The sequence below is a fragment of the Phacochoerus africanus genome, chromosome 15, assembly GCF_016906955.1.
Source record: "Phacochoerus africanus isolate WHEZ1 chromosome 15, ROS_Pafr_v1, whole genome shotgun sequence".
NCBI classification, from domain to species: domain Eukaryota; kingdom Metazoa; phylum Chordata; class Mammalia; order Artiodactyla; family Suidae; genus Phacochoerus; species Phacochoerus africanus.
Genome location: NC_062558.1, coordinates 126,847,896 through 126,971,269, shown reverse-complemented (window position 1 = coordinate 126,971,269; position 123,374 = coordinate 126,847,896). Strand labels below are relative to the sequence as shown.

The 123,374-nt window shown below is 36.9% G+C and overlaps 1 protein-coding gene across 1 annotated transcript; it reads right to left on the bottom strand.

The window, feature by feature from the left end:
- Positions 1-23,003: 23,003 nt before the first annotated feature.
- CCDC172 (coiled-coil domain containing 172) lies at positions 23,004-120,176 on the bottom strand. The gene is made up of 9 exons (XM_047762714.1): positions 120,146-120,176; positions 119,569-119,712; positions 119,283-119,368; positions 90,112-90,228; positions 85,449-85,614; positions 64,426-64,527; positions 63,969-64,071; positions 24,548-24,635; positions 23,004-23,234 (listed from the first exon to the last, which is right to left on the bottom strand). Exons 2-9 carry the CDS (start codon positions 119,645-119,647, stop codon positions 23,193-23,195), a joined length of 783 nt encoding a protein of 260 aa, XP_047618670.1. The 5' UTR covers positions 119,648-119,712; positions 120,146-120,176; the 3' UTR covers positions 23,004-23,192.
- Between the last annotated feature and the right edge of the window lie 3,198 nt (positions 120,177-123,374).

Below are 123,374 nucleotides of genomic sequence, written 5' to 3'. Positions count from 1 at the left end.
GAACTTACAGGACCATCAGGCTAAAACACACAATTATGGAAAGGAGTTAGCATACTTAAAAAACAGGGCAACCACAAGCCAAAACCAAATATTGCATTTGCAAAAAATGAAAAAAAAAAAAAAACACTCAAGCAGATAATAACAGGAGACCATCCAACCAAAAAAAAAAAAAGAAAGGAAGAATGGAGAACCATAGAATCAACTGGAACACGAGGTTCAAATGGCAATAAATAATCATCTATCAATTATCACCTTAAATGTCAATGGACTGAATGCCCCAATCAAAAGACACAGACTGGCTGAGTGGATAAAAAGGCAAAAACCTTCAATATGCTGCCTACAAGAAACTCACCTTAGGACAAAAGATACATATAGATTGAAAGTGAAAGGGTGGGGGAAAATATTTCACGCCAATAGACATGACAGAAAAGCAGGAGTCGCAACGCTCATATCAGACGAAATAGACTTTAAAACAAAAGACATAAAGAAAGACAAAGAAGGACACTACTTAATGATTAAGGGATCCATCCAAGGAGAGGATGTTACTATCGTCAACATATATGCCCCAAATACAGGAGCACCCAGATACATACAACAAATATTAACAGACATAAAGGGAGATATTGATGAGAATACAATCATAGTAGGAGACCTTAATACCCCCCTCACATCAATGGACAGATCCTCTAGACAGAAAACCAATAAAGCAACAGAGAGCCTAAAGGAAACAATAGAAAAGTTAGACTTCATTGATATCTTCAGGACCCTACATCCAAAAAAAGCAGAATACACATTCTTCTCAAATGCTCATGGAACATTCTCAAGAATCGACCACATATTGGGACACAAAGCGAATCTCAATAAATTTAGGAGCCTAGAAATTATCTCAAGTATCTTCTCTGACCTGTCTTTTTTTTTTTTTTTTTTTTTTAAAGTCAGTCTTTGCAAAAAACTGTGGAGTTACTAGGGTTGTTTGCTGCCATGGGTACTGAGGAATCCAGCGTTGAAATACACAATACAATGCGCAGATGGGCCAACAGCTCTGGAATGTCCAACTGGAAAATCTTTCTCCCTCAAAGGAACTAAATAATACCAGAGCCATTACAGTATTTCTCAGACTCAACTGAATATTCAGTTTAGCTGAGTTATTCAGGGAGTTTTAAAGCCTTGGTATCGGTTTTTGCTTGATTCTTGTTTATTAAGCATTTTTTCTTTTCAAAATAGTTTAAATTGAGATATATTTAACATCCAATAAAATATACATATCTTGTGTTCTTTTGATAAGTTTTTTAAAATTGTGAACTATAGATAACATAAAATTTATCATTGTCACCACATTTTAAAGTACATAGTTCAATGGCTTTAAGTACATTCACACTGTTGCACAGCCATCACCACCATCTACTTCCAGATCTTTCCATAACTCAAACTGAAACTCTATATCCACTAAACATTAACTCCCCTCTGATATGGAGCATCTTTTCATATGCTTACTTGCTATCTGTATATCTCTTTCGTTGAGGTGTCAAAGTCTTTGGCTCATTTTTTAATTGGGTTGTTCGCTTTCTTGTTATTGAGTCTTAACAGTTCTTTATTTGTTTCTCTCTCACCCTTGCCTCTGCCTGAGGTAACCACTGTTTTGATTATTTCTCATCGTGGATTAGTTTTGCCTGGACTTGAACTTTATATAAATGAATTACACAATAGGTACTTTGAATCCGGCTTCATACAATGCCAGTGATATTTGCCTGTATTGTTGCATGTAATAGCAGCTCATTCATTCAGCATACCAAATATTTCATTGTATGTATGCAGCCAATACCATTCCAGATATTGATAATTTGTGTTTCCTTGTTTTCTTGATTAGGCTTATTGGAGTATACATATTTTATTAATCTTTCAAAGAATCAACTTTTCATTATTTTTTCCTATTTATAATATAGGTACACACATGCAAGTTCCACATCATAGACTTTTGATGTTATTTTACCATATTTTATAAACTGCTTTTTTTACTTAACAATATATCATGGATATTTTCCAAAATTGATAACATAGATATTCCTCAATTTTTGATAGTTGCATAGCATGCCCTTGATTCTCTATTTAGGCCAACCCCAAGATTTTTTTTAAAACTACAAATGATGCTGTATTCTTGTTGACATTCACACAACTTATGCTGGTACCCTGTAGTACCTGCTAGGTTATAAATTATGAAATTAAAATGATACGGGAGTTCCCGTCGTGGCTCAGTGGTTAACGAATCCGACTAGGAACCATGAGGTTGTGAGTTCAACCCCTGGCCTTGCTCAGTGGGTTAAGGATCCGGCGTTGCCATGAGATATGTTGTAGGTTGCAGACACGGCTCAGATCTGGTGTTGCTGTGGCTCTGGCATAGGCTGGTGGCTACAGCTCCGATTAGACCCCTAACCTGGGAACCTCCATATGCTGGGAGTGCGGCCCTAGAAAAGACAAAAATAAAAACAAAAAACAAAAACAAAAGATAGATTTTCCCAAAAATATTCATGCCCGCTCCCTCTAATTTCACCAATATTGGCATAATCTTTTTGTTTAATTCTTGCCAATTTACAGGAAAAAATTTATCTTGTTTTTATTTGCATTTCTTTAATTATAAATGAGCTTTAACATCTTTGCATATAAATATTAACCATTGTATCTTTTCTATTAATTATTAACATACTTTGTCCATTTTTCTATTACTTTTTATAATTTTTTGAAGTCCTCTTTTTATTATTCATGATAACCCTTCGCTTACCACTTGTTGCAAATGTGTTTTCCCAAGTTCACGTGTGTGTGTGTGTGTGTGTGTGTGTTGGATCTCTTTTGTTAAATCATTATTTGTGATGTAATTCACATACAATAAAATGCACAGATTTTAAATGGACAGTTTGATGAGTTTTGACAAGAGCAAAACCACCACCCAAACCAAGGGATAGAATAATTTTGTCACTACAGAAAGTTTCTTATGTCCCTTGCAGTCAATTCTTGCCCTTTTATTTTCAAGTATCAGAATAAGATAGATGTGTATAAAGTTTCTGGCACAGCATCCAGTGCATATCAGGCATTCAATGCATGAAACTGTAATTTTTTAAGGCTGTCCTGGGAATGGCTGATACAATAAGCCTACCTCACCTGCCTGTACTACTAAAGTCCTCTAGGAAGTTAAGTGCTTCATTTTCCATACACTCCTGACCTACGTGGGACCTCTCCAGTCATGGAGAACTACTGCTTTCTTATTACCACATTTTGCTAACAAACCAGCTAAGTTTAAATTCAATTACAAATTCAGCTAAATTTAAATCTCCAGGAAATTAAGTTTTAATTAACTAATCCAACTCACACTAAGACACTGATACCACTTTTCATGACAAGCATCATAATTTAAATTATTATGACTCATCCCTGAGAACAAAATGTCCTCAGACAATGGAACTCAGGTGTAACATGGGTTAGTTGACCTTAGAGTCAGTGTATCATGCTCCTGGATCAGAAAGAATGTCTCCTGGACAAAAAATGAAGAACACTGATGTCACACACTGCATCCCCTGTGCACCTTCTGCCACAGGAGACTGTGGTGAACTGTCTTATTTAGTTTGATCCAACAGACTTCAAGATACACAGAATTTCTGCAGGTGCTCTTAGATAAGACAGACGTTTTTAAAAAAGAATCACAGGTTCTATGTGAGTGTAGATGGAAGAAATGGTAGAGCTCTCATGAGGCATCAAGAGAGTGTGAGATCTGACAGTCAACTGCATTGACAAACAGGCCTTTTGAGTGATCGACTCTAGTCACTCTCGTATACTCTCTTTTGTCTACCAATGACATCTTCCTTTGTCTCAGATTATTTAAACCCAAACCAGTTTCTGTCACTAAAACTGTTCAGCCACTGGGAGAAGCAGAAAGCTGGGTGAGTATTAGTCATAACAGTGATTTGTACTGTTATATGTTTTATCCTATCTTCAAGCTGCCTCACCTAAATTTTTAACAAAAGCAGTTCATTTATTTAACAAATATCTATTGGCCACTCACTAAGAGTTTTTACCCAGTCTTGTATTTGTAGTATCTAATGCTGAGCCTGGTACAATTGTTGGTGTTTAATAAACACTCATTTGATGAACGAATGAATGAATGAATGAAATTAGGTACTGGGCACTATGGACATGTTTTAATTCTCACTTTTCTTTCTTTCTTTGTCTTTTTAGGGCTGCACCTGAAGCACATGGAAGTTCCCAGCCTGGAGGTCGAATCAGAGCTGTAGCCAGCCTACACCACAGGCACAGCAACTCGAGATCCAAGCCACATCTGCGACCTGCACAAAAGCTCACCACAACGCCGGATCCTTAAGCCACTGAGCAAGGCCAGGGATCAAACCTGCATCCTTATGGATACTAGTTGGGTTTATTACTGCTGAGCCACAATGGGAACTCTTAATCTTACTTTTCTTGAAAGAAGCTGAAATTCTTGCCCATTTCTTCCTTCTTGAAAGCTCTCTTCCTAGACTTCTTCAATATCACACTCTCCTGATTTTTTCTTTTCTCTCTTAGGGCAATTCTCACTGTTCTTTGCTGGCTCCTTCCCCTCTATTTGACCCTTACATTTTGGCAGTTTCTTCCAGAATTTCTAAGACTGCTCACTTTCCCCATTTCATCCATCTCCTCAGACAACATATTCCTGTTTTGTTTTTTAAGCATGTTTCAGTTGAATATCTGGTCTCTTGCAAGTAAAAACTGTCTCAGCTTATTCAGTGCTCAGTAAGTATCTATTAAAAAGTATACAAAGTTATTAGGCAGAAAATATGAAACAAGGTTCTGGGTAAAAGGAATAAACATCATAAGCAAAGAAGAAATTAAGTTTGGGGCAGCTTGGTTTAAGCTTTCTTAAAATGAAGGAATATATATATATATATTTCTTGTTCTCAGCTGCCCACAAATGCAAGATTTTTGATATTTCAAAGAATTTATCTTAGGGCCCCTTCTTCATCTTTCAAATTGTCATACTTAAGAATTATGATACATTATAAAGGAATGATTTGTCCAGTTTTTTTTTCTTTTTTTAATTGTTATTTCCCCGATACAATTTTTTTTTTCTACTATACAGCATGGTGACCCAGTCACACATACATGTACACATTCTATTTTCTCATATTATTATGCTCCATCATAAGTTTTGTTCAAAGAATGCTAGGCATTTTGTTCATGTTCTAAACAAAAAGATTCAAGACAACATCGCAGTATTCATTCATTATACCTATATTAAGCTATTAGAATCGACTTTTAAACCAACCACTTTGATGTCATTCTTCTTGACAAGCATTAGGAAAAATTCCTATTCTTCATTCATAACCAAAAGATTTGTATAATCTATGTTATATTCAGACAACATGACTAGAGCATTGCCAACTCATGGTGACATTGTTTTACTGCCTCTTCTGCATTACCAAATTACCCATTTATTGAATTAGATCTTAACTTGTCTTGTGTAATTCCAATGTTGCAACTTTTCTATACACACAAAGCCTCATTTCTATTTCTTAACATATTTCAAACATGGTCTATCTTACACAATCTTATTTCTAGCGCACCTATCTTTTTTTAAATTGGAAATCCAAATTTTATACACTAAAGAACTTATATAACAAAGATATGATAAGAGCCAGGAATTGGCTTTTTTAACTCTAAAACCTAGGTTCTAAATTAACTTTAGCAGCTGCTAAAAATGCACTAATTGACAGAGATTCAAAGACTTAATCAATAGTAGTGCTCAAATTTTAGTTACACCTTGGGGATCCCACTAAATTTAAACATTATGCCCCCTATAATCTTAAAAGGGTGACTAACTATAACATTTTTAAAATATATATGTCTCACTTCAACTGTAGCCTGGCCTAAATTTCCCATAGTCATAGTACCCTCTGCCCTAAAATATCCCATATTGGGTATAAATGTGCGAACATAGTAAATAATAAATGAAAATTGAAGTAAGATGTTAGCACTTATAAATTGTCTTGATAAATAAGACCTCATGGACTCCCAGTTAAAATACTTAATATGGCCCAATGCAAATTAAAACAGAGCCTTTAAGGATGAGAACTTATTATATACAACTTAATTAACAGAGGGGTAGTCATTCTCATTGCTTTTCCATTTAACAGCCCAATTTCACCTATTCTTAAACTTGGAAGAAAATAAAGGGCATTCCAAGGTGGATTACTACTTAATGCTGGTGTCCCATTCATTAAGGCCACATACTCAATACCCAATATTATTAAACTTACTGGCTTCATCAGTCAACAAGTATAAATATTTTGCTTTTCTAGATTTGTCTAATATTTTCTGTTCAGTGTCTACTTCAGAAGACTCTCAGCTATGATTTGCCTTTACCTCCAAAGGGACATCATGCCTTTTCCAGGCTACCTGTAGGGTACCTCAATAGATTTTCCATAGCACACAGTCTTTACAGGCAAAGTCTTTCTTAATCACATCTATCTTCCTCCAGGAGCACAAGTATGAGATTATACTAATGACATCTTCTTCCAAGGAGACACACTCACTTTTCTTCAATAAGAGACAAGGAGTTGCTACAGACCAAGCCAGGATTCCAGGACCACAGCTGGATACTGCTGTGTTAGCAAAGATTTTTAAAAATCTTTCTACACTATGAGGAAAAATGACAAAAAAGTCTTCATACTTTGTTCTAACAAGTAAATGATCTTTAGACTGACCCCCTTACCACACACCACCAATTACACCAGCTAAACCAAGCATAGCCCCTTATCTTCATTTATTCTCTGGAGTGGGGGAGAGGAGATCAAAGGACAAATACATCATGCTTTGTTTAATATTTTTCAAAGTTTTTAGCGTAGCTGCATATTTAGTCATCCAGCCATTGTTCATTCATTCACTTAGGTAATCATTCACTGAGAGCTAACAGTGCTGGTCCAGTGCTAGGCCTTGGAATATGAACAAGGAATAAGGCATCATCTCTCTTTAGCAGCTCAGTTTCCATTTGAAGGCTCTTCTCAAGAGGCAATGAAAAAGAAAGATGTTGGTTGTGTTTCCCCAGTTTTCACTTTTATCCAAGTTATAACTTAAAACCCCAAACTCTTCTATACATTTCTGCTTCTAGTCATAGATAGTAACAAGCACAAGATTTGCTATCCACTGAAAACAAGGAGAAAATGGGACAAAATATATGAGACAAATTTTTCAGGCACTGAGGAGAGGCAGAGCACAATCACAACCTCTAAGACAGGAATCACGGGTAGGTGATCCTCGGGCAAGTTTGCTTCTGTTGCACAGAGAGGTAAGCCCCAACCAGAGAGAGGTGAGGTATTGGTGGTCTTCCTGAGTTGAGAAGGCATATATCCAAGTTCCAGGTGGCTGAAGCAGCTATAATTTATGGGGCAAGCTACCTAAGAAGAGGCTGCTACTGAACAGGGTAGAAGCAAAGAGGGCTGAGTTGGGGTGGAGGGAGGTGCAGTGTAAGGAGCAGAGGTGGGGTTAAAACCTTCAAGAAGTCCACATCTTAGTATGGGGACCACACCCCTAGAGTAAGTGCTCTGCCCTAAAACTGAGTTCAGAATGAAAAGAGAACCATTCAAAGAATAAAATTGAGACCAACAGGATCAAAAGAATTTCCTAGTAATCTAAATGACTGTCAGGATAAAACGAAACACTCTTTAAAGGAAGATGTCATAATAAAAATGCATTACAGGAGTTCCCATCATGGCTCAGTGGAAACGAATCTGACTAGTATCCATGAGGCTGCAGGCTTGATCCCTGGCCTTGCTCAGTGGGTTAAGGATCCAGTGTTGCCATGAGCTGTGGCGTAGGTTGCAGACGTGGCTTGGATCTGGCGTTGCTGAGGCTGTGGCGTAGGCTCCGATTAGACCCCATAGCTCCGATTAGACCCCTAGCCTGGGAACGTCCATATGCCATGGGTGCAGCCCTAAAAAGACCAAAAAAGAAAAAAAAAAAGGCCATGGTAGAAGTCTTTCCAACACTTTAAAAATCAGACCTCCCCTAAACCACTCCCACTCCAAGAGCTGGTTTATTAAATACTGATGGATTTATGATTAAATAAAATCAGCTTTGTAGATTTTAAAATAAAATAAAATCAGCTTTGTAGCTCATATCTAGAGTTATGGGCAATATCAAAGCAAACTTTCCAAAAGACGGTCCTGTAAAGATTATTTGTATTAATGCAGACTATCAATACCTCCTTCCCTGATCCCTCTTTCATCCTATCACCACTCTTCCCAGGCAAAAATTTCAACCCTTTTGGCTGTTTATCCTGGATTTGCCTTCATGTCACTAAATAACATGCTCATGCTGCTACTTATATTTTCAGTTTTGGCGTTATCTACTGATTTCCCACTGTGGAAGATATGATTTATTCTTCTTATCTACAAAACAACTGCCACTTATCAAAAATAATTTCACACCACTCCTGTCCTTCCAATATTGTTATAATTTTAATTTGACCAATATTCAGTATTTACACTAATATGGTTGTGAAAATATGCACAGCTGAACTGTCTAGTATCATGATTAGTATTACTTTTCCTTCCTTGCACAACTTTTTCTTTTCTCTGGAGTTAGTGATATTCTTGTTTGTTTCTTTTACTTATTTAGTTTGGTATGGACTGATTTATATTGAAATACTATTTTAAATTGTTTGAAATTGCTCTCAATAGTTCCAACATATCATGTAGTCTAGCAATTTCATTTCCTTGAAAACATCTTTGTGGAGGCTGTTCTCATTTGAGTTGGCTGCACTATAGGCTGGTACACAGCTATGATTCTGGAATTTATCATCCCTGTATCTGTGAGATTCTCATCACCTCTCTTGTGAATCATTAAATCAACTGTTGGATTGTTCACACCAGTATTGCTATTGAGAAGTCCAAAGCATTCTGAGTCCTGACTCCTAAGAGGTGACTGGTTTTTCACTTTGGAAGTTTATAGGATTTCATCTTCATCCTTCATATCCCCTGAAATTTTGTTATAATGTCACTCAGACAGCAGGTCTTTTGCATTGATTCCACTGGGGCCTTATTGGGCTCTTTCAATCTAAAAACTCAAATCCTTTAATTCTTAAAAATTGCATCTTCTATGTTTTTTTCCTGCTCTCTTTAAATTATTATTCAGGTGTTGAACAAAATGAACTGATTCTCTAATCTTCTCCATTTTTCTTCTGTCTTTTTGCTCTACTTTCTGGAAGATTTCTTCAATTTTACTTTTTAACTCATTTTTTTAAAATTTCTGCTAACATATTTTTAATTTCATTTATTTACATCCAGTATCTTCTCATTTCTTTGAGGATATCAATGATTTTTTATAAGTTTTTATCTCAGTATAATGTCTTTCTCCCAAATTGCTCTTTCCCCTATTTGTTTGGCTAGGTCCTCTTCATGTAAAAAGCATGCCTTATGAATACGGACTGTTTCTATTTAAGAATGAGGCTATAAAAGGTTAACTGAAGCTCTGGACGCATGGGTGGTACTTGTCAATTGTGAGCTTTACCCTGGGTTCATCTGGCTGGACTGTTTCATAGAAAAATTTCTTTCCTAAAGTTTTTTATTTTGAGCCTATGAAATACTTCAGAGAAGGATATTCCAATTTTTGTTCAGAGCAGTGTGGTTCTCAAGCTTGAGTGTGCATCAGGATGACCTGGAGGGCTGGAGCTCCCCTTGTGGCTCTGTGGTAGAAAACCCGACTAGGATCTATGAGGACATGGGTTCACTCCCTGGCCTCGCTCAGTGGGTTAAAGATCTGGTGTTGCCATGAGCTGTGGTGTAGGCTGCAGACGCAACCTGGATCCTATATTGCTGTGGCTGTGGTGTAGGCCAGCAGCTACGGCTCCAGTTCGAACCCTAGCCCGGAAACCTTCATATGCTGTGGATGAGGCCCTAAGAAGACAAAAAAAAAAAAAAGTTAATACACAGACCAGCGCTAGGTCTCACTTATAGTTCTTGATTTAGTGGGTCTGGGATAGGTCCCTAAGATTTACATGTCTAGTAAGTTCCTAGATAATATTAATGCTGCTGACCCTGAGAACATACTAGAAAACTCTGGCTGGCCTGGAGGATGTAATTTGATTGCCCCAAACAAACAAGCCTTGAGAGTTAGAATAAAGGGTTGGGAAACAACCTTCAGAAGGTAAGCTTTTTTAAATCCCTGTTCTCAGTAATTACACTCTGTCCTCATCAGTGCTTACTGCCCTCTGTCCAGAGATTCTCTGTCTTATTTTCCAGAAAATAAGCCTAAAATATTCTGCCAAAGTTTGGGAGGGAATGTTCCCCAGCTGGAATAGGGGATAGGATCTGAGGATCTCAGGGTTTCTTAGACACACACTTAATCAGTCCCTTTGTTCTCAGTCCCACTTTCACCTCCACTTCCAGAGGTACAGAGTACTGCCAATTTCCAAGTGTTTTGAGAATTCTTTAGGGGCAAACCAAGGAAGCTTTAATCTTTCTCTCTGCCAGTTTGGGCTCTACTTTCTCAAACTTGCTAAATCATTTACCACTCATCCATCCATTTTCCAGCTTTCAAAATCATACTGCCATCAACTCTCTACATCATCTTCTCTTTGCCCTTGAGTCTTTAAATCATTTTACTATCATATTAGTGGGGTTTGGGGGAGAAGCAGAGGTAAAAGTTTGTTTTCAGTCTGCTACTTTCAACTAGAATTCATAAGAGTATTTAGTGTCCAACAAACCATGTTCCCAGACTCTGATTATATCCCAGAACATAAAACAAACAGGATCTGCTCAAAAACAAATCAAATCATTGCCAAAAGTTCCACTGGGCTGGTCAGTTTTAGCTGTTTCAGACTTGGCAAAAGACATCAACAGTGTTTGCATGTGAAAATCTGTTTAACACTGTCAGAATGCACCTCTCCCATAGCCAGTGTGTCAAAGGTCTTGGATACAAGCTACACATATGAAATTCTGGTAACTCAAAGCAAGAAATCAAAGTATATGAACCAGAAAGTTCATCTTTGCATATAAAGAGCAACTGTAAAACATTAATACCAAGCTAAGATACTTTACCTGTCCCATACTACCTTCTGCCCAACAGCAATTAAAATGACTATAATTCACTGAGCATATACCCAGTGTCAGAATTATGGTAGTTCCTCTACATAGTCTGTCTCATAAAATCTTTACAACAATCTGATAAGATTGGCATTATGTATTTTATTATTTTAATACCAATTAGGAAATTGAAATCCAGAAGAGTTAAATAACAAGTCCAAGGTCACACTGAAAGGGCGGAGCCAGAATGAGACTGTGGGTCGAAAGCCACCACATTTTTTTTTTCTTCTTTTTAGGGCTGCACTCGTAGCATATGGAGGTTCCCAGGCTAGAGGTCAAATTGAAGCTGTAGCCACTGGCCTATGTCACAGCGACAGCAATGCTATATCCAAGCCTCATCTGCAAACTACACCACAACTCAGGGCAATGCCAGATCCTTAACCCACTTAGTGAGGCCAGGACCCACTTCGTCCACATGGATCCTAGTCAGGTTTGTTTCCAGTGAGCTACAATGGGAACTGCTAAACCACCACATTTTCAAATAACATGAGTAAAAAGAAAATAAAAATATTTATTTAGAATGTTAAAAACCAAGCTGATTTCATAATGTAACACGGGATACTTGAATTCAAGGTTTTTACTATTTGGATCACATCATATTTTGTATGTGTATGTGACCCACACAGCAGTCATCAGAGCAAAATTTCATTAAACTGAGGGCTTACAATTTAATATCTCTATGAACACACAAGAATAAGTTCATTTATAATTATTATAAATATATATGCTAAGCCACCATATGGATTTCTGCCAAAAGAATCAACAGGACAGAAAACCCTTCAGAGACACACAGACTTGTTTACTTCACATTACTCTGCAATATCTTCTGTTTTTTTAAACAAAAACAGATTCTAAGAATTTGAACCAACCAAGGTGCTTTTCCCAAAGGATATGTGGAGGGTGGATATTGTTGCTTTAGTTTATATAGGTCACTCTGAAGTTATAAATTCTCTAGGGAGAATTCCAAAAGAAGCATTTTACCAGAAAAGAGAGATTCAGCTAGGGAGTAATCGCCAAGTTTTAAAATCTGAAAAACAAAGGGACACAGTTTCACTTAATACCAAAGAGTGGAAATAATCCAGTAAAACAGATAAACAAGACAAGTGTAGGCAAGACAGCAGAGAGAAAAAGAATGTTAAAAGCTTGCCTGGGAGGAGCTCAGAAAGGAAAAGCAGGGCTGTTAACAATTAGGAGGAGGAGGAGATGGAAAAAGAGGGAAAAAAAAGTGCTAACGTAAAACTTCCCAAGAAATGCTTTTGTTAAGGACTATGAGACTCTAAATGTTTCCTGCGAAGGAAAAAAAAATTAATCAACTACATTATGTTTTTACTTTATTGCAGGACAGGAGAGGGGTCACAGAATCATAAAAAGTAAAATGTCATTAACTAACACTGAATTGTTCACTCAATTTAAAAGGATTTGTGGAATTTCCATTGTTGCTCAGCAGGTAACTAATCTGACTAGTACCCATGAGGATGTGGGTTTGATTCCTTGCCTCACTCAGTGGGTTAAGGACTGGGCATTGTCCTGAGCTGCAATGTAGGTTCCAGACTCAGCTTGGATCCCATGTTGCTGGGCTGTGGTGTAGGCCAGTGACAACAGCTCCAATTAGATCCCCGGCCTGGGAACTTCCATATGCCACAGCTGCGGCCCTAAACAAGCAAAAAAAAAAAAAAAAGGACTTGCTAAGAAAACTAACACAAAATGTGTTGCACCATTTAGAAGACAGATAAACCTGTTTGGAGAAGATGAATATTTCATTGACATGGTCAGCAGAATAATGCCCCCTTCAAAGATGTCCACATCCTACTCTCCAAAGCCTAGGATGGGAATATGTTTGGTTATAGGGCAAAGAGAAATTCAGGTTGCAAGTGGAATGAAGTCCACTAATCCACCAAGTCTCTAGAGTGCAACCCTAACCACGCCTTGCGTTTAGTCCAGTGAGATTCACATCAGATTTCTGATCTCCAGAACTGCAAGATAACAAGTGTGTGCTGTTTTAAGCCACTAAATTTGTTGTAATTTGTCACAGCAACAAGAAATTAATACAACTGACTAGCCAATGTACAAAAACCTATCGTTAGTCTTATCTTACTCTCTAAAGCAAGCCAAGAAAACAAAAAGACAACTACAGAATGGGTGAAAACAGTTTCAAATGATGCAACTGACAAGGGCCTAATCTCTAAAATAAAAAAACAATTTATACAACTCAACAGCAAAAAAAACCAAAAACCCAATTAAAAAATGGGCAAAGGACCTGAAGAGACATTTCTCCAAGGAAGATATACAGATGGCCAACAAACACTTGAAACAATGCTCAACATCACTGATTATTAGGGAAATGCAAATCAAAACTACCACAGGATACCACCTCACATCAGTCAGAATGGCCATCATTACTAAGCCCACAAATAACAAATGCTAGAGAGGGTGTGGAGAAAGGGGAACCCTCCTGCACTGTTGGTGGGAATATAAATTGGTATAAGCACTATGGAGAACAGTATGGAGGTACTTGAGAAAACTATACATAGAACTACCATATGACCCAGCAATCCCACTCTTGGGCATATATCCCGGCAAAACTCTCCTTAAAAAATACACATGCACCCTCATGTTCATTGCACTCTATTCACAATAGCCAAGACATAGAAACAACCCAAATGTCCATGGACAGATGACTGGATTAGGAAGATGTGGTATATATACACAATGGAATACTACTCAGCCATAAAAAGAACAAAATAACGTCATTTGCAGCAACATGGATGGAACTCGAGACTCTCATCCTGAGTGAAGTAAGTCAGAAAGACAAAGACAAATACAATATGATATCACTTATATCTAGAACCTAATATATGGCACAAATGAACCTTTCCACAGAAAAGAAAATCATGGACTTGGAGAATAGACTTGTGGTTGCCAAGGGGGAAAGGGAGGGAGTGGGAGGGACTGGGAGCTTGGAGTAAATAGATGCAGAATGTAGCCTTTGGGATGGATTAGCAATGGGATCCTGCTGTGTAGCATTGGGTACTCTGTCTAGTCACTTATGATGGAATACTTAATGTGAGAAAAAAGAATGTATACATGTATGTGTAACTGGGTCACCATGCTGTACAGTAGAAAAAATACATATATAAATAAATGATTAAAAAAATAGATCCTCATTTACTTACCATGCAAAGTAAAAACAAAAACTTTCTTTGTTAGAACAAAAACTGACTCAATTTCTTACTACTTCAAATAAGTTTATATTTCCAGTTAAACCTAGTTAATGAAGTTTTATGAAAACAGAAATTATAACTGAATTAAACAAGTACATCAATGTGTGTAGCACTACATCATCACTGCATAACACTCCTTGTCTTTGGTCAAGTCTATTTCTATTGATACCTGCAGGATGGAGTTAACCAAAACATCCTTTCCTAGAACTTCTTCCACTGGTTTATGTACATTAATTATTTAATTCTGGCAGTATGTCATCAGCTAGTCTTTCAAGACACTTCCTCCATTCAGTGAAAAATGTTTCCGTATCAGTGAGTAGTCCCACTTTCCCTTTTAATACTATCAAGGTGCTACGATAAATGACAAACGGCAATTGGTTGTACTGAGTACAAATTAGAGTTTTTGGGGAAAATCACCAGAACAGAATTTGAGAAAGAAATAAAGGTTCAAAAGTTAATGTGAAATAGGTTACTTAGATCGTAGCATACATGTTCTCTCACCTAAAGTATTAAAAAATGATTAGGCTCCAGGCCAATCTAATCAACCCATTAAATACGTGAACAGAAGTTAGTAACATGCATGAAGTCTTCCACAATTATTGGGTATCTGTTCTGTGCCAGGCACTGTGGTTTGGAGTCAATATGCAAAGATAAATAAATGAAAATCCCTGCCCTCACACAGCTCACAATCCAGGAGAGACTAACGACTATACCACTGCTGAATAATACTATAATGCACAATCAGAAAAAGTTCTATGAGGCACAGATGGCATTTTTAATTTGCCTGGTGGTATCAAGAGACATGTGGTAGAAGCAGGAACACTTAAATATCTTAATATCTTAAAGGAATCAGTATTCCTATTTCAATTACCTCCATACCTGCTGGGAAGGAGGAAGCAGGGGCCTCCATTGGAGAGGAGGCAGTTTAAACATCCTTGGTACCTAGTAAACTCCTCTCTGCATCTATGAGAGAAATGACTCTTTGCTGTCTTTCCGAACCCAGGCAAATCAGACCCTAGGTATTCTAAATTGGGAAATATAGCATTTGCTAGAGAGCACTGAGTTCAGGTAGTCCTGGCACTGTATTATCTTGTCATTTGCTTAGCTTTGCAGCCTCAGTTTCCTTAGCTGTAGAACAATCATCAACATTCCTGTCTTGTAGGACAGAGGTGAGGATTAGCGATGACTGCTATAGAGGATCTAGCTTGAGAGATCAGGGATGGAATTCTGAATTCAGGCTGACACAAATATACATACAAGTCAAATGTTCACACATCAGGAAATACACAGAATTCCTTGCAAAAGACTGCCAAGTTTGATGTCCTTTAGAAAAACAAAGCAAAATACAATAAAACATAAACCCAACTCCTATGGCACTGAAGAATAAATCTAGCAGCTCTGAGGCTGCTAGACTTCACAACAACCTCTTAACAATCCTCAGGAAGAAGTGTAAGTTCCTTAAGCACAGATCAGAGTCACCTTTGGTCTTATGCCACAACTATCATGACATTCTGTTTATTAGGCTCTAATTTTTCACCTTAAAATATAATGAGAGATAGTCAAACTGAGTGTATGTAACTGATAGGAAGGTTATACTTATTTGGACATTTTAAGTTGGATTTGAAAAAAGCACCAAGATATGTCCCTACTAATATAATTTATAAAATATTTTGAGAAAGAGGATAACTCAAAGCAAACCTATTTGCCTAAGAAATAAATTTTATGAATACATTCTATGTGTCAGGCATTGCAGTAGGCACTGGGGAGAGAGCAGTGAATGAGAGACAAAAATCCCCTACATTCTAGCCTGAAAGATACACAGTGAATATGACAGAATTCATAAACAAGTAAAATATATATAGGATAAGTGCTAAGAGATAAAGCAGAAAAGAAAGGAAGTTTCAGGGAGCCTATACAAGGGCAGTAACCATAGTGTGATGAGAAAAGATTTCAGGTTCTACATATATTTTGAAGGCACAAACAAGAGGATTTACTGATGGACTGGACATATGAAGTATGTGTTAAGATACTCTTGAATTCAATAGATATTAACCACAATTTCCCTTTATCGACAGCACTGTTGATGTTCCAATTGCAACGCATGAAATAACATGAATCGTGATGTAATAAATTCTATAGCTGTTAAATGATAAGGAGAGGGATTCTTAAATAAAGCTTTAAAGAAAACACATATCTAGCAATAAAGCTGATTGGTAGGTCAATTACCAAAGATCCTAAGTAGAATGATTTCACTTTGATGGACCAGCAATTCATGAATGAATTTTTGAAGACTAATGACATACTAAATAGACAAGATGAACACACTCAGAAGCTACATATATCATCAACAACTTAAATTAACATCAACTTTTCATCTGGTCTCAAGGCAAAAGTCTGTTACTTATATATTTAAATTCAAAAGCAAAGAAAATGTATTGATTAAACCAATAAGGCTCTCTTAAGTTTATCAAAAGTAAAAACAGTACTATAACATTACAGAAATTTCACTTTTACATCCCTTAAACTTCATATTTTCTCTAAGGGTACATGTGATAGTAATTTGAAAATAAGCATCAAATACCCCCTATTTGAAAATTTTATGTGGAAGAACTGGAGATCTACAGAGAAAAAATTTAAATTTATCCCTACACAAATGGAGAAGGAAAGAAGGAGGGAAGAAGGGAAGGAGGAAAGGAAGGGACACTCTTTTACAAGGATTTGTTACTCCCAAACTTCCTCCAATTTTGTTCTATCTTGTTCAAGGTGGTGCCAGAGAAATCCAGCAGGTGGCACTCATACATTTTTCTAAATATGATGCTGAATGAAAAAAGAATTGCTTAAATTTTGTATTTCAGACCAAAAAGCCAAATAAACCATAGTCGGAAGCAAACACATTTCAAAATTTTCTATTACCATGGAGAAATAATGCTTTTAAACTGCTCTAATGCACATTCATAGCTTGCAAGCAACTTACAATTTTCACTTTCTTTCTAGCAGCTGATGGAAAGTAAGCATTCATAATCATTACCTGCCAATCAACAGCTTGATAATAGAAAGCTGTAAGTGACCATTGAGAGACTCACAAACTTTTTTCATGATGGGATATGGGATCATTATTTTCTTCTAGTTTCTTTTCAATGGTTTCATTGGTTGTTCTACATAGATGAGTCCTGGAATTAGCAAACATCATCACTACCATTTTCAACTAAGTAAACAGAGGCTCAGAAAGAGTAAAAAAATTAGGGATAGGTAATTCGACCAAGAAAGAGAACAATAAATGAATCCAGTTTCTTTAACAACAGAATCAACAATTTTTACTTAAATCTTCAATTAATAAATACGGTTAACAAGTTAATTCGAGCCATACCTCAACATACCTTTATTACACAATGTCTGTATAGTAACTTTCTAGGCTCTGAGAAAAAAGTGGTGCATAAGACAAATAATACCCCAGCTCTCATGCAACTTGTGGTTGAGTAGTGATAAACAGAAACAAAGAAAGATACCAGAAATCACAAGTAGTATGAAGAGAATTAAACCAGAGTGGGTGACAATGTGATCATGTGACTACCTTAGACCAACTGTTTAAAGGAAGACTTCTCCCAGGTGGTGGCACTTCAGCTAACACCTGGATGACACAAGCAGACAGCCATAACAAGGATCAAGAAGAGCAGCATCCCAGCCAGAGGAACACAGGTTCTGAAATGATCCCAAGGCCAGAGTAAATCAGGTCTGTTTGTGAAGCAGAAAGGACAGTGTGGCTGGAGAAGAACATGCAAGGAGGAAAGTGTATGACACAAGTTCCAAGAGGTAGCTAGGAGCCAGGATGGATGGCTAGATGGACGAATGAAAGAATGGATGGAGGAACAATAGAAGAGGAAAAGAAAGAAATGAGAAGAGTGTTAATTTTCAGTTAATCAGAGATTCTTTTACATGTTTATCTTTCTGGAAGTTCTCCATTAGTCCATATACCTGCTTTATCAAGTATATGATTATAAATCTCATTATTTGATATTTTAAGAAGATGCCATTCCTCAGGTTATCACCTTAAATTATCAATGACCACAGGGTAACACTGAAAAAAATAATACATCTACAGAAAGTATAATAAAGTAGGATGAATAGATATTAATTTCAAGAGATACTCAGAAGGTGAATTCTCAATAATACTTGATTTGAGTCTGTTTTGTACTGATCTGCCCCTTTCTTCTCATGGAGCATAAAGGATAGTCTTAGTTATTTAAAGATTCACATTCACTGATTCTGATTAATCAATGTTTTCTGGTACCAAAAGGGCGATTTAAATGATTCTCAAATTTCTTTCATTTTCTAATATTTATCTGTTATGTAAGATCTTATTATAAGCATATTTTCAAAACAGTGTATTTTTAAGATTGTTGGAACTGAAGCTCAATCAATTAAACTGTAAATGAAGAGGACCACTGCCCTCTGTGAACTTATATGAACCAGATCATCAATCAAAATCTCAGTTCTGCAAAAACAGGGATATATGCTTGGTCATCAACTAGAATTTCAATAAAAAAAGACTTTTGATTTTATTGGATAAAAATATTTTTATAAACTTTCATTTTGCAAATTTAATTGGTATCAGATCTTAGAGCTGACATTACACTGACCCTATGACCGCTTTCATGTCAACTATTCCCAACCAGGAGCTTCTTTGTCTAAAGACCACGAAAACTGTCAACAACCATATTATATAATGGTGGTCTGAATTTACAAACACTTACTCTCAGTAATCACAAAGCCCTATCCAGAAATATTCATTAGTAATTATATTTGTATCTATTCAATGTAGATTAAGAGAATTTCATTTTAACAAGATTTTATTTACCGACTAATTAGAATGACAATTTATTACAACTCGCACAATAATTAACTTATAATTAATAGAATACTATAGCTCTTCTGGCTGTAAGAAAACAATAAATTCATTTTTCTCCCACTCTATGGGCCCGTTTTGCACAGCTACTTGTATCAGTTATTGTTATTAATTTCACATTTTTACTCACTCTTTATTTTCCCAGACATTTGAATTCTGTTGCTGTCAATTTCACAAAGGTCTTTTAAAGATAAATTCACTATGTATCAAAAGCAGTTGTTTAAATAAGCATTCAGTTCTGACAGCTTTGCTCTTGATACTTTTCATTTCAGCAGCTAGGAGAGCATTTTACCATCAGTCATGGCTTTCTTTGTTATGCTTTCTTTTTTTCCTCCAACCAAAGTAAATATGTTCTTACAACCAGCAGTACCCTGCAAAATTTTCCTCATGTTTAATGAATGTGACCCGCAGTACAATGAATAACAAGAAACCAATGAAATCCCTGCTCTCGCTTATAGAATAGGGAATCACTACATTATTTCACTGATACGTTACTCAATGCTGTCTCAGTATTATTCTTTTATTAAATATCAGTAATGAGAAAATAAAGGTTCTTCACTGAGATAATGATTTGATCATTAGTAGGCCCAGTAAAACTTAAACTTGAGAATATAGGGTTTGAGAAGCACAAATGCAACTAACTCTACAATCCTACCTCCAGCATTTTTAAAGACAACTTCATTCTTCTTGCTCTTCCATTAAAAAAGAAAAAAAGAAGAATCTGTTGTCTTAAGATAAAAGGACCACAAAATTCTAAGACTTAATCCCTGCTTCAGGCTAATGACAAAAAATATTTTTCATTTTTAGTTCGCATCTTGCAAAAAATTCCCTTGACAGAAAATGCTCTGAACTAGACTCTGAAAGGCAAATGTATTTGTTTCAAGTTTTTCAGGATAAGAAAGGAGAGGAGTCAAGAAGAAACATAAAAGTTGAACTAAAATTCTGCTTCAAATATTAAAATATTTCTTAGTATATTAAACAACTTCAAATTTCAAATTTTATACCATAAATAAATATTTGAATGACAGAACACCTTACCCTCTATACCCAGGGTTAAAAAACATATCATATTTATTTCTAATCATGTCACTGAACTGCTACTGTTTTCTGGGCTGCAAATAAATGACTTATTCATAATAATGTGACACAGTTATGTATGATTGATTGGTACAAAATAGAAAGGGACTTTGTCCTCAGCATAGATTAGAACAGGGCCTGTCCAGTACATGCTGTCTGTCCATCTGCAGCTAACCAGCTGAATTACTGATTGCCCTTCTGGTAAAAGACCAAACATATTTTTCTCAGCATAATTTCTACTCTATAAAAAATTACCAATCTCAACTGACTCTTTTTTAAGACATTTCTAGATTCCAATTCATTATGATACAATGACTTCAACCTTATACTGACTTTAAGAATCTCATTGTGCTTTTTCAAATTTCAAGAAAAAAAGGGAAGACAGACAACGTGTGCCTCAATTTTCGTTTCTTTCACAGAAGAAAACACTACCATAGATAAAACAATGAGTAGTTTAGAAATATTCCTAACTGTACATACCTTAAAGCTTTTCCTTTTCTTTGCTTTTTCCTCCCATTTCAATAATTAGGCCAGAGAATAAAGAAAGGAATTTCTAGTCCAGTGATCATGCGTCACATCTTATAATTCTGTTGCTGTTTTTCTACTAGCCAAACAACTCCATTAATCAGCAGGAAAAATATGCAGCAAACTGTCTACACATCCTAGTATTATCCCCAGTGGAGGGCTTAAAATTCAAAAGTTGCTTCTGTAAAGAAAGTTGCTTCAGTAAAGAGCTATGGTAGCATGCCAGGAACCCCAGAAGTGTATCAGTGTTGCTTTGGGTTAGTTAGGCTTTGGTTATAACTAAGTATAGGGAAAATTTAGTGAATTTATTTAATGAATAAGCATTCATTTAAAAGTTGTTTTTAATGTATAGTCAAAGTCTTACCTCCAGGGTAATTAGTTAGTCTGAGGCACATTTTTATCTAGATAATTTCAGTTATTCTTCCTACTTGAGAGTTTCATGAATTACTAATTCTTTAAAAAATCTAAAAACAAATCCAATCTGCTGATATATTAACAGTGCAGTTTAATTTCATACACTGCCTGCAATTTCTATTGATTGTTGTATTTTCTTTGTTCAATGAACTTGTTCCTTTGATTACACTGATTCTAATAGTCCCAGTTATTTTGGTTGGTATCACATGGTCAGTGCTTTGTATTTACTCTATCATGAAGTGCTAAAATAATCATTCAATTGTTTGAAAGTCAGTTTAAACCTTAAAATATGCATTTTTAGCATTTTGAAATAATGAAAACATGTTATGAACCATTTTCTCAACTTCAATTCATATGAATTCTGATTCCATTACTGCATTTTTAATCTAGATATTCTATTTGACACACATGTGAAAAGACTATTATATCAGTAAGAGTTTATTTTGCATATATGCCATTTTGTGTTATGCAAATAATTGGCACATCTCTACTTCACATTAATATTTCAGCTACAAACCAATAATGAACTGAAATTACTGGTAAGTGAAAAAGTCTTTACATGTAAACTTAGTCTGCATATTAATGATATGATACACATTTAATAATAAACATTCACAAGACTTAGAACTTTGAATGTGGTTGGATAAATAGACTAAACTATAAATAAACTAAACTAAGACAGAATTGAAGTCATGACTAATTCCAATAACCATTTCACACTATATTTTGATATAAAATAGACTAATTCCCTGATATCATTGTTTTTCTTCTTAATCAAAAGTAATTATTATTAAATATTTAAAGAACCAAAATAAAAATAACTTCTGAAAATGCAAATTATTTAAACAGATGGCAACTGCTACACATCTCAAAGGAGATTTTTAACTTTGCTGCTTAAAAAAAAAATTGTAAAGCAATCTATGCAAAAAGCTATGCCCAGATAAGACCTGATTTCAAACAGGACTACCTTAAATATCAGTAGATCTAAGACATCTGTAAACATCTCATATTTGATATTAAACTAATTCAACTACAACCACAAAAGAAAACATTTGCATGCAGTACTTTGAGCAATACCCTTAAACAGGCTTTGTTCTCCTCCCTCCTCTACTACAATTTAGGGCCTTGTTGAAAACATACCTTTCTTCCTAGTTAGGATTGCTAAGAGCAGAAAGATATCTGATGTTGGAAATTTGGTGGCACTACCGAATTTGATTCAAACATAAGAACACCGTTTTCATTTTCAGTATTTCAGGCCACCAGCAAAAAGGAATCCTGATGGCTATAAGGAGTCTCTCTACATCCCCAAGTAGATGACTTATTTCATTTTAACCAACACTGGCATTAGGAAGAAAACTGGTAGCACAAACTGCTGAAAAGTGGCTACAGGTGCCCCAGACTTGACTCTACAGAAAAATTTAAAGAAAAATGGAGGAAACTGGCTTTTGCAGATGAAAGGCCTCTGAAGACCTCCGTCAACAGACATCATATGATTAGAGAAGGACTAAAATGAAAGGAAGCATCTTTGTTGGTGCAAATGGCACTGACAAAATTGGGTCAAAAATCTGAGCTTTTCTTCCTACATGTGTTTGACTGGATTCAAGGTAAACTGCAACAAAGAATAAACAACATTAGAAAGTACAGATCAGCTTAAGGTTCAGGGGGATGTAAGAAGCCCGAGGGCCCAATATCTATTTCTCCTTCCTATAGAAACACAATAAAGCCACATCAAAAACCCTTTAGGTTTTAGTAGGTAATAAAACTGCAAAATTATTTTTTTAAGTGCTAATATACCAATTCTAGATTTCAACAAATTTGAGCATTGTGGACCTCACATTTTCCACAAGAATCTGTTGTAATGGGTATCATTCATGTATCTATCACCATGACACTAAGATGTTTTGATCAAATCTTAGATAGCTGATCAACTCTCTACAAGTTATTTATTTCCTGAAGATCTTTCTGTGCCAATGTCTGAAATGAAACAAAATTATCCATGAGAAAAATTAAATTTTTAATAAAAGAATTACATAAAATTCACATAAATTTAGCACAACAATAACGCTGGGCATTCATAAATTCTACTTTTGAAAGTTTTTACAAGCATAGAAATTCTAACATAAACTTTTTCTTGTTTATTTTATTTTTTTTTAATTTATTTATTTTTGTCTTTTTGCCATTTCTTGGGCCGCTCCCGCGGCATATGGAGGTTCCCAGGCTAGGGGTCAAATTGGAGCTGTAGCCACTGGCCTACGTCAGAGCCACAGCAACGTGGGATCCGAGCCGTGTCTGCAACCTACACCATAGCTCACGGCAACGCCAGATCCTTTAACCCACTGAGCAAGGGCAGGGACCGAACCCGCAACCTCACGGTTCCTAGTTGGATTCATTAAACCACTGCACCAGGACGGGAACTCAACTTTTTCTTGTTTAAAATTTTCCAGAATATATATATTTTAGGGCTATACCCGCAGCATATAGAGGTTCCAATGCTAGGGGTCAAATCAGAGCTACAGCCGCGGGCCTACACCATAGCCACAGCTACTTGGGATCTGAGCTATGTCTGAGACCTAACACAGCTCACAACAATGCTGGATCCTCAACCCACTGAGTGAGGTCAGGAATCAAACCTGCAACCTCATGGTTACTAGTCAGATTCGTTTCCACTGCGCCACAACAGGAACTCCCTAAAACTATATTTTAACATACTTTAAAGCTAGTTATATATGTCATCTATTAAAATAGAGCATGGCAAATGCTATGTTCATTTTATAAACAACCAAAGTAAGAGGTTAAAAGCAATTTAAAGTGCTGCCACACAATCTGAAAATATTTCCAATAATTGGATCCAAAGTTCTTGAGATCATAAAAATCTGTAATAGGAAAGTTTTAGAATTAAATATAATAAAAGTATAATTTATGCCTATCAAAAACAAAAAGCTTTTAAGCATTATGGTAGTTAAACCTCTTTGGTGCATTAATCTTGTAACAGTTTCAGTCAAGGGAATATTGTGAGGTCAGTTTTGAACTTTTCTTAAATTGTACATATTCTCTTTAAATATAACTTGTTTCATGTAGCATCTAACTCTCCAGGACTCAAAACACTTCATAGATTTATATCTTGACCTTAGTTTTGTTTATTGTTGCTATTTTTTAAAATCTAGTGCAAATCCATGTGAAGGGCAGAACACTAGTTCCATGAGATGTGTTTGAGTAAAAGCATTCTTAACAGCAGGTCTAAAAAAAAAAAATGCTGAACAAAAGTTAAACAATCAATGATAGCTTACCAACTCCAAAAATTCTATTTCTGTTTGAAGGGCATCATAAACACTTTGCATGTCATCTTCCTTATAAAGTTCTAATTCCTTTTTAAGTCTGTTTTAAAGGAAAAATTCACTCTATTAGTTCAGCAATAAAATTTTATAACAATTCTTTATTACATGAATAGTGGCAGATTTATGGCTTCTATTATCAGAGTTTCAAGTTAACACTAAAGAATTTGGAAAGAAATTTTAATTCTTTATAATTTTTTGAGTATTATATAAATTTTTGAAAAAAACTCCCATAAAGAAAAAAAGGTAGACTCAATAAATAATAGACACAAAAATATTAGTTAAATAAAAGAGCAATATAGTTTATTTGGAAAAATATAGTATGTTTCAGTCCTGGCCACTAAAAAAGCTAAATTGTCTAGCTAATTGTCTAGCTTCCCTGAACCTCACCTGAAAAATTTTAAGTACAGAAAAAATGACTTATGAGATTGATTCTTGCTCTAAAATTAAACATTAACTTTATAATACACATGTAAAGATATATATATATATATTTTTTTCTTTTTACAGCCACACCTGTAGTATACAGAAGTTCCCCAGCCAGGAGTTCCTCTTGTGGCGCAGTGGAAACGACTCCAACTAGGAACTATGAGGTTGTGGGTTTGATCCCTGGCCTTGCTCAAGTGGGTTAAGGATCCAGCATTGCCATGAGCTGTGGTGTAGGTTGCAGTCATGGTTTGGATCTGGCGTTGCTGTGGCTGTGGCATAGGCTGGAAGCTGCAACTCTGATTTGACCTCTAGCCTGGGAGCTTCCATGTGCTGTGGGTGCAGCCCTAAAAAAACAAAAACAAACAAAAAAAAAAGAAGTTCCTGGGTCAGGCATCAAATCAGAGCTGCAGCTATAATCTATGCCACAGTTTACAGCAATCCTGGATACTTAACCCACTGAGCGAGGCCAGGTTTTGAACCTGCATCTTCACAGAGACAAGGTTGGGACCTTAACCCACTTAGCCAAAATGGGAACTCCTAAAATACATTGTAATTTGAGAGTGAGAAAGTATTCTCAATGTTTCTTTTCTCCAATTAAATTTTTAACCCTTTCAATATTCTGGGTTTTTTGAAATTATTTTATGCATAAATTTAATGTGGAAAATAACAAATAGTTTTTCATTTCTAGCATTATGACTAATATTCCATCCAAAATGAAAAACTTAAGCAAAAGCCATGAGCTGTGGCTGGAGAGGTAGAGAGCTAGGGCCTGGGACTAGGGAGCTAGGCAGATGAGGCTTTGTTAAGGGCAGATACTAAAAGCAACGTTGCTCCAAAACCTAAGCAAGTTGAGCCAGCCACCAGGTGACAAGTATGAACCAAGCTGAACTTTTCTAGGCCCTGACACTTAAGGTAAGGCTGAAGCAGTCCTAGGCTAGTGGCATTCCCTATACACTAACAAAAACAAAAAATTAAATAAAAAATTCTTTAAAAATCCCCTCTGAAAAAAACGTAAACATATTTTAGGTTCACAGGCCTTCCATAAGTTAATAGCCAACAATGACCTCATAATCAAGGATTACCAAGCACCCAAGAATGCAAGCCACTATAAGTAAAAGTCAGCAGAAACAATAAACAAAAGATTATATCCATAACATATGAATAACTACAAGTCAATAAGAAAAATGGGCACACACACAATCACAAACCCGTATCTGACTGTTCACAAAAGAAGGTATCTGATGGGTAAAAAAAATGCAAAAAGGTACTCAACTTCATTAGTTACCAAGGAAACACAAAGGAAAAACACAATGAAATGCTACTATGTAACCTCCAGAATAGCTAAAATGAAAAACAGGAAATTCCAACTGCAAACAAGCATATAAAGAAACTAGAACTCTGAGACACTGCAGGCACATATATCATTTTCTATTCTTTTACTTAAACCTATCTATGTCTTTGTATTTACAGTGGTTTTTTTTGTAGATACCATACATTTTCGTTCTACTTAATATGATAATCTGTCTTTTTAATTAGTATGTTTAGGCCATTTACATTTAGTTATAATTATTTACATCGCTGAATTTAAAATACATCATTTTGCTAGTTGTTGTCTATTTGCTTCATCTGTCCTTTGTTCCTTTTTTCCCTTTCTGTCTGCTTTAGGATTAGTTGATTTTTTTAAATGATTTAATTTTATCTCCTCTATTGACCTCATTTTTATACATATTTTTAAAATTTTGTAATGCTTGCGCTGGTTTTATTACTACAGACTCTCAAATAATATTATACTATTTTACAGCATGAGGACTTTATAATTGTTTATGTCCAAATTATCCACCTTGTTTTTTATTCTATTGTCATCACAAATGTTTCTTTACATATACTATAAATATAAAATATATTGCTATAATTTTTGCCCTATTTATCTTTTAGAGCAATTAAAATTGAAAAAACAAGGCTTTTATATTTACCTTTGTAATAACCATTTCTGGAACTTTTATTTCTTTGTGTAGCTCCAAGTTTCTATCTGGTGTTATATTCCTTCTTCCAAAAAAACTTAACTATAGTCTTGTTGTTGTTGTTGTTATGTAGTGTATTGGCAAGAAATTCTGTCAACACATATTTGTCTGAAACTATCTTAACTTGCTTTCCTTTGTGAAAGATTTCACTGAGAATTCTGAGTTGATAGCTCTCACTTTCTATCTTTAAAGATGTCATTCCCTTATGGTCAGGTCTGCATGATTTCTAATGAGAAGTTTGTTTTAATTCTTATCTTCATTCTTTTGTATGTATTGCCTTTATGTTTTTCCCATGATTTTCGTTCTCTTTATTTTTCAGAACTTTGAATATGATGGATATAGATGTTTGCTTTTGTTTACTTAATGCTGATTGGAGTTTTCTGAGATTATTATATCTATGCTTCAAAGTATTTCATTATTTTTATAAAATTCTCTGCCATTGTCTCTAATGTATGGAACTGTATAAATGAATCTCTGTCATGAGATATGTTTTTCCAATCTTCTTGCTTGATTATCCACCCATAGCCCCTCCTCATGCGATCTCATCAAAAGAGTAAAATAAAAGGGTGTGGTTTCTTGAGGCAGGGCTCTTGGTTCTAGAGACCTTGAGTCCTCCGGTTCTCACCTTTACTGTCTCTGTGTTTTGCTTTGTGTTGGCATTTTGTTTTGGGTTGGTTTTTTCCTTAAGTTCCACAGCACCTGTTCTTCAGCCCCATCCTGCTGAGCTGGTCTCGGCAAATCTCAAATGCATTATGCTAAAGAAACCAGGCCTATGAGGCAACATTGCATATTATTGCATTTATATTAATAATGCAAAAGACAAAACTTGGAAAAAAATAGATCAGGGAGTTCTTGCTGTGGCACAGTGTGTTAAGAATCTGACTGCAGCAGTTTAGGTCACTGTAGAGGTGAGGGTTCAATCCCCAGCCCAGCAGTGGGTTAAAGGACCCAGCATTGCTGCAGTTGCAGTGTAGATCACAGCTGCGGCTCAGATTCAATCACTGGCACGGGAACTTCCATATGCTGTGGTTACAGCCATAAAATTAAAAGAGACAAAAAAAAGATCAGAGGCTGGTTGTGGCTTGTGCACACTGATTATAAGTGGGCAAGAAGAAACATTTTGGGGTGATGGAAGTATTCTATATCTTGATTGTGGTGGTGGTTATATGACTGAATTATTTGCCAAACATAGAGAACTATATACTAAAAAGAGTGAATTTTAGTGTATATAAATTATACTTCCATAAACATGTTTAAAAAAGACAATGACAGTAATCCAGGTTCCAACAGATTAACAACTAACTTAATAAAAACTCTTAATAAGAAGACCAATAAAGCCAACAATAAGCCATACCTACAAGGTAACTAGGAAACAGAATATTAAAAAATAACTTGAAATTACATGCAAGTAGGGATGAACATCCAGAAGAACCAGCTCTGAAGTCTACATCAATACAGAGAGTGAAGCAGTAATTAAATGGAAAGAGGAAAATAGAAAGGCAGGGGGGATACAGGGTGATGAAATACAGGCTAGATAACCCTCAGAAGGAGAAAGTCTCACCCTATGTGGAAAAACACTGAGAATAGGTATGAAGCCTCAAAGATGAGAATACTGGCTTTTGTGGAATGGAAGAAAGTTTTAGGTCAATGGCTTTCTTATTTGGGGGTGGAAGGGCTGTTGTGTCTTTTTATTTTTATGACTTTTGTTTTTCCAGAGTCCATAATTCCAACTTTCCTTCTTTCTTGTCTTTAAGGTTGTACACCTTTCCAAGTTATACTTCTAACCAATAACCATAGCTGAAACCCAGAAAGTTTTCAAAGAACTAAACTAAAAATAAAAGTCAAAAACACTTATAAAAGACCAGATAATCTCAATACTATGTATATTGGTCCAGAAAATAAAAAATGCAGAAAACAGTCAACTTCTGTCCTGAAGCAAGTATTAATAGTGATACCAAACCTGATAAAGATACTACACACACACCCACACACACCAATCTATGAATACTGACGCTAAATTATAAATAAAATACTAGCAAGAATTAAATACTACATTAAGTAAATAATGTTACGACCAATTAAGACATTCTAGGAATGAAATGTATAGTTCAATATTAGTAATTCATTAATGTAATTGAATATATTAATATTTCCAAAGAGAAAAACAATATGATTACTTCTGGAGGTACTGAAAGAAGTTTTGATACATTCAAAAGTTATCCCTGATAAAAAACATTCAAAAAAATCAGAATTAGGGAGTTCCCTTCATGGCTCAACAGTTAAGGAACCCGACTAGGATCCAGGAGGATGCGGGTTTGATCCCCAGCCTCACTCAGTGGGTTAAGGATCCAGCATTGCTATGAGCTGTGGTTAGGTCACAGACACGACTCAGATCCTGTGTTACTGTGGCTGTAGCATAGGCCAGTGGCTGTAGCTCTGATTTGACCTCTAGCCTGGGAACTTCCATATTCCACAAATGTGGCCCTAAAAAGCAAAAAAAAAAAAAAAAAAAAAAAAGCCAGGTCTGTCCAAAAGTAAGTATCTTACTGGGGTCAGAGTCCATTTCCTAGAGGTTAGGAATAAGGGTGCCTAATATCTCTTTTACTTTTTTAAAAAAACTATTTTTCTTTTTTTTTTGGCCACCCCATGGCACAGGGAGTTCCTGGGCTAGGAGTCAGATCAGAGCCACAGTTGTGACCTATGCTGCAGCAGCGGCAACACTCAATCCTTTAACCCACTGTGCCCGACTAGGGATGGAAACTTCATCCTCCTGCTGGAGAGCTGCTGCTGATCTCACTGTGCAACAGCGGGACTATCTTTTCCTGGTTCTAGGCAAATTGATTCTAAAGTTCATATGAAAAGAAAGAATATTCTAGAAAAACTCGAATTTTATTTTCAAGAAAGCCCTGGAAAAAGAGAATACAAAAAACGGTGACCAGACCTACTAGATATTAAATGATACCATTAATCCTTTATGATTAAAACAGTGCGGTATTGGCATATAAATAGAGCAGAGGGACACAGAAGACAGAAATAGTGTAAGGTACAAGTGGACATTTAGCATATGCTAAAGAAGCCAACTCAAGTCACTGGGAAAAAAAAAGATTGAATTTTTAATAAGATGGCTATTTGCTCTGTGGCTATAAATGGATAGTCAGAGCTAAAATTGGACATGTATCTCACAGCATACACCAAAATATACTCTCAGTGGATCAAAGATTTAAATGCAAAAAAATAAAACTACATAAGGACAAAGTGGAAGCATAGAAAATTTCTTTATAAGCTGGTTGTGGTCAAAAACTTTCTCACTATGGCACAAAATATAAATGAAATAAAAAAGTATTAAATTCAATTACATTTTTAAAACTACATAGCAAAACACATGAGTAACATCAAAAGATGAATGACAGTCTGGGAGATAATACTTCCCACATATATTGCAGATAAAAATCTAATCTTTTTAATATATAGGAACTTTAATATCAAGGGGAAAAAGGACCAAATATCTAACAAAAAAAAATAAAAACATAAAAAGTCAAACAGATAGTTCACAGAGAAAAAAAAAGTAGAAAAAACTATCCCTAAGCATATGAAAAATGCTCAATATTACTCATAAGAAAAATATATTCAATTTAATATAATAAAGACCCATAATAAAGACTTGAAATTTTACTAAACAGGGATATCATTTCTCATTTATCCGATGGGTAAAACTCTCAAAACCTGATAACACACTTTGTTCATAAGGTTATAGGTAAACAGGTGTACCCAACATTGATAGTGGGAATATAAATGGTTAAAATTCAAAAGATGAAAATCTGCAATATCTAACAAAACTACATTTAATGTTTTTCTTTTGTCCCTGCCATTCCACATCAATAATACACCCTCTAAATACAAAACAGCATATGCACAAAGTTATTTATTGCGTTATTATTTGTAATCACAAAATACCGGAAAAAACTTCTATCCATTCTTATGATACTGGTTGAGTAAACTGCAGGACAACCATATAATGGACTATTATATGGTATGAAAAGAATGAAGATGATTTCTTTTAATTAATATGGGGTGATAGCCAGAATATATTGTATGTATTGTTAAGTTAAAAAAAAAAGACAAAAAAAGATTATATATACTGAATATATATGGAAGAGATATAAGGAAAAAAAATATATATATATGTTTATTTTAGGAGCAGGATCAAGTTGGCAGAGGAGTAAGACATGGCACTCACCTCCCACAAACAAATCAAAACCCCATCTACATGTAGAACAATTCATACATAACATCTACTGAACACTGACAAAGACCTTAGACCTCCAAAAAGGGAAATATACCCTCCACATAACTGGGTAGAACTAAAGAGAAAAAAAAGAAGAAAGAGAGAGGATAAAAAGGATTTAAAAAAGGAATCAGGACAGAACCAGTGCTCCAGAGAGGGAGCTACAAGAGGAAAGGAATCTGCACACTAGGAGACCACCTAACTGATGGGGAGATTAGCTGGCCAAAGGTGGAACCTCTAAGCCTTGGAGATAAGCAGAGCACCCTAACTGAGGAGGGAAAAACAGAGACGTACAGGCCATTAGTACCACCACCCAGACACTACAGCCTGAGACACTTGGGTGAGGCTGGGCACTGCAACTCAGGCTTTGGAGGTTAGTTCCAGGGTGAGGACTAGGGTTGGCTTTGTGGGGACCAGCCTGAGGGGGTTAGGAAGCAGTGGCCCCCATGCTGGGGATTGGAGGACCACAACCCAGAGGTTGTGGGAGGAGGCTCGGGCCTGCAAGAGAAGCAAGGTGCCACTGTTGGGGTGGGCAAGACAAAGAGGGGCGGGACTGCCATAGGAACATCTTTCTCTGTGCAAATGACGGCTCTTGGGTGGTACAGCCACCTCTTGTGCAGGCAACTATCTATAGGTGCAAACCACTGCAGCCATCTCAGACTCCAGGGGTGGGCGTAGCTGCCACAAACATGGGTGTGTGGGTTCCTGTGAACAGGAGCAACCTGCTGACCTAGTCACCTCAGGGGTCACCCCCAAGCCAAGGAAGGCTCTAAATCAAGTCCCACCTGTTGCCCCTCTCACTCCGCAGCCAACACACACCCTGCCTTTGCCACTGCCAAAGTCTCTGGGTACCACCTCCAATTCCCTGAACATTGCTGCCACTACCCAGGGCCCTGCAACCAGGAGAAGCCTGCATGACCACCTCCCTGTGAGTGCTTGCCACTGTCAAGGACCCAGCAACCAGGCACTGGCTACAGGCACTGCCCATGGGTTCCACTGCCTTGGAAGTATGACCAGGCTGTACACCAGCACACCCCCATCAAGGGGATAACAGCCTACACATACTGAGGAAAGAGACAGAAAACATCCAAACCAAAAGCAGGCCTCAAGCCAAAAAAAAAAAAAATTGTAAGCCTTATATGCCCTCACAAGCTACTCAGCAGAACTCCTGCATATAAATAGCCCTTCAAGGCTACAAGATAACTGTTTTCCCATACTCACAGAGTAAGAAAAATGTAAGCAAAATGAAGAAGCTTAGGAACCATTCCCAGGTAAAAGAACAGGAGAATTCCACTGAAGGAGGAAACAATGAATGAGACCTCTGCAGTCTTACAGACACCAAGTTCAAAAAGGGGATAATGAAATTACTGAAGGAATTAAGACCAGATATGAACAGTAATGCAGATTACTTTAGAAGGGAACTAGAAACTATAAGGAGGAGTTAAGAAAAATTAGAAAATTCATTTGCAGAGATGCAAGCGCAGTTAAAGGCACTGAAGAGCAGAATGAATAATGCAGAGGAACAAATAAGTGCCTTGGAATATAGAATAGTAGAAATTACTTAAGGAGGACAGCAGGCAGAAAACCAAATGAAAAAAATATGAAAACAATATGAGACCTATAGGATAATATAAAGTGGGCCAATCTATGCATTAGAGGACTCCAAAAGGAAAAGAAAAAAGGAAAAAGGGGATTGAAAATATATTTGAAGAAATTATGGCTAAAAACTTCCCAAATCTAAATGAAACAGATGTCAAGATACAGGAAGCACAGAGGGCCCCCCAAAAGTTGAACCAAAACAAACCTACACCAAGACATTATAATAAAAAAGGCAAAAGTTAAAGATAAAGAGAGGAATCTAAAGGCAGCAAGAAAAAAAAACAAAGAGTTAATTATAAGGGACCCCCCATAAGGCTACTAGCTGATTTCTCTACAGAAACATTACAGGCCAGAAGAGAATGGAAATATATATATATTCAAAAAACTAGAAGAGAAAAAATTGCAGGCTAGAATACTCTACCCAACAAGATTATCATTTAAAATAGAAGGAGAAATAGAGAATTTCTTCAATAACAAAAACAACAACAACAAACTAAAAGAATGGAGCAATGCTAAACCCATCCTAAAAGAAATACCAAAAGGTCTCCTCTAAACAGAAAAGAAGTAGGAAGATAAAGGATAGAGGAAATCACAACTGGAAAGTAATTACTTAAATAAACCAGAATACAAATCTAAAAGGAAAAAAAAAATCTAAAAGCGATGATAAATACAAGAAACAGCAAAAGGATATACATGAAGATGTAAAAAAGGACATCAAAATCATAAAATGTAAGGAAAGGAAGTAAGAAAATCTAGACTCTTGTTTCTTAGAATGTGCTTAAGCCTTTATGACTGTCAGGCTAAAGCAAGCAGATATAGGAAGGGGTTAACATCCTTGAACAGCATGGCAGCCACAAATCAAAACCAAACAATATATTCACAAAAACTAAAAAGAAGGGGACACAAGCATAAAATAAAAGGAAATCATCCAACCAAAAAAAAAAAAAGGAAAAAGGAACAAAGGAGAAACATAGAACCAAATGGAAAACAAGACTTAAAGGCAATAAATACATCTTGTTCAATAATTACCTTAAATGTCAATGGAATGAATGCTCCAAGCAAAAGACACAGAGTGGCAGACTGGATGAAAAAACAAGAGCCTACAGTATGCTGCCTACAAGACACTCACCTTAGGGCAAAGGACACATATAAATTGAAAGTGAGGGGATGGAAAGATATTTCACATGAATGGAAGTAACAAGAAAGTAAAGTGGGAGTTGCAAAACTTGTATCAGACAAAGTAGACTTTAAAACAAAGCCCATAAAGAAAGACAAAGAAGGACATTATTTAATGATAAAAGGATCCATTCAAGAAGAGGATATTACACTTGTCAATATATACACCCCTAATTTAGAAGCACCCAAATACACAGAACAAATACTAACAAACATAAAAGGAGAAATTGATGGGAATACAATAACAGTAGGAGATTTTATCACCCAACTCACATCACTGGACAGATCCTCTAGACAGAAAATCAATAAAGCAACAGAGATCCAAAATGACACAAGAGAGCAGTTAGACTTAATTGATATTTTTAGGACATTACATCCAAAAAACCTGGGTTATATGTTCTTTCCAAGTGCATGTGCAACATTCTCAAGGACTGACCACATACTTGGGCACAAAACTAACCTCAACCAGTTTAAGAGTATAGAAATTATTTTAAGTGTCTTCTCTGACCACAATGGCAGGAAACTAGAAATCAACCACAGGAAAAGAAATTCTAAAAAACTGACTACATCAACTAAAAAACATGCTACTAAAATACCAATGGTTCAACAAGTATAAAAAAAATGTCAAGACAAATGACAATGAAAACACAACCGTTCAAAATCAATGGGATGCCACAAAGGAAGTGTCATCCCATGGATTTTTTTTTTTTTGTCTTTTGTCTTTTTAGGGCTGCACCTGCCCTAAAAAGTTTCCCAGGCTAGGGGTTTAATTGGAGCTGTTGCTGACAGCCTATGCCACAGCCACAGCAATGCAGGATCAAAGCCATGTCTGTGACCTACAGCACAGCTCATGGAAACACCAGATCCTTAACCCACTGAGCAAGGCCTGGGATCGAACCTGCAACCTCATGGTTTCTAGTCGGATTCATTTCTGCTGTGCCATGCCGGGAACTCTGGCATCCCATAGATTTTGAGGGAAGTTCATAGCAATACAGACCTTCCTCAAAAAAGAAAAATCTCAAATCAACAACCTAACCTACCACCTAAAATAATTAAAAAAGAAGAACAAAACCTAAAGTCAGTGGAAGGAAGGAAATCATAAAGATCAGAGAGGAAATCAATAAAATAAATATTTTAAAAAAGAGAGAAATCAATAAAACCAAGAGCTGGTTGTTTGAAAGGGTAAAAAAAATCGACAAACCTCAGGCCAGACTCACCAAGAAGATAGAGAGAGAACCCAAGTAAACAAAATAAGAAATGAAAATGGAGAAATCTCAGTGGATACTGCAGAAATACAAAAAAAAAATCATAGGAGAATATTTTGACCAATTATATGGCAATAAATTGTCAACCTAGAAGAAATGTACAACTTGCTAGAGACACATGGCCAACCAAAACTGAATCAAGAAGATATAGAGAATTTAAACAGACCAATCATTAGCAATGAAACTTAATATGTAATAAAAATACTACAAACAAAAATCCAGAACCAGATGGCTTCACAAATGAATTCTATCTAAAATACAAAGAAGAGCTTATAACCATCCTTCTTAAAATTTTCCAAAATTCTGAGAAGAAACAATCCCAGAGACATTCTACGAAGCCACCAGCACCCTAATACCAAAATCAAAGATACTATCAAAAAAAGAAAATTATAGGCCATTATCTCTGATGAATATAGACACAAAAATTTTCAACAAAACTTTAGCCAACTGAATCCAAAAAAGGTAATACACTGTGACCAAGTGAGATTCATCCCAATTTCACAAGGATGGTTCAACATATTCTAATCAATCAACATGAAACACCACATTAACAAAAGAGAAGTCAAAAATCACATGATCATCTCCATATATGCATAAAAAGCATTTGACAAAATCCAAGAGGTATTCATAATAAAAACTCTTACTAAAGTGGAAATAGAGGGAACATAACTAACATAATAAAAGCTATTTATGAAAAACCCACAGCCAATATAATATTCAACAGAAAAAAGCTGAAAACCTTCCAGCTAAAATCTAGAACAAGAAAAGGATGCCCACTTTCACCAGTTTTATTCTGCATAGAACTAGAGTCCTGGCCACACTAATCAGAAAAACAAAAGAAATAAAAGGTATCCAAATTGGAGGAGAAGAGGTAAAATTGTCACTATATGCAGAAGGCATGATACCATATACAGAAAACCCTAAGAACTCACCAAAAAACTACTAATTTTATCAATGAGTTCAGCAAAGTAGCAGGATAGAAGACTAACATTCAGAAATCAGTTGTATTTCTATATACAAACAATGAAATAGTAAAAAAAAAAAAAGGAATATAAAAAATAACTTTTTAAAATTCTACCCCCACAATTAAATACCCAGGAATAAACCTGACCAAGGAGGTGAAAGACTCATATGCTGAGAACTACAAAACATTAATCAAGGAAATTGAAGAGGATTCAAAGAAATGGAAAGATATCTCATGCGCCTGGATTGGAAGAATTAATATTGTTAAAATGGCCATACTACCCAAGCAATCTACAGATTTAATGTGATAACTATCAAATTACCCATGACATTTTTCACAGAACTAGAGCAATCTAAAATCTATGGAACCATAAAAGACCCAGGATTGCCAAAGCAGCCCTGAGGAACAAGTACTAAGCAAGAGGCATAACTCTCCCAGACTTCAGACAATATTATAATGCTACAGTAATCAAGACAGTGTGATATTGGTATGAAAACATATATACAGACCAATGGAGCAGAGGAGAGGACCCAGAAATAACCCTGGACACCTGTGGTCAACTAATCTTCAACAAAGGAGGCAAGAATATAAAATTGGAAAAAGACAGTCTCTTTAGCAAGTGGTGCTGGGAAAACTGGATAGATGCATATAAATCAAAGACACTAGAACACTCTGTCACACTATGCATAAAAATAAACTCAAAATGGCTTTAAAGATTTAAATGTAAGAAAAGACACCATTAAAGTCTTAGAAGAGAACACAGGCCAAATATTCTCTGACTTCAACCATACAAATGTTTTCTTAGGTCAGTCTCCCAAGGCAATAGAAATAAAAACAAAAATAAACCAATAGGACTTAACCAAACTTACAGACTTTTGCACAGCAAAGGAAACCATAAAAAACAAAAACAAAAAGACAATCTACAGAATGGAAGAAATTAGTTGGAAATTATGCAACTGGGAGTTCCCGTCGTGGCGCAGTGGTTAACGAATCCGACTAGGAACCATGAGGTTGCGGGTTCAGTCCCTGCCCTTGCTCAGTGGGTTAACGATCCGGCATTGCCATGAGCTGTGGTGTAGGTTGCAGACGCGGTTCGGATCCCGCGTTGCTGTGGCTCTGGCGTAGGCCGGTGGCTACAGCTCCGATTCGACCCCTAGCCTGGGAACCTCCATATGCCATGAGAGTAGCCCAAGAAAGAGCAAAAAGACAAAAAAAAAAATTATGCAACTGACAAGAGTTTAATCTTCAATATATACAAACAACTTACATAATTCAACATAAAAAAAAAACAATCAATTTGAAAAAAGAGCAAAAGACCTAAATAGACGTTTCTCCAAAGAAGACATAGAGATGGCCAACAGGCACATGAAAAAATGCTCAACATCACTAATTATTAGAGAAATGTGAATCAAAACTACCATAAGAAACCTCCTCACACCGGTCAGAATGGCCGTCAGTAAATATGTTTACAAACATCAAATGCTGGAGAGGGTGTAGAGGAAAGAGAACACTCCAACACTGCTGGTGGGAATATAAATTTGTACAACCAGAGTTCTCGTCGTGGCTCAGCGGTTAATGAACCCAACTAGCATCCATTAGGACGTGGGTTTGATCCCTGGCCTTGCTCAGTGGGTTAAGGATCTAGCATTGCGTGAGCTGTAGGGTTGGTCGCAGATGTGGCTTGGATCTGGTGTTGCTGTGGCTGTGGCGTAGGGCAGTAGCTACAGCCCCAACTGGATCCCTAGCCTGGGAACTTCCATATGCCAGGGGTGTGGCCCTAAAAAAACTAACTAACTAACTAACTAAATAAATAAATAAATAAATTTGTACAACCACAATGGAAGACAGCATAGAGGTTCCTCAGAAAATTAAATGCAGAATTACCATATGATCCAGCAATCCCACTCCTGGGCATACATCCAGACCAAACTTCTATTCAAAAAGATACATGCACCCCTATATTCACTGAAGCACCATTAACAATACCCAAGAGATGGAAACAACCTAAATATCCATCAACAGATGAATGGATTAAGAAGATGCAGTACATATATACAACAGACTACTACTCAGCCATAAAAAAGAAAAAATAATGACATTTGCAGCAACATGGATGGAACCTGAGATTCTCATACTAAGTGAGGTAAGAAAGAAAAAGACAAATACCACATGATTATCACTTATATATGAAATCTAAAATATGGCAGGGATGAACCTACCTGCAGAACAGACACAGACTCACAGACATGGAGAACAGACTTGTGATTGCCAAGGGGGTAGGGAAGGAAGTGGGATGGACTCAGAATTTGGGGTTAGTATATGCAAACTATTACATTTAGAATCTATAAGCAATGAGGTCCTGCTCTATAGCATAGGGAACTATATCCATTCACTTGTGATAGAACATGATAGAAGATAACATGAGAAAAAGAATGTATATATATATATATGTGTGTGTGTGTGTGTATGTGTGTGTGACTGCTTCACTTTGCTGTAGAGTAGAAATTGTCAGAACATTATAAATCAATAACACTTTAATATAAAAATTTAAATATATATGTATATAAAGAAACACAGAAAGGATAAACCAGAAACTAGTGAAAATGGTCACCTACAGCTGTGAGTGAAAAGGGGATGAAATAGATATGGAATGTAATGAAACTCATCTGGGTATATCTTTTTTTATATACTTTTGACTTTTGACTCCTGCTAAAAAATTTACATATTCAACAAATAAAATTAAATAAATCAAGTTGAGGAAAAGAACCATAAAGTTTGACACTAAAAACCTTGATTTAAACACAGAAACAAATAAACCTGCTTTTCAAATTTATAATCACAGAGAAAAATAAAAAAGAATTAATTCAAGTAATTTTCATAGTACTATACACCCTCAGTTGGATATGTCATAAGGCAATAAGAATTACAAAGGAATATTACATTTCATTTACTATTTTTGTTGTGAGTACACACAGTAATTATAAAATTATTACAATATTGTAATAAATGGATAATTACATTGATGTTGCTCAGAATAAGAATTTTCACTCGAAGAAGGAAGAAATACATAGAAAATGGAGCGAGTAGGAAAAAATGCTCATTTTGGATTCCAATGGAAGGGATTAGTATAAGAAAACCAAGATTAAAAAATGATATTAATGATATTTTTATTTCTCTCCACTTGAAGTACTCAGATGCAATGACATCCAGCAGTAACAAGCATATCTAGAATGCTAATCTCAGTTTCTAAGTCCAGTACCAACTAAAAGGTATCAAGGCCTCCTTGAAATAATTGGTCCAGGGCTGAGACAGGTAATATAGCATGTGTGCCTAGAATATTTTGTTGCACATGAAGGAAGGAAGGTGACCAAAACTTATGGGAACATGTCAAAAGACACAGAAATTGATTTCAAGGGGCTGCCTCTAGCCAAATTTGGGACAATTTCAGCATCAAAAATAATGACAATAATAGATTATAACACATGAAATAGAAAAAGAAATCTGTGAGTCCATAGAAGATCTTAAAAGGAAGAAACTTAACAGAGTGGAGTGAGAGAAAGGGGAACTTCCATCCTTTTTTCCCAGATTTTACCAGCTAATAAATGCAGAGGGAATTTCATTATTAGAAAGTTACTGTTTTGCAACCACCAATGTAATACTTGTCTTCCATGTAGAAAATTGTGGTCTAATTTATTTTCAGTGAGAAAGTTACTGTCATTTACAGAAAAATTAAAATCACATCATATTACATAATACCTACTGGGCTCAAATGTGAGTTAATTTTCATAATCCTAATTTGCCTTTTTTGCTATTTATGGATATATAATTGATTTATAGTGCTGTGTATCTATCTATCTATCTATCTATCTATTCTTTTTCAGATTCTTATGCCTCATAAGTTATTGGGTATAGGGAGTTCCCGTTGTGGCACAGTGGAAACGAAGCCAACTTGTATCCATGAGGATGCTGGCTCAATCCCTGGCCTCGTCCAGTGGGTTAAGGATCCAGCGCTGCCATGAGCTGTGGTGTAGGTCGCAGATGTGGCTCAGATCTGGCATTACTGTGACTGTTGTACAGGCTGGCAGTTGTAGCTCCAATTCGACCCCCAGCCTGGGAACCTCCATATGCTGTGGGAGCGGCCCTAAAAGGCAAAAAAAAAAAAAAAAAAAAAAGGATAGTTCCCTGTTCTATATATGGGACCTTGTTGGTTATCTAATTTATATATAGTAATGTGTATCCGTTAATCCCCAAATCCTAGTTTATTCTTCCCCTCACCCTCTCCTTTGATAACCGTAAGTTTTCCTTTGTCTGTGAGTCTCTGTTTTGCAAATAAGTTCATTATTTACAAAAAAAAAGGCTTTTTTTAAGATTCCACGTATAAGTGATCTCATATGATATTTGTCTTTGTCACGTATAAGTGATCTCATATGATATTTGTCTTTGTCTTTGTCTTATATGTATTTCATATGATATTTGTCTTTGTCTTATATGTATTTCATATTTTATTGATATATAGAATATATCACATTTCTATTGATTTGCAGGATGAACATCTAGGTTACTTCCATATCTTGTCTATTGTAAATAGTGCTATAATAAACACTAGGCTGTTACCTCTTCAAATTAGAGTTTTCTCTGGATATATGCCCAGAAGTGGATTGCAGGATCATATGGTAACTCTATTTTTAGTTTTTAAGGACCCGCCATACTGTTCTCCATAGTGCCTGCACCAATTTACATTCCCACCAACAGTACAAGGGGGGTTTCTTTTTCTCCAAACCCTCTCCAGCATTTACTATTTGTAGACATTTTGATGATAGCCATTCTGACTAGAGTGAATGATACCTAATTGCAGTTTTTATTTGCATTTCTCTAATAATTAATTTTTTGTTGAGCATTTTTTTTTTCATGTGCCTGTTGGCCATCTCTAGATCTTCTTTGGAGAAATATCTGTTTAGATTTTCTGCCCATTTTTTTGATTGGGTTGTTTGGGGTTTTTTTGTTTGGTTTTGAGCTGTATAAGCTGTTTTTGGAAATTAATCCCTTGTTGGTTGCACTGTTTGCAATTATTTTCTCCCATTCTACAGGGTTTCTTTTTTGTTCATGGTTTCCTTTGCTGTGCAAAAGCTTTTAAGTTTAATTAGATTCCATTTGTTTATTTTTGTTTTTATTGCCATTACTCCAGGAGATGGATCCAAAAAGATAGTGCCGTGATTTATGTCAGAGTGTTTAGCCTATGTTTTCAGCTAGGAGTTTCATAGTATCCAGTCTCACATTTAGTTTTTTTTTTTTTCGTTTTTTGTTTTTAGGGACGTATCTGTGGCATATGGAGGTTCCCAGGCTAGGGGTCAAACTGGAGCTACAGCTGCTGGCCTACACCACAGACACCACAACTCAGGATCTAAACTGTGTCTGCCACCTATGCCACAGCTCATGACAATGCCAGATCCCTGACCCACTGAGTGAGGCCAGGGATCGAACCCACATCCTCACGGATACTAATCAGATTTGTTTCTGCTGTGCCACGACAGGAATTCCACATTTACATTTGTAATTTATTTTGAGCTTATTTTTGTGTATGCATTAGAAAATGTTCTAATTTCATTCTTTTACATGTAGCTGTCCAGTTTTCCAGCACCACTTATTAATGAGAATGTCTTTTCTCCATTGTATAGTCTTTCCACCTTTGCCATAGATCAACTGATCATAGGTATATAGGTTTATTTCTGGGCTTTTTATCCTGTTCCATTGATCTATGTATCTGTTTTTGTGCCAGTACCATATTTTGATTACTGTAGCTTTTTAGTATATAGTTTGAACTCGGATAACCTGATTCCTCCAGGTCAAATTTTCTTTGCTTGGAGTCTTGTGTTTCTGTACACATTAAAACATTTTTGGGAGCTCCTGCTGTGGCCCAGTGGGATTGGTGGTATCTTGGGAGTGCTGAAATGTGGGTTCGATCCTCAGCCTAGTACAGTGGGTTAAGGATCAAGCGTTACCACAGCTTCAGCTAAGGTTGAGACTATGGCTCGGATCTGATCCTGCTCTGGGAGCTCCATATGCCACAGGGCAGCCAAAAATGGAAAAAAAAATGTTCTAGTTCTGTGAAAAATTCATTGGTAATTTTATAGTGATTGCACTGAATCTGCAGATTGCCTTGTATAGTACATTTTAACAATATTAATTCTTTTATCCAAGACACAATATATCTTTCCATTTGTGTCATCTTCAGTTTCTTTCATCAACATCTGACAGTTTGGGGAGTACAAGTCTTTTGCCTCCTTAGGTAGGTTTATTCCTAGGTATTTTATTCTTTTTGATTCAATGGTAAATGGGATTGTTTCCTTAATTTCTCTTTCTGGTCTTCCATTGTTAGTGTTTAGGAATGCAAAAGACTTCCATGTATTAATTTGGTATACTGCAACATTACCAAATTCATTGATGAGCTCTAGTGCTTTTTTGGTAGTATCTTTTGGATTTTCTATGTATAGTCTCATGTCATCTGCAAACAGTGACTGTTTTACTTCTTTTCCAATCTGGATTCTTTTTCTTCACTGATTGGAATGGACATCCTTGCCTTGTTCCTGATATCAAAGGAAATGCTTTCGGTTTTTCACTGTTGAGTATGATGTTAGCCGTGGGTTTGGCATACATGGACTTTATTATGTTGAAGAAGTTTCCTTCTGTGCCCACTTTCTGGAGAGTTTTCTTTTTTATCATAAATGGATGTTGAATTGTATCAACAGCTTTTTCTGTATCTATTAAGATGATCACACAGTTTTTCTTCTTTAATTTGTTCATGTGGTGGTGTATGGTTGTGGATACTGAAAAATCCTTGCATCCCTAGAATAAATCCCATTTGATCAAGGTGTATGATCCTTTTAATATATTGATGGACTCGGTTTGCTAATTTTTTTTTTTTTGGCCATGCCCACAGCATGTGTAAATTCCCAGGCCAGGGATCAAACCTATACCACAGCAGTGACCAAAACTGTTGCAGTGAATACACCAGATCCCTAACCCACTGTGCCACAAGGAAACTCCAGTTTGCTAGTATTTTGTTGAGGATTTTTGCATCTATGTTCACCAGTGATATTTGTGTGTAATTTTCTTTTTGTGATATCTTTGGTTTAGATATCAGGGTGATGGTGGCCTCATAGAAGGAGTTCTGTTCCTTCCACTGCAGTTTTTGGAATAGTTTCAAAATGATAGATGTAAACTCTTCTCTATTTGCCTATGGATTCTCTAAGGATTTGTCTGAGAAGCCATTTGGTCCTGGGCTTTTTTCTTGGGGGGGGGATTAATCACAAACTCAAATTCAGTAATTTGTCTATTCATATTTTCTATTTCTTCCCAGTTGAATCTTAGATCATACCATTCTAAGAGTGTGTCCCTTTCTTCTAGGTTGTCAATTTTATTGGCATATAATTGCCTGAAGTAGTCTATTATGTTTGTTTCTGTGGTGTCAGTTGTAACTTCTCCTTTTTCATTTCTAGTTTTATTGCTTTGGGCCATCTCCCTTTTTCATTGATAAATTTGGCTAGAGGTTTATCACTTTTTTTTTATCTTTTCAAAGAACCAGCTTTAAGTTGCATTGATCTTTTCTATTGTTTTCTTTGTCTCTATGTCATTATTGCTGCTATGATCTTTATGAGTTCTTTCTTTCAACTAACTTTGGGGGCTTGTGGCTCTTCTTTATCTAATTGCTTTCAGTGTAAGGTTAGATTGTTTGAGATTTTTCTGGTTTCCTGAAGTAAGCTTATATAGCTATAAACTTCCCTCTGAGAACCGCTTTTGCTGTGTCCCATAGGTTTTGAATCAATGTATTTTCATTTTTATTTGTTTCTATCTCTAGGGTATTTCCTATTTCCTCTTTGATTTCTTCAATGATCCACTGGTTATTTAGTGGCATACTGTTTAGCCTCCACATATCTACGTTTTTGGGTGGGTTTTTTTTTTTTGGTAGTTAATTTATAACTTCATTGCATTGTGGTTGGAAAAGATGCTTGATATATGATTTCAACTTTCTAAAATTTACCAAGGCTTGCTTTGTGGTCTAGCATGTAATCTATCCCAGAGAATGTTCCATGGGCACTTGAAAAGAATGTGTATTCTGCTGCTTTTTGATGGAATGCTCTATCAATATCAATAAGTCCATCTGTTCTAATGTGTCATTTAAGGCCTCTGTTTCCTTATTGATTTTCTGTGTGGATGATCTGTCTATTGATGTAAATGGGGTGTTAAAGTCCCCCATTATTATTGTGTTACTATCAATTTCTCATTTTATGTCTGTTAACATTTGCTTTATATACTGTGGTGCTCCTATGTTGGATGTATATACATTTACAATTGTTATATCTTCTTCTTGGATTGATCCCTTGATCATTATGTAGTGTCCTTCTTTGTCTCATATAATGGTCTTTATTTTAAAGTCTATTTGTCTGATATGAGTATTGCTACTCCAGCTTTCTTTTGATTTCCATTTGCATGGGATACCTTCTGCCATCCCCTCACTTTCAGTATGTATGTGTTTCAAGATCTGAAGTGGGTCTCTTGTAGGCACCATATATACAAGTCTTATCTTTGTATCCATTCAGTCAGTCTATGTCTTCTGGTTGGTGTGTTAAATCCATTTACACTTAAGGTAATTATCAATATATATGTTTTAATTTCCATTTTATTAATTGCTATAGATTTGTTTTTGTAGGGTTTTTTTCCCTTTCCTCGTTTGTTCTCTTGTCTTGGGATGTGATGACTATTTTTAGTCTTGTATTCAGATTCCTTTTTCTTTTTCATGTGTATATCTATTACAGATTTTTGGTTTGCAGTTACCATAAGGATTTGGTATAGAAGTCTAAATATACATGATTGTTTAAAGTTGTTGATCTCTTAATTTACAACACATTTATAATATCCTGCATTTATACTCTCCTCTGATGATGATTACTGGCTCTTTTTTTTTTCTTTTTTTTTTGCTTTTTAGGGTCACACCTGCAGCATATGGAGGTTCCCAGCCTAGGGGTCAAATCAGAGCTGTAGCTGCTAGCCACAGCCACAGCCACAGCAACTCCAGATCCAAGCCACATCTGTGACCTGAATCACAGGTCATGGCAATGCCGGATCCTTAACCCAAGGAGTGAGGCCTGGAATTGAACCTGCATTCTCATGGGTACTACTCAGATTCGTTTCCACTGAGCCACAAAAGGACCTCTGATTACTGGTTTTGATATCATATTGTGTCTGGATGGTTTCCTAATTTTACTGTATGTTTTCCTTTACCTGAGAGCTTTACCATTTCACAATTTTCTTGTTTCTAGTTGTGGCCTTTTCATTTCCACCTAGAGAAGTTCCTTTAGCATTTGCTGTAAAGCTGGTTTGGTGGTGCTGAATTTTTTTAGCTTTTGGTTGTCTGTAAAGCTTTTGATTTCTCCATCAAATCTGAATAAGAACCCGACTGACAAAAATCATATGATCATCTCAATAGATGCAGAAAAAGCATTTGACAAAGTCCAACATCCATTCATGATCAAGACCCTCGCCAAAGTGGGTAGAGAGGGAACATTCCTGAATATAATCAAAGCCATTTATGAGAAACCCACAGCAAATATACTACTCAATGGGGAAAAACTGAAAGCCTTCTCACTCAAATCTGGAACAAGACAGGGATGCCCACTCTCACCACTGCTCTTCAACATCGTTTTGGAAGTCCTAGCCACAGCAATTAGACAAACAAAAGAAATCAAAGGCATCCATATAGGAAGAGAAGAGATCAAACTGTCACTGTATGCAGATGACATGATACTATACATAGAAAACCCGAAGGACTCAACCCCAAAACTCCTTGAACTGATTCATAAATTCAGCAAAGTAGCAGGATATAAGATTAACATTCAGAAGTCACTTGCATTTCTGTATACCAGCAATGAAACATTAGAAAAGGAATACAAAAATACGATACCTTTTAAAATTGCACCTCACAAAATCAAATACCTCGGAATACACCTGACCAAGGAGGTAAAGGACCTATATGCCGAGAACTAGAAAACTTTAATCAAAGAAATCAAAGAAGATGTAAAGAAATGGAAAGATAGTCCATATTCCTGGATTGGGAAAATCAATATTGTAAAAATGGCCATACTACCCAAAGCAATCTACAGATTCAATGCAATCCCTATCAAGTTACCCATGACATTTTTCACAGTACTAGAACAAACAATCCAAACATTTATATGGAACAACAAAAGATCCAGAATCGCCAAAGCAATCCTGAGAAACAAAAACCAAGCAGGAGGCAGAACTCTCCCAGACTTCAAGAAACACTACAAAGCCACAGTCATCAAAACAGTGTGGGACTGGTACCAGAACAGACAGACAGACCAATGGAACAGAATAGAGAACCCGGAAATAAACCCTGACACCTATGGTCAATTCATCTTTGACAAGGGAGGCAAGAACATCAAATGGGAAAAAGAAAGTCTATTCAGCAAGCATTGCTGGGAAACCTGGACAGCTGCATGCAAAGCAATGAAACTAGAACACACCCTCACACCATGCACAAACATAAACTCCAAATGGCTGAAAGACTTAAATATACGACAGGACACCATCAAACTCCTAAAAGAAAACATAGGCAAAACACTCTCTGACATCAACATCATGAATATTTTCTCAGGTCAGTCTCCCAAAGCAATAGAAATTAGAGCAAAAAGAAACCCATGGGACCTCATCAAACTGAAAAGCTTTTGCACAGCAAAGGAAACCCAAAAGAAAACAAAAAGACAACTTACAGAATGGGAGAAAACAGTTTCAAATGATGCAACTGACAAGGGCTTAATCTCTAGAATATATAAACAACTTATACAACCCAACAGCAAAAAAGCCAATCAATCAATGGAAAAATGGGCAAAAGACCTGAATAGACTGTTCTCCAAAGAAGATATACAGATGGCCAACAAACACATGAAAAAATGCTCAACATCGCTGATTATAAGAGAAATGCAAATCAAAACTACCATGAGATATCACCTCACACCAGTCAGAATGGCCATCATTAATAAATCCACAAATAACAAGTGCTGGAGGGGCTGTGGAGAAAAGGGAACCCTCCTACACTGTTGGTGGGAATGTCAACTGGTACAGCCACTATGGAGAACAGTTTGGAGATACCTTAGAAATCTATACATAGAACTTCCACATGACCCCGCAATCCCACTCTTGGGCATCCATCCAGACAAAACTCTACTTAAAAGAGACACATGCACCCGCATGTTCATTGCAGCACTATTCACAATAGCCAGGACATGGAAACAACCCAAATGTCCATCGACAGAGGATTGGATTCGGAAGATGTGGTATATATACACAATGGAATACTACTCAGCCGTAAAAAAGAATGACAGAATGCCATTTGCAGCAACATGGATGGAACTAGAGAATCTCATCCTGAGTGAAATGAGCCAGAAAGACAAAGACAAATACCATATGATATCACTCATAACTGGAATCTAATATCCAGCACAAATGAACATCTCCTTAGAAAAGAAAATCATGGACTTGGAGAAGAGACTTGTGGCTGCCTGATGGGAGGGGGAGGGAGTGGGAGGGATCGGGAGTTTGGGCTTATCAGACACAACTTAGAATAGATTTACAAGGAGATCCTGCTGAATAGCATTGAGAACTTTGTCTAGATACTCATGTTGCAACAGAAGAAAGGGTGGGGGAAAAAATGTAATTGAAATGTATACATGTAAGGATAACCTGACCCCCCTTGCTGTATAGTGGGCAAATAAAAAAAAATTTTTTTTAAAATGAACCCGACTGAATACAGTATCCTTTGTTGTATGGTTTTCCCTTTCATCACCTTCAATTTATCATACCAGTACCTTCAGGCCTGCAGAGTTTTTGCTGAAAACTCAGCTAATAGTCTTAGGGAGATTCCCTTGTATGTCATTTGTTGCTTTTCATTTGTTGTTTTTAATATTTTCTCTTTATCTTTAATTTTTGTCAATTTGATTACTATGTATCTCAGTGTGTTCCTCCTTGCATTAATCCTGTATGGGACTCTCTTTGCTTCCTGGACTTGGGTGACTGTTTCCTTTCCCATGTTAGGAAAATTTCAGCTATTATCTCCTCAAATATTTTCCTCAGGCCCTTTCTCTCTTTCTCCTCTTTCTGGAACCCTTATAATGCAAATGTTGGTGCATTTGATGTTGCCCCAGAGGTCCCTTAAACTAACCTAATTTCATTTTTTTGCTGTTGTTCCATGGCAGTGATTTCTGCCACTCTGTCTTCAAGCTCACTGATCAATTCTTCTGCTTCATTTATTCTGCTAATGATTCCTTTTAGTGTATTTTTCATTTCACTTATTGCATTCTTCAACTCTGTCTAGTTGTTCTTTATATTTTCTAACTCTTTGTTAAAAAACTTCTTGTAACTTCTTACTCTGTGCATCCATTCTTTTCCTGAGTTCTTGGATCATCTTTATGATCATTACTCTGAATTCTTTCTTGGGTAGATTGCCCATCTCTATTTCACTTAGTTGTTCTGTAGTTTTATCTTGTTCCTTTGTCTGGAATATATTCATCTCTTTCTGTTTAAATTTCTATTTGTATTTTTATGTAAGTGGTAGGTTAGTTACATTTCTTTACCTTGGAGAAGTGGCCCTGTGTAGGGGATTCAATGTGTCCCAGCAGTGCACTCCCTTCTTATTGCCCATGGGCCAGGGACCAGCTGATCCCAAGGTAGGTTCTGACTTACGTTTGCAGACCCAGTTCCTCAAGTTGTGCTATTGTAGTTTTCTCACTGCTGGTGTCTACCGCTTGGTGGGTGAGGCTGGTCTAGAATCTTGTGGAGGCTTCCCAGTGGGAGGACATGAACCTGCCCACTGGTGGGTGGAGTTGGGTCTTAACCCTCTGGTAGGCAAGGCTGTGTCAAGAAGAGGCATGTCCAGAGATGGCTGTGGGTTCAAGAAGTCTTTAGGCAGCCTGTCTGCTAATGGGTGGGACTACGTTCTCACTCTGTTGGTGTTTTGGCCTAAGGCATGCCAGCCCTGGAGCCTACAGGCTGTCAGGTGGGGATACATCTTGATGGTAATGATCCAAACATTATATCTTTCTTCAACAAGAGTTCATATAGATGAACCTTCCCCAATAACTCTGCTACCAGCATCCACATCCCCAGGGTGAGCCACCACTGTTCCCTGCCTCCCCAAGAGACCCTCTAAGACCAGTAGGTAGGTATGGTCCAGACTATTGTGAAGTCACTTCTTTTGCCCTGAGTCCCACTATGAGTGAGACCTTGTGTGAGCCCTCCAAGACTGGTTTCTGTTTCCCAGCCCTGTGGAGCTACTGTAATTAAGCCCCACTGACTTTCAAAGCCAAATTCTTTGGAGGCGCCTCTCAATGTCAGCCCCCTGGGCTAGGAAGACTGATGCAGTTTTCAGAGCTCTCACTCCTGTGGGAGAACTTCTGTGATAGAATTATACTCCAGTTTGTGGGTTGCTCATCTGGGTGGTAGGAAATTTGATTATACTGTGAGAGTGCCCCGCCTACTGTCTCATTATGGTTTCTTCTTTCTGTCTTTGGATGTAGAATATATGTATTTTTTGGCAGGTTCCAGTCTTTTTTTTTAATTGATGGTTGTTCAGAAGTTAGGTGTGATTTTGGTGAGTAAGTTAGCTCAAGGTCCTTTTACTCTGCCATCTTGTCTCCCTCCATCAATATAATAATTTATTCAAGGAAGAATCATTAGTGGATGCTAAAATGACTGCATGAAAGCTATCACGTAAAAAGGCTATGCCCAAGGTCTCAGAGTCATTACCTATATCAATTAGTAAACACTGATGGAAAAGAATATTTTCTCACTGAAGAAATCTGCCAGATACACTCTTATCTAAGGGATCAAAACTAACATAAATGAAAATGAAAGAGGCATGATACACCTTCTGGTGCAATGCTCTGAAGATACAATATCACTTATATATTATTCTTGCCCCAAAATATTTTACTTGAGTCTAATCTCAAAGGAGAAAAATCTAAATTGAAGAACATTCTACAAAATAACTGACCTAGACTCTTTTAAAAAGTAGCATAAGGAATATACAAGGAAATCATACAACTCAATATCAAAAAACCCGAACAGCTCAATTAAAAAATGGGCCGAGAATTTGAATAGGCATTTTTTTCCAAACAAGACATACAGATGGCCAACAGGCACATGAGAAGATGCTCAACATCAGTAATCATCAAGGAAATGCAAATCAAAACCACAATGAGATATCACCTCATACCTGTCAGAACGATTATTATCAAAAAGACAACAAATAACAAGTGTTGGCTAGGATGTGAATATACGCAGAATACAATTTTTGATAAAATTTAACACCAATTCGTGACTTAAAAAAAAATCTCCTAGCAAACTAAGGAAAGAAGATAATCTTTTTAATTACATGAGGTATATGCATATGAAAATCTCAACAAAACATTTATAATAGGGGAAAAAAAAGTTTTCCTCTTAAAATCAGTTACAAAGTAAGGATTTTCCCTATCACTGCTTTTATTCAACACTGTATTGGTGTCCCAGTCTACAAGAAGACAAACTTTACCAAAGAATTAAAGTTACAGTGACTATAAAGAACAAAACTGTTATTTACAGATGTCATTATAGTAGATGGTTTGCTGTAGAGACAGCTATATTCAGTGTTCCTCCCTATAGGATGTTACGTTTCTGCCCTACTGATGGAGAGCTTGGCCACATGACTTGTTTTCACCAATAAAATATGGGCACATATAACTTTTATCTCTTCTGAGCAGAAGCTTAAAGAGCAGATGTATGCATCTACATGATCTCTTTTATTTATGCTGTGAAATTGCCTATATCCTAAATAGGGGCTGCTCCTTTGCACTTGGTCACAGAATTAAAGTGAGGAGGAAAAATGTGGCTAACTCTCAAAGAATATGTAGTGTAAGGAAGAAATAAATTTGTTGTAGATCACTGATATTTTTGGGCTGTTAGCTTCTGAAGCATAATTTAGTCCAAGCTGCAGGAAAAAAATATTAAAATTAATTAGAAAGTCACTAGGAATTAAGCAGCTATGGCCACTAACATCTAAAAAAAAAAGAAAGAAAAAAAGAGAGAGGGACTAGGCAATATAATCCCTCTACAACCTTTGATACGGTTTTGTCAAAAAATCTCAACCTAAATTTTATCAAGCCTCTAGAATCAATTATCAGTGTACAGAAAATATAAGTCAAACAAACATGTTTAATCACACAGTGGCAATATAATCAACCACATCCAAACTGTAGGAAACTATACAGGATAAAAAATTGAATTTCTTTAACAAATAAATAACAAGTTTAAAAAAAAAGGAGAAGCAAGCTTATGGATTAAGATTTTAAAATATCAGCTTATACAGCACAAATGAACCTTTCCACAGGAAAGAAAATCATGGACTTGCAGAATAGACTTGTGGTTGCCAAGGGAGAGGAGGAGGGAGTGGGATATATTGGGAGCTCAGGGTTAATAGATGCAAACTATGGCTTTTGGAATGGATTAGCAATGAGATCCTGCTGTGTAGCACTGAGAATTATGTCTAGTCATTTATGATGGAGCATGAAAATGGGAGAAAAAAGAATGTATACATGTATGTGTAACTGGGTCACCATGCTGTACAGTAGAAAAAAAATTGTATTGGGGAAATAACAATAGAAAAATATAAAAATTGAATTAAAAAATATATCAGCTGATTGTCATGTTTGGACTTTATCTGTAACTTAATTCACACAAACCAAAAAAATGACATTTATAAATAATTAGAAATTTGAACACCGGATATTTGATGATATCAATTGCTATTAATTATTTTATGTGTAATAATGGATTATAGCTATATTTTTTTAATTTCTTATTTTTTAGAGAGAAATAATTAGAAAGTAATATGATACGTATGATTTGTTTTAAATAATACAGGAGAAAAACAAGTAGACATGTAAATGAAACAAGACTGGCCATAAATTGATAACTGTTAAAGTTGAGTAATAAGTACATAGGATTCATTATATTTTTCTTTTTTACATTTGTATGTGCTTTAAATCTCCTCTAATAATTTTTTTAAGAAAATTTAACAATGATAGTGGCCAAAAAGTCAACATACAAAAATCTGTTATATTTCCATGCATCAGCAATAAATGGAGCATGGATGTCATTTTAAAAAATACCATTTACAACAACATCTAAAACTATAAGGCACATAAAAATAAAACTCATAAAATATGTGTAAGATTGATAAACAGAAAATTATAAAGTTTTGTTAAAATATATTAAATAAGGCAAATAAATTCATATATTTTAAGTTTTTAAGGCAGGAAGTCTCAGTTTAATAAAATGTAAAATCTCTCAAAACTGATTATATAATGTGTGGAATCACAAGAGATTTTTACAGATATGATAAGTTGATTCAGAAATGTACATATATAGCAAAGGGACAAGTAGAGACAAGATACTCTTGAGGAAGACAAGGATAAAAATAAAAAAGGATATCATGCCTTATATCAAGATTCATTATAAAGATTAATTAAATAGTTAAAATTGAATAGTGTGCATTCAGCAGTAATCAAGACAGGTTTTTTTTTTTTTTTTTTCTTGTTTGGCCATACCTATGGCATGCAGAAGTTCCTGGGCCAAATATCAAACCCATGCTACAGCAGCAACCTGAATCACTGCAGTGACAATGCCAGATCCTTAACCCACTGAGCTACAAGAGAACTCCAACAATTAAGACAATTTTGAAAAAAATGAATGAACAGACCAATGAAACAGAATAGAAAATAGAATCTTGAAATAAATCCAAAAATACATGATTACCACTAGAGGAGGGAGAAACCATTCAATAAAGGCTGCTGGGACAAATAGTTATCATGTGGAAGAAAATAAAGATAGATTTTACTATGCATATGAACAAAAGTCAATTTCAAATAAACTAAAGACCTAAACATGAAAATGCAAATTTAAAAATTATTAGAGAAAATACAGTATAACCTTACGATCTTGGGTAGCAAAAAAGTTCTTAAAACAGGATACAAAAATGATAACCATAAGAAGAAATGACTCATAAATTTCAACTACAGTAAAAGTAGGAACTCTATTCAAGCACAACAGCGTAAAGAACACCAACAAACAAACTTCAAAAGCTGGGAGAAAATATTTTCAATGTATAACAGACCAAATCCAGAATTGTTAAGACACTATAAATAAAAAAACTTCTAGAAATCAATAAGAAAAAGAAAAATACCCAAACAATCCAGTGGCAAAATAATTGAGGCATTTTACAAAAGAGGAAACACATGGCCCCAAAACAGATGAAAAGATGCCCAATTAAATAGGTAGTTATGGCAATGCAGATAACTAAGACCACAAAGTACAATTTTATGTCCATGAGACTGGCAATGATTAATAAGTCTGAAAATAAAGCATTGGCGGGGATGGAGATCAATGGGAAATTTTATAATGTGCCAATGGACGCATAAACTGGTTTAATCGCTTTGGAAGATAGTTTGTTGCTATCTTATGAAGTTCAACATTTATATGGCTTACACTCAGCAATTCCACCAGGCATTCATCCTAGAGAAATTCTTATACGTGCACCAGAATGGTCACACCAGGGATTTCGTGACAACAAAACCGGAAATCAACCCAAATGTGGATTAAAAAGAGGGAAAAAATGTGGCAGATGCACATATCTACACTCAACGGCATGAACGAATTTTAGAAACAATGTTGTGTAAAAAGTAAATCCCAGATGGTATGATACCACTTTTACAAAACTCAGAAACAAGCAAAAATAACAAATATATTGTTTTGGCATGCATATATATGACAGGTAGATCACATATGTAAATATATTACATACATTTTAATAAATCATTATGTAACAAAGAAAATTATATGTAAGCAAGAAATAAACCAAGTAAGTCCTATCACATGTATACACACACACACACACACACAAATGAAACACAATGTAGGACAGCAATTACATCTGAAATATACCAACTATAATGGAAAAAATAAGGAAAAAATAAAAATCATTTTTAAAAAAAACCCATCTGAGGTACAGAAGAGAACATGAGTTAAAGGAGGACCCCATACCCAATGCAAGTTACTGGTCATGTTTCAGTTTAGTTCATAGGACTTACATATAGCTAGGGAAGAAAAATATAAAGTTATAAGGAGGGATGGGAAAACAGTACCTTATATACGTGAAGTTCATTGTGTTCTGAACTTTTAGGCATTTAATACTGAATACAAATTCTGAAGGAATGCACAAGTTGGAAAGATAGAAGAAGTTCTTAATTTGAAGCATTAGATGTTTACACGAGCATAAAACCCCTTGCAATAAATATTTTTAAATGGAAAGTTAAATGGAGAGTTACAATATACTGTGGGTGCTCCTATACAATATACTTAAGGCTTCATTTTAATACGTTCATCTTTTCAAATACAATGTAGGGCTCTTTCTTCCCATCATGCCTTCGATATTTGTCCTTCCCCTTTTTCATTTCAAATGGACTACAGGTTCTATAAGAGCTTTCATGCCCATTAGAACTGGGCTGTGACCACCTCCCCTTTTAGTTAGCTAATGAAAAGAATAAGAGACTACTGAAATTAAGGATGGCATTTAGAATGAATTATAGGAAGTATTTCACTATTCAGCATATAATCAAGCTGTATAATTTAGATCTGCACTTAAAGAAAAGATTACTGTTGCTAGCTTTAAAAGAGGCTAGGTGCTAATGATGTGAATATTAATGTACTTGCAGCTAGGCCAAAGCTATATAATGGTAAGCAGATCTCATGCTTCAGTGCAAAGACTGATTGCCTACAAGAGTCAAGAAGAACTTCCTTCACCTGCTGCACAATAACTAACAGCAGTTTGCACTGGTTATTGTCACCTTTTTCTGAATCATCGGATATTGATGAGAATGGATGAACATTGCTAGTTAGTTTAGGAAAACTTATATTCCATGTATTTTTATGATTTCCTGCCCCATTCCATTTTTTTCCAGTTATCTCTAAGTGCAACAGAAAAGCCTTCACTGAAAGAACACTCTTTTCAGCGACAGAACTGCAAACAAATACTATTTAATTAGAAAGAAGTACAATTTTCACCCAAAGTCCTAGTATACCAACTCAATGCTATTTAAACTTAGGTATACTTCATCTAGGTCTTTTGCTTCCATGTAATAATGATTAGGTAATCTTGCCTCCTAGTTTTTTCTTTTGCTTAATGCTATAAGATACATTCCCCCCCAATTAATTACACATGTCAATTAAACCATTTAATATAGTGGTCTAAGTGGCTACACCACAGTTAACTTGATCATTCATTTATGGGAAAGAATTTAAGTTGTTCCTATTTTTTCTACCATAAATAATATTTCTATGAACATCTTTGTGCATAAAGCTTCTTCTCTACTTATAATTATTTCCCTTGGGATAGAGCTCATAAGTGGAATGATTATGTTAAACAGCATAAACATTTTAAAGATGCTTGTGGGCGTTCCCATTGTGGCTTAGCTGTTAACAAACCCTACTAGCATCCATAAGGACATGGGCTCAATCCCTGGTCTCGCTCAGTGGATCCAGCGTTGCCATGAGCTGCGGCACAGGTTGCAGATGCGGCTCGGATCCTGTGTTGCTGTGGCTCTGGCGTAGGCAGGTGGCTACAGCTCCGATTGGACTTCTAGCCTGGGAACCTCCATATGCCATGGGTGAGACCCTAAAAAAAGAAGAAAGAAATAACAAAGATGCTTATAATAACTTATACACATTGAATTGCATTGCAAATGCAATGTATACTGTCATAGCAATGTATGAATTATCTCTGTATCACATACTTGCCAATTTTATGGTCATTCAAGAAAGAATACCTTTCAAAATCTGATAGAAATTTGAGAGTAGGTTTAATTTGTATTTAATTGATGAGTAGTATAATTGAATTACTTTGTCTTATTCATCTTGGTATCCCTAGTAAGTTGCACAGTGTCTAGAACAAAGCAGGTGTTTAGTACATGTTTGCTGGATGAATACATGAATGAAAAACTATTGATTTTAGTGTTTTCTTAGTGATTTTTTTATTGGTTATTTGATAAATTGTAATCCTTTGTCCATTATAAGTACTAAAGATTCTTCCCAGATTATCATTCCTTGTTGATGACATTTATGACACACGGAATTTTAAATCTTATGTGTTAAGTCTGGTGATCTTATTCTTTTTGATTTCCTTAATCACACCAAAAGTTTAATAAGTAGTCCTTCCTACTTTTCTCTAGTTTTTTCATGGCCTCACTTTCTAAATATTATTTCTAGTAATTCATATGAATATCATTTTAGTATCATTTAAACACAAAAACACTGTTTTAAAGATATATGTGTCATTCTCTTTCATATATAATTCAATATACAATTTATTTATGAAAGTAGGTTTGAAAGTTGAAGTGTGAAAGCAGAATTCCAATCTTCTAATTATGCCTTTCCTCAGTCCAGGCCACCAGAAGACAGATAGGAGCCTTCAGAAAGGTGTGTAAGGCTGAATCAGAGAGATCTGCTGAGAAGAAGGTAAGGTCCTGCCAGCATCTCCATTACTCCAAATCCTGGGTTGTTTGGATTAGGCATCTCTTTTTCTACATATTTCCTATCATCTCCCCATCCCCCACACATTCAAAGGGGACGCTTATAAAGGTAAACATATGAAAAATTTTTTAAATCTGTATTATATCAAAGATAAAAATGAATTTTGAAAATGATTAATATTATATATGGTTTATATAATAAGCAAAATTACTGCAAAATTTGGGACATTTACAAATAGGCACATTTACATCAGAATGTATGTAACATGTAAAATAATCAACTAATTTCAACCATAAAAATTTCATTCGTATTTATATAGAAGCTTTAATAACTACAGTGTGTGCCAAAAAGTCACAAAACAGGGGATCTCTATTAGCTTGAAGGCTACATAATCAATGCTGTAGAGGCACTTCTGTTAGTGAATAAATGATGAAGTTTTACCAGAAAAGATGCAGAGTCAACAGAAATATCCGACAAAATTCATAGATAAGAATGATCCTGGAATTAAATGAGGATTTTCAATTTTATAAATGTTTAAAAAGAGAAATGATATGGGTTGGCTAAAAATACATAATTTTTTGACTAGTATTTTCAAGAAAGTTTAGAACAGAGACCTTATTATACCTGTCCACTTTGAACTCATTCTTGTTGATAATACAGAGTTTTGCAAAGTAAATGTACACTGTTTTCTAAAAATAGACTGGATAACAATTCCTATTACTCCATTAAGTAATGATTATCCTAAACAATTTTATAAAAAAACTCCCATAAGCAAGGACCCACTTATAAAAATGTTTCTAACTATGAATATTTAGGAACTCTCATACATCCATCAGTGCGAGAAAGTTTCCAAAATATGATTATCTCTGTACTTTGGCATTAAAAAGAATGAAGTTTGTCAGTATAAACTAATATGAGAAATGTCTATAATATTTTGTAAGTAATAAAGCAAACTACCGACCAGTAAGTGTGATCCTACTTTTTTTTTTTTTTTTTGCTAAACACACCACACACACACATACACACATGAACACACACACACAGGTGCATAGAGAGGAGACCTATGATTTACATTTTTGTAGTGTTTGAATTTTTTCTTCACTCAACATAACCTACTCTCATAATTTAAAAATATCTATATATATTTGGTGAAATACTATGTCCTATCTCTTGGGATAGTACATGATGGAAGATAAAATGAGAAAAAGAATGTATATTTGTATGACTGAGTCGACTTGCTACACAGCAGATATTGGCACAACACTGTAAATCAACTATACTTTAATAAAAATAAATATATATGTATGTGTAAATATACATATTTATCTGGGTATCTTTTAGACAGGTTGGAAGTATTTTAATACCATCATATGTTTATGCCTTCTTATATATCTAAGGACCATCAGTGTGACCTCTGTGACCGACTTAAGCGGATGACTTTTCCACTTAAGAGGCAAGAGCACAGATTTACTACCTCATATATATGCATTTAATGCCTCACAGTAGCAGGTGTATATTAACTTTTGTGCAGTTTCCACTGCAAATATACTCTTCACAAAACCACACTATCTTCAAATGTTCAGAAGGAAAATAACATGGTGTTGACTTTGCAGCTTCATTTATGAAAGAAACTTCCTGTTGTATTAAACACGCACAAACACTGGTTATAAGAAATGTAAACCCATTCTAAAAAGTATTGTGGGTTAAGGAAAATGCCTGCAATGTTTAAAGTTGTCCGGTATGTTACTATTTGGAGTAAATTTAAAAATCATGATAAAGAACTGCATTTTGGCACAATCTTGTAAATCAACTATACTTCAATTAAAAAAAAAGAATTGTAGTTTGGTGACCCTGAGATTGAGTAATAATAAGAAATAATAGGTGTTGGGAGTTTGAAGGGGTCCAGTATATAATGCCTGAATTTTGCCTTGAATTCTTCCCTGCATGAATTGTGCCCAACTAAGAAATGAGGAAGGCAGAAGGGAGGCCAAGATGTTAAACTGACTGCTAATACAGCAGACCCTGGAGAATGTGGCTTGCATATGCAGGCAAAGGACTTAGTGACACTGAATCCCAGAATCAAACTAATCTAATTCACACCGTTGAAGGCAGAACTGGATGCAACAAGCTTTCCCTCGTGGAGTCTTAGCACTGTAAAACTTAAAGGACAGAGGAGCAGAGTGGAGCATACATTCTCTGAGGCAGACCAGACTCCAAAGAGACAGGGCAAAGGAAGGGACTGGGTTCCAGTTCATCCTTCCAAACTCACCAATCAGTCTGAATCATTCCTCTCCACCTTAGAATAAGACAGAAAGAGTTGGAGGAGGAGGCATGGCTAGGAGGATTAAGTCAGTAAAGCTTTGTCCACATAGAAGAAAAAATCAGAAGTGGAAAGAATTCCATGGGGCTATCCCAGTGGTTAATATACACTATGCCTTTGCAAATAACTGAAAATATACAAAGAACTTCTATCTTCTTTGTAGCAAAAATAAAATTATAGACTCAATCACTAGAACAAATATTTTTCAAACATTATGCACTCTTGACTACGTTATATGCAAACACTGATAGAAAAAAATGAACAAGAGGAGTTCCCATTGTGGCTCAGCAGTAACGAACCTGACTTGTATCCATAAGGATGCAGGTTTCATCCCTGACCTTGATCACTGGGTTAAGTATCCAGTGTTGGCCATGAGCTGTGGTATAGGTCATAGATGAAGATCAGATCCTGCATTGCTGTGGCTGTGGTATAGGCTGGCAGCTGCAGCTCCAATTTGACCCCTAGCCTCAGACCCTCCATATGCCACAGGTGCAGCCCTGAAAAGGAAAATAAAAATAAAATTTAAAAAGGAAAAATGAACAAGAAGTAAAGGGAGTTTCCAGTTCAGTGGGATAGACTGATACACATAACTATCATAAAATATGATCAATGATATGACAGAATTAAAAATATTCTCTATGAATACAGAGAAAGGAACATTAGAGAATAGCTTTCATAATCTATTAGTTTACTTATTCCTTCATTTATTTATTCAACACCTACTATATGCCAAGCTGTGTACCAAGGCATCAGACCATGAGTATACAATGATAAACAAAGCAGATAAGATCCTTCCCCTTATTGAGCAAGTGGCAGAGACAGACATTAATAAAATAAACCACATGAATATGTAATTACCAAATGGAATCTGTGCTATAAAGAAAAAACACAGTGTGTTATTAGGAAAAATAACAGGTTACAAAATTTAGATCACAGAGATCCTTCTCTGAGAAAACATTTCAACTGAGATCTAAAGGATAGGTTATGTCCCACTAGGAGACAAGCAGGCAAGGGTCAAACAAATAACTTGAGGAGAAGGAAAGGCATAAATAATGGCCTAAGGTGGAACAAAGCTTGGAGTAGTGCAAGCAGAATGAGAAGGGGACTGTTGTTGAAAATAATACCAGGGAGGTGGTCATACACCACACTGCGACAAGTCATGGGCTCTAGATTTTATTATGCTCATTATGAAGCTATCCAATGACTTTAAAGAGGGAAATGACACGATTCAATTTACAGTGCAATGAAGGCTGCATGAGTGGTTGAGGGGAGAGCAGAAGAGAGATTATTACTGTGACCTAGGTGAGAAAGTGGTGGCTAGAACTAGGACGTCAGCAATGAAAGGAAAGTAGAAGGATTCAAGAAATATTTTGGAAGTAAAAGCAACAAAACTTGGTTATGAATGGGGTAAGGTGAGAATATTTGTGAACACAACAAACATGGCTGCTACATTTTGGATTTGAGCAATACCCAGAAAAAAATGATATGTGAGCTAGGCCTTGAGGACTGAGTCGGATTTTAGCTAATGTTGATGAAAGAGAAAGATAGAGAAGTGTGGAGTCCTGTGATATATTTGGAATTCCACAAATAGTGTTCTGATACACTAGTAGTGTAGGGTATGTGACAGAAATGCACAGAATGTGTTTTTGTTTTTGTTTAACAGGAGCAGCATAACTTAAGGTCTATTTCTATGTTTATATTAAACTGTTGGGAATTCAGGACTGGAGTGTAGGAAGGAGGGATTACAGATAAAGATTTGGAAATTATCTACAGACAATAATGAAAACTGTGGACCAGATGTGAGAAACCATGGAGCGTACAAAGTAAGAGTACAATCAATGACTGACCTTTAGGGAGCCTCTGCCTTTAAAGGATGGGCAGAGAGAAAATGAGAAAGAAGCTTGATAGGCATGAAATTCACACAAGTAATATGAAATAAAAATGAAATCATAAGTAATTACACAATTAAATTATGTCTAATAATTATAAAGCTTTTACTGTGTACCAAGGACTATTAAAAGGGCTTTATATATATATATATATATATATTAAGTCATTTAATTTTTACTATAATCTTGTGAGGTAGGTGCCATCATTAACCTCATTTTATAGATGTAGAGAATGAGGCATAGACAAGGTCCCTAACCCAGTAAATAGCAGACTGAGATTTAAAGGGGTTTGTAATCTTAAACCTCTATGCTTACCCCTTCTTAATACCCTGAGGTTTATTGTTACTTTCCTCCCTGGAATATGTGAAAAAACTAGCTCAGTCAGTTTTACAACCCTCAGAAACCCTTCTTTGATATTAACCCAACCTCTGGCATAGGTGTTAATCATAGCAATATTTTATAAGTTAGCTCCTTTAACATGCATTAATTAATGATCCCACAATTTTCACAATAGAATCTTTTAAATGAACAAACATCTTGTAATTTATAAACAGGGAAAGATTCCCTAAAGCAGAGACCATTAAATCACTGTGAGCATAAAGAACTGGTTCTCGGCATTAATGGATGGCATTGAAATAGAGTCCAACAAAAAACCTACACATAGAAGATTAACTTTAAAAAATATAATCATTATAAAAGAATTTCACGGAGTTCCCATTGTGGCTCAGTGGTAAACGAATCCGACTAAGAACCATGAGGTTGCAGGTTTGATCCCTGGCCTTGCTCAATGGGTTAAGGATCTGGCCTTGCTGTGAGCTGTGGTGTAGGTCGCAGACGCGGCTCAGATCCCGCATTGCTGTGGCTCTGGCATACGCCGGTGGCTATAGCTCGGATTCAATCCCTAGCCTGGGAACCTCCATATGCCGTGGAAGCGGCCCAAGAAATGGCAAAAAGTCAAGGACACAGGAAGAACCACACAGAGATGAAGTAATATTAACTTTTTATAGTTGCTTTCTTAGTGGTTAAAGTTTAATAAAAGTAGAAGTATAATTATAATAACCATAAAATAAAACTGGTTCTGAACTAGGGACAATTTTGCCCACCCACATCTGCTCAGGGGACATTCAGCAATGTCTGGAGACATTTTTGGTTGTCACAGCTGAACATGGGTGATGCTACTGGCATCTAGCAGGTACAGGCCAGGAATGCACATCTTACACTCCTAGGACAACCCTCCCACAATAAAGAATAAACTGGCCAAAATCCCAACAGTGCCAAGTTTAAGAAACCCTGCTATAGAAGTAGCATCTATACCAACAGTAGTTAACTATGAAAATTTAAGTAAAAGGCAATTATTTAGAATTAGGTATACATTTGAACACACAGATGAAAAAGATTATTCTATTCCAGAGTTTAGGGATAAGTTTTGGTTTTAATGCTGCTGAATAATGTCATATCATTTCTCACTATCATTAGCTCCTTGTCATTGCACTAATTATATCACTGATGGCGCTCTTCTCTAAAGTCTTTACACTTAGTGCTTTGACTCTGCTCTTCACATGTGAAATAACTTTTATGAACATACCAGAAAGGAAACTAAGCTACACATATTAAAGAACTGAAAATGGGAATTGATAAATATTGGCATTTTCTTTAATAACTGCTAAATGCAAAGAATGGACTAGGTGTATAGATTGATGTTTCTTCCTGTACAAATTTCCTCTGTCACCATCTGTGAAGGAAAAAGCTCTAACAGACTTTGTGTATTTAATTTTAACCCAGGGCAAATTTTTATGCCTCAGTGATAAGTCCACAAAACTGGAGTTCATATTGGCAGCCCTTACACTACTAACTAAAATGATACCACTGGGCATTACCATTTCTAAAAGTCTAAAAAAATCAACGAGCAGATTGTCATTACAGAAACTCATTCTGCATCAAACCTATCACCCAAGAGATTGATATTTCATGCTTATAAAACTTAACATAAAATTAAATTGCAAATATTTTCTCACAATCTACAAAATTATGGCCTAAGGCAATACACTGCTAATATGAAGCATTTGTTCAGCTCTAGTGGACATATTTCCTATATGATTTATATGAAAGGAAGCTTCATTTGCCTCTTCATAGATCTGGTAATGAGGTTTCTGTTTCTTACATTAAGCCTAGAAATTATAGAAAGTTCTTTAAAATTAAGCTAGCAAATATAACACTGAATTATTGATAAATAACTGTGAAATTAAAAAACAGGGGGTTCTCCTTCTGTATATGACTATATCATTTGACACCTTGGCCATTCATTCATTATCAAATACAAAAAAGCATCTAAATATTTCATACAGAAAATTCATTTTCATTCTTTAGGCGTAAAACCAGAGTGACAGATTTCAAATCAAGTAGTAGACTGTGATTTTTCCCCTGAAATCTAAAAGGATAAAAAATAATTTCAATCATTCCACCCCAAAAGTTAGGAATAACAGAAAGAGACTTTTGGAAACAATGCTTTGTCTTAATCTTTTAGGATGTGAGAAAACTCAAGAGTCCATGAGATATATGAAAAGATAAAATTGATTTCAGTGTTATCAACCTGATGCATCATGAAATTTATGTGTAGCACTTTCTAGTCTGTGAAGTGTTTGTATATTACCATGTTTCGGAATACATGTAGAGGGAAATTAATGTCTTCACCTGGAACTTAAATAAAAACTCTGGATTTAACTTTATGCTGAAATCTACTTGACAACTTGAAAATTTATGAATTTTTTTTAACCAAAAGATGCTAAGCAATTCTTACCTTAAGCATTCAGCATCATTCTGAGGTTTTTCAGTGATTTTTATTTTTTCTGCTTCTAAATTTTTGGTAGTACGAACAGCTTCATTTTTTTTATCTTCAAAATCTAAACAAGAAAATTACTACAATCTTTGAAAAATTAAACATAAGGTTATCTTTATTCAATAATAAGAATAATACTCTGATTTGTGGTGCTTCATGTAAAATAAGTGTAACAATGATTTCTATTTTTCTACTTTAATACAGCAATTAAAGGCACAAAAAAAGATCTTAACAAAATCTGTGACATTAAAAATACCAGACCTAACTCTGATCAATTCAGTGTTTCACCTATTCCTTTTTTACATCAATAACAGCACTATATTCCAATAGGTTAATACATTTTAAAACAATAATACAACCTGTAATAGGTACATATCTATATTTATCAGAAAAATAAACTAAATCATAAAGGTAATACCTTCGAGCTTTCTCTGCAAAGTAAATAATTCTTGTATTAATTCACTCTTTTGTTTTTGAAGTTCATTTAATTGGTCACTATCATGTTCCACTGATTTCATTTCTAGAAATGAATAGACAAAAAACATTTTAACTATTTAGGCTCTGCCTCATATATATCAGTAATGATTAACTTTTTCTTGTTTAGTAAAAATTTAAGCAGTATATGGTCGATTTTAAGCCCCAACAGGCTTCCCTTGGTCACATAAGAACTGTTTCTTAATAAACTGATCAGCATTGGTTAAGTAAAAAGTGGATACAAAAGAGTAAGTTAGCCGATGGTTAGACTACCAAAGAGAATTCAAAACAGTGTAATGTGGAGTTCCCATTGTGGCTCAGAGGAAAAAAATCTGACTAGCATCCATGAGGACTCAGGTTCAATCCCCAGCCTCACCAATGGGTTAAGGATTCGGCGTTGCCTTAAGCTGTGGTGTAGATCACAGACGAAGCTCGGATCTGGCGTTGCCATGGCTGTGGTGTAGGCCAGTGGCTACAGCTCCAATTTAACCTTAGCCTGGGAACCGCCATGTGCCGTGAAGGTAACCCTAGAAAGACAAAAATAAAAAGCAAACAGTATAATATCACTAAGTAAAGCAGATTCCCAATGAAATAAGAAAACTCTGTGCTTTATAACTGAAGCATATTTAAAGCGGCATTGCATAGTACTCACTACAAGGCTAAAAGATTCCACATTATTGCTAATGTTTTTTCTTCTACCTAAATGCCTTTCCCCTACTTATTCCCAAAACGAACTCCAATTCACCCTTTAAGATTCATCTCATAATCTTTCAAATATTTTTTTCTGTTCCAGCATACCCTCTGGGTCTTCAATTACCCATTTCTATGGACTGAATGCTTCTGACCCCCATCTGCACCGCCAATTCATATGTAGAAGTTTAATCCCTGATGTGGTAGTATTTAGAGGTGAGGCATGTATCAGTACTTCATTCATATTTATGCCTGAATAAAACTCTATTGTATAAGCACGCCATATTTTGCTTTTACATTCTTCAGTTGACAGACATTTACGTGTTTTCACTTTTTGGTTACCATGAACAATGCTGCTATGAATGTTCATGTACAAGTTTTTACGTAGACGTGTGTTTTCAATTATCTTGAAATACCTAGGAATGGAATTGTGGGTCATAGGGTAACCCTAGGCGTAATACTTTGAGAATCTGTCAAATTGTTTTCCAAAGTAGTTGTATAATTTTACATTCCTACCAGCAATGTATGAGGTTTCCAATTTCTCTACAGCCACATAAATGACATCTCATTGGGGTTTTGATTTGCATTTCTCTAATTATTTTTGAGCATGTTTCATGTGGCCATCTTTATACTTTTTTTTAATAAATGTTATTTAAATTCTTCATCCATTGAAAATGAGTTATTTTTCTTTTTATTGAATGAGTTGTAAGTGTTCTTTATATATTCTGGATGCTAGTCCCTTATCAGACATATGATTTGCAAATATTTTCTACAATTCTGTGGGTTGTCTCTTCACTTTTTTGATCATATTTTTTGAAACACAAGAGTTTGAATTTTGATGAAGTCCTATGTATTCTTTATTCTTCATCACCAGTGAATCCCAGAAAAACATTTCCTTATCCTAGATTTTTGAGATTTACAACTGTGTTTGATTCTAAGAGTATTATATTTTAGCTCTTATATTTAATGTTTGATCCATTTCGATTTAGTTTTTATGTACAGTGTGAGGTAGATGTCCACATTCGTTCTTTTGCATGGGGATATCCAGTTACACTAGCACTGCTACTTTAAAAGACTATTCTTTTCTAATTGAATTGTCTTGGCATCCTTGTAAAAATCAACTGACCATACATGTATGAATTTATTTCCGGATTCTCAATTATATTTTCTTAATCTATATGCCCATACTCATAACAGTACCACACTGCCTTGATTACTGCAGTTCTGTAGTAAGTTTGAAATCAGAAAGTATGAGTCTTTCAACTAATTTTTCAGGTTTGTTTTGGCTGTTACTGGTCCTCTACATTTCCAGGAATTTTAGACTCACTGTGAAAAGCCAGTTAGAATGTTTGATAGGGATTGTACTGAATCTGCAGATCAGTTTGGGGAGTACTGCCATCTTAACAATTAGATCTTCCAATCCATCAACTCATGATGACTTTCCATTTACTTAGATCTTTTTAAATTCCATTCAACAATGCTTTTTGTAGTTTTAGTGTACAAGTCTTATACTTTTGTTAAATGTATTCCTAAGTATTTTACTATTTTTAATTGTAAATTGAATGTTTTAGATTTAATTTATAAATTGTTCATTTTTAGTATATCAAAATATAATTGATTTGTGTATACTGATCTAATAACCTGCAATCTTGCTGAACTTACTAGTTCAAAATTTTTTCCTGCCAAATCCCTAAGATTTCTATACACAAGACCATTTTAACTTCAAATAGAGATAGTTTTACTTCTTCCTTTCCAATACAGATGTTTTTTATTTCTTATTCTTTTCTGCTTTCCCAGGCTACCATCTCTAGTAAAACATATAAAAGTAGAAGGAATGGTCTTCTACTTCAGTCTTTGTCTTTTCCTAATTATAGGTGAGACATTTTCACTTTTTCATTTCTAACAGCATTCACTTTAGATTTTTCATGGATTTCTTTATCAGGTTGAGAATGGTTCCTCTTATGTGTAGTTTACTGAATTTTTTTTTTTTTTAATCATGAAAGGGTGTTGGATTTTGTCAAATGCTTTTTCTGAATCTTTGATTATTTTTATCTTTTATTTATCACTTTATTACATTCATGATCTTGAGTATATTTACAACATCAATTTTTAAAATGTTTCTCTGCCAATTGCATTATCCCTGTGATTTCTGGAATTTTTTTTTTTTCTTTTAACAGTTGCACCTGTGGCATATGGAAGTTCCTGGGCTAGGAGTCTAATCTGAGCTACAGCTGCCAGCCTACACCACAGCCACAGCAATGTCAGATCCAAGCTGCATCTGCAACCTACATTGCAGCTTGTGGAAACACTGGATCCTTAACCCATTGAGCAGGGCCAGGGATTGAACCTGCATCCTCACCAACAGTACGTCAGATTCTTAACCCAATGAGGCACAATGGGAATTCCTGGAGATGTTTCTTTTGACCTAATTTCCTCCTTGCTCTGAGTTACAATTTGCCTTTTCATACATATAGTGGTTTTTTATTGGATACTTGACATTGTGTTCACTATTTTGTGGAATATTTGAATTCTGCTATCTTCTCCTAAAGCATGTTGATGCTTGTTATTTAGCAGACATTAGGTAACATAATGAGGTTCAAACCTTGCTTTTAAGATTTTTTTAAAAGAGTGCAGAATAGCCTTAAGTCTAAGGCCAATTTGAATCCTACTATTAAGCGAGGACTCTTCTGTTTAATGAGATCTTTCTATTCTGACAAGATGGAACATTAATATCTTCCAGGCCAGTGTGAGTTCTTAGTATTGTTGACCTTATGATTCCTTAGCAGTTTTTCTTTACTCAGCCTAGTGGATTTTTCCCTTAGGTATTCACAGAGTAATATACAGCTAAGGACTCAAACCAACATCTATGCAGATTTCTGAAGGTTTTTGTGTGTTCTTTCCTCAAGTACATTGTCCTGAAGATTTCAGCTAACTCAGCCTCCCTGAACTCCAATTTTTGTATCTTCAACTCAATTAGACCACTTTGCTTTGCTTAAGTTCCCCCTTCTAGTCCTGTAAAAAAAATTATATATATAATACATACATACACACACGTACCCAGGTAAAAAGCTAGGGTAATCAAAGGGCTCACTTCAAGTGATTTCTTTCTCTTATGGATCATAGTCTTAGTCTCTTGTCCTCAATATCTAAAAATAGGTTTTTATAGATTTTCTCCAGTTCTAGTTGTTTGTGCTATGCTGCTTCCTGATCATAAATGGAAGTTCTCCAAATATATTTAAATTATCCCTTTACTTGTCTGTCTTCCAATGTAGACCATAAATTCCATGAAAATAGGAACTATGCTTCATTTATCTTTAAACTCCAATTCTTGGAGTTCCCATCATGGCTCAGTGGAAATGAATCTGACTGGCATCCGTGAGGATGCAGGTTCGATCCCTAGCCTTGCTCAGCGAGGTAAGGATCCAGCGTTGCTGTGAACTGTGGTGTAGGTTGCAGACACAGCTCGGTTCTGGCATTGTTGTGGCTGTGGTATATGGCTGTATCTCTGATTCAACTCATAGCTGGGAACCTCCATATGCCATGGATGCAGCCCTAAAAAGACAAAAACAAACAAACAAACAAACAAACAAAAAAAACCTCCAATTCTTGCACAGTGCTTGTCATGATGCATAGAGAATACACAGTGTGGTGAATTGAACTCAAATAAATTATGTAATTGAATTAAAAGATAATGTTCTTGTCAACTAATTTAAACTTAATTTAAAATGGACAATTCTATGAAAAGAAATTTAATAGACTCACATTTATGCTTCTGCCCATTTAATAAATGAATTTTTTTTTAGGTATATGGAAGTTCCCAGGCTAGGGGTGGAATCAGAGCAGCAGCTGCCAGTCTATGCCGCAGCCACAGCAACGTGGGATCTGAGGCAAATCTGCAACGTACACCACAGATCTTTTCTACTGCCTCAATTTTACTGGCAGATCCTTAGCCCACTGAGCGGGGCCAGGAATCAAACCCACATCCTTATGGATACTAGTTGGGTTCATTTCCACTGAACCATGGAACTTGAATGAATATTTAAAATACAAGCACAATTACATGCTAATAATTAAGAGAGGTATTCCAGGACACATAACAATCTTATAAGAGAAAAAAAATAATGTAATTATTTATTCATTATGAATTGATCTATTAGACATTCTGTGATAAAAATATCTTTATAAAACTTAGGCAAGAGTGATGGAGAAATTTTGGACTTAAATATTCATGAAGTAGAGGATATATTATTTTTTTTAGTCCTTATTCTCTGGGTTAAATGGAAAAGGCATAGTTCCAAGACTACTTCTCCCAAGAAAAAATAAAACAAGTGTATCAATTCCCTATGAAGCTTACAAAACAGAAAGAATAAATACAATATTTGTGATAACAAAATTCCCACTTTTCTACTGCCTCAATTTTTCATTTATATATATATATATTTTTTCTTTTTAGAGCTGCAAGTGCATCATATGGAACTTCCTAGGCTAGGGGTTGAATTGCAGCAGCAGCTGCCAGCCTACACCACAGCCACAGCAACATGCGATCTGAGCTCTGTCTGCTACCTACACCACAGCTCACAGCAAAGCCACATACTTAACCCACTGAGCGGGGCCAGTGATCTAACCCACGTCCTCATGGATACTAGTCAGGTTCGTACCTCTAAGCCACAATGGAAACCCCAACATTCTTTTCCTTATATCATTCTCCACCATGCCCTGTCACTAGTGACTGGATATAGTTCCCTGTGCTATAGAGCAGGACCTCATTGTTCACCCATTCTAAATGTAGTAGTTTGCATATACTAATCCCAAACTCTCAGTTCCTCCCACTCCCTCCCCCTACACCTTGGCAACAACAAGCCTGTTTTGTATGTCCATGAGTTTGTTTCTGTTCTGTAGATAGGTTCAACTATGCCATATTTTAGATTTCACATATAAGTGATATCATGTGGTATTTGTCTTTCTCTTTCTGACTTATTTCACTTAGTATGAGAATCTTTAGTTCCATTCATGTTGCTGCAAATGCCATTATTTTGTTTACTTATGCCTGCATAGTATTCCATTGTGTATATGAACCACATATTCTTAATCCATTCATCTGCTGATGGACATTTAGGTCATTTCCATGTCTTGGTTATCATGAATAGTGGTGCAGTGAACATAGGGTGCATTTTTTGCATAAAAGTTTTGTCTGATTATATGCCCATGAGTGGAATTACTGAATCATATGGCAGTTCTATATTTAGTTTTCTGAAGTACCCTCATACTGTTTTCCAAAGTGGTTGTACAAATTTACATTCCCACCAGCAGTGTAGGAGGGTTCCCTTTCTCCTACACCCTCTCCAGCATTTGCTGTTTGTAAACATATTAATCAGTGGCATTCTGACCGGTGTGAGGAGGTTTCTCATGGTAGTTTTGATTTGAATTTCTCTAATAGTGAGTGATGATTAGCATTTTTTTCATGTGCCTGTTGGCCATCCCTATGTCTTCTTTGGGGAAATGTCTATTTAGGTCTTTTTTCCCACTTTTCCATGTTTTTTTGTTTTTGGCTTTGGTTTTTTTTTTTTTTTTTTTTTTTTTTTTTGCAGTAGAGTTGTATGAGTTGTTTGTATATATTGGAGATTAAACTCTTGTCAGTTGCATAATTTCCAACTAATTTCTTCCATTCTGTAGGTTGTCTCTTTGTTTTCATTTTTTATGGTTTCCTTTGCTGTGCAAAAGTCTGTAAGTTTGGTTAGGTCCTATTGGTTTATTTTTGTTTTTATTTCTATTGCCTTGGGAGACTGACCTAAGAAAACATTTGTATGGTTGAAGTCAGAGAATATTTGGCCTGTGTTCTCTTCTAAGACTTTAATGGTGTCTTTTCTTACATTTAAATCTTTAAAGCCATTTTGAGTTTATTTTTATGCATAGTGTGACAGAGTGTTCTAGTGTCTTTGATTTATATGCATCTATCCAGTTTTCCCAGCACCACTTGCTAAAGAGACTGTCTTTTTCCAATTTTATATTCTTGCCTCCTTTGTTGAAGATTAGTTGACCACAGGTGTCCAGGGTTATTTCTGGGTCCTCTCCTCTGCTCCATTGGTCTGTATATATGTTTTCATACCAATATCACACTGTCTTGATTACTGTAGCATTATAATATTGTCTGAAGTCTGGGAGAGTTATGCCTCTTGCTTAGTACTTGTTCCTCAGGGCTGCTTTGGCAATCCTGGGTCCTTTATGGTTCCATAGAAGTTTTGGGTTTTTGGTTGGTTTTTTTTTTTTTTTGTCTTTTTGCCATTTCTTGGCTGCTCCTGTGGCATATGGAGGTTCCCAGGCTAGGGATCTAATCGGAGCTGTAGCTGCCAGCCTACACCAGAGCCACAGCAATGCAGGATCTGAGCCACGTCTGTAACCTACACCACAGCTCAAGGCAACGCTGGATCATCAACCCACTGAGCAAGGCCAGGGATCGAACCTGCAACCTCATGGTTCCTAGTCGGATTCGTTAACCACTGTGCCACGACAGGAACTCGCATAGAAGATTTTAGATAGTTTGTTCTAGTTCTGTGAAAAATGTCATGGGTAATTTGATAGTTATCACATTAAATCTGTAGATTGCTTGGGTAGTATGGCCATTTTAACAATATTAATTCTTCCAATCCAGGCGCATGAGATATCTTTCCATTTCTTTGAATCCTCTTCAATTTCCTTGATTAATGTTTTGTAGTTCTCAGCATATGAGTCTTTCACCTCCTTGGTCAGGTTTATTCCTGGGTATTTAATTGTGGGGGTAGAATTTTAAAAAGTTATTTTTTATACTCCTTTTCTACTATTTCATTGTTAGTATACAGAAATGCATGTCATCTGCATAGAGTGATAATTTTAGTTTTTTGCTTTCAATTTGGATACATTTTATTTCTTTTGTTTGTCTTATTGCTGTGGCTAGGACTTCCAATAGTATGCTGAATAAAAGTGACGAGAGTGGGCATCTTTATCTTGTTCCTTATTTCAGAGAAGGCTTTCAGCTTTTCTCTGTTGAGTATTATATTGGCTGTGGGTTTGCCATGAATGGCTTTTATTATGTTAAGATATGTTCTCTCTACACCCACTTTGGTAAGAGTTTTGATCACGAATGGATGTTGGATTTTGTCAAATGCTTTAACACATATATGGAGATAATCATGCGGTTTTTGACTTTTCTTTTCTTAATGTGGTGTTGATTGATTTGAATATGTTGAACCATCCTTGTAAAATTGCGATGAGTCTCACTTGGATTCAGTTGGCTAAAATTTTGTTGAGAATTTTTGCATCTATACTCATCAAAGATATTGATCTATAATTTTCTTTATCTGGTTTTCATATTAGAGTGATGGTGCCTTCATCGAATGTCTTTTGGAGTGTTCCTTCTTCCTCAATCTTTTGGAAAAAATGTTAAAGGATGCGGTATAAGTTTTTCTTGTATGTTTTGTAGAATATGCTTGTGAAGCCATTTGGTCCTGGGCTTTTGTTTGCAAGAAGTGTTTTTTTGTTGTTGTTGTTTTTGTCTTTTTCTAGGGCCACTCCCACGGCATATGGAGGCTGCCAGGCTAGGGGTCTAATCAGAGCTGTAGCCACCAGCGTACGCCAGAGCCACAGCAATGCAGAATTGGAGCCGCATCTGCAACCTACACCACAGCTCATGGCAACGCCGGATCCTTAACCCACTAAGCGAGGCCAGGGATCGAACCCGCAACCTCATGGTTCCTAGTCAGATTGGTTAACCGCTGAGCCACGAAGGGAACTCACAGAAGTGTTTTTTATTACATATTCAATTTCATCTCTAGAGATCACTCTGTTCAAATGATCTATTTTCTAGGTTCATATAGACATACTCTAGGGCATACATCACTAGTAAGTTGTCATTCCTTCCAGGTTCTCAAATTTGTTGGAATATAATTGTTCATAGTATTCTCTTATGGTTTTTTTGTATTTCTGCGCTATCCAATAAAATTTCTCCTTTTTCATTTATTTTATTTATTTGGGTTGTTCTCTCTTCTTAATGAGTTTGGCCAGAGGTTTGTCTCTCTCTTATTCCCCCTTAATTTCTAGAGCCACAGCATATGGAAGTTCTCAGGCTAGGGATCTAATTAGAGTGGTAGCTGCCAGCATACACCACAGCTCATGGCAACACTGGATCCTTAAGCCACTGAGAAGGTCCATGTATCAAAACTGTATCCTTATGGACATGAGTTGGATTCATTACAACTGAGCCATAACTGGAACTCCAGTATGTCAATATTGTTGACCCTTTCAAACAACAAGATCTTGGTTTTATTGATTTTTTTTCTATTTTTTTGAATCTCTATTGATTTCCTCTCTGATCTTTATGATTTCCTTCTTTCTGCTTACTTTAGGTATTAGTTGCTCTTCTTTTTCTAATTCTTTTACTTGGTAGGTTATGTTGTAGATTTGAGATTTTTCTTCTTTTTTGAAGAAGGCCTGTATTCCTATCAACTGCCCTATAAGAACTTCTTATACAGCATCCCACATAATTTCAATAGTAGTATTTTCATTATCATTTACCTTGAGGTATTTTTTAATTCCCCTTTTGATTTCCTCATGACCATTGTTTTTTTAGTATCATGTTCTTTAGTCTCCATATAGTCAGTTTTTTCAACTACTTTTCTGTGGTTGATTTCTAGTTTCATGCCATTGTGGTCAGAGAAGATACTTGAAAAAATTTCTATACTCTTAAATTGGCTAAGGTTAATTTTGTGCCCCTGTATCAGTCAATCCTTGAGAATGTTCCACATGCACTTGGCAAGAATGTATATTCCAGGTTTTTTTGATATAATAGGTAATGTCCTAAAAATATCAACTAAGTCTAACTGTTCTCTTGTGTCATTTAGGATCTCTGTTGCCTTATTGATTTTCTGTCGAGAGGATCTGTCCATTGATGAGAGTGGAATGATAAAATCTCCTACTATTTTTGTATTCCCATCAATTTCTTCTTTTCTGTTTGTTAGTATTTGTTCCATGTATGTGAGTGCTCCTATATTAGGGGCATATATATTGACAAGTATAATAGCCTCTTCTTGAAAGGATCCTTTTATCATTAAACAATGTCCTTCTATATGGCCTTTGTTTTATTTATTTTTTCTTTTGTAATGATTTTTAATTTTTTCATTATACCTGGTTAACAGTATTCCAGCAGTGTGACCCAGTATACATACATATATACAATCTTTTTTTTCACATTATCATGTTCCACCATGAGTGACTAGACATAGTTCCCAGGGCTATACAGCAGGATCTCATTGCTAATCCATCCGGAAGGCTACATTCAACATCTCTTTACCCAAAGCTACCAGTCCCTCCCACTCCCTCCCCTTCCCCCTTGGCAACCACAAGTCTATTCTCCAAGTCCATGAGTTTCTTTTCTGTGGAAAGGTTCTTTTGTGCCGTATATTATTTTCCAGATATGTGATATCAGATGGTACTTGTCTTTCTCTTTCTGACTTACTTCACTCAGGATGAGAGTCTCGAGTTCCATCCATGCTGCAAATGGGATTATTTTGTTCTTTTTTATGGCTGAGTAGTATTCCATCACACACACACACACACACACACACACACACACACACACACACACATGTCTTCTTAATGCAATCATCCGTCGATGGACACTTAGGTTGATTCCATGTCTTGGCTATTGTGAATAGTGCTCCAATGAACATGCGGGTGCACGTGTCTTTTTCAAGGAAAAGTTTTGTCCGGATATATGCCCAAGAGTGGGATTGCAGGGTCATATGGTAGTTCTATGTATAGTTTTCTCAAGTACCTCCATACTGTTCTCCATAGTGCTTATACCAATTTATATTCCCACCAACAGTGCAGGAGGGTTCCCCTTTCTCCACACCCTCTCTAGCATTTGTTATTTGTGGACTTATTAACGATGGCCATTCTGACTGGCGTGAGGTGGTACCTCATGGTGGTTTTGACTTGCATTTCTCTAATAATCGGTGATGTTGAGCATTGTTTCATGTGCTTGTTGGCCATCTGTATATCTTCCTTGGAGAAATGTCTCTTCAGGTCCTTTGCCCATTTTTCAATTGGGTTGTTGGGTTCTTTGCTGTTGAGTTGTATATGTAGTTTGTATATTTTAGAGATTAAGCCCTTGTCTGTTGCATCATTTGAAACTGTTTTCTCCCATTCTGTAAGTTGTCTTTTTTTTTTTTTTAATGGTTTCCTTTGCTGTGCAGAAGCTTGTCAGTTTGATTAGGTCCTATTGGTTTATTTTTGCTTTTATTTCTGTTGCTCTGGGAGACTGACCTGAGCAAACATTTGTAAGGTTGATGTCAGAGAATGTTTTGCCTATGTTCTCTTCCAGGAGTTTGATGGTGTCTTGTCTTCCATTTAAGTATTTAAGCCATTTTGAGTTTATTTTTGTGCATGGTGGGAGGGTGTGTTCCAGTTTCATTGATTTACATGCAGCTGTCCAGTTTTCCCAGCAACACTTGCTGGAAAGACTGTCTCTTTTCCATTTTATATTCTTGCCTCCTTTCTCAAAGATTAGTTGACCATAGGTGTCTGGGTTTATTTCTGGGTTCTCTGTTCTGTTCCATTGGTGAGTATGTCTGTTTTGGTACCAGTACCACACTGTCTTGATGACTGTGGCTTTGTAATATTGCCTGAAGTCTGGGAGAGTTGTGCCTCCTGCTTGGTTTTTGTTCCTTAGGATTGCTTTGGCAATTCTGGGTCTTTTGTGGTTCCATACAAATTTTTGGATTGTTTGTTCTAGTACTGTGAAAAATGTCATGGGTAGTTTGATAGGGATCGCATTGAATCTATAGATTGCTTTGGGCACTATGGCCATTTTTACAATATTAATTTTTCTAACCTAAGAGCATGGAATATCTTTCCATTTCTTTATATCTTCTTTAATTTCCTTGATTAGTGTTTTATAGTTCTTGGCATATAAGTCCTTTACCTCCCTGGTCAGGTACATTCTCAAGTATTTGACTTTTTGGGGTACAATTTTAAAAGGTATTGTATTTTTGTGTTCCTTTTCTAATAGTTCATTGTTAGTATACAGAAACGGGACTGATTTCTGAATGTTAATCTTATATCCTGCTACTTTGCTGAATTTGTGGATCAGTTCAGGTAGTTTTTGGGTTGAGTCCTTGGGGTTTCTATGTGTAGTATCATGTCATCTGCATACCGTTCGTTAACCATTTTACCTCTTCTCTTCCAATTTGGATACCTTTTCTTTCTTTTGTTTGTCCGATTGCTGTGGCTAGGACTTCCAATACTATGTTGAATAACTGTGGTGAGAGTGGGCATCCTTGTCTTGTTCCAGAATTTAGTGGGAAGGCTTTCAGCTTTCCTCCATTGAGTTATATTATATTTGCTGTGGGTTTGTCATAAATGGCTTTGATTATGACAAGGAATGTTCCCTCTATACCCACCTTGGTAAGAGTTTTGATCATGCACGCATGTTGGACTTTGTCAAGTGCTTTTTCTGCATGTTTTTCTGCATCTCTTGAGAGGGATCATATGGTTTTTGAGGGGTTTTTTGTTGTTGTTGTTAATGTGGTGTATGACGTTGATTGATTTGCATATGTTGAACCATCCTTGTGAATATGGGATGAATCCCACTTCGTCATGGTGTATGATCTTTTTTATATGTTGTTGGACTTGGTTGGCTAAAATTTTGAGAATTTTGGGGTCTATATTCATCAAAGATATTGGCCAATAGTTTTCTTTTTTGGTGGTATCTTTGTCTGGTTTGGGTACTAAAACCAGTACCACTAGGGTGATGGTGGCATCATAGAATGTCTTTGGGAGTGTTCCATCTTCTTCAACCTTTTGGAAAAGTTTAAGGAGGATGGGTATAAGTTCTTCTTTGTAGATTTAGTAGAATTTGCCTGTGAAGGCATCTGGTCCTGGACTTTTATTTGTAGGGAGTGTTTTTATGACATATTCTTTTTCATTTCTAGTGATTGGTCTACTCAGTTGATCTATTTCTTCTTGATTCACTTTTGGCAGGCTGTAAGTCTCTAGAAAGTTGTCCATTTATTCTAGGTTGTCAAATTTGTTGGCATGCAATTGTTCATAGTATTCTCTTATGGTTTTTTGTATTTCTGAAATATCTGTTGTGATTTCTCCTTTTTCATTTCTTATTTTATTTGGTTTTTTTCTGTCCTCTTCTTGGTGAGTCTGGCCAGAAATTTGTCTATTTTGTTTACCTTTTCAAAGAACTAGCTGTTGGTTTGGCTGATTTTTTTCCATTGCTTTTTGAATCTCTATTTTATTGATTTCCTCTCTGATCTTTATGGTTTCCTTTCTTCTGCTGACTTTAGGTTTCATTTGTTCTTCTTTTTCTAATTCATTTAGGTTGTGGGTTAAATTGTCAATTTGATTTTTTTTTTCCTGTTTGAGCTTGTGTTGCCATGAATTTCCCTCTGAGCACTGCTTTTGCACCATCCTATAGATTTTGAGTGGTTGTGTCTTCTTTATCACTTGTCACGAAGTATTTTTGAATTTCCTTCTCGATTTCCTCATTGACCCATTGGTTTTTTAGTAGCATGTTTAGTCTCCACGTAGTTCATTTTTTCTCATTTCTTTTCCTGTGGTTGATTTCTAGTTTCATGCCATTGTAGTCAGAGAAGATACTTGAAATAATATCCTTAATCTTAAATTTGTTGAGGTTAGCTTTGTGCCCCAGTATGTGACTGATCCTTGAGAAAGTTCCATGTGCACTTGAGAAGAATGTATATTCTGATTTTTTTTTTTGGATGTAATGTCATGAAAATGTCACTTAGTTCCTTTCTAGAGGAATCTGTATTACCGTTCATATCTGCTTTTAATTCCTTGATATTCAGCCTTAATTCCTTCAGTATTTTCACTATCTCTCTTTTGAACTCAGTGTCTGTCAGATTGTAGAGGTCTGTTTCATTGTTTGCTGCTTCATGTGAATTCTGTTCTTTTAACTAGGAATGATTCCTGAGCGTCTTCATCTTGCTTATGTTTTTCTTATTCTGAGTTTAGGGAAGCCAAACTAGTCTTGGAGGGCTACTTCTATGCAAGAGCACCCCTTTGTATTTTCTGGGGGGCTACTATTTATTTTTGGCATGGGAGTTTGTATATTTGCTGTCTCTTTCTTTGGTGTGAGCAGGCTGTTATCCCCAGGGTGCTGAGTGTGTTACCGGGGAGAAAGAGACAATGGATAGGGCTAGTAGTCAGTGCCTGGTTGCTGGGCTTTTAACAGCAGCAAAGAACTGCAGGAAGGTGGGACAGGCTACTCCTAGTTTCAGGGCCCTGGGAAGTGGTAATGAGCCTAGGCAGATTTACAAGGTACCCAGAGCATTTGGCAATTGCAGCAGCAGGGTGTGTGAGTTCCCATGGTAGCAACAACGGGTAGTATTCGATTGCAATGCCCTCCTCTGATGTGATTGGAACGGCAGGTGGTGCCGTTCAGGGACCCCTAGTGGTGGCAGGCCGCGCCCACCTCTGGAGTCAGTGATGACTGTGGTGATTTGTCCCTGCCACCTGCAGACCATTCAAAAAGCACCCCGTCTCACTCAGCCCACACAGGAGGTGCTGCAAAATCTTCTCCTAGTTGCAGGATCCTGGGAAGTGACTGAGATCAAGCATGTAGACACTGCCCAAAGCATTCCACAGTGGCAGCAACAGGGCCAGTGTGTTCCCAGGGGTGCAAGAGCAACAACAGGTGGTGTTCCGTCACAATGCCTCCTTTGTGGTACCCTTGCGGCGCTTGGGGCCACAAGTGGTGCCTGTTCATGGACCCCTAGTGGTGGCAGGGCACACCCACCTCTGGAATCAGAGATAACTGCAGTGCCTTGCCCCCATCACCTGCAGACCATGCAAGAAGCACCCTGTCCTACTTAGCCCACACAGGAGGTGCTGCACAAGCTGCTCCTAGTTGTAGGGTCTTGGGAAAGGACAGTGATCAAGCATCTGGGTGCTGCACAGAGCATTTGGCAGTGGCAGCTGCAAGCCAGGTGTGTTCCCAGGAAGGTGAGAGCAATAACGTGTGGTTCTTGATTGCAGTACCCTCTTATTTTTGCCAACCCTGAGGTGACTGGGGCCACAGGTGGAGCCCACTCACAGGCCCCCAGTGGTGGCAGGCCACACCTCCCTCTGGCCTCTGAGATGACTGCTGCGGTCCATCCCTGCTGCCTGTAGATCGCCCAAGAGGCACTGCTTTGCACTTAGTTCCACTCTGCCCTTAGCCTACACAAAAGGTTCCCAGCCACCTGCAGCCTGAACAAGAAGCGCCCAGGCTCCCATAGGCAGAACAAGTGGCTTCTCACCACTGGTAGCCTGCACCAGAGGCTCCCTGCCTTCTGAGAGCCAGAGCGTGCATGCACAGGGAGATTCCTATGGCAGTCCAACCCTCCTCCTCTCACCCTCCCCAACAACGGCACCTTGCTTCTCCTGTAGGCCCAGACCTTCTCCCAGGTTCCCTCTGCCATGGCATTCCACTCCCCAGCCCATAGAACACCATTCCCCTGCCCATGCCGCACTGCTCCTTGGCCCCTCAGGCTGTCTCCACACAGCCAACCCTAGTCCTCTCCCTGGGACTGGCCTCTGAGGCCTAAGTCTCAACACCCAGCCCCTACCCAAGGGTCTTAGGGTGTGGTGTCTGGGATGGTGGTGCAGATGATCTTTGCGGCTCTCACTCTATTTTGTCCTCAGTCCAGCTGCTGCACTTTTCTCAGCAACTTTGAGGTCCCTCCATCTCAGCTGATCTCCCTGTCAGATAGGTGACTCCCCAGGGTGTGGGTTCCTTTTCTTCTTCACAGCTCGCTCTCAGGAATGCTACTCCTGTCCTGATTCCTTTTCTCTCTCTCTTTTGTTCTACCCAGTTATGTCAAGGGTTTCATGCCCTTTTTGGGGGTTTAAGTTCTTCTGCCAGCATTCTGTCGATGTTCCATGCAAGTCGTTTTACATGTAGATGTGTTTTTTTGTTTGTTTGTTTGATGTGTTTGTGGGAGAAGGTGAGCACGACGTCTTAGTCCTCCACCATCTTGATCTGCCTCCTCTGGCCTTTGTTTTAAATTCTACCTTGTCTGATATGAGTTTTGTGACTCACACTTTACTGTCATTTCCTCTTACTTCCATTCACATGAAATATCTTTTTCCATCCCCTCACTTTCAATTTATATGTGTCCTTTGCCCTAAGGTGAGTGTCTTGTAGGCAGCATACTGTAGGCTCTTGTTTTTTCATCCAGTCTGCCACTCTGTGTCTTTTGCTTGGAGCATTCATTCCATTGACATTTAAGGTAATTATCAAACAAGATGTTATTTATTGCCTTTAAGTCTTGTTTTCCATTTGGTTCTGTTTCTCCTTTGTTCCTTTTTCCTAGTTGGATGATTTCCTTTTATTTTATGCTTGTGTCCCCTTCTTTTTAGTTTTTGTGAATATATTGTTTGGTTTTGATTTGCGGTTGCCATGTTGTTTGAGGATGTTGACCCCTTCCTATATCTGCTTGCTTTAGCCTGACAGCATATAGGCTTAAACGCATTCTAAAAAATAAGAGTCTTGGAGTCCCTGGTGTGGCACAGTGAAAATGAATCTGACAAGAAACCACAAGACTGTGGGTTTGATCCCTGGCCTCACTCAGTGGTTTAAAGATCTGGCACTGCCATAAGCTGTGGTCACAGATTCGGACCCGGATGTGGCTGAGGCTGTGGAGTAGGTGGGCAGTGGTATTTCTGATTAGACCCCTGGCCTGGGAAACTCCATATGCTGCAGATGCAGCCCTAACATTAAAAAAAAAAAAAAAGTGTAGATTTTACTTTCCTCCCCATTTTATGATTTTGATGTCCTTTTTTACATCTTCATGTTTATCCTTTTGCTGTTTCTTGTGCTTTTCACTGCTTTTACAATTTTCTTTTTCCTTTTAGATCTGTATACTCTAATTACTTTCCAGTTGTGATTTCCCCCATCTTATATCTTATTTCCTTTCTGTTTAGAGACCTTTCAATAATTCTTTTAGAATGGGTTTAGTATTGCTGTATTATTTTAGTTTTTGTTTTTTGGAGAAATTCTCTACTTCTTATTTTAAATGATAATCTTGCTGGGTTGAGTATTCGAGCCTGCAATTTTTTCCCTTTTAGTTCTTTGAATATATGTATTTTCATTATTTTGTGGCCTGTAATGTTTCTGCAGAGAAATCAGCTAGTACCCTATGGGGGTTCCCTTATAATTAACTCTTTGCTTTTTTCTTGCTGCCTTTAGATTCCTCTCTTTAACTTTTGCCATTTTTATTATAATGTCTTGGTGTAGATTTGTTTGGGTTCAACTTGTTTGGGGCCCTCTGTGCTTCCTATATCTTGATATCTTTCATTTCGATTTGGTAAGTTTTTAGCCATAATTTCTCCAAATATACTTTCAATCCCCTTTTTCCTCTTTTCTTTTTCTTTTCCTTTTGGAATCCTCTTATGCATAGATTGGCCCACTTTATATTATCCCATACGTCTCTTATATTGTTGTCATTTTTTTATTTGGTTTTCTGTCTGCTGTCCTCTGGCAATTTCTGCTATTCTATATTCCAAGTCACTTGTTTCCTCTGCATTATTCATTCTGCCTTTCAATGTCTGACTGAGCTTGCATCTCCACAAATGAATTTTCTAATTTTTCTTAGCTCCTCCTTATAGTTTCTAATTCCCTTCTACAGTAATCTACATTACTGTTCACATCTGGTCTTAATTCCTTCAGAATTTTCACTATCACCTTTTTGAGCTTGGTGTCTGCTACACTGCAGAGGTCTGTTTCATTATTTGCTTCTTCAGGGGAATTGTCCTGTTCTTTTGCCTGGGAATAATTTCTGCGCTTCTTCATTTTGCTTATATTTTTCCTATTCTGTGAGTTTAGGGAAAAGAACTTATGTCTTCTTGGAGGACTATTTTTATATGAGAGCACCCCTGGGTAGTTTGTGATAGATTTGTGTGTGTGTGTGTGTGTGGACTGCTTTTGGTTTGGATGTTTGCTGTGTCTTTCCTCAGTGTGTGCAGGCTGTTATCCCTTTGATAGGGGGTGTGCTGGTATACGGCCTGCTCATGCTTCCAGGGGATGGAGGTAATGAGTGGGGCCTATAGCCAGTGGCTGGTTGATGGGCCCTTGACAGTGGCAAAGACCCACGGGGTATAGGCTGCTCCTGCTTGCAGTGCCCTGGCAAGTGGCAGTGACCCTCAGGAAGGTGTATGCAGCATCAAGAGCCTTTGGAAGCAGCAACTGCAGGGCACATGCATTCTCAGGGGTGGGAGAGCAACAAGGGTAGCACTCAGTTGCACTGCCCTCCTCTGAGTGGATCCCTGAGGTGACTGGGACTGCAGGTGATACCTATTCTCGGACCCCTAGTGGTGGTAGGCCATACCCAATTATGGAGTCTGAGATGGCTTCAGAGATGTGCTTCCACCACCTATATCCCACACATTAAGTGCCCCACCCAAGAGACCATGTGTGCACAGAGAAAGATTTTCCTATGGCAGTCCCACCCCCTCCCCTACCTCCACCCCTCACCAACAGTGGCACCTTGCTTCTCCTGCAGGCCTAGGCCTCCTCCCTAGCTCCCATGGCTGTGGTGCTCCACTCCCCAGCCCATGGCTCACCACTCCCTAGCCCCTCAGTCTGTATCCACACAGCTAACCCTAGTGCCCTCCCCAGAACTGACCTCAGAATCCTGAGTCACCGAACCCAGCCCCCTCTCAAGTGTCTCAGGCTGTGGTGTCTGGGGGCAGTGGTACAATGGTCTGTGTGGTTCTCTCTCCGCTTTGCCCTCCTCAGTCAGGCTGCTGTGCATTCCTCAGAGGCTTGAGGTTCCTCCTATATCTCCACTGATGTCCCCATCTGTCAGGTGACCTCCCAGGATGCAGATTCCTTTCCTCTTTCACAGCTCTCTCTCTGGAGTGCTGGTCTTGTCCTGATTCCTCTCTTTTCTTTCTCTCCTTTTTTTCTTTTGTTCTACCCAGTTATGCAGAGGGTTTCTTACCCTTTTTGGAAGTTTAAGATCTTCTGTCAGCATTCAAATGTTCTATATGAATCATTCCACATGTAGAAGGGTTTCTTAGATGTGTTTTTTGGGAGAAGGCAAGCACCGCATCCTACTCCTCCACCACCTTGATCCTACTGCTGTGAGTAATATTTCTTATTTAAATGTGCATATATTGCCTATCTTTAAAGGATACTAACAAGTAAAGAATGTAATATGCTTTTTTCTTATCTAATATCCACAAAGAACTGATTTACCAACTAAAGAAATGATTAAGAGGGACATTTTGAGAAAGATGTTACGATCATCATTATAGTCATTATTTTGAAGCTAAAAGTGATGGACCCTTTCATCTGGGGGTTTCAAGATTATCATGTTAGTTTTTAAGGCTTTGATCCATTTTTAGTGAATTTTTGTATATAATATAAAGTAAAGGCCCAATTTCATTTTTTTGCATGTGGTATCCAGTCTTCCCACAGAATTTGTGGAAAATATTGTCCTTTCCCTTTGAATGGTCTTGGTACCCTTATCAAAAATTATCTGACTATAAATACAAGGGTTTATATTTGAGCTCTCTATTCTATCCCGTTGTTCTGTATGTCTGTCTTTTTCCAGTATCACACTGTTTAGATTATTTAACTTAAGCTCTACAATAAGGAAGTGTGAGACCTCCAAATTTGTTATTCAAGACTGTTTTGGCTATTTGGATCCTTTGGGGTTCCATATGAATTTCAGGATGGGTTTCTCTTTTTTAATTTTTAAAAGTTTTACTGAAGTATAGGTGATTTACAATGTTGTGAAATTTCTCCTGTACAACAATGTGATTCAGTTATACATGTAAACACACCTATTCTTTTTCAGATTCTTTTCCCATATAGACCATCAAAGAATACCAAGTAGAGTTCCCTGTGCTATATGAAAATTCCCCATTGGTCTATCATTCCATATACCACAGTAAGCATATGCCAATCTAGAACGTGTTTTTCTATGAACCAAAAAAATTCTGGGAGTTCCTGTTGTGGCACAGCAGAAATAAATCCAACTGGTATGCACGAGGATGCAGGTTCAATCCCTGGCTTTGCTCAGTGGGTTGGGGATCAGCATTGCCATGAGTTGTGATGTAGGTCACAGTCGCGGCTCAGATCCCGTGTTGTTGTGGCTGTGGTGTAGGCTGGTGACTGTAGCTCTGATTTGACCCCCTACTTGGGAATTTCCATATGCTGCCCGTGCAGCCCTAAAAAGCAAAAAAAAAAGAAAAGAAGAAAAAAATGCTGTTGGTATGTGACAGAGATTCCACTAAATATACAGATTTAGTGGGTTTTGTCTGTTAATTTTATATTCTGCAACTTTACTGTATTTATTTATTGGCTTAAGCTGACTGGTTTTGTGTGTGTGTGTTTTGTTTGCGGAATCATTAGGTATTCTACCTATATGATCATGCCATTTAGGCATAGAGATACTTTTACTTCTTCCTTTCTAATTTGAATGTCTTATTTCTTTTTCTTCCCTAACAGATTTGGCTAGAATCTCCAATAGGATGTTGAATAGAAGTGGTGGTATCAATGACTTTTTAAAGAAAGAAGGGTTTAGAGTATCTCATAAGGTTAATACCTATTTGAACTTATGTTCTACACTTGTGGTTGTTAAACAGTAGTACACATTAATGTTATGTAAGGGACTTAAAAATTAAGTTCCCTATCCTGATTCAACAGGTCTAGGGTGAGACTCAAGCATTTAATATATTTACTTAAAACTTCCCAGATGTGTGCCTATGGTTAAGAACCTCTTCCCTGAAAGTTCCCACTGTGGTTCAATGGGTTACGAACCCAACTAGTATCCAAGAGAATGTGGGCTCAATCCATGGCCTTACTCTGAGGTTAAAGATATGACACTGCTGTGAGCTGTGGTATAGGTCACAGATGTGGCGCAGATCTTGTATTGCTGTGGCTCTTGCTGTGGTGTAGGCCGGTAGCTGCAGTTGTGATTAGACTGGACCTCTAGCCTGGGAACTTCCATATGACACAGGTGAAGCCCTGAAAAAAAAAAAAAAGGACCTCTGTCCTACACATAACAGATAGTAAACAGAATCTCATTATTAAGTGAATGACCAATGCTCACCTCACACCTTCTTCTAAAGAATATGAGACTGCTCACAATAAAAGACACATATAATTAAGATAAAAGTAAAAGAATATCTATGTAATACCCCAGTTAAATTTCTGAAAAATCCATATAATCAAAATAAGTTGTTTTCATTAATGCTAGTTATTGAGGTAGTACTATGCATTCATACCCTTTTTCAGAATATTTGCCTGGTTTTCTAACTCAGATATTTCAATCTTGATATTTTCTTTCACCAAAAGCTCTCGTTTCTTTGTTATGTCATACTCATTATTGAAGTCTGTAATTTCCTTAATAAATTTTTCCTCCTCCTCTGTCACTTTTCTCTTTGTAGCCTCCTAAAAAATAGAAACCAAAGATCAAATATAGTTGTTAATTAAAACATTTTTCTTAAGTGATTTAAAATGCAATCATTTGGAAATATTAACAACAAAAAGAAAATTATATTTCCTAGTATTATCACAAAAGTGCTGTACTCCTCCAGCAATATTAATTGAAAAAAACTGAAGTTATTACATAATAACCAATTATTTTCATGTGAAAGATTTATTCTTCATGTTTTAGAGGAATTATCGATGTAGAAATTCTGCCACCAATCACTACATATGTGTTTGTGTACTGAACTTTCAGCCATATATACCATTTTATCATTGCAAAATAGGTGGTAAAATGACCAAAATTGAAAATAAAAACTTATACTCAAAGGAATTATGGCAACTTTGCGGTAAAATAATTAAACGACCAAAGTTGAAAATGAAAATCCAGACTCAAAGGAATTACTATCTTAGGAATAAAAAAGAAAAACAAACAATAAAATCTAGGAAAAACTTTCATTATTTTTTTATTTTTTATTTTTTATTGTTTGGCCATACCCAAGGCCCATGGAAGTTCCCAGGCCAGGGAGCGAACCCACGCCACAGCAGCAACCTGAGCCACTGCAGTGATCTGCTGCACCACCACAAAGTAACTCCTAAGAAAAGTTTTTGAAATGAAGATAATGAAGGCTAAATTATATACTCATTTCAAATTCACTTCGAAATAATAGTTTACATTTCATGAAATGTCAACATGGGATAAAAATAAGAATTTCCAGAGGAGGGAGGCAAGATGGAGGAAGAGTAAGAGGACACGCTCACCCTCTCCCACAAACACATCAAAAAAAACACATTTACACACAAAACACCTCGCACAGGACATCAACTGAATGCTGGCAGAAGAACTTAAACCTCCAAAAAGAGCAAGAAACTCTTGACATAACTGGGTAGAGCAAAAGAAAAATAGAGAGAGAGAGAGAAAAAATGAATCAGGATGGACAAGCATTCCCGAGAGGAAGCTGTGAAGGAGAAAGGGAACTCACACCCCAGGAAGCCACCACCTAAGCAACGGAAATATCAGCCAAGTTGGAGGGATCTCCAAGATGCCAAGGAAAGCACAGCAGCAGGTCTGAGAACCAAAAAGCAGAGTGAGAGAAGCACAGATCATCGGAACTACTGGCGTAGACACCACAGCCTGAGATGCTCAGGTCAGGCTGGGCACTGAGACTTAGACTCTGGAGGTCAGTCCATGGGAGCGGGCTGGGGTTGGCAGTGTGGAGACGGCTTAAGGGACTAGGGAACAGTGTGCCATGGGTAGGGGAAGCGATACACTAAGGGCTGGGGAATGGAAAGCCATGGCAGAGGGAACCCAGAAGAAGGTCTGGACCCACAGGAGAGATAAGGCGCCATTGTTGGGGAAGGGAGAGAAGGGGCGGGCCACCGTCATAGAAACCAATGTCATACACCACATTAACAAAAAAAAACCCCTCAAAAACCATATGATCCCTCTCAAGAGATGCAGAAAAACATGCAGAAAAAGCACTTGACAAAGTCCAACATGCGTGCATGATCAAAACTCTTACCAAGGTGGGTATAGAGGGAACATTCCTTGTCATAATCAAAGCCATTTATGACAAACCCACAGCAAATATAATATAACTCAATGGAGGAAAGCTGAAAGCCTTCCCACTAAATTCTGGAACAAGACAAGGATGCCCACTCTCACCACAGTTATTCAACATAGTATTGGAAGTCCTAGCCACAGCAATCGGACAAACAAAAGAAAGAAAAGGTATCCAAATTGGAAGAGAAGAGGTAAAATGGTTAACGAACGGTATGCAGATGACATGATACTACACATAGAAACCCCAAGGACTCAACCCAAAAACTACCTGAACTGATCCACAAATTCAGCAAAGTAGCAGGATATAAGATTAACATTCAGAAATCAGTCCCGTTTCTGTATACTAACAATGAACTATTAGAAAAGGAACACAAAAATACAATACCTTTTAAAATTGTACCCCAAAAAGTCAAATACTTGAGAATGTACCTGACCAGGGAGGTAAAGGACTTATATGCCAAGAACTATAAAACACTAATCAAGGAAATTAAAGAAGATATAAAGAAATGGAAAGATATTCCATGCTCTTAGGTTAGAAAAATTAATATTGTAAAAATGGCCATAGTGCCCAAAGCAATCTATAGATTCAATGCGATCCCTATCAAACTACCCATGACATTTTTCACAGTACTAGAACAAACAATCCAAAAATTTGTATGGAACCACAAAAGACCCAGAATTGCCAAAGCAATCCTAAGGAACAAAAACCAAGCAGGAGGCACAACTCTCCCAGACTTCAGGCAATATTACAAAGCCACAGTCATCAAGACAGTGTGGTACTGGTACCAAAACAGACATACTCACCAATGGAACAGAACAGAGAACCCAGAAATAAACCCAGACACCTATGGTCAACTAATCTTTGAGAAAGGAGGCAAGAATATAAAATGGAAAAGAGACAGTCTTTCCAGCAAGTGTTGCTGGGAAAACTGGACAGCTGCATGTAAATCAATGAAACTGGAACACACCCTCCCACCATGCACAAAAATAAACTCAAAATGGCTTAAATACTTAAATGGAAGACAAGACACCATCAAACTCCTGGAAGAGAACATAGGCAAAACATTCTCTGACATCAACCTTACAAATGTTTGCTCAGGTCAGTCTCCCAGAGCAACAGAAATAAAAGCAAAAATAAACCAATAGGACCTAATCAAACTGACAAGCTTCTGCACAGCAAAGGAAACCATTAAAAAAAAAAAAAAGACAACTTACAGAATGGGAGAAAACAGTTTCAAATGATGCAACAGACAAGGGCTTAATCTCTAAAATATACAAACTACATATACAACTCAACAGCAAAGAACCCAACAACCCAATTGAAAAATGGGCAAAGGACCTGAAGAGACATTTCTCCAAGGAAGATATACAGATGGCCAACAAGCACATGAAACAATGCTCAACATCACCGATTATTAGAGAAATGCAAGTCAAAACCACCATGAGGTACCACCTCACGCCAGTCAGAATGGCCATCGTTAATAAGTCCACAAATAACAAATGCTAGAGAGGGTGTGGAGAAAGGGGAACCCTCCTGCACTGTTGGTGGGAATATAAATTGGTATAAGCACTATGGAGAACAGTATGGAGGTACTTGAGAAAACTATACATAGAACTACCATATGACCCTGCAATCCCACTCTTGGGCATATATCCGGACAAAACTTTTCCTTGAAAAAGACACGTGCACCCGCATGTTCATTGGAGCACTATTCACAATAGCCAAGACATGGAATCAACCTAAGTGTCCATCGACGGATGATTGCATTAAGAAGACGTGTGTGTGTGTGTGTGTGTGTGTGTGTGTGTGTGTGTGTGTGTGTGTGATGGAATACTACTCAGCCATAAAAAAGAACAAAATAATCCCATTTGCAGCATGGATGGAACTCGAGACTCTCATCCTGAGTGAAGTAAGTCAGAAAGAGAAAGACAAGTACCATCTGATATCACATATCTGGAAAATAATATACGGCACAAAAGAACCTTTCCACAGAAAAGAAACTCATGGACTTGGAGAATAGACTTGTGGTTGCCAAGGGGGAAGGGGAGGGAGTGGGAGGGACTGGTAGCTTTGGGTAAAGAGATGTTGAATGTAGCCTTCCGGATGGATTAGCAATGAGATCCTGCTGTATAGCCCTGGGAACTATGTCTAGTCACTCATGGTGGAACATGATAATGTGAGAAAAAAGAATGTATACATGTATGTGTAACTGGGTCACCATGCTGTACAGTAGAAAAAAACATATATATAAATAAAAGATAAGAAAAAAAAGAATTTCCAGAAACTGTAAACAAAGCTAGAACTTAAAACTTTTGACAACGGTAGAACTAAACATTACTGCATTTTCCTACTTTTTCTAAGAAATGTAACTAGTCATAAGCTACATTTGGAAACTGGCCATGTCATTCAAAATCATTTGGTGGTTGATTCTGACTTTAGATACATATTTTTAAATGTATTTTTAATGTAAATTAATTACAAGTCATATTCCTAAACTGGCCCTATCATTTACAGCTACCGAGTCTGTTGGCTTCTGACTTATGACAAAAAGATAAACAAAATCTACCTTTTCACCCACATCCATAAATATGTCTATCTCTGCTTTTCAAACGCATTAAAACCAAGGTCTTGAAGCCTGAGCAATTCAAACAGTTTTACTGTTTCTTTTATGCTGATTACATCTGCTATCAATTTTATATTGCATCCTGCTAATAAAATTCTTTCAAACCATATTACTCTACCAACTGATTTAAAATAGCACTTAATAATTTTCCATATTTGAACAGGACTACCTGCCAATATGCATACAGATAATTTTCTAAAAGTATACCTAAGTATATTTAAATACTTTTTGACAGTTAGTGAGCTAGACATTTTTAAATGGCTGAAGACTTACAAAGGCTTGAAGGAGCACATTCCTTTCGTTTGTAATTTCACTGCACTGTCTTTTTAAGGCATTTTCATGAGTTTTCAAAAGCTGTAGGAGGAAGGCTTTTTCAGAAAACTGCTGAACCTTTAAAGTAAAAAAAAAAAGAAAGAAATCCAAATGAAACAATTAAGACAGTTTAGGGTAACTTAGTTAATAGAACAGATCCGTATAGTATACTTTTTTCTATATTAATCTTTAAAATGCAAAATTAGATTTACATTAAATATCTTAATTTATATGCTCTATCTTATACTATTTTATAAGTGTTTCATAATTATAATTTTTACAATCTCTTCCCCCAGTAAGATTATAGACATCTCAAGGGCAGAGAATGTGTTTTGCTTTTTCCTTTCTAATACTCAGCATTATTTTGTAGCTTAGGTACTAATGCTTTTTGATGACACACATTGAAATCTGCTCCAAGACAACCCGTTTTAAAGAACAAGTTTCTATTTTCATCACGTACAAAAAAGATATGGAAGAATAAATCACATATACAATATGACTAATAAAATGAGATAAAAATCTACAAATCAAAAGCAAAAACCCAGTCCTATGACTACAGTTATACCAAATAAAACACAAAGCTGCTAAAGTCCTCAAATGGGTTTTGAGACCTCATTTTTTATTTCAGCACCTCATTTGGTTCTAACTAGCAGAAGATATAATAAACATTAATATTAGATATGTAACTTATTTCATTTGGGCTGTAAAGAAGAGCATCTCCTGAGACCATGAATATTGAAATGAAAATCAGGAAGCTTTACTATATAAAATCTAAAAACGATGCCAGACTGGCCCTCACATGAAAGCATCACTTCAAGTTTGGGGCTGTTCCCATCTTCAAAGAGAAAAGAAAAAGGAAATAAATTCAACTTAAATTGCAAAAAGGAAGATTTATGTTGGCTATAAGAACTTCCTCAAGGTGAGAGACAAGTTGTGAAATCTCTGTTCCAGAAGATATTGAACAACAAAGAGCTTAGAAATAGTGTAGTCCAGAGGCAAGGGGTTGGCCTAAAAGACAGTTTGAAATGATATGACCAAAAAGCCCTAGAAATACTGGCATTAAAAAAAAGCAGCTGAAGTAAAACAGAAAATATGACCTTAAATTTATATAACATCATAGCACATCTGCCTACATCTTCACTTCGTGCTGATTTCATCAACTCTATTTTAAGAAAGACATAGAGAAAGATTAGAGAGGTACAGTTTACATGGCCAAAGGAATTCAGAAAACTTTCAAAATTGGGAGAAGTGAGAATGGAGCAGTTAGTATTTTAATATCTGAGAAGATAAAAATTAGCAAGTACATGTCCTGGGAGTTCTCATCATGGCGCAGTGGGTAACGAATCCGACTAGGAACCATGAGGTTGTGGGTTCCATCCTTGGCCTCACTCAGTGGGTTAAGGATCCGGCATTGCCGTGAGCTGTGGCTGTGGCGGAGGCCGGCGTCTAAAGCTCCGATTAGACCCCTAGCCTGGGAACCTCCGTATGCCAGGAGAAGCGGCCCTAGAAAAGGCAAAAAAAAAAAAAAAAGAAAGTATATGTCCTGATCCATAAAATCATATAGAAATTGGTAATAATGGTGAACAAGAGTATGATCATGAATTCTACCACGTTTATTTCACATAAGAAAATACTTCTGAGCTATTTAGTATATATTACATATAAATGAGAATAAAATGACTTCCAGAGAAGTTAAATACCTTAACAAAGGTTATGTAACTAATTAGGGGAAAACCCAGGACCGAAGTTCAGGTCTTTGACTTTACTGTTTCTAATTCATGATATTAACATGGAAATATTGGAAATATTTCTAAGTAATAAAAATTACTCTTGAAACTAAAAAGGGATTTCACTTTAGTCTCTGACAATAAGTTGAAAGTATGAGTTTAAGAGAAAGAAAAATTACCAAAATACTAGGTCCCTTAGAACTCAGTGAGAGGATATTGCTTACAGTATATTCCGAACTCTCAGATTTGCAATATCATGGACAATAACCATGAATATCTACAAAAATGCTTTGAGATCAAATATCAGGATGGATAAATCCTCATTAATCCAACTAGGTATTTCATGTAGTGTGCCTTCCTGAATTCTGATCCTGTTCCTACCACTGATCTACAGTTGTTGTTGAAAACCAAAAATAGAGAAAATATTATTTATCAAACTAAGGAATTTTAAAATAAGACTTTAAGCAAATTAGTACTCAAAATCAGAAAAGCCTTATATTAAGGACTCAGAAATTAAGGTGTTCTATTTCAGCTACCACTAAGACCTAAAATTATCACTGAAGTCTTTTCTTTCCTAAAAGGGAAAAATAATTATTAAAGAAAGCTATTAGCATTTAGTTTGAATATTTTACCATAACCTGGGAAAAAAATGAAACCTATATACCCTAAATGAAAATCAGACAGCTGTTTAAAAGATTTATAAGAAGGGTATAGCTATAATTTCCCACTTCCCTAAAATTCCATGTAAATTATGCCTTTTGAAGTCTTTTCTACTTTAATTCTTATTTGGTGTACTCTTCACTCTCATTTTCTGTTTTATACTCTCTTTTTCTTTTACTCATACATTTTCCCCTTCTAATCAAGACCTAGAAAGTCCCAGAGAATTCATAACTACAGAAATATTACAGTAGCATTAATTTTTAAATTTACTTAGGATCTGGGATGAAAACATTCAATGCATAAAGGAATTGGAAAATAGGGGAAAAACAGAAACAGAGAAAGAAACAGGACTCTGGAAAAGCTTAAGTTAGGAAGGTCAAGAAAGAATAGATGCCTACATTACATATAATACGCCGACTTACAAGTTGAGGATTGGAATAAGTTAGGAATGCAGAAATTACATGGGGCTTAATATTATTAGACCTTCTATATTAATGGAATGAATTAGACAAATGCCTTAGGACCCAGCCAGTTCCTCTCGTCCAAGTATAAGTTATTAACTCTTCACTACCAAAAAAGCTTTACAAGGCCACCTATTTGCAGACTGTTTCTCAGTGTTCCTTTTGTTCTTGCTGTATTACAAATCATTTATTTTTCACATTCTTTTGTTTGAAAACCAGATCTATTGATGTGTAAATATTCCAAATATAACCCTGACGATAATGACAGGATCACAAGATAAGGTCACTTGACAGAATAAATTACCATCAGAAATTTTATCTCAACTTTCTTTTGTTGCAAAAGTGATGAGTGGGAATCAGAATTGGGAAGTACTAGAAGAGACGCAAAACTGTGATTTAAAAAGATATTTTTGAACTTCTCTGAGTCAGGTTTGAATTGAGGCACTATCTTATACCCATGGTAGTTTGGACATCATGAGAAATAAAAACTTAAGAAACTACTGGCTATATACCTGCTAAATTGCCCAGGGGCCCCAAGGGGCTACAAACAATAAAAAGAAAAGGGTGGAAGGTTCAAATTTCTCTTTCTCATCTCTTTCCTTCCTCTGACTACAAATGAAAATATTTGCGTGCAGCCTCAAAGTCATGTTCGAGAATCAAATAGCCAAGCTTTGTCAGAAAATACTGCTATTTAGGAAAATTTTCATTTATAACATGACAACACTCTAGTTAATTTTACTTCTCTCAGCAATAAAGATTTTTTTTCCCTTTCCCTGTTTTATTCCTCCTGGGATATTTGATTCTTCAACAGAGCTTGTAGTTTTCCCAGCGAGCTGACTTATCTGGTCAACCAGGTCAGTTTTCAGCATAGCCATGATTTGTGACTCTTCACTACTCTTGCTGCTTGGGTGCCTTTAGGTATCTTCTACCAGAAGAACTTGAAAATTGAAAATGAATGAGGACTTTAAATTAATATTTGGATCCAAGTAAGTGAAGTACAAAATACAAGCTACTCTTCGTTGTGGGTGCTATTGCTTAAAATAATTTCAGCACTTAAGAACTGACATTTTGGAGAGGAGAGACAAGATGGCAGAGGAGTAGAGGGACACGCTCGCCCTCTCACACAAACACAACAAAAAAAAGCACATCTACAGAATAAATGACTCGCACAGAACAGCAACCAATCGCTGGCAGAAGAACCTAAACTCCAATAACGGCAAGAAGTTCGTGACATTACGGGGCAGAACGGGAGAAAAGAGGAGAGTGAGAGTAGGTGAATCTGAGCGGGACGGGCGCTCCCGAAAGGGAACTGCGGAGGAGAAAGGGATCCCGCACCCTGGAAAGTCACCTACACGGGGGAAAGATCAAACGAACCGGAGGAATCTCCAGATGCAGAGAAGAGTGTAGCAGTAAGTTGGAGTACAGAAAAGCCGATCAAGAACCGAACGGACCATCTGAAACTACGGGCCCGGTCACCAAAATTGAGACGCCTGGGTGGGGGCTGGGCACCGAGTCCTCGGCTCCAGAGGTTAGTCCCCGGGAAAGGGCCGGGGGACGCCTGGGTGGGGGCTGGGCACCGAGACCTAGGCTCCAGGGATAGTCCCTGGGCTGGGGGGGGCGGGGCGGAGCGGAAACTGCTTGGGAGGTCTAGAAACCATTTGACGGGGCAGAGACTGCCTGGGAGACTAGAAAACAAAGCTGTCGCAGAGGAAGGGAGCAATACTCTAGGGGCGGGGAAGTGGAAAGCCGCATCAGAGGGAACCTGGGAAAAGAGCCTGGTCTGCGCCTGTGCTGGGGAGGGGAGAGAAGAAGGGGTGGGTCCCCATAGAATACCCCCCACGCCACAGCAAGCTTACATGCCCACTAGCTAGCTGAAAGCTGCGCTTCCCAGTACATCCCCTCCCCCCACCCCCCCCCCCCCCCCCCCCCCCCCACCCCCCGCGCTCTGGCCGAACCTGGGGCTGCCTGCCATCCAGGAGGGCTGGCCTCAACAATTGCCTGAAGCCTACCACCGCAGGGGCTGTCCCTGCACAGGCCTGCTTGCCCTTTGGAGGGGCTACACTTCCGCAGAGCAGCACCAAACACCACCAGCCACCGAGAAAAGGCCTGCAGCCCAGAAAAGCTAGAACAAAGCCTAGCCAGGCAGTGAATAGATCTGCCTAATTCCCGGACGGTTTTTCTGAGTAGGGCTGCCCCCGGGGAGGAGCCTCTTCGGTTTCCAGCGGCCCTGCTACCCGCCCAAACCCCCAGAGGGTGCCTTAGTGGATCAGCTGTATAGGACTGCCAGCTCCAGGCAGGACGCCCTGCAGCCCAGAAAAGCTGCAACAAGCCTGGCCGAGTCGGGAAAAGATCTCAGGCGGTTTTTCTGAGTCAGGCTGCCCCGGGGAGGAGCCTCTTGGGTTTCCAGCGGCCCTGCTACCCGCCCAAACCCCCAGAGGGTGCCTTAGTGGATCAGCTGCATAGGACTGCCAGCTCCAGGCAGGACCCCCTGCAGCCCAGAAAAGCTGCAACAAGGTTGACCAAGCTGGGAAAAGATCTCAGACGGTCTTTCTGAGTCAGGCTGCCCCGGGGAGGAGTCTCTTCAGTTTCCAACGGCCCTGCTACCCGCCCAAGCCCCCAGGGGGTGCCCTAGTGGTTCAGCTGCATAGGACTGCCAGCTCCAGGCAGGACCCCCTACAGCCCAGAAAAGCTGCAACAAGCTTGGCAAAGCCGGGAAAAGATCTCAGACAGTCTTTCTGAGTCCGGCTGCCCTGGGGAGGAGCCTCTTCGGTTTCCAGTGGCCCTACTCCCCGCCCAAGCCCCTAGGGGGTGCCCCACTCCCGCAGAATAGCTGCTCAGTACCACCAGCCCCCTAGAAGAGCCCCTGCAGGCCAGAAAAGCTGCAACAAGCTTGACCAGACTGTGAAAAGATCTGCCTACATTCTCAGGCCATCCTTCTGAGTTGGGCTGCCCTAGGGAAGAGCCTCTTAGGTTCTCAGTGACCCAGATAGCTGCTCCAGCCCCCAGGGGGTGCTGCACTCCTGAGGAACAGCTGCCCAACACCGCCAACCCCCTGCAAGAACCCCACAGCCTAAAAACACCAGAGCAAGCTCTGCATGACCAAGTGAAATCTGCTACCATTGTGGTGTGGACCTCCCAGTCTTCTCTGCCCTCAGGAAGCCCTCCTTTGCTTCAAAGAAACACTGTTAGCCCCATCAACACTCCAGAAAAGCCACACTGCCTCAAAAGACTGACCAACAACGCCAGCCCTCAGGAAATATTCCACGGCAGTGACAAGGCAAACACTGCCCGATAACGGAGAGTACAACTCCCTCAGGAGAAAGAAAACAACAAGCAAGATGAAGAAGCTGAGAAACCACCCCCAGTCAAACCAACAGGAGAACTCACCTAAAACAGTCAACAATGAAACAGATCTCGGCAGTCTGACAGACCTGGAGTTCAAAAGAGAAACAGTGAAAATACTGAAGGAATTAAGAGAAGATATGAACAGTAATGCAGATACCCTCAGAAAGGAACTAGAAAATAGAAGGAGGAGCCAAGAAAAACTAGAACATTCATTTGCAGAGATGCAAACTGAACTAAGGGTAGTAAAAACCAGAATGAATAATGCAGAAGAATGAATCAGTGATATGGAAGATAGAATAATGGAAATCACTCAATCCGGTCAACAGACAGAAAACCGAATCAAAAAACTGGAAAGCAATATAAGAGACCTATGGGATAATATAAAGTGGGCCAATCTACGCATAATAGGAATTCCAGAAGGAGTAGAAAAAGATAAGGGGATGGAAAATATATTTGAAGAAATTATCACTGGAAACTTCCCAAATCTAAAGGATGCTGGGTTCAAGATACAAGAAGCACAGAGGGCCCCAAACAAACTGAACCCAAATAGACCCACAGCAAGACACATCATAATAAAAATGGCAAAAGTTAGTGATAAAGAGAGGATCCTAAAGGCAGCAAGAGAAAAACAGAAGGTTACCTACAAGGGAACCCCCATAAGAATATCAGCTGACTTCTCTACAGAAACACTACAGGCCAGGAGGGAATGGCAAGAGATATTTAAAGTGCTCAAAGGAAAAAATATGCAACCTAGAATACTCTATCCAGCAAGAATATCATTTAAAATAGAAGGGGAAATAAAAATTTTTTTCCAACAAACAAAAACTTAAAGAATACTGCAACACAAAACCCAGGTTAAAGGAAATATTGAAAGGGCTTCTCTAAACCAAAAAGAAAGGAAGGAAAGGGAAGAAAGAAGAAAAGGAAAAAAAAAAAAAAAGAAGAGGAGGAAGAACTAGGACTGAGGAAACTGCAATCAGAGAGCAGTCACTCAAATAAGCCAGCATACAGATTTAATCATGAACAGGCCTCAAACAAAATAAAATTAAAAAGGAAACAATAAAAAAGAGTCATCAAAACCATAAAATGTGGGCAAGGGATGTTAGGAAGTAAATAACCCTTTTTTGTTTGTTTGTATGTTTCTCTTCTTAATTTTAATATAGTAATGAAGTGTTTGAACTTACAGGACCATCAGCTAAAACACACAATTATGGAAAGGAGTTAGCATACTTAAAAAACAGGGCAACCACAAGCCAAAACCAAATATTGCATTTGCAAAAAATGAAAAAAAAAAAAACACTCAAGCAGATAATAACAGGAGACCATCCAACCAAAAAAAAAAAAAGAAAGGAAGAATGGAGAACCATAGAATCAACTGGAACACGAGGTTCAAATGGCAATAAATAATCATCTATCAATTATCACCTTAAATGTCAATGGACTGAATGCCCCAATCAAAAGACACAGACTGGCTGAGTGGATAAAAAGGCAAAAACCTTCAATATGCTGCCTACAAGAAACTCACCTTAGGACAAAAGATACATATAGATTGAAAGTGAAAGGGTGGGGGAAAATATTTCACGCCAATAGACATGACAGAAAAGCAGGAGTCGCAACGCTCATATCAGACGAAATAGACTTTAAAACAAAAGACATAAAGAAAGACAAAGAAGGACACTACTTAATGATTAAGGGATCCATCCAAGGAGAGGATGTTACTATCGTCAACATATATGCCCCAAATACAGGAGCACCCAGATACATACAACAAATATTAACAGACATAAAGGGAGATATTGATGAGAATACAATCATAGTAGGAGACCTTAATACCCCCCTCACATCAATGGACAGATCCTCTAGACAGAAAACCAATAAAGCAACAGAGAGCCTAAAGGAAACAATAGAAAAGTTAGACTTCATTGATATCTTCAGGACCCTACATCCAAAAAAAGCAGAATACACATTCTTCTCAAATGCTCATGGAACATTCTCAAGAATCGACCACATATTGGGACACAAAGCGAATCTCAATAAATTTAGGAGCATAGAAATTATCTCAAGTATCTTCTCTGACCACAATGCCATGAAATTAGAAATCAACCATGGGAAAAGGAAAGAGAAAAAACCTACTGCATGGAGACTAAACAACATGCTACTAAAAAACCAATGGGTCAATGAGGAAATCAAGAAGGAAATTAAAAACTACCTTGAAACAAATGATAACAAAGACACAACTGCTCAAAACCTATGGGATGCTGCGAAAGCAGTGCTCAGAGGGAAATTTATAGCAATACAGGCCTTTCTCAAAAAAGAAGAAAGATCCCAAATTGACAACTTAACCCTCCACCTAAATGAATTAGAAAAAGAAGAACAAAAAAGGCCTAAAGTCAGCAGAAGGAAGGAAATTATAAAGATCAAAGAAGAAATCAATAAAATAGAGACTCAAAAAACAATAGAGAAACTTAATATAACCAAGAGCTGGTTCTTTGAAAAGGTGAACAAAATTGACAAACCCCTGGCCAGACTCATTAAAAAGAGGAGAGAAAGAACCCAAATAACCAAAATTATAAATGAAAAAGGAGAAATCACAATGCATACAGCAGAAATACAAAAAACCATAAGAGAATACTATGAACAACTATATGGCAACAAGTTTGACAATCTGGAAGAAATGGACAATTTTCTAGAATCTTACAACCTTCCAAAACTGAATCAAGTAGAAACAGACCAACTGAACAGACCCATCACTAGAAATTAAATTGAAGAGGTCATAAAATCACTCTCTACAAATAAAAGTCCAGGGCCAGATGGCTTCACAGGTGAATTTTATCAAACATATAAAGAGGAACTGGTGCCCATCCTCCTTAAACTCTTTCAAAAGGTTGAAGAAGAAGGAATACTCCAAAAGACATTCTATGATGCCACCATCACCCTCATTCCAAAACCAGACAGAGATACCACCAAAAAAGAAAACTATCGGCCAATATCATTGATGAATATAGATGCAAAAATTCTCAGCAAAATCTTAGCCAACCGAATCCAACAACATATCAAAAAAATTATACACCATGACCAGGTTGGGTTCATCCCAGGTTCACAAGGATGGTTCAACATACACAAATCAATCAGCATCATACACCACATTAACAAAAAAAAAAAGTCAAAAATCATATGATCATCTAAATAGACGCAGAAAAAGCATTTGACAAAGTCCAACATCCATTCATGATCAAGACCCTCGCCAAACTGGGTATAGAGGGAACATTCCTGAATATAATCAAAGCCATTTATAATAAACCCACAGCAAATATAATACTCAATGGGGAAAAACTGAAAGCCTTCTCACTCCAATCTGGAACAAGACAGGAATGCCCACTCTCACCACTGCTCTTCAACATCGTTTTGGAAGTCCTAGCCACAGCAATTAGACAAACAAAAGAAACCAAAGGCATCCATATAGGAAGAGAAGAGATAAAACTGTCACTGTATGCAGATGACATGATACTATACATAGAAAACCCGAAGGACTCAACCCCAAAACTCCTTGAACTGATTCATAAATTCAGCAAAGTAGCAGGATATAAGATTAACATTCAGAAGTCAGTCGCATTTCTGTATACCAGCAATGAAACATTAGAAAAGGAATACAAAAATACAATACCTTTTAAAATTGCACCTCACAAAATCAAATACCTCGGAATACACCTGACCAAGGAGGTAAAGGACCTATATGCCGAGAACTAGAAAACTTTAATCAAAGAAATCAAAGAAGATGTAAAGAAATGGAAAGATAGTCCATATTCCTGGATTGGGAAAATCAATATTGTAAAAATGGCCATACTACCCAAAGCAATCTACAGATTCAATGCAATCCCTATCAAGTTACCCATGACATTTTTCACAGTACTAGAACAAACAATCCAAACATTTATATGGAACAACAAAAGATCCAGAATCGCCAAAGCAATCCTGAGAAACAAAAACCAAGCAGGAGGCATAACTCTCCCAGATTTCAAGAAATACTACAGAGCCACAGTTATCAAAACAGTGTGGTACTGGTATCAAAACAGACAGACAGACCAATGGAACAGAACAGAGAACCTGGAAATAAACCCTGACACCTATGGTCAATTAATCTTTGACAAGGGAGGCAAGAACATCAAATGGGAAAAAGAAAGTCTATTCAGCAAGCATTGCTGGGAAACCTGGACAGCTGCATGCAAAGCAATGAAACTAGAACACACCCTCACACCATGCACAAACATAAACTCCAAATGGCTGAAAGACTTAAATATACGACAGGACACCATCAAACTCCTAGAAGAGAACATAGGCAAAACACTCTCTGACATCAACATCATGAATATTTTCTCAGGTCAGTCTCCCAAAGCAATACAAATTAGAGCAAAAAGAAACCCATGGGACCTCATCAAACTGAAAAGCTTTTGCACAGCAAAGGAAACCCAAAAGAAAACAAAAAGACAACTTACAGAATGGGAGAAAACAGTTTCAAATGATGCAACTGACAAGGGCTTAATCTCTAGAATATATAAACAACTTATACAACCCAACAGCAAAAAAGCCAATCAATCAATGGAAAAATGGGCAAAAGACCTGAATAGACTGTTCTCCAAAGAAGATATACAGATGGCCAACAAACACATGAAAAAATGCTCAACATCGCTGATTATAAGAGAAATGCAAATCAAAACTACCATGAGATATCACCTCACACTAGTCAGAATGGCCATCATTAATAAATCCACAAATAACAAGTGCTGGAGGGGGTGTGGAGAAAAGGGAACCCTCCTACACTGTTGGTGGGAATGTCAACTGGTACAGCCACTATGGAGAACAGTTTGGAGATACCTTAGAAATCTATACATAGAACTTCCATATGACCCCGCAATCCCACTTTTGGGCATCCATCCGGACAAAACTCTACTTAAAAGAGACACATGCACCCGCATATTCATTGCAGCACTATTCACAATAGCCAGGACATGGAAACAACCCAAATGTCCATCGACAGATGATTGGATTCGGAAGAGGTGGTATATATACACAATGGAATACTACTCAGCCATAAAAAAGAATGACATAATGCCATTTGCAGCAACATGGATGGAGCTAGAGAATCTCATCCTGAGTGAAATGAGCCAGAAAGACAAAGACAAATACCATATGATATCACTTATAACTGGAATCTAATATCCAGCACAAATGAACATCTCCTCAGAAAAGAAAATCATGGACTTGGAGAAGAGACCTGTGGCTGCCAGATGGGAGGGGGAGGGAGTAGGAGGGATCGGGAGTTTGGGCTTATCAGACACAACTTAGAATAGATTTACAAGGAGATCCTGCTGAATAGCATTGAGAACTTTGTCTAGATACTCATGTTGCAACAGAAGAAAGGCTGGGGGAAAAATGTAATTGTAATGTATACATGTAAGGATAACCTGACCCCCCTTGCTGTACAGTGGGAAAAAATTAATAATAAATAATTTAAAAAAAAAAGATAAAACACTATGGAATATGTATAACCAAAAATATCATCCACATGAAAATACTATTAGCATTTTAATGTAATATTCTTTCATCTGTATCTCTGCATTTCACTTAGTATAATTTCATGGACACTAATAAACATAGATCTGTATTATTTAAAAAAAAAAAAACTGACATTTTGTTCATTAAATTCTCTGCCCAATATTAAAATAGGCAATACTACTTAAAAAAATAATGAAAGTTAAATAGAAGATTTCACATTCGTAAGATCATAGCAATTGGGGAAAAAATGTGTTTGTTATGACTATGATAAGAAACATTTAAACACTAGAGTACATCAATGATTATTTTATCAATTGCAGATATTAACTTTTTAAAAATATATCATTTTTTGTAAAGACATTTCTTAACTATAGACACGATACTTAAAGAATAATTCACTATGACATGGTAATCCTAGTGTTAGTAAGCAAGGAAGAAGGTTCAGTGTTAGTAAATATTAGTCCTTACAATGGCTTATAGGGCTTTACATGATTGCTCTCCCTTTTTCCCTCTCTGATCTTATAATACAGAATATCTAAAAATAGATACAAATATACAGTTATACGTGTGTGTGTGTGTGTGTGTGTGTGTAATGTTTCCAATCAATGCAGAATCATTTTTATTCAAGACATTAAAGAAAAACATGTAAAAGTACTGGAAGAAGACATTCTTTAAACAATGAATTTCAGAAATGAACAAAGGATTAAAAATTCCAGCAACACTAACATTCTAAATTTTGATTAAAAAAACATAAAAAGCCAAGCTACAAATAATAAAATTTGCAACAAATGACAAAGAAAGTAGTATCTTTAACATATAAAAAGCTGCAACTCTGTGAGAATAAGATAAAAAAAAGGATATGATTAGGCAAATCACAAAGTAAAAGTGAAAAATCTGAACAAGTAAAAACTTCCAGTAAATTAAAAAGTTTAAATTAAAACCATAAAAGTTCAAATTAACCAAATTAAAACCATAGATGTCATTTTTTCTTATGTTTGTTAAAAAATTGATAACTTCTACTGTATAAATTGTGAAATTGTGGGAATATAAACTGGAGCTTTTCTGGAGGACAACTTGGAAATTATCAAAAGTTTTGATAATTTTAATTATCAAAATTGTACAGATGGCCCTTATACAAAACAGGGATTAGGAATGCTGGCCCTTGGTGCAGGCAAAAATCTGTGTATAACTTTATAGTTGGTTCTCCAAGTCCACAGTTCTAATCCATATATTCAATCAACTGTGTCATGTAGTATTATAGAACTTATTGAAAAAAAACCTATACATTAAGAGGACCCATGCAGTTCAAACCTGTGCCGTTCAAAGGTGAACTATATCGACCCACTGACACAGCAATTTGATTTCTAGGACTTCATCTTAAAAAAAAATAACTGCACAAAGATATATGTAAAAAATTATCATCTCGGTGATATTTATACTAGTACTTATTAACAATAAATATTTAACAATAGAAAATTAACAAATTTTAAATGATACAGCCATTTAATGAATAATCCTAACATGAAAAATTGTTCACTTAAAAGAGTTCCCACTGTGGCACAGTGGGTTAAGAACCTGCAGAGGCACAGGCACAGGCACAGGTTTGATCCCTGGCCCAGCACAGTATGTTCAAAGGATCTGGCATTGCCGCGGCTGTGGTGTAGGTCATAGCTGAGGCTTGGATTCAGTCCCTGGCCCAGGAACTTCCATATGTGACGGGTATAACCATTAGAAAAAAAAAACGCTTACTTAGATATATATTTACTCATATATCCAGGGCACAGTAAATGGAAAAAAACTAAATCGATGAAAAGATATATAACGCATTTAAACAATTCTGAAAGAAAACCCATGAAAATATTCTATAACAACTATGCATAACTATATTGCAGAACTATAGGTGTTTATCACTCTGTTTTTGCCCATCATTATTTCTGGAATATTGCAATAAACAGGCATTACTTTTATGAAGAGTTAAAACAATAAAGCTAGTTCAACTCTGCAAAAAAATAAAAACAAACAAAAAACTGCATGTTCAAATGTAATGGCAGAATAATTTCCCGAGAATATAATCCACTCTTCTAGTAGGGACATAAAAGTAAGCACTCTTAATAAAGATTGAGAAGAGCAGGAGTTCATAATAAAGAACATTTTAGAGTAACAACCTGATCCATTTTCCTACTGTGATGGTCACGTATCTCTCATTCCTTCCTCTTTTCTGTCTTCGCTTGAGAGGAACTGATTAGAATTTTAACCAAGAGAAACTGGACTATATTTAAAGCCATGGAACTAGTTTGAATCAAAGAAGCTGATTGTAGGCAGCCTTTCAACTTACCTTGAAATAACAATTCAGGCAATAACAATTCATAAGATCACACAAGCACCAAATGCTGTATGAAAAATTCTTCCCAGCGCATCTAGATCACAGGCACAGCTATAAGTAGCCAGTTCGCCTTTGACCATTTCCATTCACCTTTTCCTTTTTTTTTTTTTTGGTCTTTTTTGCCTTTTCTTGGGCCACTCCTGTGGCATATGGAGGTTCCCAAGCTAGGGGTCTATTCAGAGCTGTAGCCACTGGCCTACACCAGAGCCACAGCAATGCAGGATCTGAGCCGTGTCTGTGACCCACACCACAGCTCACAGCAACGTTGGATCCTTAACCCACTGAGCGAGGCCAGGGATGGAACCCGCAACCTCATAGTTCCTAGTCGGATTTGTTAACCACTGCACCACAACAGGAACTCCCCATTCACCTTTTCTGAATCTATCTGATGTTCCAAAGTTCAGAGACAACCTAAATCTACCATTCTCAAAATGACTCTCATTCTGCAAAATTTTTCTTCCCCTTTTCCTCAAGTAAAACTCCCATTTCTACAGATCTGCTGATGGAACTAGATGTTAATCTGATTAGAGAAAGAATAATAAAGCACAAATACTGATAGGCCAAGAACATTTGGTAATGACACTACTTAATCTGAAAGACCCTTGCTGGGGAACTACTCTGAAATAACGTGACTTCTGTGCAATTTGACAACTTAGAAGGCAGCACTTCGCCTTACCTATTACTGCATCTTTCTGTTCTGTCAGGATATAAAACAATGAAATGCTGAGAGTAGTGATTTTTCATGTACTGTTTCTAATGGAAGAACTATGAAATGTCACAGATTCTTTAAAATATACATTTTCCTCCTCATACAAGAAAACTTGGCAAATGAGCAAGAAAAGATCACACCTCAGTCAAGCTTCCACAACAACACTAGAAACTGGGTTGGAGATATTCACATCAAATTGTCAAACAGCAGCTTTAGTATTAAGAAGATAGTTAATTCTTCAGGAACTCAAGAAAACAAGAATGGCACAAAGAACAATTTGTATATTGTTAACTATTGGCAAAACACTGAGTCTGAAGAGTTCTCCCAGTATAACAACATAAACCCTACAAAAATACTGTAGAAGAAGAGAAAAAGAGAAATTACCTGATAGATCTGAGATAAAGAGTACTGTATATATGCATAATAATTTTACTACAGATTACAAAAAAAATGTTTTTGATAATCAACTACTTGATGTCCTCAGGAGGATGCAAAGATATGTCCACTAAAAAACAAGACCAAGCAAGAACACAACAGAAAAGATAAAAATACAAGCTGCGATATAAAGAAAATTAAAGAAATGTAAAAAAAAGATGGCAAGACAGAATTTAAATTGCAGACAGTATTATATAACAGAACTAACACTTCAAAAGATGGAATTCGTGATGTAAAATATAAAGAACTGTCCAAGGCTGCTGAAAACTAGCAAATACCAAAAGAAAATCAATTCAGAGAAGAGAGAACAAAGATCCAAGATGTAAGAAATAAGGGTACTTGAAAAATAAACCAGAATACAATAGTTAAGGTTAAAGATGGGAGACTCACCCTTGTTCTAGACAAAACTGAAAAGACGAGTCTGTGCACAAATTTGGAATCATGAAGATAAAAAAAAGTTTATACAGGAAACAAGGGAGAAAAAAGAAACAAAGCAGGTTTATGCCCATATTCTTCCTGAAAAATTACTTGAACGATTATACATATTAATCAAAAGATAAATAAAAAAATAGGAACTCAAGAATGAGGAAGTTGAGGCATTAAGAAATTGCATAGTGAAGAATTCTGGTACAACCTCTTTGGAGAACAGCATGGAGGTATTTTAGAAAACTATACATAAAACTACCAAATGACTTAGCAATCCCACTCTTGGGCATATATCCGGACAAAACTTTCCTTAAAAAAGACACATGCACCCGCATGTTCATTGCAGCTCTATTCACAATAGCCAAGACATGGAAACAACCCAAATGTCCATTGACAGATGACTGGATTAGAAAGATATGGTATATATACACAATGGAATACTACTCAGCCATTAAAAAAGAACAAAGTAATGCCATTTGCAGCAACATGGGTGGAACCAGAGACTCTCATCCTGAGTGAAGTAAATCAGAAAGAAAAAGACAAATACCATATGATATCACTGATACCTGGAATCTAACATATGACACAAATAAACCTTTCCACAGAAAAGAAACTCACGTACTTGGAGAATAGACTTGTGGTTGGCAAGGGGGAGGAGGAGGGAGTGGGATGGACTGGGAGCTTGGGGTTAATAGATGCACACTATTGCCTTTGGAATGGATTAGCAATGAAATCCTGCTGTGTAGCACTGGGAACTATGTTTAGTCACTTATGATGGAGCATGATAATGTGAGAACAAAGAATGTATATATGTATGTGTAACTGGGTCACCATGCTGTACAGAAGAAAAAATAATAATAATGTATTGGGGAAATAAAAAATTTTAAAAAATATTTCTGGGGAAAAAAAAGAATTCTGGTTAATACAACAGTCCAAAAAAATGTGGGAAGGATACACTTTCTATTCAAAGACAGAGAAATTCTGGATAAAATATAGCTAATTTAAAATATATACCATTTACATAGTTAAGCCAAAAGCAAGAGAGAGCGATCATCACGGTAGAATTCAAGCCCAGTGGGTATCTTTGAGATTGAATATAGGCAACAGGGACTAGAGTTTTTATAATGCCCATATAAGACCCAAAGTCAAGGCCAAAGCCAAGGCCAAAGAGAGCTGAAATTGGGCTCATCAGATAAAGTTAGGAATAAAGAAGTGTGTAAGCAGACTACTCAAGTGGAGTCACAATAAATAGATCAATATAAAATACATCAAGGGAAATTAAGTGCTGCAAAGAAAAAGAAAGAAGATTAAAAGATAAAGATAGAGATGGGATGAAGGGATATTTTAGATATGGAGCTAAGGGATGGGGCGGGGTATTCAACAGCAGCCATTTTCAAACTTGATCTTTCAATTTTTGTCTTTAAGACTTTACAGTCTTGGCGTTCCTGTCGTGGCACAGTGGTTAATGAATCTGACTAGGAACCACGAGGTTGCAGGTTCAATCCCTGGCCCTGCTCAGTGGGTTAAGAATCCAGCGTTGCCGTGAGCTGTGGTGTAGATTGCAGACACGGCTCGGATCCCGCGTTGCTGTGGCTCTGGTGTAGGCCAGTGGCTACAGCTCCGAATAGACCCCTAGCCTGGGAACCTCCATATGCCACAGGAGCGGCCCTAGAAAAGACAAAAAAAAAAGAAAAGACTTTACAGTCTTGGAGTTCCTGTCGTGGCTCAGTGGAAAGGAATCCAACATGAGGTTGAGGGTTCGATCCCTGGCCTCACTCAGTGGTTAAGGATCCAGCATTGCTGTGAGCTGTGGTGTAGGTCGCAGATGCGGCTTGGATCTGGCATTGCTGTGGCTGTGGCATAGGCCAGCAGCTGTAGCTCTGATTAGACCTCTAGCCTGGGAACCTCCATATGACGTGGGTGTGGCCCTAAAAAGACAAAAGACAAAAAAAGTATAAAAATTTAAAAAAAGACTTTATAGTCTTACAAAATTATCGAGGAATTTGATTATTTTTGTTATAACTATCTTCAATATCAAACATTAAAACTAAGAAATTATGAAAATATTTAATTCACTTAATAATGATTAATAAATCCATTGTATGTTAAAATATTTTTATGAAAAGATAACATTTTCTGAAACAAAAAATAGCCAGAAGAGTTGGAGTTACATTTTTTGCAAATCTCTTCAAAGTTTGGCTCAATAGAAAATTCTCATATCTGCCTCTTTATTCAATCTTTTGCAATACGTTTCTTGGTTGAAGTAAATGAAGATAATCTGGTCTCACAGAGATGTATAGTTGGAAATGGGAGGAGTGATTAATACCCTTTCTGAAAAATTATTCATGTTCTCTGATATTACACCCAAACTTAGCAAGTGGTAGTTCTTTAATGGTCAGTTGCAATGCAGAATTTGAAACCGTTTCAATAAACGTTTCATCCTGTTACAATAGAAACCAACACTGGTTTCTATTGTAACAGGATAAAATGTTTGTAACAGGATAAAATGTTTGAAATGTGCTTTGAGTGGCTCTTCTACCATGTACAATTTTGTAACATCATGCATTGGTCATTTGCAAAATATTCCTTCACTGAATTATTCATATCCTCCAAATGTTGATATGCTTCATAATACAATATTAAAAAATAACACATTAATATCACCAATAAACTCATGAGAAAAAGTACTGGGAAACTGTCAAATTTACAATGACAAAACTAAGTCTTCCAAAATTCTATTTTTTCTTTGACAGGTTGAATATTATCACTGGCAAAATAATGATGATGTGATGGTGATGATGATATCAGTTGTTTGACTTGAAATGTCAGAGTCATTTGGTTCACTTTTGAGAAAATTTTGCCAAATATTCAACTTTAAATAACTAAATTTATCTGTCAATTATTCAAGTAAAGATGGAGTTCCAGAAAAAGAAGAGCTAGGTCACATTGCGACTCAAACAATAATACAAATACTCTCCCTTGTGACAATCCTTTATGTGACCTTCCCATTTCATCATACATAATGTTAAAAACACACACCATGTCAGTTTCAAAATAACATTTTTTACACTTTAACCAAGGACATACAGTGGAAACTGGTGGGTTTTATTTTTTTACTGTGAGTGCATAGCAGTGAAGAACACAATGACTACTAGTAAGTTGTTGCCAATGCCTTGATTTGTGCTAAGTTGCTAACAGTTTTACTCATCATTGCCCTTGCACTATCAATGTACATATTAGCAAAGTGAAAATGGCAAATAATAACTCTGTATTATTAAGAAGATAACTTGATCTCACAAATCTCCTAAAGGAGTCTTGCAGACAACTAAGGATCACAGATCACACTTTTCTAAAGTGTGCAGAGACATAAGGTAACCAACTATAAAGATTTGCATGGGACTATCCCAGTGTTAGAACTGCAAGTCTCACTTTCAGTAAAATGGCTGGCTACTCTACTGGGAGAGATCTAAAAAAACTGAAGTGTGTATAAAACACTACAAGCTGAGGGAAGAAGCATTTGAGGTAGAAGAGACAGCAAGTGCAAAGGCCCTGAGGTCAAAGAATAATTGGTATATTCAAGAACAAAAGAACCCTTTGCAAAGGTACATACCCTAGAAAATCAACTACCCCCAGACAGATGGGCTACTAGAAAGGGCCCAGTGCTACACTCAAAGGATATTTGGTGAACTCTCCTATTTTCATGTTTTAGATAATTTTCCATGACAAATGTGATAAGGCTTTCTCTACAGAATTACATAGAGAAAAGTAAAAGTAATTACACAATTTTTGAAAAATGAGAATGTCAAGATTTTGAGTTTACAGTTATGTTTATATAGTTGAAGTTGCTTGACCACCAACCCTCTAATTAAAGCAGAAAGCTGTTATATAATTTATTTGCCAATTCCTCTTAGTGTGATTTAGAAGTTGTTCAGTGTTTGTCGAGTGACTGAATTGGAGAAGTGAAGAACACAGCTAACTGATTTTCCAAGAAATCACAAATCAAAAGGTAAACTTTTTAAAAGGCATTCTTTTATGCTGTATATTCTTACAAGGCTAGCAAACTAAATGTTAATCTCATGCTTTCTGTATACTGAGCTACAAATTTACTGTCTTAAGGACCTTTTGCTCAGTTCCTGGAAAGGAAGCATTTTTTTTTTTTCTGTTCAAAACATATCTAACGTTTCAGGAAAAACAATTTATTTAGAGTAGTTCTTTTTAAAAAAGGAATAGAGGCACACTAGTAGATTTTACAATTAGAAATAGTGCAGTGAATTTTCCACCCTGCGGATCCAAGCCAGGAAGTGTGCAACTTTTGTGATTTATAAGCACTTACAAATAGAAAATCTATCTGTCATACTGTTACACAGTTTGCTCTAAACTGCTACTACCATGAAATATTTTTCAGAATTTCTTAAATCATGAAAACAAAGTTGAGAAAAAAAGGAGCCCAACAAATGCTATATATATTTTTACTTCATTTGGAAATATAATAATTTCAGTTCTATTAATATGAAGAGATTACTACTTCTTAGAGAAAAGGCCCCCCCATAAAGAATTGCAACCAATTATATAGCCATTAATCAAGCAGCTCATGTTAAGAAAAGATGTGCCAAATGGCCAGTAAGTACCCAAAAAGACATTCACCATTAATCTCATTAGGGAACTGGAAATATAATTCACAATAAGATACCACAAGAACCTACTGTATAGCACAGGAAAATCTACTCAATAGTTTATAATAACCTATATAGGAAAAAAGAACATTTACATGTATGACTTACTTAGCTGTACATCTGCAACTAATATATAACATTGTAAGTCAACTATATGCCAATAAAATTAAATAAAATAAAAAACAAAACAAAACAAAAATAGATACCACCTCTCCCCCGCTAAGATGGCTATAAAACAAACAAAAAAACACCAAAAATCTAAAAAAAAAAAAACAAAAACAACCCTATACAACAAAGAAATTCTACTCCTAGACAGAATATCTCAGAGAACTGAAACATATGTTCATTAAAAAGCCTATACACAAATGTTCACAGCACCATTACTCACAACAGCTAAAATGTGAAAACAACCCCATGTCCAGCAAGTGATGAATGGATAGACAAAAGCGGTACATCCATACAACAGAATATTATTCAGCCATGAGAAGGAATCAAGTACTGACCCATGCTCCAACATGGATGAATCTTAAAAACACGCTAAGTGAAAGAAGACCGTAAAAGGCCATTATTGTGTGATCCCACTTACATGAAATGTCCAGAGACAGAAAGTAGATTAGTGGTGACCTAGAGCTAGTGGGGTTTGAGGGGGGCAGAGGAGTGAATAACATGGGTACATGGTTTCCTTCTGAGGTGATGGACATGTTCCGGAATCAGACAGTGATAACTGCGCAGCCTTCTGAGTGGACTAAATGCCATTGCTCTATAATTTTTAAGATGTATCTATTTTTAAGGTAACCTAATAACTATGCCCCCATCTTAAGAAATAAAGCATTACAGGTACAGCTGAAATGCCCTGAATACCCTTCCCTGATTACATTTACCTTCCACTTCTATCAGAGATAATCACTATGCTGATGTACTAATTATCATTCCCATGCACGTCATTATACTTTCACTATATATGTATCAAGCCCTCACAAAATGTATTATTGTTCTATGTGTTTTCGAATTGTTATCATACTTATGTACCTTTTACAGGTTGCTTTTTATCACAATATTAAGTTTCTATAATGTATGAGTAATTTTTTACATCATAATTGAGTGGCTTTTTTACAATGACACCTAGCACTTAGAATTCTGAGGTCATATTCCCAAGAATGATAACTAAATCAGTTAAGTGGCCTTGCCTACTTTTTAAATCTATTCAACCAGGTGATTTCTCGAGCCATCCCAAACCATCATTAAGTTCTTGTTCAAAATAAGGGAATTTAAAGTACACTTAATAACATGAAAGGCTTTCTAAGGACTCCAATGTAAAACAACTTCTTTTTGACTTAAAGGATAACTTAGAAGGGAAAAGCTTATATTATATTTCATCATATATGATAAATCATACTAAGATAAAAAAATAAACATAATCAATTAATAACATAAAATATTTCAACCACCTACAGGAACTCTCTACATGGCCATTCCGGTTTTAACCACTAAAACCTGTTGTAGATACTGCTGTTTAGTTCCTCCTTTCCCTGGTAACCAGTTAATTACATTTGTGAAACCTGCACCATCACCAGAGAGCCCATGAATTTGGGAGAAGACGCTACCCCTTCACCACTGTTACTGGTTCAGGGATAGTCAAAAGTTACAATTTGTGAAAATGACATGAAAGAAGGTATCTGACAAGAACAATTTCCCTGCTTTTCAGAGAAAGCTTATGGAAACTTTCATCTCTTTCTCCCTGACTTTGAATAAGAAACCATGTGACTTTGAACAAGAAACCATGTGACTCCAGGAATTGCCAGTAATTATTTAGGGAACACGAAGCCATTCTACCATACTTCTTTACTAATAAAATTCCAATTTTGTTCACAGGAATAATGTATCTAGTCATAAACATTCATTCCCAGATTCCTTTTCCAAGGCTGACCACGTGACAAAAAGTAATCCTTGAGATCCAGACCCAGGTCCTTGGAGGACTTCCCTTCCACCAAAACAATAATAAACCACATGAGAAGAAGCCTTTTGATTTCCATACTTTTCTCTTTTTTCAGCTAGAATTCAGATACTATGACTAGGGATAAAGCATCACTTTTGACTACAAGGGTGAAAGTGACATGCTAAGGATGGTGGAACAGAAAGACAGAATGTGCTTGGGGCTTTTAGGATTTCTTTGAGTAGCATTAATAAATGACCCTGGATTGCCAACCTCCAGATTTCCCATTACATGGGAAAAATAAATCCTTACTTGGTAAAGCTACCTTGGCTAGATTTTTGTTTTAAGCAACCTGATGCAATTCCAACTGATAGAACTGCTAAATCCAATATTGGGTTTTCAAATATATATGCCAATTGTTTCCCAATATTGTTTAAGCCATTTTGCACTGAATTTCTGTGACTTGCAATCAAGAGCACCTTAAACTGATAGAGCCTCCTCTCTAAGGGGTAATACCTCTGATGTGACTCAAAGTCTCTCTAGGACAAAGGCCATATGCTATTCATCCTTCACTGTTGCCGGACTGAACAGATCTTTAGCAATGAGCAGAACTGCACGGAAAACTCCACAATGAAGGCACTAACCTGACTGCAAAGCTCATCCAACTGGTAAAGCAGAGGAACAAAGACACGAAATATTAACAATAACTTCATTAAACATATGTAACATACTCATCAAAGTAACTGAAACAATAGAGCCAAGAGACTATGCGACTCAAACACAAAGTCTTCAAATGTTTCTATATCCTCATCCTTTCCTTATTCCTTCCTGTTACACTATGGTTGTTAAGAGCAACAACTCTCTAGTTAACCCAGTATAGACTCAAAAATTAGATCTATTACTTAGCACTTATGTGACCTCATCAAAGTTATTTAAATTTCTCTGAGTCTTGACCTTCTCAAATGAATAACAGGGAGTTCCCGTCGTGGCACAGTGGTTAACGAATCTGACTAGGAACCATGAGGTTGCGGGTTCGGTCCCTGCCCTTGCTCAGTGGGTTAAGGTTCCAGCGTTACCGTGAGCTGTGGTGTAGGTTGCAGACGCGGCTCGAATCTGGCGTTGCTGTGGCTCTGGCGTAGGCCAGTGGCTACAGCTCCAATTCGACCCCTAGCCTGGGAACCTCCATATGCCACGGGAGCGGCCCAAAGAAATAGCAAAAAAAAAAAAAAAGACAAAAAAAATGAATAATGGGAGTAATACTACCAAACTCAAAGGGTCCTTGTTAAAATTAACTGAGATAATGTCTATAAAATGCTTAGCATAAGGCCTAATATATAGCATTTATTAAACGTTATCTGCTTAATTTTTACTACAGAATAGGTATTCCTCTTCTTATCTAAGGCTATCTTACCTTATGCTCTGGATCCCAACCTCCTTCCACCTCCTATCTTTCCACTCTAGTCTTTATCTTCAACCTCTCTCTATAGGCCCCTTCCCACTAATATGCTTAAATACAATAATGATGATGATGATGATGGTAATAATGATGATATGGGAGATGACAGGATTTGAAGCACAGGTAAAGGAACTGTCCATTCAGAAAAAAATGGCACCTCCTTCATAACAGGATGGAAAGGGGAGAAGGGACTTCATTTAGGCAGGTTTGGAGATCTCTAGGTGGGCAAATAAAAAAAAATTTCTTTTGGATGATTTCTATTTCCTCTTTGAAATAAAAGGCAGTTATCATCTGAAAGTTAAGTAGTTCAGAAAAGAGGATAAAAATACATGAGAAGAGGGAAGCTTTACAACAGTCATTGTAGAGAGTGAGAAAGAGAAATGCAGAAGTGTTTCCAGGCAGTGTGGAGGTTGAAGCTGAGGTTGAAGCTAACATTCATGCATATATACTGGATCCAATCTCTCCTGGAAACGCCTGAGTGCTGGCATTGTAGCAAATAATTGGTTCACCTAGAATATGATTATGGAGATCCATGGCTGAAGTACACTGAAGAAATGGGTCACTGAAAATGTGGAGATGAAAAAACTAACAGGCCCGGGTGGTAGCTGAAAGTATACTTAGACAATGACATCAAGATAGCAAGAGTTGAGACAGAACGGATGCCTGGGATCCAGATGCTAAATTCTAACAAGGGGGAGTATCCACTTTGAATGCCAGAAAAGAGGAAGGGGGACAGTTGGCAGAGTCCGGAATACAGCATTAACTACCACAAGCAGGAAGAGAGATAATTTCCTGGAAGCAGCATTGGAGAGTAAAGAGGACATCCACTGAACCAGCAACTATGAAGTATCTTGGGTGTGACAAAAAAAATGATCTTCCACAGAAGAGACTCCAGAGTCAGATATGTATTGACTGCTTGTGGAATTGTACATCTCACCAAGGTGAATGTAAATGGTGTAATATACCTAAACTTCTGTGTTACGACCTCTAAAAAATCAGTTGTACATGTTCAAGACAGGAGAGATTTGTAAAGGAATTCCATGTGAAAAAGTCATAGAGGAGTTCCCATCGTGGCTCAGTGGTTAACGAATCTGACTAGGAACCATGAGGTGGCAGGTTCAATCCCTGGCCTCACTCAGTGGGTTAAGGATCTGGCATTGCCATGAGCTGTGGTGTAGGTCGCAGACGCGGCTTGGATCCCGCATTGCTCTGACTGCGGCGGAGGCTGGCGGCTACAGCTCCGATTAGACCCCTAGCCTGGGAACCTCCATATGCCGTGGGTGCAGCCCTAGAAAAGACAAAAACAAAAAAAAGTCATAGAGACTGAAAGCAACTAAATATAACTACTCTCGGCATTCCCATCATGGCGCAGAGGAAATGAATCTGACTAGGAACCATGAGATTGCAGGTTTGATCCCTGGCCTCGCTCAGTGGGTTAAGGATCTGGCATTACTGTGAGCTGTGTTATAGGTCGCAGACGCAGCTCAGATCTGGTGTTGCTGTGGCTGTGGTGTAGACCAGCAGCAACAGCTCCGATTAGACCCCTAGCCTGGGAACCTCCATGTGCCATGCGTGCAGCCCTCAAAAGACAACCCCCCCCCAAAAAAAAAACCTACTCTCAAAAGTGTCTTGGCCACAACTAGTAGAACTATAGGTGTGTACTAAATTGTGATAAGCACAATTTTCACTTTATTTTTTCATATTAAATAATTCACATTTCCAGCTGTTTAAACAAATATTAATGAGAGGAAAAATGCCTTCATCTATGTTTTTAAGTAACTTTTAATCAACAATAAAATTAAACTTAAGTAGAATATAAACTTTTAAAAAGGAAAAACCTCAATTACAAAACTCTATTTCAATATTATAAATGATAATAATTTGTGATTTTGTTCTTTCCCTAATTAAGTAACAGAGTACTAACGGATATGACTTTGCCTGCTGTTCTGGGGGATTCCTAACTTTTAGCAACCAAAAAAAGGAATGTATATATTTTGAAGTAAAGGCTACCTTAAGTTACTTGTTTATTTTAATATCACTTTTCTTTAAAAATTCATGGAATAGTATTTCATTAGTGTTATGTTTATGCAATAGGTTAAAACTGGGAGAAGAAAAAATATAAAACAGCCTCAGATTTTCCTGTTAACTTCCTCTTGAGGGAGTATGGCTTTATATTTGGTTTTATATAATATGTTCATAAAGATTAAATATCCTAATTTTAACTATATGCTATTTTTAATAGAAAAAACTCTTAGATGCTTAAGAGAAATAATAAATATTCTATGAGTCCTTAATTTTGATTTTCTCTGTCTTCGATACTATAAAATCTTTCCTTGATGATCAGAAACTTTAGGTATACTGGTAAGCATTAATACAAAGCTAGGGCATGTTCTCATCTTTTTGTTTTCATATTACCAAACCCAACCAGGCACACCATGCTCTCCAATTCACAAAGTACTCATACTATATAATCTGAGACTTTTGCAACCATATATTTTAAAGGACTCATCGAGCCCTGAAAGGCAAATGCTATCATTCAAGTTCTAATTACATGCTACCTGGGTTTTACAGAACAGAAAAAAAAAATGAGTACTATACTTCCTAAATACATTTTTTTGACCATAAGCAACTTCCGAAATAAATGCCCCAAATATTTTCTGAATGTATCACTGTGCAAATAGCTCAAGCACTAGCCTATTCAAATTGTGTTCTAGTTTCTATTTATGCTACTTCTACTTGATAAATTGGTCAATAAATGCCAAGCCAAATATTCAAGTAAATATATTTTCATTGTTATTGGCAGACATATAATTAACTCTAAGAATAAAAGAAACAAGAAATCAATTTATGATTATTTGTTCAGTTCTTCCCATTAGTCATTTACATTGTAACTGTGACTCTCTTTTAAAATATTTATATACACATACACACACACACATACTCCATGTTGACTATATCATAAATCAAGTTATTCCAATTGCAAATTAGTACTGTACGAACTGTGAACCTCATGAGTTAATTTTATTAGTAAAACAATTGCATTGCTACCCACATATATGAGCTGATTAAAAAGCAATGCACATTTATGAGCCTATATTAATTATAATTCCAGCATATGTTTCTAAACAATGCTAGGGATTTGCTCTGTCTTCTCTCAAGAATAAACAGTGAATCAACTCTTGCATGCATGTGTATATATCAGCAAATTACATTTCCATTTTCAGCAAAACAGGCTGCTAACCAAGAAAACATTACAAACAGTAAATCTACTTTTTTCAAAGAAGATATTCAAAGAGTAAAATTTTTTTAACATTTGTTATCTGTCAGGTCAATACCTTCGCCAATCCAGGAAAAATACATTTGTACGAAAACTTACATAAGTAAACTTTAAAAAATATTGCCCTAGACCAGAGGCAAAATCTTCAGATACACTAGTATATGTGAATTTCACAGAGAAAAAAGTTTAAGATGAGCTCAAAAAAACTGCTTTAATAAAATATGCTGTCATCATTCAATTATTACTTTGATTCCTATAGTTTGTTTAAAACTATATACCATGGATAAGTCATTTAACCTCGCATTTTCCTCCCTTCAAAAAGGGGATTAATGATGATGCCTCATCACAGGATTCCTGGCAGGATTAAAGGAATTAATACAAGTAAAGCATTTAGAACAGTGCCCAGCATACAGTAAGTGCTCAATAAGTGTTAGCTATACATTACCTCATTGCATATGTTTTGCCTATTATACTAGTTTATAGTTTCCAATCCCAAAAGTATCTTAATTCTTTTTAAGGAAAAATTTAAGCTAAATCATAACATTCTTAATGCTTTCTTCATGCCATAAGCTTTCAGTGTTGCTGGTAGCAGCTAGTTTATCTGCTACTCATAGGCAAACTAGGACCTAGGGTTTCACTGAATAATATTTCCAAATTCTCTTTTAAAAGACAACACTCTCCATATTATCTCCCCATGAGTACTCATTAATTTATTCAAAACACTAATGTATACTATGTGCTAGGCACTGAATACAGGCTGTAGGAATAAAATTAACGGTTAAAAAAAAATTCTAGGAGTTCCCTGGTGGCTCAGTGGGTTAAGGATCTAGTGTTGACACTGCTGTGGTACAGGTTCAATCCCTGGCCAGGGAATATCCGCATGCCATAGCCATGGCCAAAAAATAAAATAAAATTTTAAAAATCCAAATATATTGCTCACAAGATAATGAGGGATACGAACACAAGTATGTACTGTTTAGTTGTGGTACCCCGAATGCTATGATAAAAAATTTTTCCAAGATGTACAAGGGAGGGCTCATGGTGAAGTTGAAACAAGTCTTGAAAGGAAGAACAGAAGAAGCCTGCCAGGTGGAGAAAGAATCTATGATTATTTTAAACAAAAAGAGAACAGGAAATTTCTCACAGTGGTAAGTCGATTTGACTTATTTTAGCAAAGAGACTTTCTCAAACAGATTTCCCATTGCACACTGCAGCAGAGTTTATCTTTAGGAGTTGAATAAATATTTTTGTATGACAGTCTGCCCCTTCCCATAGTGAGGCCTTCATTGTGACATATTTGGATCATGTTCTTAGTTCCCATTCTCCCGGAGCTCAGAGAGAATTTCCTAAAACCACTTTTATCACACCATTCCCTGATCAAAAACCTACAATGGTTTCCTCCTATTTCCAGATATCAGCCCTCTGCTTTGGGAGATTTCTCTCCCAATATGCCTCAGCCATGTCTCCCTTTGGTTCACATTCTCCCCCTGCTTCAAATGCTTTTCGCCTACCACTCTCCTAAATCCTACCCACACTTCAAAATCCTCCCTCAAGAAGTCATCTGATTCCTCTGCTTCTATTTCAAATAACAGAACTTTACAAATGCTGCAGCCAAGTGTGAAACGCTAGTGGAAAAACTATCCTTTTGGATGAAAGACATGTCCAAAATGTGGTAGAGAGTTGAAAAACAAAAGGCAGACACTCATTTGAAAGTTACATTCAATTGTTACATCAACACAGCACACTTCTTAAATTATTTATCACTCAAAATTTACATCCCTTACCAACTACTTATTGAATTATTCTTTTCCCAATGGCATTGTGCTCTTCTGAAACGTTAATCATGCTGCAACACAATGAATTCTTTACTTAAACTGGTTTCTTTAGCACAAATTCTTGTTAGGATGGAAGTTCTGGATTCAGAACTTTAAGTATTACCAGACAACATGTAACTACACTAACTGGCATGGTAGCATGCTTCCTATTAAAAAACAATAATAATAATTGAAAGACAATTAGTTAGTAAAGTATTCTCCAAAAGTCGAGTGAAAACACTTTTTCAAGTGATAATGAGCATGCTGTGTATGCTACTACCTTAGATTCCAACTTGATTTTCTCTTCATTCAGCTCCTCTGCCGCTTTCTTAATATTTTCACGACATCTGTTTATCTCCGACCTCACTGTAAAACAAATGCTTAAACATCCATCCATCTTTCTCGAGTCCCCATTTCAGGGGCTTGTGATAAGACACCTTGCAGCTGTCTTCCCCTCGACGTGGAAAGCAGACCCCCCCCTCACTGCTCTGTCCGCGGCCTGGGCATTTCTTTCTGCTCCAAGCCCCCAACCCAAGAAGACCCAGGGCCCCAGGCAAACGCCCGACCTTCTCGCAGCAAGCGGCGACTCTCCTCCGCCCGGTGCTCAGAGAAGATGATGTGCTGAAACAAGGACTCCAGACTCATCTCGGGCCGGGCACCCGCCAATCCCTTTTTCACTCTTAAATATTTTATAACCGAGTCTGAGGATCCTGGAAAGCACAATAAAGGATTATTCCAGGACAATGCCTAGCTGGGCCTCGCGCGACCTGCGCCCTGCCCTCGCCAAGGGCGGGCCCCACGCGGGCCGACGGGAAGCTCCCGGCGCCTCGAAACGTGCTCCCAGCCCCCGGTTCATCTCTTACGAGGAACAAATCCGCTTTTTTCTCCCCGGTGCCCTCGTTTCGCCTGTGACCTGTCTCAAACTGCTACTTCCCGGGACTGAGCGCAGCCCTCCTCCGCCGAGGCCCAGGAGCCTGGACGGGTTTCTTTATTCTGGCGGCAAAAAAAAGTGGAGGCCCTAAGGCCTCAGCTTCGGAGTGGTCTGGACGGCAGCCCTTTCTGTGGTCCGCCTTTTCCTTTCAGCCCCCTCCCCTTTTAGGGAGAAGGTCCTCAAAATACTCCACCTCTTAGCAAAATCTGTACTTGCAATTATACTGTGGGCTGCAGACCTCGCGGAAGCCCGCGGACAGCGCCTCAAGCTGGCCGGGGCAGATGGGAACTGAAACTACGGCGTCCGGTTGGGTCCACTGCGCATTCGCGTCTTTTGCTTTGCTTTGCTTTGCTTTGCTGTGGCCATGTGGTCCTCAAAGGGCTTAGGCCGGGCTTGGAGTTGGGGTGATCTGTCTCCAAGGATCAAACCCAGGATTATAAAGTACAAAGTACCTGTGATTCTAAATATAGACTTTTGCAAAGTCTTATCCTTTGACGATGGGAAAGATTGCTATAAATGTGTAGTGTCTGACATTCGCCTTAATCATTCCTTTGTAATCAGGGCAGATCTTTTTTGTCTGCTTTAAAATTAATCATTGCCTTTTGTAATCAAGCTGCAGTAATATTAACACTACAGTATCTGCGCAATATGTGTCAGAGACCAAAGTGGTTGCTAATTAAAGCTTAAACATGAAAGGCACCTTTGGGACTTTGATATGGGATTTTTTTAAATTAAAAAATAAAATACTTTTAGTTTTAACAGAACAAAATATTAAGAGTATAATAAACATTTGACTTTGTATCTTAATGTTAAATTGACATTGGCTAAACTTTTAAAATGTATTTAGTATTAAGCAAAAAAAAAGATAAATATAAATTCTGTCACATCAGTATAATAAACTTAATTAATATTTTATTAATGCTGTAGCATAATCAGTTAGAAATGTTAACCTTTTCAAATTTCCTCTTAAATTTCTGTCAAGCCATGTATACAGAAAACTTAATTTTTAAACTTTATTGTGAAAGAATACATACTGAAAAGTGTAATGAAGTAGAAAAGAATTGCCCATAAATCGCCCATTCAGAAGCAAATATTAATAACATTTTGATTATTGTTCTTTAAGTAATCTTCCTCACCTTGCATTTTTTTCTTTACAAATATATTGTGATGAAGTAATAATAATTGTTGTTATTTATTGAGTATTTGCCAGATACCAATCCTTTTGAGATGATTTTTACTACAACCTTCATAGAATAATTGAGGAAACAGGCACATATCTTGCCAAAGCTGCATATCTAGTAGGTGGCAGAGCAAGATCTGAAATCAAGAAATCTGAGATCAGAGACCATGAATTTAATTTTGGATTCTGCTCTTTTCCCCTCCTATTATTTCACAGGCATTTTACCATTTCATTGAAAACTCTTCATGAATGCATTTTTATAACTTCATAATCCTCCATCATATGGATGCCTGTGTAAAATTTAGATATATTGAAATAAATTTGACTCTGTTCAAGGATGGAAAACAAAGCTAAAGTTGTGGTTGAGCCCTTTTCTTCAAGCACTCGTTTGGAGGCTTATGAACTGTGCCACAGCAGCCATCAAAGGAAAGGGTTTCCAAAGATAAATTATATTACTAATTAATACCACTCCCTTCAGAATTATTTCCTGTGGACGTGCATAGGGAGCACCCTCACAAGGAAGCTGGTTTTCAAAAGCATGCTTCTCTTTAACATTCCAATTTTATTAGTTATACTTGTACTCACATTTATTATTTAACATGATCTTTCTGTACTGAAACTTGGCAGAGTGAAATTTGGGCAGCCTTTAAGGAGCCCAGTCACCTCTCTCACACAGGAATATGGAAGAGAAGGCTGCTAGAAATCTGGGAAAGAGGTGTGGGGAAAAATGCCTTCTTCATCTTCTGTAGTCTTCTTCACATCCCAAAATACTTTGGTGCTTTTAAATCCCAAGTTTGAGTTTTCATAGAAGTACCACAATTGTAGGCATTAGAAGGGTTTTATTAATTTTATTTATTGAAGCAAACATGATTGTGCAAGCTCATAATTCAAATTTTATGTGTTTCATAATTATGAGTAAAAGTAACATAGTAAGATATTAAAATGTTCCTATCATATATCTAGCTTTATTCATACATTTCCCATAGAGTTAAGATTTTTTTATTGTGGATATACATGCTGATTCCATTCTATAATGTTCAGAGCAAGAGTAGCATTACCTAAATTTATGCCAAATAAAAATGGTATATGACATGGTAAAACTAGGGCATTCTATTTTCTGAAAATGTATCTTACAAGTCTAAAAAAAGAGAAACGATTCATTCAACAACTGTTTAATGAGTCTCTGTTATTCATTCAACAAATATTATTGAGCATCTCCTATGTGCCATATTAGAGAAACAACAACAGGATTTAATAAAAACAGAACTACATAAAAAGTATTTTCCTTCCCCCAGATATTTCAAACCTCAGTGGAGAATTATTATATTTTTCAGTATTTTGGCAGCAGTATAAACAACTGCTTTCAGATGTTTCAACAGATGTTCTTTAGAAAGAAAGCCAATTATTTGCATTATGATACCCACATATGATTCTCAGATTTAAACTTTCCATCTGTACATGTTTCATTGAATTGCATACCTATGGAATATAAAAGTTGAGATCACTCACTGTCTCTCAACTTCAGATTTTTGTTCATAATAACACTAGCACCTGGGTTATTGAGCCATTGATAATTGCTTTGCTAGAAGGCCTTATATAAGTCTATAATGCTCTTGTGATTTAAAATGCATTTCCTTTCCTTTCTTAGATTGATGACTTCCCTAAGTCCTAAACCAGGCTTGCAAATACCCACTAGCCCAGGGCATATATATTGCAATGAAAAGAAGAAAAGTAATTCATTTCTTTTATGATTTTCTTAGGGCATCTGCCAACAAAGAAAAAAAATGTGGGTTCAACCAAGTTTAACAACCATTTATTGAGTATCTACTAAGTGTAAAATCTGGTTAGGTACTACAGGTGATACAAAATTGAAAGATACAGGCCGTGCCCTCCTGTAGGTCATAATCTGTCGAATGGGACATAGTTGCACAAGTAACCCTTAGTGGGCAGTGTACCAGAGCTTCACGCTGGTGCTAGGGAAATATGGCAGAAAAAGATAAGTCTGATATAGGAGATCTTGGAAGACTTTTCAGTGGGGGAGAAAATATGAGTTGGATTTTAAAGGAGGGTGGGACTTCAACAGATAGCAAGGAAGGAAGGAAAGAAGCAGAAAGGTGATGGAGGACCGCGTAATGTTTGGTTAGCTGGTAAGCGGCATGTCAGAGTTGCTTTATACAGTCAACCGGCAATGAGTTAGAAGCACTAGAAAGAAAGAAACTACTGTGTGCCAACCATTGTATGAGACCTTGACATATTTTCAT

Coding starts and splice junctions, on each gene's coding strand:
- CCDC172 (XM_047762714.1), bottom strand. CDS start 119,647: ATGAGTCTGGAGTCCTTGTTTCAGCACATCATCTTCTCTGAGCACCGG. Junction 90,229..119,282: donor AAATCAAGTTGGAATCTAAG/GTAGTAGCATAC, acceptor TTTACTTTAAAG/GTTCAGCAGTTTTCTGAAAA. Junction 64,072..64,425: donor TTTGCAGAGAAAGCTCGAAG/GTATTACCTTTA, acceptor TTTCTTGTTTAG/ATTTTGAAGATAAAAAAAAT.